The sequence below is a fragment of the Scyliorhinus canicula genome, chromosome 2 (genome assembly GCF_902713615.1).
Source record: "Scyliorhinus canicula chromosome 2, sScyCan1.1, whole genome shotgun sequence".
NCBI lineage: Eukaryota > Metazoa > Chordata > Chondrichthyes > Carcharhiniformes > Scyliorhinidae > Scyliorhinus > Scyliorhinus canicula.
Genome location: NC_052147.1, coordinates 222,380,339 through 222,522,341, shown reverse-complemented (window position 1 = coordinate 222,522,341; position 142,003 = coordinate 222,380,339). Strand labels below are relative to the sequence as shown.

The 142,003-nt window shown below is 47.2% G+C and overlaps 1 protein-coding gene across 4 annotated transcripts; it reads left to right on the top strand.

The window, feature by feature from the left end:
• Window positions 1-42,629: 42,629 nt before the first annotated feature.
• Window positions 42,630-141,171, top strand: itgb6 (integrin, beta 6). 4 transcript variants are annotated; one of them, XM_038789645.1, is made up of 15 exons: window positions 42,630-43,249; window positions 43,697-43,776; window positions 44,616-44,820; window positions 45,406-45,652; window positions 59,880-60,045; window positions 60,166-60,327; window positions 76,764-76,859; window positions 83,138-83,227; window positions 101,529-101,663; window positions 105,959-106,376; window positions 119,619-119,841; window positions 127,676-127,773; window positions 134,978-135,097; window positions 139,202-139,368; window positions 140,604-141,171. In XM_038789645.1, exons 1-15 carry the CDS (start codon window positions 43,189-43,191, stop codon window positions 140,697-140,699), a joined length of 2,364 nt encoding a protein of 787 aa, XP_038645573.1. In that variant the 5' UTR covers window positions 42,630-43,188; the 3' UTR covers window positions 140,700-141,171. The 4 variants fall into 4 exon arrangements, with proteins under 4 accessions (XP_038645573.1, XP_038645576.1, XP_038645572.1 ...); XM_038789648.1 differs by lacking the exon at window positions 43,697-43,776 and having other exon boundaries at window positions 43,054-43,061; XM_038789644.1 differs by lacking the exon at window positions 42,630-43,249 and having other exon boundaries at window positions 43,610-43,776.
• The last annotated feature ends 832 nt before the right edge of the window (window positions 141,172-142,003 follow it).

The window sequence follows — 142,003 nt, the reverse complement described above, 5'->3', positions numbered from 1 at the left end:
CAATTGACTCCAATGAAAGACGGTGCGGGATTCGCCGGGACACTCGGGAGGCTGACAAGCTGCAGCCACATATACACATTACAATCCCCATACACACTCAATCCAACTAATAAAATGGCACTGATTGTGCTGGAGTTTGTCGATACAGCTGATGGGTCGGCTGGGGCCAGAGGGCATCTGGTCGAATGACCTGGGAGGGACACCTACACGACCCATGGCCCTCAGTTTGCAGTGGGCTGCAAGCGGTGTGCGCAGCTGCATGGCTGCCTTTCCAGCTGCGGCAATGGTGTTCTGTGTCCATCCACCTCGACCCCATCCCGGTAACACTCCCTGGCCCTTGCAGAAACCCCCCCCCCCCCCGGCCAGCAGCACAAATGTCAGCAAATAGTGGTGATATTGAACACTTTACATACCTCCTCTCCCTCAGCAGCCATGACGCTGGTTTCACGATTTTTAAAAGCACATGTGAACCGCACTGCCGGGAACTCGGCCCATCGGAGGTGGAACATTGCAGAGGCCCCGGAGAGTACCGGGTCAGGCCCGCTAATGATATGCCAATGGTGTCCACTGTGCGTCCGTTCTGGGCCGCATTGATGCCGCTGTCGAGGTGACGAAGAATAGCGATTTGGCGTCAAATCGGCGCCCGCTGTGGTTTTGGCGTTTCGCGATTTTGGCATCAGCCAACAGAGAATCCTGCCCTAGGTGTTTTCACACATTATCTTGGCCATTTCTTTGGGTCTTATTAGGATTGGATTTTGTTAGCAATTTTGATGTGAAGTTAGTTCAGATTAGTTTGAGTTCAAAATTAAACTAGTAATGTAACACCTAGGATTTTACAAAGCAGCAGTTAAAAGGCTACCTGTTTTGCCAACTTGCATGATGTCATAGAGCAAACATCTTTAAGAGCATGCTCAGTATATAGTTTCCACCCACAGAGCAGTGTGAAGGATCCCTATGAAGAACTTGCAAGGTAGGTAAATGATTCGCTCCTTTAGGAAGCTTGATGTATGGTGGTGAAGTACCTACCTAGTTTCCAAGTTGGGAATTCCTTGACTATAAGTATTTTTTAGGATGTATCTATGGTAATTTTATATCTGGTCTGATCCCCATGCCTTCTCAAGGGCTAAGTAACACTGCATATATAACACATCAGGGAAGCTGAGCCGTGGGGGAGCGTGCGTTTAGCTAGGTACTGACGCATCACAGGTTAGCCTCCCTGAAATGTAAAAATGTGGAATGAGAAATATGTTTCAACCACTGAGCCTTGTCTTTCAAATCAGCCATGTAAAATTTACAGAGTGACAGACTCAGTCCAACCTATTTTCTTCCATTAGAGAGAATGAATAAGGACGGTAAATCATAAATAAGTGAAAACTCAAAGTAATGAAATGATATGAAATGAAAATTGCTTATTGTCACAAGTAGGCTTCAATGAAGTTACTGTGAAAAGCCCCTAGTCGCCACATTCCGGCGCCTGTTCGGGGAGGCTAGTACGGGAATTGAACCGTGCTGCTGGCCTGCCTTGGTCTGCTTTAAAAGCCAGCGATTTAGCCCAGTGTGCTAAACCAGTAGCCGAGCAAAAAAAATCCCAGAATACCCATTTTCTATTATAATTTATATTATTCAACCCTCGTGAGATGATTTTCTCAGTTTCAACTGAACTGCAACCAAAGTAACTTGATTGAAACATATACGATCCAGAGGATGGATGTGTGAGGGTGTTTGCTCTGATGGGAGAATCTAAAACTTGGGGCCACTGTTTAAGACAGAGATGAGGATTTATTTTCTCTGAGGTTGTGAGAATTTGGAATTCTCTTCCTGGTTGAGGCAGAGTCTTTGAATATCTTTAAGGCAGAAGTGGATAAATTCTTGATAAGGAAGGGGGTGAAAGGTTATCGGGGATTGACAGGAATGTTTGGTTGAAGTCAAATTAGATCAGCCATGATCTTATTGAATGACGGAGCAGGCTTGAAGGGCCAAGTGCCCTACTCCTACTAATTTGTATGTTCGCATGGATTTTCTGATTTATTCCTGGGAGGTGGGCGTTGTTGGCTGGCCCCAGCATTTATTGCCCATCCCTGAGGGCATTTAAGAGTCAACCATACATTGCTGTGGGTCTGGAGTCACATGGAGGCCAGACCAGGTAAGGATGACAAATTTCCTTCCCTAAAGGACATTAGTGAACCAGATGGGTTTTTACAACAATCGACAATGGTTTCACGGTCACTTTGACTTTTAATTCCAGATTTTTACTGAATTCAAATTTCCTCATCTGCTGTGGTGGGATTTGAACCCTCTTCCCCAGAGCATTACTCTGTGCCTCTGGATTACTAGTCCAGCAACAATACCACTACACCACTGCTTGTGCCTGTATTTCTCAAATACTTTTGATAGTTCAGGTAATTCAGAGAGCTCTTTTGCAAAGTAGTTAATTAACTGAATGGTATAACGTTGGCTTGATATATAGATAATATTTCTGAGTATGATCAAAAAGCTTTTGAAAAGGTACCAGATGAAAGACGTACTGAAAGCCTATTGGCACATGGGACTAATGGAAATATGATCACGTTCATAGTAAAGTGACAGGGAGGTGTAGGGGAGGGGTGTTGTTGGGGTGGGAGAGGGACAAAAGGAAGTTTTCCAAAGTGGAAAGTTTTCTTTTCAACTTGTTCTTGGGGTGTAAGTGTTACTGTTGAGGTATTATTTATTGTCCATTGCCAGGTACCCGAAGGGCATTGAGCGCCAACCAGAAAATATGGACTGGAGTCAGACACGGGCCAAACTAAGACAGGAACAAGTTCCTTCTTAAAAGAGCATTAATAAACCAGTTGGGTTTTCATTACAGAATACCATTTATCATCATTTTTATGTTGTAACCTCAAATTATTATTTTCGTTGAATTTCAATTTTTTTTAGAAGTCTTTTTATTGAAATTTTCAATTTTTACAAAAATCGCCATAAACAAACAAAAGATGAAGAAAGCGAGTCACAGGTATAAATGTACAACAGGTACAGCGTAAAACAGTAGTCACCGCAAGAATGGGAACAAATAAGACCGGATGAATCAAGGACAAAATCATCAACATATTCCCTTCATGGATATAGTACCCATCTGCACTAAAACAGGATACAGAGAACATCACAGACATACATTATACCTATAGCTTCAACCTGGTGTGTCATTGAGCGGTGCATCATAGTCCTCAAGATGAGATTCAGATGCCTGGAACACTCTGGTGGGGCCCTCCAAAATAACCCTAGGAGGGTTTCTCACATTATGGTGGCCTGCTGCGTTCTACACAACACAGCACAACAGAGGGGAGACATATTGGAGGAGGAGGAGAAGAAACGCAAGCCTCATCGGATGAGGTGGATGATGGCTAGGAAGAAAAGCGACTGGGAACCAGAGCAGACATGGGAGGCCACCCAGCGTGTGTCCCAGGACCAGCGCACGTGGGATAATCTCATCACTCCAGGTTTGCTGGGTAGGGGGCCTGGCCACCGGCAGCTCATCCTCTCTGTCCCACCTCTCCCTATCCCTCCATAGTCACTCACAACTTCCTCTGTCCAGCCTCCCCATACCCCATCCCCTACAGCTCTCCCATCTCCCTCCAAGATTCCTACCAGCATCACCACAGGGAGTTGGTGGACTCAGTGGGTCTTGTCCACGGCACGGAGGATGATGACGACTCGCTGTGAGTTGAGCTCTGGTGCTGCTTACCGTTTGACTAAGTCTGACTCCTGCCTTCGATATCGTATTCCACTGTCCGCACAGATCGTCTTTGCATGTGTGCTGACCATCCCATCTCAAGGGCCCGTATATCCTTGGGGGGTGTGGACGGGGAGAAATGGGTGGACGGTGATGGGTGATGGGTCACTCGCTGAGTAGGCTGTCCTACAAGGCGCTCTTGCCACCAATTCCTGCCACCTTGGAGGGAGAGGTGGAGAGTTCATTTGCCCTGGGTCCCAGAATCATATCAGCATAGAATTCACAGTGCAGAAGGAGGCCATTCGGCCCATCGAGTCTGCACCGGCTCTTGGAAAGAGCACCCTACCCAAGCCCACACCTCCACTCTATACCTATAACCCAGTAACCCCACCCAACACTAAGTGCAATTTTGGACAATCAGGGCAATTTAGCATGGCCAATCCACCTAACCTGCACATCTTTGGACTGTGGGAAGAAACCGGAGCACCCGAAGGAAACCCACGTAGACACGGGTAGAACGTGAAGACTCTGCACATTGACCCAAGCCGGAAATCGAACCTGGAACCCTGGAGCTGTGAAGCAATTATACTAACCACTATGCTACCACGCTGCCAACACCATCCTACCCCATGCCATCCTCAAATCCTACACCCTGCACCACCAACCTCCCCTACCCTCTACCCAGCACACCCTCTTAACCAGCCAAGACCGGCCCAGCCCTCACATCCTCCATACAGAGGATTGAGGCAGATCGGAATGTTGGTAAAAAGGTATTTAATCATGACTATGTACAACTTTTGTGCCCTGACACCTATGTCTAATCTATGTGCGGCAATTTAATTAGTGTCTAACTTCCTAAATTTACATGCTCTTATCGCTCCTTGGTGTGACCTCAGACAGCATATCAGACGCAGAGGCAGCCTGCTGCATATCCTAACTGTGACCTGAGGACCTTTAACAATTGTCCTCTGGAGGGCCTGGACTTAACCAAAATCATGGAATTCCTACAGTGCAGAAGGAGGCCATTCAGTTCATCGTGTCTGCATCGGCTCTGTGAAAAAGCACCCTGCCCAATTGCGGTAACTCCACCTAACCTTCATATCTGTGGGCGGTAACCGGAACACCCGGAGGAAACCCACACAGACACTGGGCAAATTTGGAACCAAAGAGAAAATGCTGGAAAATCTCTGTAGGTCTGGCAGCATCTGCAGGGAGAGAAAAGAGCTAACGTTTCGAGTTTTGGCATGTGGCAATCTTTTAAGGAGCAGCTGATGGGAGTGTCGGACAGGCATGTTTCGGTAAAAAGGAAGGGCAGGAAAGGCAGGATTCGGGAAACCATGGATGACCAGGGAAATTGAGAATCTTGTCAAAAAGAAAAAAGATGCATACGTGAGGTACAGGCAATGAAAAACAGATGAAGCACTTAAGGAATACAAGGAAAGTAGAAAAGAGCTCAAGCAGGGAGTTAGGAGAGCAAAAAGGGTCATAAAGTGTCCTTGGCAGACAGGATTAATGAGAATCACAAGGCATTTTATATGTATATTAGGAACAAGAGGGTAACTAGAGAAAGAGTAGGTCCCCTCAAAGACAAAGGAGGGAAATTATGTGTAGAACCAGAGGAAGTAAGTGAGGTCCTTAATAAGTACTTTGCATCGGTATTCACAAAGGAGAGGGACACGTTGATTGGTGGTGTCTCAGAGTGATGTGTAAACACTTTAGAACAGGTCTTTATTACGAGGGAGTAAGTGTTAGGTGTGTTAAAAAGCATTAAGGTAGACAAATCCCCAGGGCCAGACAGCATCTATCCCAGATTACTGAGGGAGGCAAGAGATGAAATCGCTGGGCCTCGAACAGAAATCTTTGTGTCCTCATTGGCCATAGGTGAAATCCCAGAGGACTGGAGGATAGCCAATGTTGTCCTGTTATTTAAGAATGGTTGCAAGGATAATCTGGGTAATTATAGACCAGTGAGCTTGACGTCAGTGATAGTGAAATTGTTGGAAACGATTCTCTGAGATAGAATCTATGCACATTTGGAAGTGAATGGTCTTATTAGCTACAGACAACATGGTTTTGTACAAGGGAAGTCATGTCTCACTAATTTAATTGAATTTTTGATGATGTGACAAAAATGATTGATGAGGGAAGGACTGTGGATGTTGTCTACATGGACTCTAGTAAAGCATTTGATAAGGTCCCTCATGGCAGGCTGGTGCAAAAGATTAAATCATATGGGGTCAGGGGTGAACTAGCTGGATGGATCCAGAACTGGCTTGGCTATAGAAGGCAGAGGGTAGCAGTGCAAGGATGTTTTTCCGAATGGAGGTCTGTAACTAGTGGTGTTCCGCATGGATCAGTACTGGGACCTCTGCTCTTTGCAATATATGTAAATGACTTGGAAGAAAACGTAGCGGATCGGATTAACAAGTTTGCAGATGTTACTAAGATTGCAGGAGTTGTGGATAGTGATGAAGATTGTCAGAGAATACATCAGGATAAAGATATGCTGCAAAATTGGGCAGAGAAATGGCAGAACGAATTTAACCCGGACAAATGCGAGGTAATGCATTTTGGTAGATCCAATTCAGGTAGGAGCTATAAAATAAATGGCAGAACCATCAGCAGCATAGAGACACTGAGAGATCTGGGCATGCAGGTCCACAGTACCTTAAAAGTGGCAGCACAGGTGGAAATGGAGGTAAAAGAATATGGCATACTTGCCTACATAGGACGGGGTATCAAGTATAAAAGCTCGAACATTATGTTACAGTTATATAGAATGTTGGTTAGGCCACATTTGGAATACTGTGTCCAGTTCTGGTCACCACACTACCAGAAGGACGTAGAGGCGTTGGAGAGAGTATAGAAAAGGTTTACCAGGATGTTGCCTGGTTTGGAGGGTATTAGCTATGAGGAGAGATTGAATAAACTGGGATTATTCTCCCTAGAGAAACAGGGGCTGAGGGACGATCTGACAGAAGTTTATAAAATTATTAGGGGTATAGATATGGTGAATAGTTGGAGGCTTTTTCCCAGAGTGGAATTGAAAATTACAAGGGGGCACAAGTTCAAGTTGAGGGGGAAAAGGTTCAGTGGAGATGTGCGGGGGAGGTTTTTTACATAAAGGGTAGTGGTGGCCTGGAATGTACTGCTAAGGGAGGTGGTTGAGGCAGATACGTTAGTGACCTTTAAGACTTATTTGGATGGGCACATGGACAGACGGGGTATAGAAGGATACAGGCCATTGGCCGAGATAGGACATGTGATCGGTGCAGGCTTGGAAGGCCGGAGGGCCTGTTCCTGTGCTGGGTTGTTCTTTGTTCTTTGATTCCAGATGACCCTTTGTCAAAGCTTTGTCAATGAATGATCAAACTCCACACAGTCAGCCAAGGCCAGAACCAGGTCCCTGTTGCTGTGAGGCATCAGTGCTAACCACTGTGACATTGTGCCACTCTACGACACCTGGATGTGCCCGCCCGACATCCGGGTGTCGTGGGTGGCGAGGTACCACCCTGTTCTGGCTCATGAGATGCACCAGTGTCAGGTTGTCGGTGGGGGGGGGGGGGGGGGGGGGGGGGGGGGAGATTGCGGGGGAGGGTGTGATTCCGAGGCGCTGAGGTGTGGGCACGGGCCCCATCCCGTCCTCCTTTGAGGTGCTCGATGGTCCCCGGGCTGCTCCCTGGGATGGGAGGTGAGGACAGAGTGAGATCCGGATGCATCTGATGCTGCCAGTCCAGGAGGCCCACATTCATCTCAACCAGAGTCTCGAAGCCCTCAACCATGGAGCACAGAGACTGAGCCACATCCCTCATGAGTGCGACATATCCCTCTGCACCTTGGTCATGTCCCTCTTTGACTAGGTCATGTCCCTCTGTAACTGGCCCAGGTTAGCCAGCGCCCGGCCAATTCCCTCTCTGCCCTCGGCCATGACCCTTTGTCACTGGGCTAAGCTCTGGAGCGGCGCAGCAATGCCCATGTGGGCCAGTACATGGCTGCCTGTGACTGGGCTCTCTGGTCCTGAGTCTCAGCCATCGACCATGCAGCATGCCCCAAGCTTTGGGCGTCTTAACCTATGGCTGCGACTTTCTCACCCATGGCTTCAACTGCGGATCCCACCCGTTCAGTGTTGGCCTGGGCACCATGCATTGTTGGCACAATCTTCTGCATATGAAGAGGATTGGACTCTTCCAACTGTGCCTACAGGCGCTGGAATTTTGCTGACACTCCACTCCTGTAGAACCTGGCTCTGCATCTGCATCTCCACCTGTGGTGGGATCATTCTTTCCAGAAGTGCAAAACCTGCCTGGGCTACAGCTTGTTCCTGGGATTGGACAGCCCTCCGACTGCCTGCTCCATCGGGAGTTCCTGAAGTGCTGCAGCATGTGTGATGTACGACGTACGGAAAGCCATGAGGGACTCCAAAAGATAATATCGGATCAAACTGAGTCCCAGGCCAATGACACTAACCCACGACGTCTATGGCAGGGCTTACACAAGATCACAGGCTACAAAGCAAGGCCAGGCAGAATCTCTGGGGCTGGAGCATCCCAACCCGATGAACTGAACAAGTTCTATGCCGCTTCGGACAGTCAGCCTATGTATCAGTGCCACCCGCCCCAACAGCCCTGGACACACCCATACCCACTATTACAGCCTCAGAGGTAAGAGCTGCCTCCTTGAAAGTGAACCCGTGGGAAACAACAGGCCCCGACGGAGTCCCTGGTCAAGCACTCAGAGCCTGCGCTGGCCAGCTGGTGAGTGTATTCGCACCTCACTTCTCCGCTCCGAGGTTCCCACCTGCTTCAGGAAGACCACCATCATACCAGTACCAAAGCAGAACAAGGTAATGTGCCTCAGTGACTACTGACCTGGGGCCCTGACGTCAGTTATCATGAAATGCTTTGAGCGGCTATCATGAGACGAATCAACGCCTGCCTCCCAGCCTCCCAGATGGTCTCGATCCATTGCAGTTCGCCTACCGCGGCAACCGATCCACAGCAGATGCTATCTCCCTGGCTCTACAATCAACACTCGAACATCTCGACAACAAGGACACCTACATCAGACTGCTGTTCATAGACTACAGCTCCGCCTTCAACACCATTATCCCAATAAGACTAATAACCAAATTCTGTCACCTTGGACTTGACCCCTCCCTGTGCAGCTGGATCCTTGACTTCCTCACCAACAGACCGCAATCTGTCAGGATAGGTAACAGCACCTCCTCCACAATCGTCCTCAACACAGGGCCCAGCAAGGATATGTGCTTGGCCCTCTACTGTACTCCCTATGGCAAGATTTATCTCCAATCCAATTTATAAGTTTGCGGATGATACAACTGTGGTGGGTCGTTTCACAAACAACGATGAATCAGACTAACCTCTCTATAAATGTCAGTAAAACCAAGGAACTGATCACTGACTTCACGAAGCTTAGCACAACACACACCCCTGTCTACATCAATGGCTCCGAAGTGGAGATGGTCGATGGCTTTAAGTTCCTGGGGGTCACCATCACCAACAGTCTGTCCTGGTCCACTCACGTTGACGGAACAGTCAAGAAAACCCAAAACGTTGTTACTTCCTATGGAAGCTAAAGAAATTCGTCATGTCTGCATCGACTCTCACAAACCTCTACAGATGTGTCATAGAGAGCATCCTATCTGGCTGCATCACTACCTGGTATGGCAACTGCTCGGCCCAAGATCGCAAGAAACTGGAGAGTGTGGTGAACTCAGCCCAAAGCATCACACAAGCTTGCCGCCCTCCCATTGATTCGGTCTGCACCTCCCACTATTTCAGGAAGGCAGACAGCATTATCAGAGACCCCTCCCACCCAGACATTACCTTCTTTCAGACCCTTCCATCATGCAGAAGTTACAGAAGTCAGAAGACCCCACATCCAGACAAAGGAACAGCTTCTTCCCCACAGCTACTAGACTCCTCAACGACTCCCCCTCGGACTGACCTGTTCCCTGTAAGAACACTATTCACGGCCAAGCACACACCCTATGCTGCTCTTGCTCATGTATTGCTTATTTGGCCCTTGTTCCGCACTGTAACCAATCATTATTTGTTGTTGTACCATTTATCAATGTTTTCTGTTGATTATTCTTTTGTCTATTATGTCAGTACTGTGTACGTTCCCTCAGCCGCAGAAAAATAAATGTCACTGTACTTCGGTACATGTGACAATAAATATCAATCAATCAATCAATCAATGATGTGTGCACTGGAAAGTGTCCCAGGAACCTCTTCACTAAAATGCCCCACAGATGTCTCTCTGATGGCGGAGGGTGCAGATGACAGCAGTGACGAGAGATCGGAGTTATCCCTGGGCTGGTCCTCTGGGGTGTTCTGGGGTTGTGGCTGGGGTAGGGTACCCCAGACAGGCCGTGTATGTCAGATGTTGATCCTGCAAGACAAAAGGCAAGACACATGATGAGATCTCAATAGGGGTGGTGTGGGGGAGAGGGGTGACTCATTGCTATGGGAACCTCACAATGAATTAGGGACTCACTTGGTTGACCCACCTCTCTTTGTGTCTGCCACGTCCATCAGCAACTGGGCAATTCCACCAACACACTCAATCATGGCCTGCTGTGACTGGGCCATGCTCTGGAGCACCGCTGCGATCTCCAGGTGGCTCTGGCACATGGCTGCCTGTGAGAGGGAATCCCTGTCCTGGGCCTCAGTCACCGCTTGCACAGAATGCCCCAGGCCTTGGACGCATTAACCCATAGCTGAAACATTCGTCCCCAAGGCCTCCACCGCGGACGGCACCCATGCGGTGCTGACCTGGGTGGACGTGTAGTCGGCACCACCTCCTGCACGTGGTTGGACTCCGCTAACTTCACTTGCAGGTACTGGATGCTCGCTGACAACCCCTCATGTCATCCCCAGCTCTGCGACAGCATCTCCATAATCGATGGGACTGTCTGTTCCTGAAGCCCGAACCTGTCTGGATGGCATCTAGTCCCTTGGGGACTTCAAGGTTTGTCGCCTTGAGAGTTCCTACCTCCACCTGCTGTACCAGAACATGTGTATGGTGTGCACCACATAGTGTCCCAGGAGCCTCTTCACTAAAGTGCCCATCGGAGTGAGTGTCTCTGGGATGCTGGAGGGTGTTGGAGACAGCTGTGATGGGAAGCCAGTGTCTTTCCCAGACTCAAGCTCCAGGGATTCTCAGGATGTGGGTCGAGGGCTCCTGTCCATATTGGTCTCGCCCTCCGCTGGTCGTACATGGGGTACTGGTTGTGGCTGCGGCCGGGAGCGGTTGACACCAGAAGCGCCCACGCCATCACGAGAATCTCCTGCAAGAGACAAGACAGGGCCAGGAGGGGGAATTGAGGGTGGTGGGGGTGTGTAGGGAGGAGGTGTCAGGATGGTGGTGGTGAAGAGGGTGAATGGGTGTGGGATTGGTGGTAGGGGGGGTGGTGACAATAGTGCCTGGGAGAACCGCAGTTCAGCCCAGTCTCACTTCCTCGCCCGATACCGACAACCATCCCGGCGACTGCCCTTTTCTCCGGCCCTCTGACCACGTCCAGTACCCTCTATTCTGCAGCGGTGAGGAGGCGCAGGTCCTGCAGTCCACTCCAGTTTTCTCCCACCCTTGGCTGTTGTGCATTGCCTTCTCCGGGGGTTGGGGAGAACAGAAAACGCACAGTGTTAGACACTCCAACGCATGCAGCCGAGAGGGTGGGTAGGCTGGTGGTTCACCAGCTCGGTTTTGTTCTCACTGGAGTGACGGAAGTTGAGGGGCGACCTGATAGAGGTCTACAAAATTATGAGGGGCAGAGAAAGGGTGGATAGTCAGAGGCTTTTTCCCAGGGTAGAGGGGTCAATTACTAGGGTGCATAGGTTTAAGGTGCGAGGGGCAAGGTTTAGAGTAGATGTACGAGGCAAGATTTTTACACAGAGGGTAGTGGGTGCCTGGAACTCGCTGCCGGAAGAGGTGGTGGAAGCAGGGACGATAGTGACATTTAAGGGCCATCTTGACAAATACATGAATAGGATGGGATAGAGGGATACGGACCTCGGAAGTGTGGAAGATTTTAGTTTAGACGGGCGGCATGGTCAGCGCAGGCTTGGCGGGCTGAAGGGCCTGTTCCTGTCTTGTACTTTTCTTTGTTCTTTGTTCAGTGGCCAGGGCACCCGGTCATGGCGGCCGGTATGGGTGCCAGCATGTGGTGCATTGTGGGAGTAATGGTTGTGCGGGACGAGGGTTGGTGCTCGGGGCACAGTGCTGGCTACTCACCCTGGCTGCCCTGAGGAGGTCATGCAGCTTTTCTTTGGCACTGCTGCCCGGTCCGGATAGTGTTGCCCACAGCACTGACCACCTCTGCCACCTGCACCCAGGCCTGGCAAAGGGCAGCGGCTGGAAGCCTCCTTCCCTTCCCTTCCCGGGATACAGGGTAACCCGCCTCTCCTCCACAGCGACCAGCAGCATCTCCAGTTTCGCGTCGATAAAGCTCGTGCTGAATGAAAATGAAAATCGCTTATTGTCACGAGTAGGCTTCAATGAAGTTACTGTGAAAAGCCCCTAGTCGCCACATTCCGGCACCTGTCCAGGGAGGCTGGTACGGGAATCGAACCGTGCTGCTGGCCTGCTTGGTCTGCTTTAAAAGCCAGCGATTTAGCTCAGTGAGCTAAACCAGCCCCTCTACATGTCTTGCTGCCATTTTGTTGGCTGAGATGTGTGTGGGGAACAATTCTATGTTCTATATGAAGCTGCAGCTGTTTAGCCTTCTGAGTGTCAATCCTGGACCTGATGAATCCAACATCATTTCTCATTGGAATCGATTGTGTTCCACATGGCACCGGTGCCAGCCCCTTAGCAGTCATTGGATTGGTCCAGGTGCGGCGCCAGTTTTTCCCTCGTAGAACTCCACTAATCCTGCCCCAGCATCAACATTAGTCTCAGGAACAGAAAATCCGGCTGCTTGTCTTTGATGGAAAATGTTATGCTTTGCCTTGCTTTCCCGCCATTCCATTTGTACTGTCTGTTGCATGATCTCTTTAGTTTTCGCAGGTTTTAACAGATCAAATGTAGAACCTAGTTGTCTTTTCATCATTAGCTTTTTACAATAATATTAAAATACCCAATTCATTTTTTTTTTCAATTAAGGGGCAATTTTAGTGTGGCCAATCCACCTACACTGCACATCTTTGGATTAGAAGATAGATAGAACAGTATAGCACAGAACAGGCCCTTCGGCCCTCGATGTTGTGCCGAGCAATGATCACCCTACTCAAACCCACGTATCCACCCTATACCCGTAACCTAACAACCCCCCCCCCCCAACCAACCTTACTTTTTAGGACACTACGGGCAATTTAGCATGGCCAATCCACCTAACCCGCACATCTTTGGACTGTGGGAGGAAACCGGAGCACCCGGAGGAAACCCACGCACACACGGGGAGGACGTGCAGACTCCGCACAGACAGTGACCCAGCCTGGAATCGAACCTAGGACCCTGGAGCTGTGAAGCATTTATGCTAACCACCATGCTACCGTGCTGCCCTGTGGGGGTGAGACCCACACAGACACATTACATCGTTAGTAATGCAGGAGAGATCTTGTTCATGGAATGCTTGGTATTCCTATACACTAGTTGGAACTTGTTGAGACGTTTGATCATCAAACCTTGTTCCCGGGTTGCTCTCAAGGAATGTTTCATAGTTTGGATGAAAGGTTTTGCGAGCCCATTCATAGCAGGGTGGTACGGTGTGGACTTACTATGCTGAATACCATTCCCTTGTAAGAAACTTTCAAATTCTTGTGAGACAAATGGAGGTTCATTGTCACTTAACTCTCCTTCAAGGAATCCAAAACAACTAAATACTTTGCCTAGCTTCCCAATGGTCTTCTCAAATGAGGTAGGTTTCACCACAGCGACCTCTGGCCACTTGGTGTGAGCATTGACCATTACCAAGAACATACATCCTTCAAAGCATCCTGCCAAACCTACATGCTGGCGTTGCCAAGCCTCTTCAGGTCATTCCCATGGATATAGCGGTACCAAGGGTGGCAGGTTTCTTACATATTCTGGGGAGGCATGGTGGCTCAATGGTTAGCACTGCTTCCTCACTGCGCTGAATACCCGAGTTCGATCCAGGGCCCGGGTCACTGTCCGTGTGGAGTTTGCACATTCTCCCCATGTCTGCATGGATCTCGCCCTCCACAACCCAAAGATGTGCAGGGTAGATGGATTGGCCATGCTGAATTATCCCTTAATTGAGAAAAAAAAAGAATTGGGGACTTCAAATTTATATTTAAAAAATAAAGAACATGTTTTAGCTTTCACTTCAATTTTCGCATCTGATCCAGGCCACCAGAAATAACCTCCCGCTCTTTCCTTCATGCGTACCACTCCACAATGGTTCTCATGTGGCTTCTCTACCCCTGTTTCTTCAATGGTGGCAGAGTAATCACTCTGAGCACCAATAGAAGACATACCGACTTTACTGACAACACTGACCTCCTGGAGTTGTAGGGTTTCAGGTTAGGTGTTTGTTGTGAAATCATTCCTCGTAATAACACATCCATCACTTCTGAGAGTATTGATCACTCCGAGTGTGTTTCCTCACTTGTTTCGAAGTGACTGTTGTGTTGTCTACTTGTTCAAAGTAGAAGATATTCTCAATTGAGCAGTCTGATGAACTACCCGGCAGTGGGAATCCTGAAAGTCCACCCGCATTACCATATAGACTTGACTGTCGGTACTTAATGGTATAAGAATGTGCAGACAAAACAATGCCCATCTTTGCATTCTACATGTGGCAAGTGATGGAATTCCGGTGTGTGGTCCAAAAATGGTAGTTAATGAGCAATGGTCCGTCAACAATGTGAAATTTCTCCCATAAAGTAATGGTTTCCGAATTGTTCCGAATGGTTTGGGACAGATCTTCCATAGTAGTTCGACAATCCCGGGAAGGAATGTAATTGGTTAATATTCTGAGGCGCAAGTGCCTCTGTCATGGCCTTAACCTTTGCAGCAGACCTGTGTCGGCCAGTGGCATTAATCACATGTCCCAAATACACACTGGAGGATTGGAAGAACTCACACTTATCCTTACAGACTCTCGGACCACAGTCTCCCAATCTCTGGAGAGTGACATCCAGATTTTGAAGGTGTTCCTCTTCATCTCTTCCAGTGACCAGGATGTGATCCAGATAGCATTGGACTCCACCCAGTCAATTCAGAATCTGATTCATTGCTCTTTGATACAATACAGGAGCTGATGGATACCAAACGGCAATCTTCGGTACTGGAACAAGCCTTTATCTGTCTCAGGGTCCTGAGACTTCTTGTCCATACTCATCTGTAAGTAAGCTTGGCTCAGATCAATTTTGCTGAAATCCCGCAAACAAATCATCAATGTGGGGTAATGGGTACCGTTCAGCACATAACACTGGATTTATGGTGACCTTGAAGTCCCCGCAAATCCTTATGGATCCATCTTTCTTGATGACTGGAACTATCGGCATGGCCCATTCACTGATGCTAACAGGTTCCAAGACACCGGACTTCACAATTTGCTCTAAATCAGCCTCCACCTTTGGCCCAATAGCATATGGTACAGACCTTGCCTTCAAGCATTTTGCTTGGCTTTCTTTTAATTTCAATCTAACTTTAATACCCTTCATGCTCCCTAATTCACAACAGTGAATTTTCAAGAGGCCAGATTCTCCATTCGTCATCATTTGCCTTTGGCCCATGTTTTACCCTTCAACGTTGGAATCGGTCGTGTTCTACATAATAATAATCTTTATTATTGTCACAAGTAGGCTTACATTAACACGGCAATGAAGTTACTGTAAAAAGCCCCTAGTTGCCAGATTCCAGCACCTGTTCGGGTACACAGAGGGAGAATTCAGAACGTCCAATTTACCTAACAGCACGTCTTTCGGGGCTTGTGGGAGGAAACTAGAGCACTCGGAGGAAACCCACACAGACACAGGAGAACGTGCAGATTCAGCACAGACAGTGACCCAAGTGGGAATCGAATCTGGGACCATGCCGCTGTGAAGCAATAGATTTCCATAATCTCCTGCAGAGTAACATTAGTCTCAGTTAGAAAATGTTTTTATATTGCTTTGCTGCGTAAACCAGTCTGTCCTGAATAGTATCATTCACCACATCTCTGAACCCACAATATTCTGCAAGTCTTTTAAGCACAACCATGAATTGTGTGTTTGGCTCCTTCTCTTGGTTTCTGTTCTGGAATCTAAAGCGCTCTGCAATCGGCAAGGATTTTGGTGAAAAACGTGATTGCAAAACAGCCCCAATCTGCTTGTACGTCTTAATGCCTGGCTGCTCAGGTTGCACTAAACTACGGTGGAGATTCCCCCTCTCTCCCCCCCCCCCCCCCCCCCCCCGCACCCCCCCCCCCCCCCTCCCCCCCCCCCCCCCCCCCCCCCCACCACCACCACATCACGCTCAGGAAAGTGGCCGGCAAAATATCTATTTTATCTGTGCAAAATAGTTCAAACCCTCAGTATAGAAACATTATCACTCCACATTTACATCAAAGGGTCCCACTACACCAAAAACTCCCACCATTTATCTACTGATGGAGGTTTCCCGTATGCTCACATTGCAGCCCTGCTACCTTGAGACCCTCACACACAAAAAAGCACAACAGCGCCTACAGAAAGCACAACAGCGCCAAGAAAGCACAACAGCGCCAAAAAAGCACAACAGCGCCTACAGAAAACAGAACAGCGCCTATACTTCCTCAAGTAAGCACAACAGCGCCTATACTTTCGCAGGAAACTAAGGAAATTTGGCATGTTCACATTAACACTTACCAATTTTTACAGATGCACCATAGAAAACATCTTGGCTTGGATTCTCTCCTACACGGCGGGGTGGGGGGTGCCGATGTAGCGTAGTGGTGCCAACCACTCCGGCGTCGGAATTCTCTGCACCTTTAGGGGCTAGGCCTGCGCCAGAGTGGTTTCCGCTCCGCCGGTTGGCGCCAAAACTGGCGCTAACAGCCTTTGGCGCTACGCCGCGCACGTCGGTGCTGGACGAAAGGCCTTCGCCAGTCCGCGCATGCGCCGGTGCATCAGCGGCCGCTGACGTCACCACCGGCGCATGCGCGGTAGGGGGGGTCTCTTCCGCCTCCACCATGGTGGAGGCCATGGTGGCGGCGGAAGAAAAAGAGTGCCCCCACGGCACTGGCCCGCCCCCGATCGCGAGCCAGGCCACCGTGGGGGCACCCCGCAGGGTCCGATCGCCCTGTGCCCCCCCCAGGACCCCGGGGGCCCGCTCACGCCGCCAATCCCGCTGGCACCAGAGGTGGTTTAAACAACGTCGGCGGGATTGGCCTGTCAGCGGTGGGACTTCGGCCCATCGCAGGCTGGAGAATCACCGCGGGGGGCACGCGATCGGCGCGGGGGGCACGTCGATTGACGAGGCGTGATTCCCGCTCCCGCCGATTCCCATGTGGCGGAGAATTTCGACCACGGCGGGGTCGGGATTTACGCCGGCCCCGGGCGATTCCCCGACCCTGCGGGGGTCGGAGAATTCCGCCCCTTATCTGGCTGCATCACAGTTTGGTATGGCAACTGCTCGGCCCAGGAGCGCAAAAAAACTCAAGAGTCGTGAACACAGCCCAGTCCATCACATGAACCTGCCTCCCATTCATTGACTCCATGTACACCTTCCGCTGCCTGGGGAAATTGGCAGCATAATCAAAAACCCCTCCCACACAGCTTACTCACTCTTCCAACTTCTTCCATCGGCCAGGAGATACAAAAGCCTGAGAACACACCCAAACAGGCACAAAACAGCTTCTTCCCCACTGTTACCAGACTCCTAAACGGCCCTCTTATGGACTGACCTTATTAACACTACACCCCTGTATGCTTCATCCGATGCCGGTGCTTATGTAGTTACATTGTGTACCTTGTGTTGCCCTATTATGTATTTTCTTTTATTTCCTTTTCATTTCATGTACTTAATGATCTGTTCAGCTGCTCGCAGAAAAATACTTTTCACTGTACCTCGGTACACGTGACAATAAACAAATCCAAATCCAAATCCACAAGGCAGCAACTTCAGCTTCAGCCTCTTAGTTATCACAGATAGCTGTGTAATCTGTTCTGCAGGCAGATTCTCATTACTCACCTTCTCCATAGCACATGTCAAGCCAGGTGAAACGTTTTCCTCTCTAACTTTAATCTTTTCCAACTTTTCTCAGTAAATTATTTCTTCCTGGGTGGCTAGCCAGCATACAATCATAGCCCTCATTGCCAGCTTTTATGTTGCGTTGTGCAAGTATAATAATAGGGAGCACGGAGCTTTAAATCAACAGAGTTTCATTTACAGTGTGTTATCTCTTACATGGCTGTTCTACTTTCTCTGTTTCCCCTGGGAGGACTTACAACATCACTTACGGTGAATACATTAATACGACAGAGCTTCACGAGAGCTAATAAGAATGAATGCAAATATTTAACAGATATAATTTGTGATTTTGATATTAGCCATTTCGGTGGCAGGGGCACCTGATTGGATGGATTCAAATCTGGATTTCAATGGAATTGCGTAGCACAAATTTGAAAAACATTTGAATGGGAAAAGGAAACTTGGAGATAGGACAATAGTTTGCAAAGATGGTAGGATTAAGTGTTGCTTATTTTTTTAGAAAGGGGCAATGAAGATTTAAAGGAGAGAGTGACAGTACCTGAATAGGGAGAACTGTTAAGAATATCAGTTAACATGGGACCAGAAAGGCTCGTGGTCAAGCAATGGGTGAGATTCTCCGTTTGGGAGACTATGGGCTGGATTCTCCGATTTTGAGGCTATATCCGGAGCATGTGTCTAGTTTTACGATGATGAAGTCGGCGCTGCCCCCATACGGATGCTCTGCCATGTAAAACTCCCGCCGTTCCCGACACAAGCAGCCATAGAATTGGCAGGTCCTTGGCTGCACATGCGCCGTACAACATGGTGCCAGCCGTACACAGACCAGGCCTGCCTGATAGTGCCCCCCTGTAACCCCTCTTGCCACCCCCGGACCACCCCCCACCAGTCACCCCAGCCCCCGACGAAGCCCCCCCCGGCCAGCGGAACGGCCCCTCCCGACTGTAGCAGCGCTGGACACTGTCCGCAGCTGCCACGCGGGTTGACGAAAACTCAGAGCACGCGTGCCCCACACCGTTGGAAACCCTGCCCATCGGAGGAGGGCCTTCAGGTGACGCCCTGAGGCTATCCCAATGGCGTGTGGCGTACTCACCGATGATACCGCTTTGGAGGGGGCGGAGCATCCAAAAACAGGCACCGCCCCCAATTTCAACGTCAAAAGGGATTCTCTGCCGGATCCTGCCGGTGCAGAATTGCAACTGATTTGAACGGGCGGCCCAATAGCAAGGTCTATGGCTGGCCAACCCCACCCCACCTCCCACATTAAAGCCACCCCCCCCCCACCCCCACCCCACTGCATCGCAATTCAGCCCTCCCACCCCATATTTTCTCAGGGTCTTCCAGACATTGGTTTCTGTTCTGGGGGGCTTTCAGACTGGGGTCTCTTTTCTGGGAGGGCCGTTGGGAGGGGGGGGGGGTCTCTTTATTTGGAGGGATTCTGGGGGGGGGGGTCCTTTTATTTAGGAGGTCTCTGGGAGCGTCACTTCATTTATGAGGTCTCTGGGGCGGATGGAGTCTATGAAGTAATGGGGGTTGTGGGTTTGGAAGGCGCTGTCATCGCAACCTTGGTGGATTGCTGGAGTGCATCTTGTAGTGGTGGAGGGAATGAATGTTTAAGGTGGTGGATTGGATTCCAGTAAAGTGGACAAGTATTCCATCATACCCTTGACTTGTGCCTTGGAGATGGTGGACAGGCTTTGGGGAGTCAGGTGAGTTACGTGGCACAGAATTCCAAGTCTCTGACCTGCTCTTATAGCCACAGTTTTTCCATGGTATGTCCAACTCAGTTTCTGGTCAATGGTAACCCCCTCCAAGGTGTTGATAGTTGAGGATTCAGCTATGGTAATGCCATTGACTTTAGGTGAAAATGGATAGATTCTCAATTGTGAGGTGGTCATTGCCTGGTATTTATATGATGTAATGATGGATGACAACATCTGCTCCACCAGATAAGTCCTCTTCCAATTCCTCTAGACTCGAAAAGCTGGCCGCCACAAATATGTCCCCAAACTGTTCAATCTCTGCCCGCTGCCATTCTCAAAACCTCCGATCAACGCCCCCCCCCCCCCCCCCCCCCCCCCCCGGCCCCGGTGCAAATCTATGATTCCCATGAATCAGTGCCACAGTCCCAAAACACTCAGGGCCGCAACCACCACCGGGCTCCTGAAGTTCTTGGCCAGCGAGAACGGCAGTGGGACCATCAACAGTACCCCTAAGCTGTGTGTTTACAAGAGGCTACCTCTATCCACTCCCACGCCGACCCATCCCCCACTACCCACTTCCTAACCATGGCTATATTCGCTGCCCAGTAATAGTTCATAATACTTGGCAAGGCCAGCCCCACCCAACCAACCCCGCATTCCCGTTTCAACAGCACCTTCTTTACCCGTGGGGATTTCCCCGCCCACGCAAACCCCAAAATCAGAGCATTAAGTTTCCTGAAAAAAGGCCTTTGGAATAAAGATCGGAAGGTTCAGGAAAACAAATAAGAACCTCAGGAGTATCGTCATTTTCACAGTCTGCATCCGCCCTGTCCGTGGCAACGGGAGCACATGCCATATCTTAAAAGCCCCCTTTATCTGCTCCACCAACCGTGCCAAATTCAATTTATGTAGCTGTTCTCATCCCCGCGCCACCTGAATACCCAAATACTTAAAACTCGTCCCCACCACTTTAAATGGCAGCTCGCTTAACCTCCTCTCCTGGCCCCTTGTCTGGATCGGAAAGACCTTACTTTTCACCATGTTTAATGTATATCCAGAAAACTGACCAAATTCCTCAAAAATGTTCATCATCCCCCAATACCTCCTAGTGGATCCAATATATATAGCAGCAGATTGACTGAGACCCTGTGCTCCACCGCCCCCCCCCCCCCCCCCCCACCCCCCTGCACTATCCCTTTCCAAGTCCCTGGCACTCTAAGTGCCATTGCCAGTGGTTCTATCGCCAAGACAAAAAGCAACGGGGAGAGTAGGCATCCCTGCCTTGTCCCACAATGTAGTCCAAAATACCCGAAAATCACCCGATTCGTCCTTACACTCGCTACTGCCGCCATATAAAACAACTGGACCCAATCCATAAACCCCTGCCCGAACTCAAAACGTCCCTGTACTTCCCACAGGTATTCCCATTCTACTGGATCAAAGGTCTTCTCCACGTCCATAGTGACCGCTACCCCCACATTCTGTCCTTCCGAGGCTATTATTATCACGTTCAATAAACACCAAAATATCTGCCAGATCATGACGCACCTGTAACCGTGTGGAAATGATGGAGGGCCTGGTGGCCGTCAAGGTGATGGTCGTCCTGAACCATGGCACGGGCTCCTTCCAGGTGCCGAGTGGGAACCTGTCTGGAATCTCACAGAGCTCGGTGCACAGGTGCATCCGCGCCGTCCCGGTGGCCCTATATGCCCAGTTGCTACAATATATCCATTTCTTTTTTAAAATAAATCTGGAGTGTCCAATTTTCTTTTTCCAATTAAGGGGCAATTTTGCATGGCCAATCTACCTAACCTGCACATCTTTGGATTGTGGAGGTGAAAACCACGCAGACACAGGGAGAATGTGCAAACTCCAAACGGAGACTGACCCAGGGCTGGGATTCGAATGCGGGTCCTCAGCGCTGTAGTCCCAGTGCTAACCACTGCGCCACATGCCACCCCACAGTACATCCATTTCAATGTAGACCGAGCCCACCAGGATGCCTGGGCAGCGGGGTATGCTGTCATCGCCACGATGCCCTGGGTCCAGTGGGTGATCGACACGATGCATATTGCCCTATGAACACCTGCAGATGACAGACCAGTCTTCACAAACTGAAAGGGATTCCACTTGATGAACGTGCAGCTGGTGCGTGACCATGAGATGCACATCATACGTCTGCGCCCGATACCCAAGCAGTGTGCATGATGCCTTCATCTTGGCACACACGACCGTTCCTGGCCTCTTTGAGGTGTGTCCCCCCCCCCCCCGGGCTCGGGGCTGGTTCCTGGGTGACGGGGGTTATCTGCTGCAGAGTTGGCTGATGACATCTATCCAGAGGCCACTGACCGACGCAGAGACCCGATACAACGATGCCCATGCAGCAACCGGAGCGTGATCGAGCAGTGCTTTAGCATCCTCAAGATACGGCTCAGATGCCTGGATCACACAGGAGGGGCCCTCCAGTATGGAGCTAGAAGGGGCTTATATTGAGGTGGCCTGCTGCATCCTCCACAACACCATGCAGAAGAGGGGCGACGTGCTGGGGGAGGAGGATGAATACCAGTTCTCGTCTGACCAGGAGAATTCAGGGGAGGGCAAGGAGCGCAGGGCATGGGACCCACAACGTATGCACCAGGGCTGATGCGTAGAGGGTGCTCTGGTTACCTCCAGGTTCACCGACTAGGGGGACTGGCCAGGGGCACAGACATCCCATCCCATCCCTCGGTCACCCTCTCCCATGAACACACTTCTTGAGCCAACCCCCCCCCCCCCCCCCCCCATCCCCCCCCCCCCCCCCCCCCCCCCCCCCCCCCCACTCTCCCTGCAACCCTCTCCCATGATTCCTACCTGCCTCGCTATGGAGTAAGGGCCCTGGGTTGGCAATAACGGCAGGTATGGCCCATTTAATGGAGGTTGATAACCCGCTCTGGGATGAGCTCTGATTTTCCGCATCGTTCAACAATGTCTGACTTTCCACCGTCACCTGGCTGATTCCTGCATCCGAGCTGACCATTCCATCACATGGTCCCACCGAATCTCTGGGGTGCAGGGTGGGGACGATGGTGGTTGTGTGGGGGGAATCAGGGTGGGGCACTGGAGCGGTGTGCGCTTGCTTAGCTGCAGTCCCTGGGCCAAGCCCACTCACAATGTCCTTGCTTCCCCCACCCCCCTCCTCCTGCATTGTGGGCCCCTCTGTGGCGAGCCCAGACCAGCCCATCCCTTTTGATAGAGCTTAGCCGAGACAGGTTGTAATGTTGTGCACAGGTGTTTAATGTAAACAAATATATACAGGTTTGTGCCCTAGTCCTAACACTACACTGTGCCCTGCACCCATGCCAACCTAACTGGTGTCTACTTTTCTGGCCTTATGGACCCTAGCACTACACCTAGGTGGATCCAAGGTGGTATATCAGGAGTGGAGGCAGCCTGCTGCGTTCCCGCCCTGTGACCTGGGTCCCCTTTGACGTCCACCCTCTGGGGAGATCAGGCCTGGATAGGCCCGGCTGATGCTAGGGTGTCCAGGTGGCATGGCGCCACCCTGTTCTGCCTTGTACCCATATGATTCCCCAGGGGCAGGAAGGGACAGTCTGAGGCACTGCGGTGTTCCAGCACCTTCCCTGTGGGAGTTACCCCATCACATCCTCTTCCCTTGGGGTGCCCGATGGCCTCCAGGCTACTCCAAGGGAGGGGGATGCAAGCGGAGCTATCCCCTGAGGTTCCCCCGACATCTGGCATTGCTAGTCCTGGAGGCCCACTCTCGTCTCGACCAGAGTCTGCATGCTTGCGGCCATGGAACAAAGAGAGTGGATCACCTCTGCCTGGGATTGCGCCACATCACCCTGTGACTGTGCCACCACCTCTAGGTCTGTTCCACATTAGCCAGTGACTGTGCCATCTCCTTCTGGGACTGGGTCACCTCCCTCTGGGTCTGTGCCAAGACGGCCTGCGCCTGGGCAATGCCGCCAATGCTCTGAGCCATGGCCTGCTGTGACTGGGCCCTGCTCCGGAGCGTCACTGCAATGTCCAGGTGGCTCTGGTACATATCTGCTTGTGATAGAGCCGCCCTGTCCTGGATCTCGGCCACCACCTGCAAAGATTGCCCCAGGCCTTGGACATCTTGACCCACGGCTGAGACCTTCATCCCCAAGGTCTCCACTGCGGATGTCATCGTGCGGTGTTGGCCTGGGTGGCATGCATGGTCAGCACCACCTCCTGCTCCTGCACACAGTTGGACTCCTCCAACTGTCCCTACAGGTTCTGGATGCTCGCCACGGCCTTGCAAGCGGGAATGGGGCTACAACAACGATGTGATCGGACATTAAAACGATCCCACCCAACACAGTCAGGCACTCTGACGCAAGCTGTTGGTTCAGCTATTATAATTGATCGTTAACTAAATAAGATATCAGCTGTCTAAGAAGAGAGTGGATAATGTGGATAAGTCAAGCTGCGTGAGATAATTTCAATTACTTGTGACTTGACCTTAAATCTCTCATGGCCTTGAACAAGGATAGGTGTTTGACAATGATTTGATGTATCTTGGTGTTGAATCAGCAGTATTACAGAGATTTGCTACCAAACTGCTAACTCTCTGAGCAACACAAATGAATCAGTTCAACGTCCCGCTGCTGGGTGTATGAAGTGCTATTACCAAACATCGACACCTGATTCTGTGAAGGCTCTTGCTGTCAGTCAAGTGCCACTTGGAATATTACTTTTTTCTGTATAAAATTCATAAAGCTCTTAAAAATCTTCAAAAATAACGCACCAGTTGGATACTAAACTCAATTGTGGCAAATAATAGGATGTATCTCATTTCAATAAGTAAAACTTATATTGTGAGTTGCACCACGTGCACCATCTCTTGTTGTTTTTTGCCATTAACATTATAAATAAATTTTGACTCACTTTGCATGGAGTCTACAATAGGTTTTTAAAATTTAGAGTACACAAATTATATTTTTTACCAATTAAGGGGCAATTTAGTGTGGCCGATTTACCCATCCTGCACATCTTTTTGGGTTGTGCGGGTGAGACCCACAAAGACATGGGTGAATGTGAAAAGTAGACAGTGACCTGGGACCGGGATCGAACCGAGGGTCCTCAGCGCCGTGAAGCAGCAGTGCTAACATCTGTGCCACTGTGCCGCCATGTCTGCAACATTTTAAAATGAATAATGCAGGATAATACAAACCAAACCTAACAAGGTGAGAAACATTTATTTCATTTTTGAAATTATATTAATTCGCGAGGTTAAAAATATTCCATACTTTCTCTGAATGTAATGTGTTAAATTAACTCTACATTTTAAATTAGCCCGAGATTCTGAGACAGAGGAACCAATTTTCCATACAGCAAACATCACAGAGTCATCAGGCCACCCACCCGTGTTGTCAGCCTCAAAAGGCCCAAACCATTTTGATAAACCCGCCTCATAAAATCCACATCATCCCAAGTCGGGGCATAGATGTTTACCAGAAACACCGGTATTCCCTCCAACTTCCCACTAACCATCACATATCTCCACCGCCCCCCCCCCCCCCCCCCCACCCCACCCCCCGCCGCCGGATTGGCCGAAATACTCCCTGCCTCAAACGCAACCCATTTATTAACTACACTGCCACCCCCCTCATCTTCATATCCAGCCCCGAATGAAACACCTGCCAACACGTCCGCCTTCAAAATCCTCAGATGTGTGAGGGGGGACGGTTGCTGACATGGGTGTGATTGATGTGGCACAGTTGGGAAGAGATTGATAACTCCCATTAACTAGCCCGCCCAGCTAGAATGATGGTCCCCACCCATGGCCTCCAACCATCCTTCCTCTCTCCAGTTACCCTCCACCCCCCGACCAACCCAACCACTAATCCCTAAAGAATAACAAAAGACACACTCAGAATTGTTGCTCCACCCGTGAGAACATGCCCCACAAAACCCACCATCAAACACTTTAAAAAGCACAATAAGAACTCCTCCAAAGTTCAATGCCCTCACATCCTCCCAATCCATTGGTCCTCATAAATTCCATTGCCTCCTGTGACGTGTTGAAATAAAGCTCTCGCTTCTGGAAAGTTACCCACAGGCGAGCCGGGTCAAATACAACAAACTTCACCCCTTATCAAAGAGTGCCGCCTTAATCCGGTTAAACCCGGCCCTCCTCTTCGCCAGTTCCGCACCCAGGTCCTGGTACACCCACAGCTCGCTCCCATCTCAGATACATTTCCTGGTTTGCCTCGCCCATCGAAGGATCTTCTCCTTGCCCACAAAGTGGTGCAACTTCACCACCATCGCCCTCGGCGGCTCGCCTGCCTTTTGCTCAGTGCCCTGCGTGTTGGTCCACCTCCTGAGCCCTATTGAAGGACCCCTCCCCCATAAATTTCATCCTTGCCACATACACCATGGACTTCGTACATTCTAGCCTTCAGGCATCCTGACAATCCTTAGGTTTTGCCTTCTGGAGTGATTCTCCAAATCCTCTACCTTCTCCCCCAGACTTTTTTGGCTCTCCCGCATCACTCTCACCTCAGCCGACAAGGCCAATTGCTCCTTGTGCTCCTCCACCGCCTCCTCCACTTTCTGGATCGCCTGGCCCTGGGATTCCAGCCTCTGCTCAACTCACTCATTCCAGATCTCAGCAGTTCCACCATTTGACTAGTTTTTCCAGGGCCTCTTAATCTATTGCCAAAACGTATTATTCAGGAACTCTACCAACTGCTCTGTTGACCACTGGGTGGTCAGCGAAGCCCCCTTGTCCTCTGCCATCTGTTCCTGTGGCACATACGAAGACTATCGTGCTCCCACAGCTCTTTCCTTCTTGCACTACTCCTTGTCCATGGATCAATGCACCAGCCACAGCAGAGGAGTATTATCTTCCCCAGGCACTCCTGTACCTTTTGCCCTCAAATCCCCTTCAGTGGGGAAAAGAGTAAAATAACCGCTTTGAGCAGGAGCCACTAAATGTCACTCAATGGCCGCCACCGAAAGTGGCACACATTTGGAATATTAAGCTCTGCTAATTCCTGGTTAAAATCAGCATGAGAGGCATTGGAGATGGCAAGGTTCGAGGCCACATACGGAAGGATGTCTGCCTGTTTTTCTTCGCTTTCCTCTTTTCGCAAGTAGTAAAATATACAAACAGCATAACAACCTGACGTGGTGCTGCAATGTCACTCATCAGCTACTACTGAACTTGCCCATGTCTTGCAGCATAAGTCTGTGAGGGAATAACCCTCCAGAAGAGGCAACAGCACCCACTCCATCCTTCCCAAGCACCAGCGGAGAAATTAGCATCCAGATCGGTATACATAATAGGTGGAATTTTCTATTTGCCACAATTTAGCTGCCCGCTTCATCACCGACGCAAGTCACATAATGGTCGCTAAATTTTGCAGGCAGCCAAAAACTCAAATTTTTTCGGCGAGATCAGTTTGAATTCTCCACCCCTCCCTGCTGGTGAGATGATCAGTAATTTACATAAATTTCAATATATTAACATCTACTTACTGGCATTGATGCCTTAACATGGGGAAGGCAGACGGAGAGATCCCCGTGAGGGACGAGGGAGATGCCTTGATGTTTGTGTCGTTGTGGGGTGGTCCCCGATGTAGTTTTTCAATCCTTTAATTTTTGTGCGTTCCAATTTCACTAATAATTCCACAGCAAACTTGAGTTAGGATTATCTCAGGAAGTCCACTAAAAGGAGTGTCTGCAGCATCTCACTCTGGATTCACATGGCACAGGGAGGGATTCTGTAACCGAGGATAAACAGCCCTCCAGTAATGAAGCTCAGATGGTTTATGTTTAAATTAATTTACGGGATGTGGCCGTCGCTGGTTAGGCCAGAATTTATTGCCCATCCCTAGTTGCCCTTCAGAAGGTGATGGTGAGTTGCCTTCTTGAACCTCTGCAATCCTTCAGGAATAGTAACACCCACTGTGCTGTTAGGGAGGGAGTTCCAGGATGTTGTCCCAGCGTCAGTGAAGGAACGGCGATATATTTCCAAGTCAGGGTGGTGAGTGATTTGGGGAGGGGAACTCCAGGTGGTGGGATTCCCAGGTATCTGTTGCATTTGTCCTTCCAGATGGTAGTGGTCGTGGCTTTGGGAGGTGCTGTCTAAGGAACTTTGGTGAGTTACTGCAGTGCATCTTGTAGGCGGTACACATGGCTGCCACTGCTCGTCGGTGATGAAGGGTTTGAATGTTTGTGGAAGGTGCAGTAATCAAGCTAGCTGCCAGAGTATTAATGTTCAACTTCTGATCACTGGTAACCTCCAGAATGTTGATTGTGGGGGATTCAGCGATAGTAATGCCATTGAATGTCAAGGGCCGATGGTTAGATCCTCTCTTGTCGGAGATGGTCATTGCCTGGCACTTGTGTGGCATGAATGTAACTTGCCACTTGTCAGCCCAAGTCTAGATATTGTCCAGGTCTTGCTGCATTTGGAAACGGTTTATCTGAGGAGTCGCGAATGATGCTGAATATTGTGCAGTCATCCACAAACATCCCCACTTCTTTTATTTTAGAAAATATTTCATTGAGACATTTTTAATTTACACATTTTAAACAAAGAGATCCAAACACACACAAAAACCCCACAATAACATACCCATCCCCTCATCCCTCCCAAAACAAAATATAAACATAAACTCCCTCCCTCAAGGGAGGGAGAGGGAACCGGCAGGCAGTGCAGGGTCGTTCCCCTCGATAACAAGTATACCATTTTGGATACTGTTGCAGGGGACGACTTACCAGGGGTAAGCAATGGGACATAGGTCTCTGGCACACAGTCTGTCCCTGTTGCTCAGAAGGGAAGGGAAAAGAGGAACAGAGCACTTGTCATTGGGGACTCCATAGTTAGAGGAACAGACAGGAGGTTCTGTGGGAACAAAAGAGACTCACGGTTAGTGTGTTGCCTCCCAGGTGCCAGGGTTCGTGATGTCTCTGATCGTGTTTTTGGGATCCTTAAGGGGGAGGGGGAGCAGCCCCAAGTCCCAAGTCGTGGTCCACATAGGTACCAACGACATAGGTAGGAAGAGAGATGGGGATTTGAGACAGAAATTCAGGGAGCTAGGGTGGAAGCTGAGAGCTAGAACAAACAGAGTTGTTATCTCTGGGTTGTTACCCATGCCACGTGCTAGCAAAGTGAGAAATAAGGAGAGAGAGGAGTTGAACACGTGGCTACAGGGATAGTGCAGGAGGGAGGGTTTTGGTTTCCTGGATAATTGGGGCTCATTCTGGGGTAGGTGGGACCTCTACAAACAGGATGGTCTTCATCTGAACCAGAGGGGTACCAATATCCTGGCGGGGAGATTTGCTAGTGCTCTTCGGGGGGGTTTAAACTAATTCAGCAGGGGGGTGGGAACCTAAATTGTAGTCCCAGTGTACAGGATGTTGAGAGTAGTGAGGTCAGGGATAGGGTTAAAAGTTCGAAAGAGGGCACTGGCAAGCAAAACGTTGGTTTGAAGTGTGTCTACTTCAACGCCAGGAGCATCTGGAATAAGGTGGATGAGCTTGCAGCATGGGTTGGTACCTGGGATCTCGATGTTGTGGCAATTTCGGAGACATGGGTAGAGCAGGGACAGGAATGGTTGTTGCAGGTTCCAGGATTTAGATGTTTCTGTAAGAACAGAGGAGATGGTAAAAGAGGGGGGGGGGGTGTGGCATTGTTAATCAAGGAAAGTATTACGGCGGTAGAAAGGACGTTTGAGGACTCATCTGCTGCGGTAGTATGGGCCGAGGTTAGGAACAGGAGAGGAGAGGTCACCCTGTTGGGAGTTGTCTATAGACCTCCGAATAGTTCCAGAGATGTAGAGGAAAGGATTGCAAAGATGATTCTCGACAGGAGCGAGAGTAACAGGGTAGTTGTTATGGGGGGCTTTAACTTTCCAAATATTGACTGGAAATACTATAGTTCGAGTACTATAGATGGGTCAGTTTTTGTGCAGTGTGTGCAGGAGGGTTTTCTGACACAGTATGTAGACAGGCCAACAAGGGGCGAGGCCACATTGGATTTGGTACTGGGTAATGAACCCGGCCAGGTGTTAGATTTAGATGTAGGTGAGCACTTTGGTGATAGTGATCACAATTCGGTTATGTTTACTTTAGCAATGGGCAGGGATAGGTATATACCGCAAGGCAAGAATTATAGCTGGGGGAAAGGCAATTATGATGCTATTCGGCAAGATTTAGGATGTATAGGATGGGGAAGGAAACTGCAGGGGATGGGTACAATCGAAATGTGGAGCTTTTTCAAGGAACAGCTACTGCGTGTCCTTGATAAGTATGTACCTGTCAGGCAGGGAGGAAGTTGTCGAGCAAGGGAACCGTGGTTTACTAAGGAAGTTGAAGCACTTGTCAAGAGGAAGAAGAAGGCTTATGTTAGGATGAGACATGAAGGCTCAGTTAGGGCACTTGAGAGTTACAAGTTAGCCAGGGAGGACCTAAAGGGAGAGTTAAGAAGAGCGAGGAGAGGACACAAAAAGTCGTTGGCGGATAGGATCAAGGAAAACCCTAAGGCTTTCTATAGGTATATCAGGAACAAAAGAATGACTAGAGTAAGATTAGGGCCAATCAAGGATAGTAGTGGAAAGTTGTGTGTGGAATCAGAGGAGATAGGGGAAGCGTTAAATGGATATTTGTCGTCAGTGTTTACACTGGAGAAAGACAATGTTGTAGAGGAGAATACTCAGGTTCAGTCGACCAGGCTAGATAGAATTGAGGTTCACAAGGAGGAGGTGTTAGCAATTTTGGAAAGTGTAAAAATAGATAAGTCCCCTGGGCCAGATGGGATTTATCCTAGGATTCTCTGGGAAGCCAGGGAGGAGATTGCAGAGCCTTTGTCCTTGATCTTTATGTCGTCTTTGTCGACAGGAATAGTGCCGGAAGACTGGAGGATAGCAAATGTTGTCCCCTTGTTCAAGAAGGGGAGTAGAGACAACCCTGGTAATTATAGACCTGTGTGCCTTACTTCGGTTGTGGGTAAAATGTTGGAAAAGGTTATAAGAGATAGGGTTTATAATCATCTTGAAAAGAACAAGTTGATTAGCGATAGTCAACACAGTTTTGTGAAGGGTAGGTCATGCCTCACAAACCTTATTGAGTTTTTTGAGAAGGTGACCAAACAGGTGGATGAGGGTAAAGCGGTTGATGTGGTGTATATGGATTTCAGTAAGGCATTTGATAAGGTTCCCACACGGTAGGCTATTGCAGAAAATAAGGAAGTATGGGATTGAAGGTGATTTAGCGGTTTGGATCAGTAATTGGCTAGCTGAAAGAAGACAGAGGGTAGTGGTTGATGGCAAATGTTCATCCTGGAGTTCAGTTACTAGTGGTGTACCGCAAGGATCTGTTTTGGGGCCACTGCTGTTTGTCATTTTTATAAATGGCCTGGAAGAGGGTGTAGAAGGATGGGTTAGTAAATTTGCAGATGACACGAAGGTCGGTGGAGTTGTGGATAGTGCTGAAGGATGTTATAGGATACAGAGGGACATAGATAAGCTGCAGAGCTGGGCTGAGAGGTGGCAGATGGAGTTTAATGCGGAAAAGTGTGAGGTGGTTCACTTTGGAAGGGGTAACAGGAATGCAGAGTACTGGGCTAATGGCAAGGTTCTTGGTATTGTAGATGAACAGAGAGATCTCGGCATCCAAGTACATAAATCCCTGAAAGTTGCCACCCAGGTTAATAGGGCTGTTAAGAAGGCATATGGTGTGCTAGCCTTTATCAGTAGGGGGATTGAGTTTCGGAGCCACAAGGTCATGCTGCAGCTGTACATAACTCTGGTGCGGCTGCTCCTGGAGTACTGCGTGCAGTTCTGGTCACCACATTATAGGAAGGATGTGGAAGCTTTGGAAAGGGTTCAGAGGAGATTTACTAGGATGTTGCCTGGTATGGAGGGAAGGTCTTACGAGGAAAGGCTCAGGGACTTGAGGTTGTTTTTGTTAGAGAGGAGAAGGCTGAGAGGTGACTTAATAGAGACATATAAGATAGTCAGAGGGTTAGATAGGGTGGACAGTGAGAGTCTCTTTCTTCGGATGGTGATGACCAACACGAGGGGACATAGCTTTAAATTGAGGGGTAGTAGATATAGGGCAGATGTCAGAGGCAGTTTCTTTACTCAGAGAGTAGTAGGGGTGTGGAACGCGCTGCCTGCAACAGTAGTAGACTCGCCAACTTTAAGGACATTTAAGTGGTCGCTGGATAGACATATGGATGAAACTGGAATAGTGTAGGTCAGATAGGCTTCAGATGGTTTCACAGGTCGGCGCAACATCGAAGGCCGAAGGGTCCGTACTGCGTTGTAAGGTTCTATGTTCTATGTTCTATAACATGATCCATGTGCCTACTCCATCTCCCGGTTCTCCCCTCATTAGATTTTCTATCCTTATTCGTCACTTCCATGCCTCTCCTTGAAGAAGTCTAGAATGGCTGCCACCTCCGAGCGAATCCCTGTACTGAACCCCTTAAGGCAAACTTAATGTTTTCTAACGTAAGATACGCTGCCATGTCACTGACCCAAACCCCTGACTTTGGAAGCTCCAAGTCCCTTCATCCCAACAGAATCCGTCTCGGGGCCATCAGGGTGGCAAAGGCCAAAACGTCGGCCTCACTCTTCCCCTGGGCTCCCAGATCTTCCGACACTCCAAATATTGCCACCTCTGGACTCGGAGTCACCCTTCCTTCCAGGACCTCTGACGTGACATCCAAAAATCCCTGCCAAAATCCCCTCAGCTTCGGTCACGCCCAGAACATATGCATATGATTCGTAGGACCTCCCCTACACCGGCCATAACTGTCCTCCACCTCCTCAAAAAACTTGCTCATCCGGGTCACAGTCATTTAAGCCTTGTGGACCACCTTGAATTGGATCAGGCTAATCCTGGCACACAACGAGTATACGTTAACTCTCCTCAGGGCTTTCTCTCATAACTCGACTTCCAATTCCCCTCCCAACTCTTCCTCCCACTTCCCCTTACCTCCCCTCTTGGGACCCCTTCCCACTCCATCAGTTCCTTATATATTTCCAAGACCCTGCCCTCCCCGACCCCTGTTTTTGCCAGCACCTTATCCTGTAGCCCCCTTAGTGGGAGGCGAGGGAACACAGAGACCTTACTCCATACAAAATCCCGCACTTGTAAGTACTGAAACCCATTCCCCCCAGGCAACTCAAACTCCTCCTCTTGCTCCTCCAAACTCGGGAAACCCTCCTCAATGAAATGATCTCCAAATCCTTCAAACCCTGCCCGCTGCCACCTCCTAAAGACCCCCCCCCCCCCCCTCCCCCAGAGCGAACTGGTGGTTATCACAGATCGGTGACCACACCGATGCCCTCTCCAGTCCCATGTGCTGCCTCAATTGCCCCCACACCCTCAGGGCTGCCACTACCACTACCGGCAAGAACGGCAGAGGTTCTGTTAACAAAGCCTTCAGACTCGTGCCCTTACAGGATGCCGCCTCTACCCGCTCCCACACCGACCCCTCCCCCACTACCCACTTCCTAACCATCGAAATAGTGACCACCCAGTAATAGTTAATAAAGTTCAGAAGGGCCACAACCCCCCTCCCCATGCCCCCGCTCAAGTAGGCCCTTCTTCACCCGCGGGGCTTCCCCGGCTCATATAAAACCCGAGATCGCCGCATTCATCTGGATTCATAATCGCCGCATTCATAAGGAATGCCTTAGGGATGAAAATTGGGAGACACTGGAAAACGAACAGCAATCTCGGGAGGACTGTCATTTTCACAGTCTGTACATTCCCTGCCAATGACAGCGGGAGCACGACCCAGCTCCGGAAGTCCCCTTTCATCTGCTCTATCAACCTGCCCAAATTTAACTTATGAAGCTGACCCCAGTCCCGTGCCACTTGAATACCCAGGTACCTAAAACTCCCTCCCACCACCTTGAACTGCATCTCCCTCAGTCTCCTCTCCTGCCCCCTTGCCTGGATCGCAAAAACCTCACTCTTGCCCATATTCAGTTTGTAACTTGAGAACTGGCCAAATTCCTCCAGTATTCCCATAATTCCTGCAATCCCCCCCCAACGGGTCCGTTATGTAGAGGAGCAAATCATCCACATAGAGCGGGACCCTGTGTTCCACCCCCCCCCCCCCCCCCCCCCCTCACTATCGCCTGCCAAATGTTCAATGCTCGTAGCGCCATTGCCAAAGGCTCTATGTCCAGGGGAGAATGGACATCCCTGCCTCATCCCCCGACACAGGCTAAAATATTCCGATCGCACCCGGTTTGTCCTTACATTTGCCACTGATACCTGATATAGCAACCAGACCCAATCCACAAATCCCTGCCCGAACCCAAATCTTCCCAGGACCTCCCACAAATATTTCCACTCCACCCGAAAAAAGGTCTTTTCTACATCCATGGCCACCACCACCTCGACCTCACCCCCCTCCGCAGGCATCATTATTACATTAAGGAGCCGCCTCATGTTGGACGCAAGGTGTCGTCCCTTAACAAATCCCATCTGGTCCCCCCCGACTCAGCCAACTGATTTGCTTTTTTTCTGGGCACTTCTGGTCCACCGCTCCATAAACTAGGGGTCGCTCTCTTCTGCTCTCACTTCTATGCCTTTTTCCTCCAAAATTCCTGCTACAAACCGGGGCAATGGCCACAAAAAGACCACCATGAGCGGGAGCTATCAAATATGCGACCACTCACCCCATGGCCGCCACCGGAAGTCCACATCCCCACTTCTGACCTTATGATGGAAGGGAGGTCATTGATGAAGCAGCTGAAGATGGTTGGGCCTAGGACCCTGAGGAACTCAGGTGGCCCAACCTGGGCAGAGCTTGCTTCTGTATGGCCTGACAATTGGAAGTTAAACAGTCAACTGGCTGCACAGCTCAGAAAGGTAATTTAAAAATGCTCAAAATTCCAGAGTCTTGGGTCATGTGACCTTCCTTCGCCACAGTAAATTCTCAGCCATTATTGGTTGAAAAGAGTGGCATTCATTCTGAGGGCCTGGCGTGTGGGAAGCCGTTGCCTCAACAAACCCACCGACTCTGCTAGCAAGGTTGGCTTATCAAATGCAAATGGAGTTCCTGTGGCTCCTTTTAATATTGATCTGTACAGTCCTACATGGTTTATTCGAAGCTTCTTCGGCATAACGAGCTGCGACATACCCGAAACTAAGAAGATAATTATAGTTCTCAGGAGGCAGCTGGGGATAATTTCCAGGAAGAGGGCCAACCATCTTAATTATCTGTCTTAGCAGAAACGTCCAGTTTAAAATTGGGAAATAGTAGTGAGGCGGCATGGTGGCGCAGAGGTTAGCACTGCTGCCTCACAGCCCCAGGGACGCGGGTTCAATTCCGACTTCGGGCGACTGTGTGGGGTTTTTACTTTCTCCCCGTGTCTGTGTGGGTTTCCTCTGGGTGCTCCGGTTTCCTTCCATAGTCCAAAGATGTGCAGGTTAGGTTATGGGGTTACAGAGATAGGGCGGGGTGGATGGGGGAGTGAACATGGGTAGAGTGCTCATTTAACAGGTCAGTGCAGACTTGATGGGCAGAACGGCCTTCTTCTGCACTATAGGGATTCTATGATTCTATGATAAAGTTTTAAAATATATACAGGATTAGATTTTCTGTTCCATGTTGAACACTGGTGATCACCTAATGGACATGTGTCCACAGCAGGTGGAAGTAGTGACTGCCAAGGTCTATGTCACTTGGAGGACTTCTGAACACCAAGTACCTGCAGAATCTAAGTCTGATGATGAACTTCTGTAATGGGCCCTGTGAGAAATGTTGGAGATTCAGAGACAGGCAGGGGAACACGGGACAGGCAGGGAACATCAGGCAGAATTGTCAGCACAAAGGATGGAGGAGTCCATCCACATTCTTTCTGAGGTCATGTCTCCAGCATGAAACACATCAGAGACTCCGTGGGAAGGGTTGTGGCCACCTTGGTGTCCCAGGTCCAGCAGGGACTGGCAGATTTTCATCCGGCCTGCACACATCTCACTAGCCATGGATGCGTTCCAGCAGTGGCTACACAAAAGGGGGAACAGAGCACTTTGTCCTCCCTTCAGGTGCCCCAAAATCTCAAGAAGTCAGAAAGGGGCCCTTGGGGCCCAAAAGGGAAGCTGGGCACCAGCAAGACACCCCTGGGCATTCAAGGGGGGGGGGGGGGGGGGGGGGAGGGGGGGATGCCACTGCAAATCCCCTCCACGTGTGATCCGATCAACTTCAGCAAGTCAGGCCATGGAAGGTGCACCTGCACCAGAGCAGGAGACGCTTAGCAGGCTGGAGCCCTCAAGGCTTCGGGTCCTCAAGGCTTCGTGCCTCTGCAGGACACCAGCAAAAGTCATCTCAGACAACAGGGCATAGCAGACTGCCTTCAGTTCTACTGGGAATGTCACGGCTGCACCTGGACATAGCCACAGAGTTAGGGAAATTATGAAGTTTTGAATGCACAATGGTGGCACGGGTTTGTGTTCACTCTACATAATTTGCACTATTGTAAACATATTTTGCGTTTCTCAGGTATTGGATGGTTAATTGATGTGATTGCATGTCCTGCATTCTTTCAAGGGTCCAAAATGAACCCTGCCACACTTATCTACCATATTTTCCCTCAGTTTCATTCAGTTTCAATTAATAATGTTCTGGTTACATTTGTATTACTTATTGAGAACCATAGCCTTTCATGCCTCCCTGCTGCATGATTTAATTTCTGCGTTTAAGGCTGAACATTAACCCTTTATTAGTCCCCATTCTACCCATGAATGACACTGAGCGATGGAAGTTGTTTGTACTTTTGTTGGTGACATTTGAAATGTCTGCTAGACGGAAATGCGTTTATGCTGCCAGAGGTATGTGCTTGTCCTGATGAACCTTATTATGATTCCCTTATTATGAGCATAGCTTCCTCCTGACTTACCATCTAATGTTGCTTCACCATTGAAAATCAATATGGAATTCATGCCATGGCTGTGCACTCATTGTAAGAAGTCTTACAACACCAGGTTAAAGTCCAACAGGTTTGTTTCAAACACTAGCTTTTGGAACACTGCTCCTTCCTCAGGTGAATGAAGAGGTATGTTCCAGAAACATATATACATATACATATATACAGACAAATTCAAAGATGCAAGACAATGCTTAGAATGTGAGCATTTGCAGGTAATTAAGTCTTTAAAGTCTGTAAAACGGGCAGCACGGTGGCCTACGGCTCTGAGGACCCGTGTTCGAATCCCGGCCCTGGGTCACTGTCTGTCTGTCTGTGCGGAGTTTGCATTCTCCCCGTGTTTGCGTGAGTTTCGCCCCCACAACCCAAAAATGTGCCGGATAGGTGGATTGGCCATAATATAAGTGCCCCTTAATTGGAAAAAATAATTGGGTACTCTAAATTTATTAAATAAAAGTCTGTAAAGACTTAATTACCTGCAAATGCTCGCATTTTAAGCATTGTCTTGCATCTTTGAATTTGTCTATATATATGTTTCTGGAACATACCTTTCATTCACCTGAGGAAGGAGCAGTGCTCCGAAAGCTAGTGTTTGAAACAAACCTATTGGACTTTAACCTGGTGCTGTAAGACTTCTTACTGTGCTCAACCCAGTCCAACGCCAGCATCTCCACATCATGTGCACTCATTGACTTAGGATTTCTAGAAATTATTGGCCTTTGTGAGATGGTCAATTTCGAGGACTGTAATGGCATGAAAGTGATGCTCTGGCACATCACCTGAGTGCTCAACAGTATCAATAAAGGGAATAAGTCATCATTGGCTGCTCTTTCAAACCCAACAGCCAGAGCAGGACGTTGACTTAGATTATAGAATTTACAGTGCAGAAGGAGGCCATTCGGCCCATCGAGTCTGCACCAGCTCCTGGAAAGAGCCCCCTACCCAAGGTTAACACCTCCACCCTATCCCCATAACCCAGTAACACCATCCAACACTAAGGGCAATTTTGGACACTAAGGGCAATTTATCATGTCCAATCCACCTAACTTGCACATCTTTGGACTGTGGGAGGAAACCGGAACACCCGGAGGAAACCCACGCACACACGGGGAGGATGTGCAGACTCCGCACAGACAGTGACCCAAGCTGGAATCGAACCTTGGACCCTGGAGCTGTGAAGCGATTGTGCTATCCACAAAGCTACCGTGCTGCCCACTTGTTGGCTTCTGATACATGGATGAAGAGTGTTTGTCAATAATCACACAATGATCCTGTTGAACTACTCTCTGTGAGTACAATGTTGAGTTAACCCCAACTTTGGGTACATGCTGTCGTGTTACAGAACACTGCACCCTGATTCCGATGGCATCTTGGGGCTCAGTGTCAAGATGCGGCCTCTGCATTAATCATGCATGAGATAATATTTATTCGTGTCACAAGTAGGCTTACATTAACACTACAATGAAGTTACTATGAAAATCCCCTAGTCGCCAAACTCCACCGTCTGTTCGGGTACACTGAGGGATAATTCAGAATATCCAATTTCAGGACATGTAGGTGGAAACTGGAGCACCAGGAGGAAACCCATGCAGACACGGGGAGAACGTGCAGACTCCGCACAGATCGTGACCTATGCTGGGAATCGAAACCGGATCCCTGGCGCTGTGAAACAACAGTGCTAACCATTGCGCTACCGTGCCGCCCTAAACTGGCATTCGGAGAGAAGGTGCTATCCAGATGCAGCTCCATTTTCAGATGGTCAAGCAAGAACCATTGACTGATGTTTTCCCTCTTATGCCTACAGATGGACCGATCAAGAAAAGCAGCGTGAACCTGCTCCTCTTCTGACTTTTTATCTAAACCTCAAAAAATGCTGTACCTTAAGAGTCTTTTCCTCCATAGACCCCAGTTATGTGATTGGTCTGGACCCTGGTCTAGTCCGAATTGGCTTGGAGGTGGAGAATTGTGATCCATGTTAAAAATAAATTTCAATGTATGTGCAGTTTTAAGAGCTTTCTGGATTTCAAGATGGCATTGCCATTGACTCGAGACAAAGGGATATCCTGCACTTGCTGGTTTTGACGGGCTTTGTAAAATGGTGATGCGGCACTTTTTGAAAGAAAGCTTTTAGCAATGGCTACCTGTTGGCTTTGTTTGTTCAGTGGTTTATTTTTTAAATTAGCAAGTCAGTCAATTCTGCTTGTTTTGTTTTACTGAGCTGGACAGTTGCAACATTCCTGACATATTTAATTAATTCTTTGTCTTTTTCTGGACGAGTTCAGGCTCCCACGTGGGCATCAAGTTTTAGCGATGGGTTTCTTACAAACGGCACTTTGGATACTGAATTCCTGAAAGGAATTCCCAGGACTTTCTGCAGCCTGGAATTTTAAAAGATTTAGCTCATCCATGCAGGTTGAGTCGACTCTGCAATCTAAAGCTGGACTTCCAAAGGAGATTCAATGGGGTCTTCTGCTACAGGAAGGAAATTTAAATCTCTGCCTTCAACTTCAAGGCCTGTCTTTGGAGTATTTTTTGGCGATTTTTCCTCTGGATCTCTGGTTCTTTAGGAGCATCTTTTCAGGTCAGAATGCATTGTTGAATTTTTCTCAAACTTCCTGCATTTTGGTTTCTCTCAGCATTTTAGTGAGCTTCTGGGTTTTTATGCCCCTGTTGCCACCACGTTAGGAGGGTGTTGGTTACAGAATGTCTTTAAGAAGTCACCATAGTCTTCGATAGGTTAACTGTAAGTCTTATTAACAACTAGAATTATTTACACAATTACAGTAAAGGGTATAAGACAGGAGCAGTCTCTGTCTAAGTATAAGACTTGGGTCTGTGCATGTCTCTGCTCAACACCACATCAACCCTGGTTCTGGGTCATGTGCCTTCTTGCATCACTGTGTGGGCGGGACCCGTGCTCAGTCCTACATTAACCCTGTATGTGCCAGACCCTTATAATACAGGGAGGATCATGTAAATGGAAAAATACATGTAATTCATTGGGGAGAAGCCCAGCTTTGTGCGCATTAAAAGGAACAAAGACAGAGAAAAACCTTAACAGCTTGTGGAGTGAAGCTGATTTCGATGAGGTCGTGAAGAAGCTGCCTCTCTGAGATGAAATCCAGCTATCACTTGCATGGAGCATGGGAACTAATCAGGGTGGCAAAACTGACAAATGTGAAGGCAAATCATAGACAATGGATAAAGATAACTTTGATAAAGGGTAATCTGGACTCGAAACGTTAGCTCTTTTCTCTCCCTACAGATGCTGCCAAACCTGCTGAGATTTTCCAGCATTTTCTCTTTGGATAAAGATAACTTGGTGGAATCAGATGACCATGAGTGGGACCTGGTGACAGGTTTCTAGTCAGAAGCACTTTGAAGGCTGGCTGATTATTGAATTTAACCAGGGAAACACATGGATCCATCTACCTTGTGCCACAAACCAAAGGTCTACTACTCCACTGTCTTTCTCTATGACAAATGTAGAGATGTGAAATAAGGGGTAAATTGAGATTGTAACACAAGCTTTCTTGCATGAACAATTTCTAAGCCAGTTGTGTGACCCATCTCCATGAGGTAAAATACATGAAATGAATAAAGGGAGGAAGGTCAGCCAAGGAATTCTTGAAAAAAGCCACGAGATAATTATTTTTTTGAGAAATAAAGCTCATAGAATAAAACATGCAGATCGCTAAAACAATGGAAGGCTCATTGCCCATTTCTTGCAGTTTTCTGTCACAGAAACCTCCAAGGTTATGCTTATAAGGTATGTGCAGCAGTTAGATGGTTATTTATTTATTTTAATCAATTGGCACACAATACAAAAGCTCATGATCACCGTATTCATCACAATTGCCATATTGAGATACATCAGTCTAGATGGATTGTTGTTACTATATACGTTTGTATAGGAGGGGGAGGCTCTAAGCACTTACTTGAAGGTTGATTCCACTCAAAGGATATTACACAGGAATATTGTGTAAATTGGGATACCATTTGCAAATTCAAACATTTTTACTCTGTTTAATTCCATTATTTACCCACATACAACTGAATGAAACGTGTGGATGTAACATAAGTTTAATATCCATCCTCTTCTTCTATTACTGAAGAAAGCTAGATGAATTTTAGCAGCTACAGGCTGTTTTAACAACATTGATGCATCAGCTCTGTTTCTCTCCACAGATGTTGCCTGAACAGCTGTTTTTTACCAGCATTTTTTGTTTTTATTTCAGATTTCCAGGGCTCACAGTATTTTGCCTTTGTGCTCAGGATGGGAATTTATTGAACTGAAATCAAAATATAATATTGTAATTTTGAAATATGTGAAACTACTGAGTAAGGACATGTGGTATTTTTACGAACTGATGTGACTATTCAAGTTTTCATATATGATGGAAAATGCCAGGTAACAATGCGAGATTAATAATCTTTATTGTCACAAATAGGCTTCCTTTAACACTGCAATGAAATTGCTGTGAAAATCCCTAGTCGCCACATTCCGGCACCTGTTCAGGTACACAGAGGGAGAATTCAGAATGTCCAAATTATCTAACAGCACATCTTTCGGAACTTGTGGGAGGAAACCGGAGCACCCGGAGGAAAGGCAGCACCAGGCAGACACAGGGAGAATGTACAGACTGTGACCCAAGCTGGGAATCGAACCTCGGACCCTGGAGGTGTGCAAGTAGCAATATGCCTGGATGGACTGCAGACCCAGGCTGCAATGGGCAAGTCCGACGAATACCAGCAAATAAGAAAAGGAAAATATATTTGGTGTGTGGAGGCTGTAGATGATAAGTAAAGTGAAAAGAATTCAATTCAAATGAACATTATCTGGAAGCAGCAGGAACAAAAGTGCTGTAATTTTAGCAGTAGAAATTTATTAAGAAGTAAGAAATTAAAATAAAGCAGACATCCATTGTCAGCTAAAGCAACCCTTGAGAAATTGACTTAGAGGAGCAGCAATGCTATTTACCAGGAGAATGACTAAAATCTACTTGTGGTCCCAAGCATTTTGATCATTTGGACTTGGGTACTTGGAGCAGAATATCAAAATCTGCCAACAACACAAAAGTAGGAGATAGGCAAACTATGAGCGGGCTGTAAAAGAATAAAGAAAGACAAACAGGTTAATAGACTGGATGACAGTAAAATATTGTGAATGCTGGAACTGCTCAGGGAACATACAGCATCTGTGCAGAGAAACAGAGTTGATAGGTTAACTACCTTTCATCAGAACAGTCCCTAAAGATGTGCTTGTTAGGTGAATTGGACTTTCTGAATTCTCCCTCTGTGTACCCGAACAGGCTCTGGAGTGATTTTCACAGTAACTTCATGGCAGTGTTAATGTAAGCTTACTTGTGACACTAATAAAGATTATTATAATTCTGCTAGAAGGTGATCGCCCTGAAACACAACTGGGTTTCTCGCCACAGACCCTGCCTGCTCTGCTGAGCATTTCCAGAGTTTAGTTTTTGTTCCTATTGTAGTGGAGTAGGTAAATAGGTGGCTGATGCACTTTGATGCAGACAAATGAGAGCAAAGACTATCTGATAGAGTGAAATAAGTTACACAATGCAATATTGAGGTTGTTCCCCCCCCCCCCCCCTCCACCCGCCAATCAAGGGCAGTTAATTCATATTGATGAATATTGTGGTTATACTTTCTGAATCAGAGTTTTGCATGGACAAGCTACTCGCTACAACAACTTTCCTCAATAGGGTTTCCTTTGGGGCAGCACGGTAGCACAAGTGGATAGCACTGTGGCTTCACAGCTCCAGGTTCCCAGGTTTGATTCCCTGCCGGGTCACTGTCTGTGCGGAGTTTGCACGTTCTCCCCGTGTCTGCATGGGTTTCCTCCGGGTGCTCCAGTTTCCTCCCCAAGTCCAAAGATGCGCAGGTTAGGTGCATTGGCCATGCTAAATTGCCCTTAGTGACCAAAAAGGTGAGGAGGGGTTATTGGGTTGCGGGGATAGGGTGGAAGTGAGGGCTTAAGTGGGTTGGTGCAGACTCGATGGGCCGAATGGCCTCCTTCTGCACTGTATGTATGTTCTATGTTCTTTCCCAGGTATGCCACTGACCTGGTGACTTTGAGTGGGGGAAGCTTGTTGGGGCTTGTCAGCTGTGGAGCCGGGCGTGTAAATGATGGGATGTGCCCTTTCTATAGACACTAAGTGAGCAAAATTGCCTCTAAAGCTAAGCTATTTACGTGGTCTGTACAGAACCATCTATTATCACGGAAATCCTGGGACATAGAAAATCAAAACAAACTTGGTGTAGAAGTTTTTTGAGCCCTGTGGTGTGCCGGATTTTACAGGCAAGGTTGATGAAGAAAGTGATTCACACAAGAGTTGCGGAAACGCACCGGAAGTTGGCCAGGTGAGCACTCTCTGCCTTTCCCCCATCAAGGCAGTCCTTGCACCTTTCTAACATGTTTTCTTCATACCTGCCTTTACCATAAAAGGAAAAAGGAAGTTGGCGAAGGGCAAGGGCGAGGCGGCTACACCATGGTGACCGTACTACGAGACTCCCAAGTGTCAGCAGTCTGCTCCACCTCCACAGGTAAGGAACAGGTCCTTTGCTCTGTGCTTGCAGCTCCTCCCCCACAAAGCGCCAGGCTGCAGGTATCAGGAGCTTCTCAAGTCTTCCTTCGCCTTGAAACGCATCCCCTGGATCGGTCTCCAAAGACATGGGAGTGGACCTGCTGACAATTGTGCTGCTTCTGGCAAAGACACTGAGCGGTGCAGAAGGTGAGCTCCCTGCAACACGTTTCACTTTTATTACTTTGACTTTTCTTTTGTTTACGCAGCACAAAAGCAAGGGCCAGCAAAACCTGCTCCATGACCTTGAGTTTTACCTGAGCTGTCTGATATTGTGCAGTGAAACTATTTCATGTACAGTAAGTCAACTGAAATGTAGTTTCGTTCTGTATAATGTTACTTAACTTGCGCAAGTATCATTCGTCCATATACAGATCAGGAATTAAGGTGAATATTACACCTGATTTCTCGGGGAGGGATATATTATCACCATCCATTCATTTGACCAAAATATTTTTTTTACAAATGATCAACTTTTTTACACTTACCAGCCAGTGCAATTTGTCAAACGTTCAGGAATGTACCTTTTCGGTCACAGGCAAATTATTCCTTCGATTGATATTCTGGCCATTCATTCCTCCATTGTTTCTTTGGCAGGTTCCTGCTCCTCTGCAAACGCAGTCACTTGTGAAGACTGTTTGAGGCTCGGTCCGATGTGTGGTTGGTGCTTCAAAGAGGTGGAACAAACTTTTTTTTAAAAAAAACAACATTATCAAGTCTTTCCAGGACAATCGTTACAGTTATTCCATTATTTAATTAAAGTGTTAGGTGAAATGGCTTTTCCGTGTTGCTTACTCGTGAGTTTGACCATGAAGTTAATAGTTAATCCATTAAAACCACAGCCTTCTTCTTGTGCGGTTTATTTGCACCAATTGCAGTCTGCTGAAGTGCATTTTCAGTAAATGAATAATCCATTTTATGGATGAATATGGCAAAGTGTTTGCTCATAACGTGTACGGCAAACATTGCTGAAAGCGAATGATTCTAAAACCAATTCATTTGCCGCTAATATGTGGCTGTCACCTGCACCTCAAACCGGGAATTGACACCGGGTTGGAAATGTATCTTGTTTTACCCGAGCGCGTCAACTCATTTCAGTAGCCTCGGGCTCAGAAAACGAGTCTTGAATAAACTTGTACAAATATTCCTCTCAAATTACTCAGCGAGTGAATGCAAGCCCGTGGAACAAAATGCACACTGTAGATTGTAAGAAGATGGAAAAAGATATTACAAATGGTGTTGTGTCCCCATTATCCGGTTGGGTGTAAACAGCTCGCGGCCAGGCAATGCTGGAATTCATGGTTACAGATAGAGCAAGCACCTGGATTGAGGGAAAACCTGAAGGGATTGATTCTAATTGTTCATTTGGAGATTTCAATCTTACCACTTCCCCGATTGGGATCATGTTAGCAGATTTCAAAATGTTTGAACACCTCCATCCAGCCTTTGTTTTGGAAAACATATTTCTATTACCATGACTAGATCGAGGAAACGATTGTCTTATTGTTCATTTTAGGGCTTCAGTGACGGTTCGAGCTCTGGTGGAAGATGTGACACCTTTGATAATCTTTTGCTGCGGGCATGTCCCCGGGAGTTTATAGAATTCTCCGCCAGCCACCTTCGGGTTATAAAAGGAGAGCCTTTAAGCGTGAGCAGCGAGAAGAGGGGCGGAAAAAGGACACAAATCACCCCACAAAAACTTGTACTTCACCTGCGACCAGGTAAGGGTGATAAAGAATGGTACTGGTGGATACCCGCACATTGCATCTGAAAAGGGAGTGCATACCACTTACCACAGAGGTTTCACTCAGATAGAAAGCACAGGCTAACCCAAGTGGGAATTTCCCCATAGTCCTGGATGCTAGCCACAGGCAGCCTTTACATACTCGAAATTGCTGCTTTTTAAAAAGTCATTTCGTGATTCAAACACTGTCAAATGGAATTAAATAGAAACAGAAATAGAATAATATTGTTGGATTCCTGATTTTTTTTAGCATTAATCATTGAATGGCAATAGCACCTGGAGTAACAGCAGGCGTCTGGTTTGAGTAAAAATAACTTTATAGATTGTGCTGTACTGGAAAGTCTTAAGGATAAAAAACATAGAATTTAATTTATTTATGTAGAGGACCATTTCAATTTATAATTAACCCCTATTTAAGGAGCAGAATGAATAAGAATTGAAACTTTACATAATGCAGGTAGACACCATGCATTCGACCACACATGTCTTTTGGATATAAATATTCAGCAACTCAAATATGATTGTTTTTAACTTTAATTTGAAAAAACTAATTTTCTAATAGGTAGTCGGGTGACATTTGGAGTGGATGTGCGGCAGTTTGAAGATTATCCAGTTGACCTTTATTATCTAATGGACCTTTCTGCCTCTATGACGGATGACTTGGATGAAATTAAAGAACTGGGCTCGTCTCTTTCCAAAGCGATGGCCAATCTAACCAGTAACTTTAAACTGGGTTTTGGAACGTTTGTAGACAAGCCAATGTCTCCTTATATCAAAACGACAATGAGGGATTTAGCTAATCCCTGCTGGTATGTAATTTATATTATTATCAATGTATCGGGGAATGATCAAACATTTTTCAGAAGCCCTGGTAGTGTAGGAAATTTAAGGTGTGAAGTAATAATGTAAAATCATTTTTATCAATAAAGATGGTCTACGTCAATCCCAACCCAAAATAAAGCTTCTTTTATGATGGCCCCACAGCAATTTAAAACAAAGCAATTGTCAGCCTCATAAAATGACTTAGTCTTAACTCCAGGTCAAAGTTGCTGTTTCTGCTAAGTTACTGTTCCTACTAAGTTACTGTGCAGTTATTGTGCATATTTTGGTTCCGTCCTTGAGAATTTGCCCATCTCAGATCAATATGTTTTACCACTTTATCTAAAAAAGGAAGTTTGTGGAGTGCCTTTATCTTTGCATCGCGGCAAAGAATCATAGAATCCCTAAGGTGCAGAAAGAGGCCATTTAGCCCATTCAGTCTACACCGACCCTCTGAAAGAGCACCCTACCTAGGCCCACTCCCCTGCCCTATCTCTGGAACCCCATAACCCCACCTAACCTTTTAGACACTAAGGAGCAATTTAACATGGCCAATTCACGTAACCTGTACATCTTTGGACTGTGGGAGGAAATCGGAGGATCTGCAAGAAACGCATACAGGCACAGGGAGAATGTGCTAACTCTATACAGTCAGTAACCCAAGGTTGGAATTGAACCCGTGTCTCTGATGCTGTGAGGCAGCAGTGCTGTAGTATAAATTCATTGGATGTGACGAGACATTTGGTGTGAAAATTACTGAGGGAATATCTCACACCACTTTGGTGTAATGTCTATATTACATTAAAATGGCAAACAGTATAGGCATTGCTTCCTGCATTGTTCAAACATTTAAATGCATGAATGGGAGGCACAGTAGCACAGTGGTTAGAACCGTAGCTTCACAGCACCAGGGACCCGGGTTTGGGTCCTTGGCTGTGCGGAGTCTGCACGTTCTCCCCGTGTCTGTGTGGGTTTCCTCCAGGTGCTCCGGTTTCCTCCCATAAGTCCCAAAAGAGGTGCTGTTAGGTGAATTGGACATTTTGAATTCTCCCTCTGTGTACCCGAACAGGCGCCGGAGTGTGGTGATTAGGGGCTTTTCACAGTAACTTCATTGCAGTGTTAATGTAAGCTTACTTGTGACAATAATAAATATTATTATTATGTAACCAAAACCAAACAGTAAACAATTTGCCTCCAATTGGTAGTAGTTATAGTATCAATGTAGCCGAAGACCAATCTAGTACTTCGTAGGCAAAATTCAGTTATACTAAGAATTGCACTTCAAATTCTGATTTGCAACAAAAAGTTCAGTGCTTGCTTACTCTGACATTTTAAAATTCATTTTCGGGACGTGAGTGCCACTGGCTGGGCCAGCATTTATTTCCCGTTCTTAACTGCCCTCCATTTCAGAGGGCATTTGCGAGTCAACCACATTGCTGTGGGTCTGGAGTCACATGTAGGCCAGACCAGGTAAGGACAGCAGATTTCCTTCCCTGACGGATATTAGTGAACCAGATGAATTAGTAAAGCTTTGCATTTGCTGACTCAAAAAATATACAATTGTGATATTCTAACTTTTATCCCTCAGCATACTTTTTCTCAAATCAGTATAATGTTTCTATGGGATTCGGTTTCTCTAATCACAACTAAAATTTCAACACAAAAATTTAATGCATTACTACTTCTACTGCAAATTTTTTTTGTGTTTAACCTCACATGCTTCTTTCTAGAAATAGTATAAAGTTTGAAGAGAGTTAGGGATTTCTTCCTTTTAATGAGAACCTCAATTAACGCTTATAATATTTCGGAATAATTTTCATCATCGTGGATGCCATAAAAACTGATGTTGTTTTTACTGAGAGAATTCCTCCTTTCCTGATAACAATGTTCGTGCTTCTTCAGCAGTGGCCTGTAGCTTCCTCAGAGTGGCAATCTCCGGTGGATTACCACTCTTGATGGACTTACCCTCACTGAAATTCCGAAGTCCCTGTCTCGCCCAACTTTCCTCACTCATGCTGGGTGAGACAGGAGCAGCAAAGTGCACTGTCCGCTGCATCGGTGTGGAGTAACTGGGGTGCATGGAAGAAGGGACCACTCCCTTTTTACGGCACTGACTTCTGACAAAGGAGGGAAGTTATGTATGGAACTAGAGGAAGTAGGTGAGGTACTTAATGAGTATTTTGCATTGGTATTCACAAAGGAGAGAGACATGTTGATTGGTAGTGTCTCAGAGGGATGTGTAAACACTTTAGAACAGGTCTATATTATGAGGGAGTAAGTGTTAGATGTGTTAAAAAGCATTAAGGTAGACAAATCCGCAGGGCCAGATGGCATCTATCCAAGATTACCGAGGGAGGCAAGAGATGAAATCGCTGGGCCTCTGACAGAAATCTTTGTGTCCTCATTGGCCACAAGTGAGATCCCAGAGGAATGGAGGATAGCTAATGTTGTACTGTTATTTAAGAAGGGTTGCAAGGATAACTCAGGTTATTATAGGCCAGTGAGCTTGACGTCAGTGATAGCAAAATTGTTGGAAAAGACTCTCAGAGATAGGGAGCGGGTCTCTCCGCTGGCGGGATTCTTCATTTTGCCGGCGCCCGGGGGTTTCCCAACGGCATGGGACTGCCCCACAGTGGGAAACCCCATTGACCGTCCGGCATAACGGAGATTCCTGCCGCCGGGTCAATGCAGAAATGTGGCGCGGCGGGGCAGAGAATCCAGCCCCAGATCTGTGCACATTTGGAAGTGAATGGTTTTATTAGCGACAGACAGCATGGTTTTGTATGAGAGAAGTTATGTCTCACTAATTTGATTGAATTTTTTGAGGAGGTGACAAAATGATTAATGAGGGAAGGGCTGTGGATGTTGTCTACATCCCTTAGTAAATCATTTGCTGGTGCAAAAGATTAGACCACATGGGGTCAGGGGTGAACTAGCTGGATGGATTTAGAACAGGCTCAGCCATAGAAGATAGAGTGTAGTAGTGGAAGGGTGTCTTTCTGAATGGTGGTCTGTAACTAGTGGTGTTCCGCAGGGATCAGTTCTGGGACCTCTGCTCTTTGTAATATATATAGGTGACTTGGAAGAATAAATAGCGGGTCTGATTAGCAAGCTTGCGGATGATACTGAGATTGCAGGAGCTGCGGATAGTGATGAAGATTTCCAGAGAATACAACAAGATATAGATAGGCTGCAAAGTTGGGCAGAGAAATGGCAGATGGAATTTAACCTGGACAAATGCGAGTTGATCCATTTTCGTAGATCCAATTCAGGTGGGAGCTATAAATTAAATGCAGAACCATCAGGAGCATAGAGACACATAGAGATCTGGGCGTGCAGCTCCACAGATCCATAAAAGTGGCAGCACAGGTGGAAATAGTGGTCAAGGAAGCATATGGCATGCTTGCCTTCATAGGATGGGCTATCGAGTATGAAAGCTTGAAAATTTCGTTACAATTATATAGAACGTTGGTTAGGCCAGATTTGGAATACTATGGTCAATTCTAGTCACTGCACTACCAGAAGGACGTGGAGGCTTTGGAGAGAGTACAGAAAAGGTTTACCAGGATGTTGCCTGGTATGGAGGGTATCAGCTATGAGGAGAGATTGAATAAACTGGGATTATTCTCCCTCGAGAGATGGAGGCTGAGAGGCGACCTGATAGAAGTTTATAAAATTATTAGGGGTATAGATAGGGCGAACAGTTAGAGGCTTTTTCCCAGGGTGGAAATGACAATTACAAGGGGGCACAGGCCTCCCCGAACAGGTGCCGGAATGTGGCGACTAGGGGCTTTTCACAGTAACTTCATTTGAAACCTACTTGTGACAATAAGCGATTTTAATTTAATTTCATTTCATTTCAAGGTGACGGGGGGGAAGGTTCAGTGGAGATGTGCGGTGGGAAGTTTCTTACAGAGAGGTGGTGGTGGCCTGGAATTCGCTGACAAGTGTTGAGTTGAGGAAGATACGTTAGCGACCTTTAAGACTTATCTGGATAGGCACATGAACAGATGGGGTATAGAAAGATACAGGCGGTTGGTCTAGATAGGGCCCGTGACCAGCGCAGGCTTGGAGGGCCAAAGGGCCTGTTACTGTGCTGTATTGTTCTCTGTTCATTGTAAAGGGGGAGCTCAAAGGGATGTTGCCCGTTTCGACCCCAACATCATCGCCAATACTGTTGCTAATGTTAATGATGTTGGTGAACCACAAGCCTTCCCTTATATCGATCAAATGACCACACAACCAGTTAGTTAGTTCAAAAGATGGTTTATTTATATACACAAGAGTTACCTCGACATGCAATACCTACAATATATACGACAAGTTAAACTACATTTATCAGCTACAATAACCTATACTTAACTTCAGGGTGACCGGCACTGTGCAAATGGATAAGGCCTTTTTCTGGATTTCACTTGTCTGATTCGAAGAAAGTGGCTCTGTCTCTGCTGGGCTTATCCGTCAGGTAGCGATCGTTGGTCTTGAACTTGGCTGGCTGTTCCTGCTACAATTGGGTTGGCACAGGCCAGATCCAAAAGAGACAGAACACATGGCTGTACTCAGTCTAATCCCTCTGGGATTTCGCGCTCTTTGGGGCGGTCCTTAACCTTGGACCCAATAGTTCGACAGGGCTCTGATCACTGTCTTTGATTTCGGCCAATAAAGGAGCGAGTGCTTTGGTAGCTGGGCAGGTCCTTAGCGGTCATTGACCTTGGCAATTGGGCTTTCTGAGTAAAGGGAGTGGTGCCGATCAGTCTGTGGCTGTACCGGTTGTTTGATTGGAGTTCTATTGTCCTGGGAAAATGGGCCACTAAAATGCAAACGAGCAGGGGTTTTTGATCAAGTCTGGTTACCTGTGTTTCAAATACACACAGGCTCTGTATCTGTCTGGGTCCTGGGTTGGCCATAATTCCCGTGATCCTTTGCAGGTGGCCATCGTAGATGGCTACATTCCGTCCTCTTGATCCTGAACGCGAAGCGTGGTGGATCACACTATTGATTCCTGTTAATCCTTGGTGGCCAGGTCACCCTTGGTCAAGGCAAGGTTCTACTCTACTCTATCTCATGGTTTGGGACATTTACCTAATATTTCATTGATACATCCATAAATTAATTAACCTCTAACGGTCACTATAATTTAAGTCACTGTAAAATATTTAATTTATCTGCACAGTTGATCTCTAGCTAACGCTATCTAAGCTACTCTCATGCTGCTGGTGGATATCAAAGAACTTATATACAGTACAAAATTTAAAACAGCAGCATCACATTTCTACTTAATCCTAATAAAGTTAAAGCGGTACATGGTTTATTCTTAGCAGCAATTAGTACAAGCGTTCAATTTTGTTGAATTCCAAAGAAGGGGGATCGGACTGTATACATCGGGGAGTGGGAGGCTTTTGCTCGCCATTTAGGGAGTCGGAGTGTCTGAATGACACTGCAGATTATTGCAATTACCAGAAGGGCCTCTACTATGTATGAAAGGAGATTCCATTTGGCAATGTTTTCGCACAAGGTGGGGGTTTCGATGTCTGTCTTTCTGTGTGGTGTAGTGTCTGGGCTGGTGGTGGCCTATTGTGTGGTGGTAATCGGGGCTGGTGTGGGGTTTGTAACAAGAGTCCGTTGCGGTGCAGTTGCAGAAGTCCAGCGATGATCCAAACGCATGTCAGCAATCCTTGCTTCATCCTGTGTTTCCTGTTCTCCGGGTAATCCTGGGGGTGCAAGCATAGTATCTGTTATTATCTTCGGTTAATATCTCGTTTTATTAGTCTTTCTCTCCTTACTCCAATTACCCGTTATGATTGTCACCATGTGTGACTCCCTCATTTTTTTTTAAAATACCATTTTGGAGAGACAGGAAATGCAAATTTTTAAGTACAGAGACTGTGGCAGCTTGTGGTTGATGCGGGGAGTGGGCGGATAATTTTTCCAACCAGCCTTTTCTTTACTTCCAACCAGTGATGGTTGAGGCTTATCTTAACCAGCCGAATTTCAGGGCGGCCAGTTTCATAAAGTTTCGTCCCACGGTTCAGAGGTAGTTCGCATGTAGCAGCGTGTACAGCAACCAATCATGTCATATGTGTAAATAGCAGGTGGGGAGCGACCAGGGGGTCGCGGAAGGTAAAGGAAAGAAGTGGTGAGCGTACAGAATGTGGCAAAATGCATTCTTTAAACTACAACCAAAGGGAGAGCAGAGAAGGTGAAACTAAGGCCTGCCAGAGACAAAGCAGAGTGTAGAGAACCATTCCAGAGCGTATGAAGTGGCGGGAACATGTGGTGCATGTGGGCCGCTGCAGGATAAGATAGGATGGAATCCCCGGGTAGGGCGGTGGGTTACTGCTGTTTCTCCACTACCCGAGCTAAACTGACCGGATGCATTTGGGGTCCTCAGGTAGGGCGGGGATCAGTGCCGTTACTCCTCCCTGGGTGACCTGAGTGGTCGGTAAGAGTTTGTAGTCGTGTGGAAACTTGTCATAAAGACTGGGTGAACAGTGATCTGTTTTCTGACAAATTTGTGCCTTTAACTGTCAGAGGGCTTTCTACCCTCGAATCATAAGAGTAATTGTGTGTCGGGCGACATGAATTAAAACCATGTAGTAGAAAAAAGAAGAAGGAAAAAGGCGGGCAGGCTCAATCAGAACTTGGATACGTTAATACTTCGATGATGTCTCAACCTCATTATCTGGACACCTCAGGGTTCTGTACCAAACAGTGGCCACGTGGGCCGTCGGTTAATCCGAATTGTCGTGCCTTACTAGTCTACAAGAGTTATCGCGGTGCCAAAGAGGGGCTTGTTTGTCGTGAGGCGCAGGGGCGGTGGGAGTGGAGGGCAAGATACTGTTGTCGGGCTGTGATTGGGGGAGGGCATATAGGGGGTCAAAGATATCTAAGTCGTGGTTCCAGGGGCTGGGGTGACAGAGGGCAGAGAGATGGCACCAGTGTTCAGGGATAGTAATCAAATCCGGGAGGCTCCCGCTGTCGTCAGATTCAAGTTCAAGGTGAAAGTCTGTACCTGTGGGCGGAGACAAGTTCAGGTCTGTGGATGTGGACAAGGGATAAATGCCGTCATGGCTGGGGAAGGGTTGGCGTAGGTGTCGGACTACGTTGTCGATGGGCGGGCGGAATCGTCTCCTATTGCCAGAGAGACGTGGTGGGAGTGGCTACATTGTGATCCATAGACTTTGAGTTGGTTGATGTGGAACCAAACAGTTTTACTGTTGGGGTACGTGATCTTGTACACTGAGGGGCTCACTTTGTCGGAAATGGAATAGGGTCCTGCAAATTTGGGGGAGAGGAAAGAACTGGGGTTGTAAAGTGAAACCATTACTTGCTGACCGACTGTGTACTCTACGGGGTGGACGGTTTTGTCAAAGCAGGCTTTACTCTGCTTCCTTCTAGCGCCTAATCGGACAGCTGCAGTGAGTTGTGCCGCTTTAATGTTATCTGTAACATGTTGGACTGCTTTTTCGTGGGTGAGGGTGGTTACTGTAGGGCTTTTCAAATCGAGGCCTAATTAATATTCAATACCCTTCAGGGGCCGTCCGGTCATGAGAATGTGGGGGGGGGAGGGGGGGTGTGGGGGAGGGGGGGGGGGGGGGGGGGGGGGGAGAGGGGGTGTGTGAAACCTGTGGAACTGGAAATGGTGTTCCGAATAAACATGAGAGCAAATGGGAGGACTGTGTCCAACGTGGTATTGTTCTGTTGCACCATCTTCCTAATGGGCACTTTTAAAATTTGATTCATTCTCTCGACAATGCCGCTGGATTGGGGGTGATATGCTATATGGAATTTCTGCCTGATCCCAAAAATTGTTAAAACATTTTGCATGACTCTGCCGGTGAAGTGGGAACGTTGGTCTGACTCAATGCTGTGTGGGAGAGCCCAGAGTGTGAATATCTGTTGGGTTAAAATCTTAGCGGTGGCCTTTGCTGTGTTTGTCCGTGAGGGAAATGCTTCTACCCATTTAGTAAAGGTGTCGATTACAACCAGCATGTACTTGAATCCATTTCTGCAAGGGGGAAGGGGGCCAATATAATCAATTTGCAAATTTGTCCAAGGGCCAATCATAGGTTGGGTGTGACGTAATTGTTCTTTCTTTGAGTAATATTCAGGATTGTTCTGAGCACAGATAAGGCAATTCTCGATGTAATGGGTTACATCACATTTTAAATCGGGCCACTGACACAAAGGTCTTAAATGGGCAATGGTATTATCTATGCCCTGATGTTCGTGTCTGTCATGAAATTGGGAAATGAGCTGGTTTCTATCCTGGGTGGGGACCACATAAATTCCGTTTTTTAAAACTATGCTGTCCTGTAGAGTCAGTGCGTCCTTCCATTTATCATATGAGGGCTGGGAAATTTCCGTCTAAAACCTGTTTGAGGGTGTCGTCTGCTTTTTGGGCTTGGGATAGATCCTCAATATTGGTCTGGGAAACCTGGACTGAGTGTACTGGTTCGCTTTCGGCTGGCTGCCAGAAGTGACCATGGCAAGATCCTGCTTTGGCTAAAGCATCTGCCTTTACATTACCGGGTGGGGACGAGCGATGATGGCTTTTTATTTTAATGATACCATGTGAGGTCTGTCTTGAGAATGTGCTTTAACAATGGGGCAGAGGGTAGGGATTTTCCATTGGCTGAAACAAAACCTCGAGATTCCCACAGGGCAAGAATTCTGTTAAACTGTTGCACATATACAGGCCGGCGGAGTGTATGTCTGCGGGGTTTGGAAAAGAGTCGGGGTGCTGAACTACATAGGCTATGGCTGCAAGTTCTGCTGCTTGTGAACCTAGGTGGTCGGGCAATTTTAAAGAGATCTCTTCCAGTGGGCGTCCCTGCGCGTCTTCTACATAACTGCTAACTCCATTTTTGATTGTGGAGGAACCGTCTACATAAATGTTTTAAGCATTCCCTGTGGTTTGGGAATCCTGTGTCTTACTGCCTGCTCGTGGGTGTAGTGATTTTGGGATAAAGGGTCCTGTGTGGTGTTGGGCTGCTATGATCTGGCACTCATATGGGGTCCCTGCATATTGGAGATTATCGGCCAGAAATGTGTGGGTCTTGGTGCATTTTACCGTAATGTCCCTGCCTTGTAACAGTAGTGTCCAGTGAGCTGCTCTGATTTGGCTGACTGAACCATCTAGCAATAGTTGCGTGGGGGTGCGCTCGGTCAAGATCGTTACTGGGTTAAGGCCTGTGATGTACGCAAAGTACTGTACTGCCCAAAAGACTGCAAGCAAGGCTGAGAATCCTTGCTCTACGGGGTCTAATACTCTTGAGGCATAGGCTACGGGTCCTAAGTGATCGTGTTGTTCTTTCAGGAGCACTGCTGATAGGGTTCGGTCGGTGGTTGCTACTTCTATGGCATAGGGCAAGTCTGGGTCTGGAACTTGTAAAGCGGGGTCTGTGCCTAGGGAGCATTTTAAATCATCAATGGTGTCTGTGTGCTGTCGAAGCTATTCCCATGTGGCGTTCTTTTTAAGGAGTTCTGAGAGTGGGGCTGTTTTAGTGGCAAAACCATCTATATGATTTCTGCAATATCCTACCGAACCTCGGAATGAACGGGATGCAGTGACATTTTGGGGAAGGGGCAATTTAACGATGGACTCGATCCGGTTTTGCTGAATTTCTCTCTTCCCGAGGGTGATGAAGGTGCCTAAATAAAGAGCCTTTTCCTTTAAAATCTAGGCCTTTTTGGGGTTGACCTTGCATCCGATGGATTGCAGTAGGCCGAGTAATTCCGATAAGAGCTCTACGTGTTCCTCTTTTGTGTCCGTTTGCAGTAGCAGATCGTCTACATATTGCATGAGGCATTCGGGTCGGGAAAATTTAGAAAGTCCGTTGGCCAATCGTCGGTGGAAAATGGAGGGGGAGTTATGGAATCCTTGTGGGAGGCACGTCCACATGTACTGCTGCCCTTGAAACGTTAACCCAAATTTATACTGAGAGGCCCTGTCTAATGGGATGGACCAAAAGCCATTGCTGATGTCCAGCACTGTGAAATATTTTGCCTGTACTCCCTGTTTAGGCATGGTCTCGGGACTCGTGGCAACAGTGGGGGCTGCTAAAGGGGTTATCTTATTAAGTTCTCGGTAGTCGATCGTTAGTCGCCATGAACCATTGGGATTTTTTACGGGCCAAATTGGGGCATTATTTGTGGATGCTATGGGTCGAATAACTCCTTGGTCTAACAATCTGTTGATAACCTTCAAAATCGGCTTGCTATGGGAAACCGTATTGCTTTTGTGGCTTTGGACCGGGACCTGAAATCTTTATTGTACCTGGGATCTTCCCACAATCGTGTTTGTGTTGCGCAAACGAAGCTCTGCGCTTTATGAGGACCTCTCTAATCATCTGATCTGCACTAATTGTTTGAGGATTAAAACAATAGTCCCCTACTGAGCAAATCCTGTTTTCATAATCCCCTACTGTGAACGTAGTGGGAGCCCTAGCTGTTTTGGCCATTTTCCAGACACATTTGTTTACTGGGTCAAACGAAAGGTTATGGGAGCTCATAAAATCAATGCCTAAAATGTGCTCGGCTGTTTGGGGTAAGTCAACTAAAACGACGGGGTGCCTAGTGCTAATGTTCCCTATCTGAATGGGTACGGGAGCTGTGATATATCCTTGCTCTATGTGGCTGGTGAATCCACTCAGGGTGATGGTGTCTGTTGTGGGCCATTTGTCCCGTTGAAACATGGTGGAGTAGTTCAAAGTGGTGCGGGATCCTCCTGTGTCCCAAAGGAAATCGACTGTATGTCCCCGGACTGTGCCTCTAACTACTGGTCTGCCTGATTTGTCCCAGCGTGTGTCACAGACTCAAATTGGGGAGTCCGAACACCGTTAATCTGTGGGATTAAATGCTAAATCGTCTGAGCGGGCGCTAACAATATGCATGGGCCTAACATTGTTCCTAGGTGGGGGGTTTGGTTGTTGGTATTGGTGCTGGTTCGGGGGGTTTTGTCAGCAGTCGCGGGCGTAATATCCCATGTGGCCACAATTGTAACAACCTCGTGGTGCCTGTGCTCTGGGGTGCTGTCCCTCGTGTCTACCCTCGTTTATCTATGCTGGGTCCTGGCTAGTCCTAACTGGGTGCATGTTTGCTTTTATATCGTCCTGATCTGTCTATCGGTATAGGGTTTGTTCCCATGCTCAAGAGAGTCATTTCAATACCCAAACTTCATTGTGTGTGTGGTCTGCGGGGTTGTAGTTTACACAAGCCTTTTGACCTGCGTATGTGGCATGCGAGACTAAGCTGCGGGACCATTTAGTGGTGCCCTCCTCATTTAGGTGTGCGTGGTTCAATTGTCTGTAAACTGTCATAAAATTAATCTGTAGACGACCAGCAAACGCGGTCGGATGTTCTCCCTTCTTTTGCCTGCAGTGATTTAAACCCTCGACTGGATCTCCTTTGTTATACCCGATGGCATCTCATATGGCTGTTTTCATTTCCTGTAGCGTTCCTCATGCTACATTTTGGGGTTCGGGCAAAGCTGATCTTACGGACCGGCTAAGGCTCATAACTATTAGCTTTACTACCTCTCTCTCATCGAGGCCGTACAGAACCTTTTGTTGGCGCACTTCCTCAAAGAAGCTGTGCAGGTCTGCGGTGGGCTGGAATGGACTAATTTTCATGCAAGCTTCTCTTAATTGGGTTATGGATAGTGGGCTGGTGTAAACAATATCAGGCTCATTCTGATCCAATGACTTGCGTTGTGTGGTAATCGGATTCATGGGCGTCGAATTGTGAGTGGGGGGTGTGTGCTGCCTGTGCAGTCGGTGGTGCGGGTGCTGTACTTTTTGGGGCGTGGGGGGCTCGATTTTGATTTCCCGTATCCTCTACGTATCTTTGGACACTTTTGTTTAATTCTTGCCAATCGGGAGCATCTTCCTCATCTAAATCCTGCCTGAAAGTGTACCTGAAGCCATTCTGCACTGAGAGTAACAACTGTAACTTTTCTGTCTTCTGTCAGCATTTAGCATGGTCAACGGTACTCTGCCTCTGTTCCTTAGTGGTGCTGTGGAGCGCTCACAAAGCTGCTTTTAAATCCACGCATTTTCTAGTTAGCTGGGTGACCTGTTGTTCTGTTTCTTCTCTTACCAGGACTGCATGCTGTGTATCTTGGTAGGCTTTATCGTACTGGGTCTGGAAGATACTAAGGTGAACTAAACACGATTGATGTGCACGGTTTACATCGGCCATTTCCTTATCCTTAGCTGCTAACTGTTCCCGGAGTTGGTCAATTATCTTCTCGCTTTTGTTACTGTTTCCCTCATACTTTTCTTTCTTCTCAATTAACTGCCTACGGGGCGCCTCCTCTGTGCCTCGCAACTGTGCCAAACAGGACACTATTGCCATCGGCTTTCTGTCTTTCCCTACATTTTTTTTGTGGACCTCGCTTAGGTTCTCTCACCAAGTTTGGCCTATCTTTCCTGGACCTGACTCATCGTTAGCACAAAAATTCGACCAAAGCGGCCATCCTTTCCCCTTTAAGTATTTCCTTAACTCTTCCTCCCATATGGGGCATTGCACTGCTCTGTTGGTCGCTGCGACCTCGGGTTCCTGTGGATTCATCAATCTTTCCATTGCTTTAGTAGCCATTACTTCTCTTATCTCTTGCTCTACTTTTAATTTGGGACAGGGGAATAAGGCGGCAATTTGGACAGTGGGTATGGCCTAACCTATCTTCCGGCTCACAATCCCTTGATAGTTGTACACAATTCTGACGAGTTTACCTTACTCTTCCTGTTAGGTATGCATGCGGGTTAGTACACACTTCCGAAATTCAGTTATTTGGTCGATATGGGACTTGATCTTGTGGTTCTTTCTCGCAATTGGATTCAAAGTTTGTGGGTTCACTCCTAATCGAATCCCACCAGAGCCGCCAATAATATTGCCCGTTTCGATCCCAACAGCATCGCCAATACTGTTGCTAATATTAATAATGTTGGTGAACCACAAGCTTTCCCTTATATCCCTTAAATGACCACACAACCAGTTAGTTAGTTCAAAAGATGGTTTATTTACATACACAAAAGTTACCTCGACATGCAAACACAATATCTACTATGAGTTAAACTACACCTATCAGCTACAATAACCTACACTTAACTTCAGGGTGACTGGCACTGTGTAAATGGATAAGGCCTTTCTGGATTTCACTTGGCTGATTCGAAGAAAGTGGCTCTGTCTCAGCTGGGCTTAACCGTCAGGTAGCGATCGTTGGTCTTGAACTTGGCTGGCTGTTCCTGCTACAATTGGGTTGGCATAGGCCGGATCCAAAAGAGACAGAACACATGGCTGTGCTCTCTTTTATCCCTCAGGGATTTTGTGCTCTTTGTGGCGGTCCTTAACCTTGGACCCAATAGTTCGACAGGTCTCTGATTATTGTCTTCGATTTCGGCCAATATAGGGGCAGGTGCCTTGGTAGCTGAGCGGGCCCTTAGCGGTAATTGACCTTGGCAGTTGGGCTTTTTGAGTAAAGGGAGTGGCGTCGATCAGTTTGTGGCTGTACCGGTTGCTTGATTGGAGTTCTATTGTCCTGGGAAAATGGGCCATTAAAATGCAAATGAGCGGGGATTTTTGATCAGGTCTTGTTACCTGTGTTTCAAGTACACACAGGCTCTCTATCTGTCTGAGTCCTGGGTTGGCCATAATTCCCATGGTCCTTTGCAGGTGGCCATCTTAGACAGGGACAATTTAATGTGAGAAGGTAAGTTTGAAATTTTAAGGTTTTAGACAACAAGGGGGGGTGGGGGAGGACAGAAGGGGGAATGGTGGGGCGGGGCAGATCAGATCAAGAGGAGGGTGGGACCAGAGAAGGTTTGGGACCAGGTTGGGGGTGTGGTAATTTTCGACAGGGATTCCCCAGTGCATCATTGGTGTACCCCATAAATTCGATGCTGGGGTGCCTTGTGTGCAAAATTGTGGTGCACTGTTTTTCATGAGGCACTGAATAGTTTCCAAACAGTCCAAAGAAATGCAAGTCAGGTGGATTGGCCATGCTAAATTGCCCTTCGTGTCGAAAAAAAGTTTGGTTGGGTAGGGTTACTGGGTTAAGGGTGGAGGTAGGGTGCTCTTTCCAAGGGCCGGTGCAGTCTTGATGGGCTGAATGGCCTCCTTTTGCACTGTAAACTCGATGACTCTATGAAGTGTTGCTGCACTCTGAATTCAATTGTGCATGGAGATGGAAAAAAATTGTGTCTTTCTGTTCAATAGGAGGCACGACGTAAATTGTTTGCCCACATTTGGCTACAGACACATGCTTTCATTGACTGAGGACACCACCAAATTTAATGAAGTTGTTCAAAAGCAACAAATTTCTGCAAATGTGGATACTCCTGAAGGAGGATTTGATGCAATATTACAAGCAACTGTCTGTAAGGTAAATTAGACTTTTAAATTCACTTAGCTATAAGATTAGTCACTGCCACACAGACAAAAAAGAACTGATAAAATATCCAAAGACAACTTGTTGAAATATTAAAAACAATCTGCATTTTAGGAAAGAATTGGTTGGCGCAATGATTCCTTGCACATGTTGGTATTTGTGACTGATGCTGATACACACTTTGGAATGGACAGCAAATTGGCCGGAATTGTCATCCCTCATGATGGAAAATGCCACTTAGACAGCAAGAACAAATATGCCAAGTCAACAACAATGGTAAAAGAAAATATTTGTTTTAATGCTTTGTTTACATGAAAAGTGGTCATGTTGAAAGCTGAAAGAATTGGCTGCAAAATAACTGCCAATTTTTGCGGCCTGCTTAGGTTTCAGGTCAATGTTTAGAAATCCTCAACATAGCCTAATTTTGATCATTCCAGTTTCCTGAAAATATAAATATTTGCTATTCACAAAGCTCTAAATGTTGCATGAAATATATGTGAGATTAATTTAAACAGATCTTTTAAGTTGATAAATATTGGGTGGGATTCTCCGTCCTGCCAGCCCCGTTTACCGGCACGGTGCGCCCCCCCCCCCCCCCCCCCCCCCCCCCCCCCCCCCCCCCCCCCCAGCAGCAGGGTTCTCCGTTTTGGCAGCCGGTCGATGGGGTTTCCCATTGTGGCCATCCCAAGCCTTCAGGAACCCATGGGCATGGGTGCACTGACGGCAAAGTGGAGGATCCTGTTGCCATCTCAGATGCCTGCAAAGGACCATGGGAATTATGGCCAACCCAGGACTCAGACAGATTCAGAGCTTGTGTGCGTATTTGCAACCCAGATAGCTAGACGCGATCGAAACCCCCGCACGTTTGCATTCTAATGGCCCATTTTCCCAGAACAAAAGAACTGTACTCAGGTAACCGATACAGATACAGACTAATCGGCACCACTCCCTTTACTCAGGGAGCCCAAACAGCCAAGATCAATGAACGCTAAGGACACGTCCAGCCATCAAGGCACCCGGCCCTTTATTGGCCAAAATCGAAGGCAGTGATCGAAGCCAGTCGAATTATTGGGTCCAAGTTAAGGACTGCCCCAAAGAGCATGAAATCCCAGAGGGATAAGAAGAGACACAGCCATGTGCTCGGTCTCTCTTGGATCCGGCCTATGCCAACCCAAGTGCAGCATAATGACCAGACAGACAAGTTCAAGACCAACAATCGCTACCAGACAGATGAGCCCAGCAGAAACAGAGTCACTTCTTCCACCCAGCCATGCAAGATCCGGACAAAGGACTTGTCCATCTGCAAAGAGCCGGTTGCCCTGAAGTTAAGTATAGGTTATTGTAGTTGTTAGGTGTAGTTTAACATGTAGTGTTTTGTGTTACATGTCAAAGTAATCCTTGTGTGTAAATAAATCACCTTTGAATTTGAACTGACTAACTGGTTGTGTAGCCCTTTGATCGATATCCGGTAAAAACTTGTGGTGGTATAATTTGATACCTGGCGACTCTAAAGCGCATCATTATTAATTGGCAACATTATTGACGACTCCGGTGCCAATTGGCAACAATCCCGTCAATGGAGAAACCAGCAGGTTATTTTTTCAATCTAGTTTGCCAAGACTTGACTATTCCAATTCATACAATACCACAATTGTGGAGGGTACCAAATGATTACAGATTAACACACAAAGTTCAGTCCTGGTAAATTTCTGCAAATAAATAAAACCGAATGGTGTATTGTGGTGTAGGAACTATGATTTACATCCCATTTGTACACCATGGCGAGAAACTGATGGTGGCATGACTACCAGTACTCCTCTGACATGACTTATCTGGAGCTATGAATGGTAGTTTGCATGAATATTGCAGTCTCTTCAAAATGAGAGTTTCTCTGCTCATCCTTTCAACATGTGTTCCTGCTTTCTTTACAATGGGTGGAACAGTGAAGTTGCACATCGGATGGTTTTCTTTTGGCTTTTTTATCCTTGTCTCTTGCCTTTCTCTTCCTCACATCTTTCTTTCATAATTTCAGTTTCTGTATCAGATTTTACATTTAACCAAAATTTCCTGAGTCAGATTCAGTGCTCTTTATTAAAAATTCTCGTCCTAGACTTCCGGTGGCGACCATGAGGGAGTAGGCCGCACATTTGGTGGCTCCCGCTCTGGCTAGACATTCGGGACCTTTCCCCCCGACTTTGTTTGTGCTTTTAAGCGCTGGATTTGAAGAAATGGTGAACAAGCGTTCGGTATTCATATTGGTTTCTGAAACAGAGAGCCCGAAGAGATCGAAAGGGAAGAAACAAAATGTCAGGGTCGAGCTGGGTGTTGGCTGCAGCAGCGGACAAGATGGCCGGTGTCCAGACCCCTGGGGCTTCGACCCAACCATCAACGGAGGAGCTGATGCAGGTCATCCGGGAAGGCTTCGCCAGACAGAAACAGGAATGTCTGGACCCGATTAAGGAAACGGTGGAGAGGGTGGCGCGGAGGCTAGATGCCCAGGACAGGGCGATCCAGAAACTGGAGAAGGCGCGAGCTGAACAGGAGGAACACCAGATGGCGGTGGAGATGGAGGTGGGGTTGCTGAGGGACCGGCAAAAAAGGCTGCTGGAACAGGTAGAGGATTTGGAGAACAGGTCCCGTAGGCCGAACCGAAGGATTGTTGGCCTCCCAGAGGGGGCGGAGGGGGCTGATCCCGGGGTGTTTGTGGCAAATATGTTCCAGAAGCTGCTGGGAGATGGGGCTTTCCCCCGACCGTTGGAGGTGGATCGGGTGTACAGAGCGTTGGCGAGGAAGCCGCAGCAGGGAGACCCCCCTCGGGCAATGGTGGTCAGGTTCCATAGTTCAAGTCAGGTCAATCCTGTTCAAGAAGCAGGTTAAGTTCGGTCTGTTGTATCCGATGCGACTTTGGGTTACTCATGAGGACCAACATCATTACCTTGAGTTGCCCGAGGACGCTATGGAGTTTGCCAGGAAGGAAGGACTCCTGCCAACTTGAGAACATTCTGCTCTAGGTTTGAGAAACTGTTTTTCCTGTTTGTTTCAAATGCTGTTTGCACTGATTTATTCGTCTGTTTGTTTTCATTCTTGGCTTTTCTCTTCGATAATTGTGTTTTGTTTAAGAAGGGGAAAGTAGTTTTAAAATTATTCATTCTCAGTGGGTTTTCTGTGTTGTGAGGGGAATGGTGGTGGGGATTTTTGACTTTGTATTATTTTGAGTGGTATTACTTTGATCTGTATTATGGTGCGAGTTTGGCTTTGTTTTTCTTTATACTGACTTTGGGTGGCGTCTGTTTCTTAAACAGGGTGGCCGTCGGGGCTGAGTTGATGAGGGCGATGGTTTCAAGGGGCCAGGGAGGGCAGGTAGGCAACAATAGGTGGGAGACATGCTGGTGCCAGAGCCGTGGGCCACTAGTCTAGCTGGGTGAGCTAGTCTGTTGGAGCGCAGTGGGGGGTGTGGAGACAATCAGATTAGGGATGGGGTTGGGTTACAGAGTGTTGTTGCTGGGGGGGGGGGGGGGGGGGGGGGAGGAGTTGCTTGGCTGATGAGGGAGCGATTTGATTTTGGAAGCGGAGAAGAGGTTGGGGATAGGCGCTGCCAGGAGGCGGGGCTACAGAGGCGCGGGGCAGGGACTGGGGGCAGGCCCAGGAAAGGGGATGGCTGACCGGCAAGGGGAGGGGGCACGGTGCCCCCCTACTAGGCTGGTTACGTGGAACGTTAGAGGGCGAAATGGGCCGGTGAAGAGGGCTAAAGTGGTCGTGCATCTTAGGGCTTTAAAGGCGGATGTGATAATGTTGCAGGAGACGCACCTGACGGTAGCGGACTCGATCAGGTTGAGGAAGAGCTGGGTTAGTCAGGTATTCCACTCAGAGCGAGACGATAAGACCAAACAAGCGGGTGCAGTTTGAAGTGGGGAATATTGTTTCGGATGGGGGAGGTCGTTACGTTATGGTTAGCGGTAGGCTGGAAGGGAGGAAGGTGGTCTTGGTCAAAATATATGCACCAAACTGGGATGATGCGGATTTCATAAAGTGGTTGCTGGGGAAGATACCCGACCTGGAGTCCCACAAGCTGGTTATGGGAGGGGATTTCAATACAGTTATGGATCCAGGCCTGGACCGGTCGTGCTCAAAAACGGGCAGAGTGTCAGCAATGGGAAAAGAGCTGAGGGAGTTCATGGAGCAGATGGGGGTGGGGGGGTGCGGTCCATGGAGGTTTGGTAGGCCGACAGGGAAGGAGTTCTCCTTCTTCTCGCACGTTCATGGGGTCTACTCCCAGATCGATTTTTTTATACTGAGTAGGGATCTACTGACAGGGGTGGTGGATGCGCAGTATTCGGCAATCACCATTTCCAACCATGCCCCACATTGGGTAGAGCTACAGGTCAGTGAAGAGAGCTTCCAGCACCCACAGTGGAGACTAGATGTGGGACTGCTGGCGGATGAAGGGATATGCGAGAGGGTGAGGAAGTGTATTAAAAACTACCTGCAGGTCAACAATACGGGGGAAGTCTCAGCAGCGGTGGTGTGGGAGGCGCTCAAGGCAGTGGTAAGAGGGGAGCTGATTTCAATCCGGGCTCACAAGGCAGGGCAGAAACGGACCGACTGTTGGCAGAGATCCTGCAGATTGACAGGAGGTATGCGGGGACCCCGAGTGCGAAGTTCTTGAGGGAATGGAGGAGGCTGCAGGCGGAATTTGGGGTGGTTCCATGGGCAAGGCAGTAGAGCAGCTCAGAAAGGCGAGGGGAGTGATATATGAGCATGGAGAGAAAGCCAGTAGGATGTTGGCTCAGCAGATCAGAAAGAGGGAGGCGGCTAGGGCAATAGGTAAAGTGGTGGATAGCGGCGGTAACTTGGTAGGGGATGCGGCAGGTGTGAACAGAGCTTTCAAAGACATTTATTGCAAACTTTATAGCTCGGAGCTCCCCGCGGGGCCGGAGGGGATGAGACGGCCTGACATTCCCAAATGTGGGCAGGGAGCTAGTAGAAGGGCTGGGCGCCCAGATCAGAGTTGAGGAAATATTAGAGGGTTTAAAGGCCATGCAGTCAGGTAAGGCCCCGGGGCTGGATGTGTACCTGGTAGAATTTTATAAAAAGTTCTCCGGGATATTGGGGCCGCTGCTGGTCAAGGTTTTTAATGAGGCAAGGGACAGAGGGGTGCTTCCCCAGACGATATCGCAGGCGACCATCTTCTTGATTTTAAAATGGGACAAGAACCCGGAGACGTGTGGGTCTGATCAGCCGATCTCCCTTCTTAACGTGGATGCCAAACTCCTGGCAAAGCTTTTGACCACTAGATTTGAGGATTGTGTGCGGAGTGTTATTAGTGAGGACCAAACAGGGTTTGTTAAAGGTAGGCAACTGGGGGCGAATAGAAGAAGATTGCTTAATGTGATCATGATGCCCCCGGAGGGAAAGGAGGTGGAGGTATTGGTGGCTATGGACGCGGAGAAGGCATTTGGCCGGTTAGAGTGGGACTACTTATGGGAGGTACTGGGACGGTTTGGATTTAAGGTGGGTTTCATCGACTGGGTCAGGCTGTTTTATCAGGCCCCGGAGGCAAGTGTGAGGACAAACAGGATGACCTCCGACTATTTCAGACTGCACCATGGGACGAGACAGGGGTGCCCCCTCTCCCCACTGCTGTTTGCGCTAGCTATGGAGCCGCTGGCAATTGTTCTGAGGGCTTCAGGGGGTTGGAAGGGGCTGGTTCGGAGGGGGTGGAGCATAGGGTTTCGTTGTATGCAGATGACCTGTTTTTGTACGTTTCGGACCCGATGGCGGGGATGGACGGAATCATGGCAACCCTGGGGGAATTCGGCCGGTTTTCGGGGTACAAATTGAATATGACAAAAAGTGAAATGTTTATAGTTCAGGAGAGGAGCCAAGGGGACCGGCTGAGGGAGCTGCCATTCCGGCTAGTTGGGGACAGTACCTGGGAATACAAGTGGCGCGGGAATGGGGTCGACTACACAAGCTGAACCTGTCCCGGCTGGTAGATCAAATGCGAGGGGGGTTTCGGAGGTGGGATGTGCTCCCGCTGTCGTTAGCTGGGAGAGGGTAAGCAAGATCATTTTGGGCTTTGTATGGGTGGGCAAGTCCCCACGAGTAAAGAGGGTGATGCTTGACCAGAACCTGGGGGGAAGGGGGGCCTGCACTGCCGAATTTCAGCAACTATTATTGGGCAGCTAACATAGCCATGATAAGGAAGTGGGTGGTTGGGGATGGGGGGGGGGGGGGGGGGGGGGGGGGGGGGGGGGGTCGACTTGGGAGCAGATGGAGGCAGCCTCATGTAGGGGCACAAGTCTGGGGGCGTTGGTGATGGTGCCTCTGCCGTTCCCGCCGACACGCTTCTCCACCAGTCCTGTAGAGATGGCAGCCCTTCGGATCTGGGGACAGTGGAGGAGGCATGGTATCGGGTATGGCGGAAGGCGGGGATTGAGCGGATGGGAGATTTGTTCTTGGAAGGGAGCTTCCCTGGCTTGAGGGCGCTGGAGGACAAGTTTGGGTTGACAAGGGGGAATGAATTCCGGTATATTCAGGTGCGGGACTTTTTGAGCAGGCAGGTGCCATCTTTTCCACTCTTGCCACTAAGGGGGATCCAAGATAGGGTAGTGTCCAGAGGATGGGTGGGGGAGGGAAGTGTCTCGGATATTTACAAGAAGCTCATGATGGGGGAGAGACGCAGACTGAGGAACTGAGACATAAATGGGAGGAGGAGTTGGGAGAGGAGACTGGGGAAGGCCTGTGGGCAGACGCACTGAGCAGGGTTAATGGGACTGCAACATGTGCCAGGCTCAGCCTGATTCAGTTTAAGGTCGTCCACCCGGTCCACATGACGGTGTCCCGGATGAGCAGATTCTTTGGTGTAGAGGACAGGTGTGTAAAGTATCTGAGAGGACCGGCAGACCATGTCCACAGGTTTTGGGCATGTCCAAAACTTAGGAGATACGGCAAGGGTTCGAGGACGTCATGTCTAGTGTATTGAACATAAGGGTGGCAATGGGTCCGGGGGAGGCGATTTTTGGGGTTTCAGAGGCCCCGGAGGTCCGGGGGTGAAAGAGGCCGATGTTTTGCCCTTTGCTTCCCTGGTAACCCGGAGACAGATACTTATAGCTTGTAGGGAGTCAAACCCCCCCGAAGTCGGAAGCCTGGCTGTCAGACATGGCGAGTTTCCTAGGCTTAGAGAAAATCAAGTTCGCCTTGAGAGGGTCGTTGTTAGGGTTCGCCCGGAGGTGGCAAACATTCATTGAGTTCCTTGCGGAGAATTAATGGTCATCAGGGGAGGGGGGGGGAGGGTCAGGGGAATGTAGTATAGGGGGTCAATTAGGCAGATCAGGGTAGGACGGGTTGGGGCAATTGCACTGTGTACTTTGTTTATTGTACAGTCCTTTTGTTTTCACGTTCTGTAATTCTACTGTTTACAATGCCAAAAAATACCTCATTAAAATTGTTTATCAAAAAAAAAATTGTCATCCTGTTCACACAGTCCTCGTCCTCTGTAGGAACTTCCAAACCTAAATAGCTTTCTAGCAATAGCAAATCCCATTGCAAAAACTCTAGTAAGTCTGTGTGTAATGGATGACGTGGCACTGTTCAATTGCCACTGAAACCAAAATCTGGACCATGACCTTCAGGCTCAAACCCATCTCTGAGGGATCTGTTTGTGCCTATCAATGCACCAACAGAAGGCAGAGAGTTGGGATAAATGGGTTATTTTCTGGTTGGCAAGATGTAACTAGGGAGTGCCACAGGGTTTGGTCATCGGGCCCCAACTATTTACAGTAAATGTTAATAACTTGGATGTGGGGATAGAAAGTACGATAGCCTAATTAGTATAGACACTAAAATAGGTGGGATAGTAAGTTGTAATGAGGAAATAAGATATTTACAAAGGCATATAGATAGGCGAGTGGGCCAAATTGTGGTAGATGGAGTTTAACATGAATAAGTATAGGGCAGCACGGTGGCACAGTGGGTTAGCCCTGCTGCCTCACGGCGCCGATGTCCCAGGTTCGATCCTGGTTCTGGGTCACTGTCCGTGTGGAGTTTCTACATTCTCCCCGTGTTTGCGTGGGTTTCACCCCCACAACCCAAAGATGTGCAGGCTAGGTGGATTGGCCACGCTAAATTGCCCCTGAATTGGAAAAAATAATTGTGTACTCTAAATTTATGTTTAAAAAAACATGAATAAATATGAGATTATCCGTTTTGGTTGAAAAATGAGACGGCAACTTATTATCTAAATGGAGAGAAACTTCAGAGTGCATCAGTGCAGAGGGATCTGGGTGTCCTTGTGCATGAATCTCAGAAAACGAGCATGCAGGTACAGCAGGTACTAAGGAAGACAAACAGAATTTCATAGTTAAAGGAATAGGGTATAAAAGTAGGCAAGCATTGCTGAAACTGTACAAGACATTGGTGAGAGCACACTTGGAGTACTGTGTGCAGCTTTGGTCCCCGTATTTGAGGAGGGATGTAGTTGTATTAGAGGCTGTTCAAAGGAGGTTCACTAGATTGATTCTAGAGCTGAGGGGATTGTTTTATGAAGACAGATTGAGAAGTTTAGGCCTACACTGTCTCAAGTGTAGACGAATGAGAGGAGATCTAATTGAGATATATAAGATAATAAAGGTATTGACAAAGTAGAGGTAGAGTGGATGCTTCCTCTTGTGGGGCAATCTTGAATGAGAGGTCATAGTTTTAGGTTAAGGGTTCGCAGATTTAAAACAGAGATAAGAACATAAGAACATAAGAACTAGGAGCAGGAGTAGGCCATCTGGCCCTTCAAGCCTGCTCCGTAATTCAATGAGATGTTAGCTGGACTTTTGTGGACTCAGCTCCACTTTCCCGCCCAAACACCATAACCCTTTATTCCTTTATTCTTCAAAAAACTATATATCGTTATCTTGATAACATTTAATGTAGGAGCCTCATCTGCTTCACTGGACAGGGAATTCCATAGATTCACAACTCTTTGGGTGAAGACATTCCTCCTAAACTCAGTCCTAAATCTACTTCGCCTTATATTGAGGCTATGCCCGCTAGGTCTACATTCACCAACCAGTGGAAGCAACCTGCCCGCATCTATCCTATCTATTCCCTTCATAATTTTATATGTTTCTGTAAGATCCCCCCCTCATCCTTCTAAATTCTACAGTCCCAGTCTACTCAACCTCTCCTCATAATCCAACCCACTGAACTCTGGGATTAACCTAGTGAATCTCCTCTGCACACCCTCCAGTGTCAGTACGTCCTTTCTCAGGTAAGGAGACCAAAACTGAACACAATACTCCAGGTGTGGCCTCACTAACACCTTATACAGTTGCAACATAACCTCCCTAGTCTTAAACTCCATCTCTCTAGTTATGAAGGACAAAACTCCATTCACCTTCTTAATCACCTGTTGCACCTGTAAACACACTTTTTGCGACTCATGCACTAGGACATCCAGGTCCCCCTGCACAGCAGCATGTTTTAATATTTTATCATTTAAATAATAATCCCTTTTGCTATTATTCCTACCAAAATGGATAACCTCACATTTGTCAACATTTTATTCCATCTGCCAGATACTAGCGAAACCCTTCTGCAGACTTCCAGTATCCTCTGCACCTTTTGCTTTACCACTCATCTTAGTGTCGTCTGCAAACTTTGACACATTGCACTTGGTTCCCAACTCCAAATCATCTATGTAAATTGTGAACAATTGTGGGCCCAACACTGATCCCTGAGGGACACCACTAGCTACTGATTTCCAACCAGAGAAACACCCATTAATCCCCACCCTTTGCTTTCTATTAATTAACCAATCCTCTATCCATGCTACTACTTTACCCTTAACGCCATGCATCTTTATCTTATGTAGCAACCTATTGTGTGACACCTTGTCAAAAGCTTTCTGGAAATCCAGATATACCACATCCATTGGCTCCCCATTGTCTACCGCACCGGTAATGTCCTCAAAAAATTCCACTAAATTAGTTAAGCATGACCTGCCCTTTATGAACCCATGCTGCATCTGTCCAATGGGACAATTTCCATCCAGATGCCTCGCTATTTCATCCTTGATTCTAGCATCTTCCCTACTACCGAAGTTAAGCTAACTGGCCTATAATTACCCGCTTTCTGCCTCCCTCCTTTTTTAAACAGGGGTGTCAGGTTTGCTAATTTCAAATCTGCTGGGACCACCCCAGAGTCTAGTGAATTCTGGTAAATTAGCACTAGTGCATTTGCAATTTCCCTAGCCCTCTCTTTTAGCACTCTGGGATGCATTCTATCAGGGCCAGGAGACTTGTCTACCTTTATCCCCATTAGGTTGCCTATCACTACCTCCTTAGTGATAACAATCGTCTCAAGGTCCTCAGCTGTCATAGCCTCATTTCCATCAGTCATTAGCATGTTATTTGTGTCTTACACTGTGAAGACCGACCCAAAAAACCTGTTCAGTTCCTCAGCCATTTCCTCATCTCCCATTATTAAATCTCCCTTCTCATCCTCTAAAGGACCAATATTTACCTCAGCCATTCTTTTTTGTTTTATATATTTGTCTTTATATTCTGATCAGGTTTACTCTCATAATCTATTTTACTCTTCTTCATAGCTTTTTTAGTAGCTTTCTGTTGCCCCCTAAAGATGAGGAGAAATTAAGAATAATCGATGGAATTCACTGCCCCACAGTGCGGTGCATGCCAGGACATTGAGTAAATTTCAGGAGATCTTTCATCAGTAATGAGTTGAAGGGATATGGGGAATGGGCAGGAAAGTAGAATTGAGACTGAGATGAGATCAGCCATGATTGTATTAAACGGTGGAGCAGACCTGAGGGGCTGAATTGCTTACTCCTGCTCCTAGTTCTTATGTTATTCTTACTTTAATACTTTATCAAAAAATCTTTTTTTTAAACATATTACCTTCGGTTGCAAAGGAATTGACAAGAATATCCCATTAATTTACTGCCCTCAAGTGTTATACTATCCCTCAGTGTTCTTGGGCAATTTTCCCAGACTCAATATAAGTCTCACAGGTTTATAAATCACCTATCCTTACCCCATTTTTGAAGATGTTGTTACCTTAGAATTGTCTGGGGTCAATCTTGAATTCAGTGATCTTTGGGAAATATATGGAAGTAGATCCAAAGTTGGTGGTTCCTGCATCTTTAAAATCATGTGCATAAATTGTCAAGGCCATATGCATTATCTATTTTCAGACTCTCTAATATACTTAATAATTGCCCTTTTGGGATTGAAAAATTGTCCATGAAATTTATAATAAAATTATTCTTATGTTGTATCATAATAGTTTGCAAGCAAAGGCTTTGCACTGATGTTTTATTATAATTGTCATGAGAATGTCGCTTTAAGAAATGTTTGGTTGCTCATGTTACTGCAGTGATGTCAGAGTGTGGGTGGAGCTGGGCTGTCTGTCAGCTTTTTACTTTTGTTTTAGGCTGTTTGCTGCAGGGTGTGTTTTAGTTTCGTTTTCAGTGTTGGAGCTGAAGCCAGATAGAGCAGGTGTACTGTTGATCTCTCATCAAAAGACTATCTCTTGATCATTTGGTGAATTCAGAATTATAAATGTTTTCAGTTGTGAATGTAACCTGATGTTCTTCTGTTAAAGATTATGTTTTTTGTAAGTCTTCTGGATGTTAAAAGGACAGTGTAAGCATTACTTAGTGTTGCACTCTTTGGGGGTTGTATTTGAAATACTGTTTGCTAAGATTTCCACCGTTTGTTTTAAAAAGGTTAACTTGAGTTCATAGAATAAACATTGTTTTGCTTTAAAAAGTAGTTTTCCATTTCTGCTGTACGACACCTGTAGAGTAGGCCGTGTGCTCCCCATACCACAATCTAGTAAAAGTTGTGGGTCAGGTGAACTCCACGATACACTTTGGGGTTCTTTAAACTCTGGCCTATAACATAATTACGTTTTTAAAAATGGAGCACTTATCTAAGGTAATAGCACCCAATGGGGTGTTGCCAAAATAAGGCAGAACAGGGTAGTAACCTCAAATATTTAATTATTAAAGTTCATACAAACTTTCAACAAACTAAAATCTATGGGTGGGATTCCCAGTCCCGCCAGACCCATTTTCCAGTGCTGTTCACCCCCCGCTGGCAGTGAGATTCTCCTTTTCTGCAGCCGGCTAATGGGGTTTCCCATTGTGGCCATCCCACAATGCCGGGAAACGCATGGGTACACTGCCAGCAAAACGGAGGATCCTGCCGACGGAGAATCTCGCTGTTTGTTTTTAAATTTAAACTATTTTGTGAAAATGCTATCCTAATCACTGAACCTATTGAGACTCCAAACCTTTCAATCAGGATTCGCATTGATTGATAGGACCCAATCTTGCGAGGGGTCACTTGAAGATTCACTCCCCTCCCTTCCCAATAAAGTTTGAGACAGACGCAAATGAGCCTCTGAAGCTGTGACCCCACTGGCGGTCACAACCCATGGTTTGGGAACCCCTGGCTTAGATCAATTAATATACCCAATGGAGACCCCCGCAACCCAGTTTCTGCAATGCCCACTAGCCTCTCCATTGTCGCTCCCCAACACTCCCTGGATTCTGCTGCTGATGGTTTCCTGCGCTGGCTGAGGGGGGACTTCCTCCTGATTTCTCAACCTATGCGGGGCCACCACCTCTGCAAAAACATCCGCCCAACATATTTCACAAGATTTATATGAGTGGCTATCCACGATGGTGCAGGAAGATAGACTGTGAGTTTTCAACCTACAAGGATGGAAATAAAATAAATGGAAGAATCATCTGTGGTCCTGATAGCAGGCCTTCGATCCATCTATTGCAGATAAAAACAATAGGCGGTTTGAAAGGCATTTGATGTTGTTGTATATTGTTCCCTCAATATTTAATGCAGGACCAACACTGATAACCTGCGATAATTACTTTTTATATCGTAAGAGATGTTCTATATATTTTGACAAATTTGTTTGATGATATTCATGGAAACAGCGAAGTCCTGTTGCACCCTCATTATCTGTTTCTTCTCGATTTTCAAAATGAACTCAGTTTGCCAAACAGTTTTTCAGACAGACACCTCACAGGTCTTTCAATATTTGGTGCCAGTATATTTGACCTCAGTCATAGAGTCCATAAAAGTATTAAAAGTGTGACTATTTTTATTTGGATTTCAAATTTTAAACAGAGCTGAAATACTTTACAGAAAACTGAAGTAAGTACATTCCAAAAGCAAACCTGCACCTATCTTGAATAAACACAGACTCTTGACTCATTCAAAAGTTGCTTTGCATCACATGTACCATTGATCAAGACTTTTGTGACAAACATGAACTGGGAAACTTCATTATGACTCAGAGTTGAGTTTTCTTCTGTCCCAAATATCTTGTTCCTTATTTTGATGTGACTCCAAATTTCTAAGAATCTATTTGCTTCCAGTTTAGAATGGAAAATATCAAATTCAAGAAGTGTAGGTGATGTGTTTTGTAGTCATCAAATATGTTTATGGGTCAGGGTTAGCCTTTTCATGTATTATATGTATTTTTGCTGTTTTTTGTAACAAGTTGCATTTTATCCTGCCTTTAATGTAGCAAAATATCCCAGGATGCTTCAAGAGAGAACCTGGAAATGACACAGCCTGTGGAATAAAAGTAAAATACTGTCAATGCTTGTGATCTGAAATAAAAACAGAAAGTTCTGGAAAAACTCAGTAGGCCTGGCAGCATCTGTGGAGAGGGAAATAGAGGGTGCGATCTGATGGAAAAGTTTCTAAGTGTCATTTCAGGCGTGTTTGGCTGGGAAATTCTCCCAAGCTCTGTTCCCCGCCTCTATCTAACCACACTTGATCACATTTCGGGCCCTGGGGAGTTTCTCCTCGGTCTAGCCCACACTGAGAATTACGTTCATCACTGGGGAGCTGAACACACTGGCCACACCAGCTCCTCAGAGATTGGGCCACTATTTTGAAAGGATGCCCCAATTTCTAAGCGTGCTTGAGGGTCCCCACAGCCTCCACCTCGGGACAATGTCACACCCTGCACATGTGGGCAGCACTCCACCCCCGCTCCCCCACCCCCCAGGTGATGACATCCTGCTGTGAGGTCACTGAACGACCCCCCCTTCCAGGCATTCTGAAGCCCCCTATCGGCAAACCCCCCCCCCCCCCCCCCACCCCCCACCCAGCCATTCAGGCTCCCCCACCCTTGGGCCCCCTCAACCTTTCGGAGGCCCCTTCATACCCACCCTTCACCACCACCCCCCCCCCCCCCCCCCCCCCGCCCGTCATATCCCTCTCATTTCTACTTTCATGGGCATGGCCCCTCTTAGCAGTGCCACCCTGGCAACATGGCAGTGCCCCTGCCAACCTGCCAGTCACGGTGCCTGAGTGCCAGAGTGTCACCCTGCCCTGTCCTAAACAACCAGAGGTCTCCAATGCCCCGGGAAACCCCCTGGGTGCTGTGATGCCTGGTCCATGTTTGTGTGGACCAGTGCTAATCAGCGCCCGTGTTTCCTCTCACTGGGAAGCCACTTAGATTATGGGGGGCGGTTAGGTCGGGCTTCCATCTCGCTAGTGAGATGGAGATTGCCCTTTTAATTGGCCTCAATTAGCTTTGTGCTATGTCTCGGTGGGAGCTGGATCCCGCAAATGGGAGCAGGCCGGTTAGATTGCAAATGACCTGAGCCCGGTGCAGCTGAGGACGCGGCTGATGGCGTCAGATCGGAGGCCGCTGACCGATGCAGAGACCCGATACATTGAGGACCCTCAAGTGGCCACACGGGCTGTCATTGAGTGGTGCATTGGACTCCTCAATATGCAGTTCCAATGCCTCGACCACTCAGGTGATGCACTGCAGCACACCCCCCGGAGGGTCACCCGCTTTGTTGTGGTCTTTTGTGCCCACTTCAACCTGGTCATCATCGACTGAGCCGTGCTATGGACACCTCCACTCACGCTGTTGACATCATGCACCAGGTTCTCCACTGTGGTCACCACCCACACAGCCTCTGGGACTACTCCAATCGGCTATTGGCCTGCTGGACTGTCGCCAACATCCCTCTCTGAATATCACGGCCACACACTAGCCTCTGCATCAGCTCTGGGTAAACATTGTCCAGAGGTCCAGCATTTGACTGGGTCCCAGCTGGGTCCTGGGATCCAGCAGACCTCTGAATGCTGTCTCTCCTGGGCGTTCGTGCCTCCAGCTGCTGTGCATCAGCAGGTATGGGGCTCACCAGAATGTGCTCCAGAAGTCTGTCAACCGAGGTGTGTGCCTCTGTGCTGGTGAAAGGTGGGAATGACAGCTGTGCCGTGAATATAGTGGTCTCCTTGGAGCTTCCCTCCAAGGTGTTCTCATGGGAGGCACAGGGAGGGACCACCCCGGATGGCCAGCACCAATGGATGAGGATTCTGCTGGAGCATGGACATATGGTCAGTGGGAGAAATTGGTCATCCTGCATGGCATTAACAACTCAGGCATGGCGATCATCTGGGTGGTGGCCGGTGAAACCACATCTCTGAACTGTACATCGGCCTCTATGTCAGTGACAGATCTGTCCTTGGTCACCCCCGTTATTTCCAGGCCCCATTCCTCATAGGGGGGTGAAGACTCTGATGCCTGGCACTCGCCGAGCTTCTGGGCACTCTCCCATCTGTGGTGTGCCAATGTCTCCTGCAGAGACACAGAGGAGGCATCGTGATCCACATACTTCATTCATCGTGCAGGTGGGGGGGGGGGGGGAGGAGATAGTGAGTATGGGGGGGATGAGGAGTGTGGGGAGTATGGGTGGCATGTGGGGGGTGGCGGCTTGGAACGGTGCATATGTGACAGATGAGACCCACAAGGCGCATGCTTGGGGGTGGGCGTGAGTGGCAGGCAGAGCCAGGGGGCCATTGCCAACCCACATGCGCAGCCGGTGGAGGTTGTTGACCTTCTTAGGGCACTGGGTGCCAGTACTCTCCTGGTGATGCTCCCTGAAGTGGCAGGGAGAATCTAAGGCCATGTTGGAAGTGATTTTGTGGATCTAGACAGAGAAAGGCCACATGATTAATGGACCGATGGAAATGCCCAGTTTAAAACACCCTGGTTACCCTGGTCAGCTCAGAGATTTGAGTCTTCATACATCAAAAAGATTAGTTTTAGAGGTAATTTAGCAGTTTATGAAAAATGAGTGTGCTAGTTTCTGCTTACCTAGAGCAATTACTTCAAATGAATAAGTTAGGGATCAGAGGTTATGCTTGCAAATTACATGACGAGAGAACTAGGTTAGAAATTAGGCGGTTCTTCTTTTCCCGGAAAATAGTGGACCGTGAGCGTGTAGCCAACTTGTGTGGTGAACAATGAGTACATCTATTTCTACAAGGGAGAGCTGGACTTGATGCTGGCTTGGGGAGAGATTACATTGTGCATGAGTTAGGTGTCTGTAGTCTAAATCATGACCAGTGTGCTCTCCGAGACCAGTTTAGTTTGCCTAAAGGGTTTTGGAGAGGAATTTTTCCAATTCCTTTTCCCTAATTAGTTTGAGTTTTTATCTAAGCTTTTGCCTTACTGAGGGATTACATGACTGCAGGTGGGTGGGGGTGCATTACAGGCATCACAACTCTGTGGGATATGCTCGATGGGGCAGTGGCTCTTTTCTATCCATTATTTTTGTATGCTTGCATAATGTTCAGCTGCATCGTAAATTCCCTAAATATTTTTCTTTTCTTTTTTTTTCTTTTACTGTATATTTGTAGGAATACCCCTCACTTGGGCAACTGATAGAAACACTTGTGGAAAATAATATCCTGCTGATTTTTGCAGTGACAGCTGACCATCTGGACATATACCAGGTAATTTAATTCACTATTATAACTGAACAAATTGCAGAAATTTCAGTGCTTAATATGCGATGTATTTAAAGAAAATTTCTGGAGGCAGAATGCTGAACTTGCATTTCAAACAGAGTTATAGCCTGATAAAGGATAAGAAATCACCGTATGATTATTTGGTACAGTTACAGCATTGAATACCTACAATTCAGAAATGTCATGGAAAAAAAGATAGTGATTGGCTTTTCCACTTATTCGGAATCTTGGTGTCCTGCACACATTAGAGGGAAGGGAATAGGATTTTGAGGAAGGTTGGGAATAGGCAATCGGAGTTGGAGGAAGGTTATGTTGAGTTATAAACACTGGAATAGACCAGTTAAGTTAAATCAATCTCTTTTTTTGATTCTATGTCATTTTTGGTTTTCCATGATTTCTGCCCATCGTAAGGATGTGCCTGTGACTTTAACCAGTATTCTAGCTTCGGGGCCATTTTCATTTTCCATGCAGGCTTCCTAGAATCTACCAGAACAGCCAATGATTTGAACAGCGGTTCTTAGAGTGCCACAGTGTAGTCTGGAGACTGGTGAGACTGAAAATTAGAAAAGAATAATTACACCTGAGTCTATGGAGCTGATTGAATTGAAGGGCAAATATGCCTTTTGCACTCTTCATTTCGAGGAAACAAATGCTGCAAAACCTTTCCAGATAAATGTGCTTCAGTCATTCCTATCATTTGACAGTATGCCTGCCCACATATGAGTGGACATGTTACATGTTCCCTGTCAATTTTGACAGAAAAATCAGGAAATATGTGGCGTGAACAGAGCAGTTCCTGACGTTTGAGGTGTAATTTGAGCCTGAAATTTAGTTCCGTTGTTTGCACGATAGCATAGAAATTGCAAATCAAACAGTACTTATTTCTTAGAAGGCATAATTCAAACTCACTTTTCATTACTTTACTTTGGGTTTTGGATGAGGGTTGCTAGCTTTTGGAAATTAAATACATTTCTGTTCTGATGCAAGTGTCAGCAAGTCTGTTAGATGCATAATAAAGGTCCCTTCACTCCACACAGTAGTTGCTTTAACACCAAACATAGAATCTACTACAGTGAGTGCCATTTTCCATTGCACCAGTCTGTGTATTTTGTGAAATTGCCAGTTTGTTGCTATTTCGTTCATAATTAGGAAAACATTCTGTCTTGTGGACCCATGACCACAAAACAATTAAGTGCAGATGACCAAAATCATTCCCCATACAACTGCAAATTGAATCATAGAATCATAGAATTTTCAGTGCAGAAGGAGAATATTCGGCCCATTGAGTCTGCACCAGCCCTTACAAAGAGCACCCTACTCAAGCCCACATATCTACCCTATCCTGTAACCCAGTAACCCCTACTTAACCTTTTTGGATACTAAGGGCAAATTAGCATGGCCAATCCACCTAACCTGCACATCTTTGGACTGTGGGAGGAAACCGGAGCACCCAGAGGAAACCCACGCATACACAGGAAGAACGTGTAGACTCCGCACAGTCAGTGACCCAGCCGGGAATCGAACCTGGGACCCTGGAGCTGTGAAACAACTGTGCTAACCAGTATGCTACCATGTTGCCCCCTGCATGCTGCAAATTGAAGAAGTAGACCTTCATCGTGTAATTTTAGGTTGGATTCAAACTCAGGACATGGCAGTGAAAGGCGATTGTTTCTAATCTTCTATACCCAGTACCCAACATTAATTTTAATTCCTGAGAAATAATCAAAATGTGAAATGGTGGTTTATCAGAATCTAATTATCTGTAATCTCTTTAATTTAAAAAAAAACACAGAACTTATAATAATTAAGGGGCAGCATGGTGGCGGAGAGGGTTAGCCCTGCTGCCTCACGGCGCTGAGGTGCTAGGTTCGATCCCGGCTCTGGGTCACTGTCCGTGTGGAATTTGCACATTCTCCCCGTGTTTGCGTGGGTTTCACCCCCACAACCCAAATATGTGCAGGTTAGGTGGATTGGCCACACTAAATTACCCCTTAAATGGAAAAAAATAATTGGGTACTCTAAATTTATTTTTTAAAACTTATAATTATTAAGAAAACTTTCTCCAGGCCAATGCACATCACATTAGATTGCTTGGGAATTGTGAGTATCAGAAAATTAGGAGAATACACATGCAAGGAAAGTATCAAATTTTTTGATATCCATTGTGCTCAAGATCCCATGAACCTGGGTACACACCCGGGGGAATCTTTGCTGTTATGCCTAAATGTTTTCGAAGCAGTGTAAACACAATGTAAACACGGCTCTGACCTGGCCCTCAATATTTAGTCCTTAAAACTAATTGCAGCCAACCAGACAAATGCAGTTTATTTCAAAGAGCCTTTGTTATATCTAGACTGTTGACAGTCATCACGTCCAAAGCGACTCACCTTTGTTCTATGAATCACAAAAAAATTAAACCTGTCATTTTATCTTTTATTTGTTTAAGGAAATTCATTGCCCACTATAGCAGAGCATGCTTATCATCAGTCTATATTAATCAGAATAAAATTAAACTTTATTGTTACAAAACATAGCTCAGTAATCTTAAGAATTACTGATTGCAGATATGCTAAAATAAATGATACAAACTGGAAAGATTTTACACATAGTTAGCCATTACTGCCCAAGCCTGTCTGAACAGGTTGCTGTGCAGATCGGCTTTCCCTTGTACACTGAATGCGACCTTTGAATGCATAGAATCTTTCAATATCTGACAAACAAAGTTAATGCCCTTTACGTTGATTAGGTATATAGAGGTGTCCGTGCAAGATTAATTGATTACACCCCTCAATTCCCAATTTTCCTTTCATTGTAATCCATTCACTTGGATAGCTGTTTAACAGATTATATTTACAATTGCTAATTTCTTTTGTATCCTCACAACTTTCTTTCTCTTTTTCTCTCAACTCAAAAACCTAGCAGAAGCTAAGCCACAACTTTAAAAAGCTGGCAGTTCAATTATATGATTAACAGGGTTAAACTACTCAATTCTGTAATCATAGCCATGTTGTCTGTGTGTCGGCCTGCAGCCTCTTACATCTATATCAGCATTCAAGCCACACAAAAAATGTTGGACATGCCCACAACAGAAACTAATGTGGTATCTGATACTCAAGTAACTGAGTGTGTGACAGGATATGTTATATGGCTAGCATTTAAGTGCCTCACTTCAATTGTTGCATTGTCCTTGGGCATTGCAACATCATTGTAGAATGCACAAGTTTTGCTGAGTAAATGCCGATGCTATTGCTGCCTTAGGACGGTGATTGAATGAAAGAAAGATAGAGAGCAAGCTGGAGAAAAGTAAAGGCCTTCTATGTCCTAATACTGATGTTTGGATTTGATGTTTCATTAAGAATTTGAATGATGTGTTTACAGTCAGGAATAAAATGTTTAATAAAGATATCCAGAAAAAAGACACCTATCAGGAAACTCAGCAGCCAATTGCTGCACCAGAAAATTCAACCCAAATGTTTACTAATGAGTTGAATGACTCATGCACCTCTTTTGCTGCTGTTGATTGAGGTACGTGTTTGAACAACACCAGAAGGACTCCCTTTTTCTCCTTTGTTATTACATATTACCATGGGATCATAGAATCCCTGCAGTGCAGAAGGAAGCCATTCAGCCCATCAAGTCAGCACCGACCCTCTGAAAGAGGACCCCACACAGACTGTTATGGGCTAGGGTTTAGAGAACCCCAAAGTGTATCATGGAGTTCACCTGACCCACACCTTTTAATAGATTGTGGTATGGGGAGCACATGGCCCACTCTACAGGTGTGGTACAGCAGAAATGGAAAAGTATTTTTTAAAAGCAAAACAATGTTTATTCTATGAACTCCAGTTAACCTTTTTAAAACATTCAGTGAACATCTTAGCAACCATCAATTCAAATACAACTCCCAAAGAATACAACACTAAGTAATGCTTTTGCTGTCCTTTTAACATCCAGAAGACTTACAAAAAACATAACCTTTAACAGAAGCACATCAGGTTAAATTCACTACTGAGAACATTTATAATTCTGAATTCACCAAATGATCAAGAGATAGTCTTTTCATGGCAGAGAGAACAGCTGTATACCTGCTTTGACTGGCTTCAGCTCCAGCACTGAAAACGAAACCAAAAGAACACAGACACACCCAAGCTTTTCTCAAAGTGAAACTAAAAAGCAGAGCCAGAGTTCAGCTCCACCCACACCCTGACATCACTGCGGTAACATGAGCAGCCAAACATTTCTTAAAGTGACATTCTCATGACACAGGCCCACTCCGCCGCACTATTCATGTAATCCCACCTAGGGGCAGTTTAGCATAGCTAATTTACCTACGTCTTTTGACTGTGGGAGGAAATGGAGCACTCGGTGGGAACCCACATAGACACAGAGAGAAAGTACAGACCCCACACCGACAATCACCTGAGGTCAGAATCGGACCCGGGTCCCTGGCGTGTGAGGCAGCAGTGCTAACCACTGTGCCACCGTGCCGCCCTAGCACCTGCATCCACCTCAGCAAGGAGAAGTGGTTTTATTTTAGCTTTCGTCTGAAAACAGCAACTCTTACAATGCAACACCCCCCCAACACTACACCAAAGATTCAGTCCAGATTATGTTACTAAACTCAAGCCAATATGCCAGGAATTTAACTGAATTTGCATCCCTTTCAGTGGACTCCTGCTAAGTGGCCAGAAGTGCCATTGATTTCAAGGCTAAACTGTCTGATTGAATATTGTTACAATTGTTTGACACGTCAATTTTATGGATTTTAGACACGAAACACACTCATGAAAAACAGATGGCAGTGGCCCATTCGCTACGCAAAAAGAATAGTTAGGAACTATTTACATACATTTTTTTTAAATACTGAAAAAAATGTACTCTTTAAAGTTCCAATGGAAGAAGTAGCTGTCAGGAGAGAACCTTTGTGAATGTCTTCTTCCCATTCCCTCTTAGATAATTCTTTTATGACTGGCAGGCTTGCATATGACCTGAAATAAAAGCAAAACAGGTTTATTCACTATTGTTCAAAATGTCTATTCAATGCTTCATCTCTGGCTTCCAGCTCTTGGTACAGCTTTGTTTAATTTCCACTTAGTCTACACCCATGCTTAACCAATCAAGCACAGTGAGCATCAGTAGTAACTGGACTCACATAATCAAACATAGAACAATTGGACACTGTCGCATAGAAAGAGATGTTGAAACAGATCCTGACGTATTTGCTCAAACTCTAGCTTAATTATATTAATTCCTGTTTGCTCTGTATTCATTGCTTGCGTTGGAAAACATTTTTCAAATTTTCAACATCTTTTCCGATTTTATTATTACACTGACCAGGGGCGTGATTCTCCGACCTCCTGCTGGGTCGGAGAATCGGCAGGCGCTGGCGTGAATCCCGCCCCGCCGTCTCCCGAAATCTCCAGCATCAGAGATTCGACGGGGACGGGAATCGCGCCACGCCTGTCGCCCCCCACCCCCCCACCCCCCCACCCCCCCGGCGATTATCCGGCCCCTAATGGGCCAAAATCCCGCCGCTGTCATGCCGGTCCCGCCGGCGTGAATCAAACCACCGACCTTACCGGCGGGACCAGGCGGCGCGGGTGGGCTCCGGGGTCCTGGGGTAGGCGCGGGGCGACTTGGCCCCGGGGGGGTGCCCCCACGGTGGCCTGGCCCGCAGTCGGGGCCCACCGTTCGGCGGGCGGGCCTGTGCTGTGGGGGCACTCTTTTCCTTACACGTTCGCCATGTGGTTTCACGATGGCCGACGCAGAAGTGACTCCCCCCAGCACATGCGCGGGGATGACGTCAGCAGCCGCTGATGCTCCGGCACATGCGCGGATTTCTGCTGGCCGGCGAAGTCCCTTCGGCCCCGGCTGGCATGGTGCCAAAGGCCGTTCCGGCCGGCGGGGCGCCAACCACTCCGGCGCAGGCCTAGTCCCTCAAGGTTAGGGCTTGGCCCCTAAAGGTGCGGAGACTTCTGCACCTTTGCGGCCCGACGCCGGAGTGGTTCACGCCACTCCAACCCGCCGGGAACCCCGCCCCGCCGGGTGGGGGAGAATCCCGCCCTAGATTTCCAACCAATTTATTTACAGAAAAAGCAACTGAGTTGATCACTCACCATTATTATAAGATTTTGGCATAATCTGTCATATATGTGTAGTTCTTTTAAGAAATGGTGACAAATTATTATTGCACAGCAATTTATTTTATGGGTGTGATTGTTGCTTTTAAAATTAACCATCACATAATTGTTGCTTCCTCGTAGAATTATGCAGAACTGATACCTGGTGCCACAGTGGAACGACTTGAAAGTGATTCGAGAAATATCCTTCAATTGATTATTAAGGCATACAAGGTACACTTTTATATTTTAGCACTCAGCAGAACATTGAAAACTCAATCCCATTCATTGAAATTGTTTATCATTTAGTCAACTAATTAATTTCTTGACAAATGCTGATATATAAAGGTATCAAGGGTAATGGGGTGAAGGCAGGAGAATGAGGGATAGGAAACATAGCAGCCATGATTGAATGGCGGAGCAGACTTGATAGGCCGAATGGCCTATTTCTGTTTCTATGTCTTGTGGTTTTATGGTCTATAGTGTGAAATCTGACATCTAAACCTGTATTTTAAGTTCAGGTGTGAGCATGGCCAGTACATTTGTCACCACCGGCGCAAGGTTATTTTAACATGCTAGTGTAATCAACAAAGCGGTTGGGAGTGGGATTCTGACTGGCAGAAAGCTTCTGATGGTCACACATGGAAACAGTTTCCAGCAGAAGGAAGGTCAAGGAAGAGGGGTGGGATGGGCAGAGGTGATCATAGTTGTGGGGAAGGGAAGCCTGGGGTCCAGGAAGACATGGATTTCCTTGTGAAGCACAGAGCAGCCCTGCCAGAGGAGTATCTTTAAGACAGAGATAGATAGGTTCTTGATTAGTAAGGGGATCAGGGGTTATGGGGAGAAGGCAGGAGAATGACGATGAGAAAATATCAGCCATGATTAAACGGCGGAGCAGACTCGATGGGCCAAGTGGCCTAATTCTGGTCCTATGTCTCAAAGCGTTAAAATCAAACTTATCCAGGTCCCTCATGAGAGGCCCCGGCCCTGGCTAGCAATGCTACATTAGCGGTTAAGGTTGTGCTACATTAGTGGTTAAGGTTGTATTGTAATCTGAACAACATTATCGGATCCTGACACTTTTGTAAAATGACCATTAAAATGGGAGCAGGCATGAACATGTTGGGGAAATGGTGGTGAACATTTTTCTGCCATGCTAACCAACTGCCTGTCCTTTCCTGCCAGATGTGCCTGGTTAAGATCATCCCTCTAGTTTTCAAAGTAGAATAGCTGAACAACATTGCTTCACAGCAATGTCAGAGTAAATTTCCAGGGCTCCAAAGAAGAAATGATGCAGGAGCTCTGAACAAGGGCTGATATTTCTTGGATCTTTTGCTGACTTCCAGTTAATAATAGAATAATATAATAATAATCTTTATTGTCGCAAGTAGGCTTACGTTAACACTGACCCGGGCTTGAATCACTATCTGTGCGGAGTCTGCACGTTCTCCCCGTGTCTGCGAGCGTTTCCTCCAGGTGCTCCGGTTTCCTACCACAAATCCCGAAAGACATGCTTGCAAGGTGAATTGGACATTCTGAATTCTCTCTCAGTGTAACCAAACAGGCGACGGAGTGTTGCAACCAGGGGATTTTCACAGTAACTTCATTGCAGTGTTAATGTAAGCCTACTTGCGCTATGAGTAAAGATTATTATATATACAAAATATAACTAAAATATATATTTTTTCCTGACAAAAAGCACATGGGGCATCACAATAAATGTAACTATGCCTACTAAGAGATTTCTCCTGATCGGAGAATTTAAATTTGAACCACATATTATGAACAAGGTAAAAAGCAAAATGCTGCAAATGATGGAAATATGCAGCAGATCAGTCAGAATCTAAAGTGGGGAGGGGGATTGGAGTTGTGGAAGAGAGATGGTTACATTTTTGGTGCAGTCTCTTCTTGAGAACTGAGAAATATGAAATGGCCTGAGACATTGAGCATGATTCAGCAGCCTCATCACACCCAACTTGGTTTCTGGGCGAGGCTGAGATTTGCGATGTTGCAACATTGAGGTGATGTGATCCAGGCCGGCTGGGAGACTGCCAAGGTGCCAGGCTGGCAGTGCCAAGGTTCCCGGGTGTCATGTTGCCCATGCCAGGGGTCAGGCCTGTGGTGATATCATGGTTGCGTTGTAATTCACCAACTGACCACTAGGGGTCTCACTAGTATATAAATGAATGTTAGAGTCAAGTGATCTCGACTGACTGAAGAGCAGGGAAGAGCGAGGTTGCTTGTGCATGATCATACTGTTATTCATCTGTTATTTTGTAAATAGTTTACCCACAGTTAATGTTAAATTGTTCATAGTTTTAGCTACAGGTGTTCTTGTAATATATATCAGGCCATCCGACAAGAACATTACATGAAACTAGGGTTAGATGGTATTAAACACTGAGAAAAAACTATCAGCCTGCCATGAGGTACACAGAGATTTGAAGATTTTACAGACTGCCAGAATTAGCAACTTGGAGTCGTTGAAGCCACCAATGAGTCTCAGTTTTCATGGCAATGTGGACAGCAACTGGCATCTGTTTAAACAACAATTTAATCTGTTTCTTACTGAAATAAATTTAGGAGATCAATCAGATTCGCCTAAGGTAACAATGCTACTAACAGCGCAGGGCCCGAAGCAATTGGTGTGTTTAATATGTTTAAATTTTCAAACAATGAAGATAGCAAAAATTTAACGAAGGAATTTGAATGTTTGATGCACTTTGCACCCCCAGAAAAAAATGACATTTATGCATGTGTTTATAAATGTGTTTCGATCACATTTACAGAAGACAGAAGAGCCCATAGATCATTTCATCATTGACTTAAAGTTAAAAGCTAAAGCCTGTATGTTTTTTGCTGTGGAATCTTCCATGATTCGGGACCAGATTGTGTTTGGTGTGAATGGAAATAAGTTGAGGGGAGGTTGCTGAGGGAATCGGAGATGTCCTTGGAACAAACAGTTAAAATTTGTCAGGCTCACGAGCTAGTAGCACAGCATTCTCAAATGTTTCTCAGTAATGGTATTGTGGCGTCTTCTTAGAAGAAAGCACAAAAGGTGGGAAACGTCCGAAAAGAGGCGGGAAAGTTCCTGCGGCTCCTCGCACACCAACAAACAGGTTGAAGATAAGGACAAAGTATTTCTTTTTTTTAATAACCATTTTATTGGGGGTTTATTTGTATTATAACAACAACAAAATAAACAATGTACATGAAACTAAATACAGTGCAAAAGCCATCTCCCTCCCTTCCAGGTCCCACCTATTATTAACCCTCTACTCTAAGCTAAACAAACCTCCCCCCTTCTGCTGACGATTATTTTTCCGTGAAGAAGTCGACGAACGGTTGCCATCTCCAGGCGAACCCTAACAGTGACCCACTCAAGGCGAACTTGATTTTCTCCAAACAGAGAAAGCTAGCCATGTCCGATAGCCACGTCTCCGACTTCTGGGGCTTTGAGTCCCTCCAAGCTAATAGTATCCGTCTCCGGGCTATCAGGGAAGCAAAGGCCAGATTGTCTGCCTCTTTCTCCTCCTGGATTCCCGGGTCTTCTGACACCCTGAAAATTGACACCTCTGGACTCAGCGCCACCCTTGTTTTTAATACCGTGGACATGACATCTGCAAACCCCTGCCAAAATCCCCTTAGCTTCAGATATGCCCAGAATATGTGGACATGGTTCGCTGGTCCTCCCGCAACATTTTGCACACCTGTCTTCCACCCCAAAGAATCTGCTCTTCCGGGCCACTGTCATGTGAGCCCGGTGAACAACCTTAAATTGTATCAGGCTGAGCCTGGCACATGTTGCGGACGCGTTGACTCTACTCAACGCGTCCACCCATAGACCATCCTCTATCTCTCCTCCCAGCTCCTCCTCCCACCTGCGCTTCAGCTCCTCGGTCTGTGTCTCCCCTGACCCCATAAGTTCCTTGTAAATGTCCGAGCCGCTCCCTTCTCCGACCCACCCTCTGGAAACTACCCTGTCCTGAATCCCCCTTAGCGGCAGGAGCGGGAAGGTTGACACGGCTTTACATAGGAAGTCCCACACCTGCAGATACCTGAATTTGTTTCTCCTCGCCAACCCAAACTTCTCCTTCAGCACCCTCATACTCGGAAAGCTTCCCTCTATAAACATACCCCCCGTCCTCTCAATCCCTCCTCTCCGCCATGTCCGGAACCCCCCCATCCATACTTCCCGGGGCAAACCGGTGATTATTACAGATTGGGGACCAGACAGATGCTCCCTCTGCTCCCACATGTCTCCTCCATTGCCCCCAAACTCTCAAGGCCGCCCCTACCATGGGGCTGGTAGAGTACCATGCCACCCCCCAACTGGTGCCCTGGCATGAAGCCGCCTCCATACGCTCCCATGCCGACCCCTCCCCCACCACCCACTTCCTGATCATGGCTATATTCCCCGCCCAGTAATAGTTACTAAAATTTGGCAGTGCCAGCCCAACCTCTCCCCGACTCCGCTTAAGCATTACCTTCCTTACCCGCGGGGTCTTGCCCGCCCAAACGAAGCCAGTGATCACTTTGTTGACCAGGTTAAAAAAGGACCGTGGAATAAAGATGGGGAGACATTGAAACACGAACAGGAATCTCGGGAGGACTATCATCATCACCGTCTGCACCCTTCCAGCGAATGACAACGGGAGCGCGTCCCACCTCCAAAAATCGTCCTTCATTTGGCCTACTAGTCGGGCCAGATTTAATTTCTGCAGCCGGTCCTATTCCTACGCCACTTGAATGCCTAGGTACTTAAAGCTTCCCCCTATTGATCTAAACGGCAGCTCCCCCAATCGCCTCTCCTGTCCCCTCGCCTGGACCGCAAACATCTCACTTTTCCCCATATTTAGCTTATACCCCGAAAAACGGACAAATTCCCCGAGAATGATTTCTTCCATTCCCTCTAATGGGTCCGATACATATAGAAGCAGGTCGCCTGCATAGAGCGAGACTCTGTACTCCACCCCCTTCCCTGGACCAGCCCCTTCCAGCCCCTTGAGGCTCTCAGAGCAATTGCCAACAGCTCTATAGCTAGCACAAACAACAGTGGGGAGAGGGGGCATCCCTGTCTCATCCCCCATTGCAGTCTAAAATAGTCCGATGTTGTCCTATTCATCTGTACACTTGCCACAGGAACCTGATACAGCAACCCGACAGTCAATAAAGCCCCTCCAAATCTGAACCGTCCCAGTACCTCCCACAGATACTCCCATTCTATCCGATCAAAAGCCTTTTCTGCATCCATTGCGATCCCACTACCTCCACCTCCATACCTTCATGATCACATTTAACAACCTTCTTAAATTGGCCACCAACTGCCTTCCCTTAACAAAGCCCATCTGGTCCTCCCCAATAACGTCCGGAACACAATCCTCAATCCTGGAGGACAAAAGTTTGGCCAGCAGTTTGGCGTCCACATTCAACAGGGATATCGGCCTGTACGACCCACACAACTTCGGGTTCTTGTCCCACTTCAGAATCAGCGAAATCGTGGCCTGGGACATCGTCAGGGGCAGCACCCCTCTTTCCCTTGCCTCATTGAACATCCTCATCAACTTCAGACCCTCCACTATCTCTTCCAACCCAATCGGGGCCCTCAGCCCTTCTACCAGCTCCCCGTCCACCTTTGGGGAATTCAGCCCCCCAAGAAGTGCCTCATCCCCTCCGGCCCCGTAGGGGGTTCCGACCTATACAGCCTACTGCAGAAATCCCTAAGCGCCTTATTCACCCCTGCTGAATCTCCAACCAGGTTCCCAACTCCATAATTTACTTTCCCTATCTCCCTGGCTGCCTTCCTCTTTCTAAGCTGCTGTGCAAGCATTCTGCTGGCCTTCTGTCCATACTCATAGATCGCCACCCTCGCCTTTCTCAGCTGCTCCACTGCCCTCCCTGTGGTTAACAAGCTGAACTCCGCCTGTAGCCTCCGCCATTCCCTGAAAAGTCCTGCCTCTGGGGTCTCCGTATACCTCCTATCGATCTGCAGTATCTCCTTTACCAGTCGGTCCGCCTCTGCCCTATCCACCTTCTCCCTATGGGCCCATACCGAGATCAGCTCCCCTCTGACCACTGCCTTCAGTGCTTCCCAGACCATCGCTGCTGAAATATCCCCCGTGTCGTTGACCTGCAGGTAGTTCTGAATACATTTCCTCAGCCACTCGCACATCCCCATCGTCAGCCAAAAGTCCCACATCTAACCTCCAGTGCGGGCGCTGGTTACTGTCTTGACTAACTTGCAGGCCAACCCAGTGCGGAGCATGGTCTGAGATTGTGATCGCCGAGTACCACGTGTCCACCACCCCTGCCAGTAAGGCCCTGCTCAAAATAAAGAAATCGATCCGGGAATACACTTTATGCACGTGTGAGTAGAAGGAGAACTCCTTCACCCACGGCTGCCCAAATCTCCATGGATCCACCCCCCCCCCCCCCCCCCCCCCCCCCCCCCCCCGCAATCTGCTCCAATAACCCTTTTAGTTCCTTTGCCATTGCTGGCACCCTGCCTGTTTTCGAGCTTGACCGGTCCAAGCCAGGGTCATTAACTGTGTTGAAGTCCCCTCCCATGACCAACCTGTGCGGGTCCAGGTCCGGTATCTTCCCCAGCTTCCTCTTTATAAACGCCACATCATCCCAATTTGGCGCATGCACATTTACTAATACCACCTGCACCCCCTCCAGTTTCCCACTGACCATAATGTACTGACCTCCCACATCTGAAACTATTCTACCCGCCTCAAACACCACCCGCTTATTGATCAGGATCGCGACCCCTCTAGTCTTTGAATCCAGTCCCGAGTGAAGACCTGACTGACCCAGCCTTTCCTCAATCTAATCTGGTCAGTTACTCTAAGGTGCGTCTCCTGCAAAATTACCACGTCCGCCTTCAGTCCTCTAAGATGCGCGAACACACGTGCCCTCTTGACCGGCCCATTTGACCCTTGAACATTCCAGGTGATCAGCCTAGTTGGGGGGGCTCATCTTCACCGATCAGCCATCCCCTTTTTTGGGCCCGCCTCCAGCCCACGCTCCGTGCCTCCAACGGCCCATCCCCAGGCAGCCTACGCCCCCAACCTCCTCTCTGTCCCTTGGCCCAAGTCCCTCCCTCGTCAGCTGAACATTTCCCCCCCTCCCCCCCCAGTAACAACACTCTGTAACCCAACCCCTTTGATAAACCAAACACATGCACACCCTCCACAGGACAATGTATTTCTGTGCAAAAGATGTTGTCAAAGGTACAAATTAAGGCAGTGTCCAGCGTTTGGCAAGTTTTGTACCAGCTGCAAAGGAAAAAATCAATTTTCTCAGAATTGTTACTCTAAGCTCAACCCCAGATCAGTCAGCATAGTCTCCAGTGATGTAACACCATTGTTTGTTGGAGGAATAACAGTGAAGAAGAATTTTATTGGAGACATCAAATAATTCTCCAGCACTTAAAAAAATGCAAATTGACACTCTATTTAAAATGAATGTGTTTAATGAGGACAAATGGCAGCTAGTACTTGAAGTGAACGGTACAGTGGTTCAATTAAAGTTAGACACTGGTGCCAAAGCCAATTTAATCAGCATGTCTGATTTATAAAATCTAAAATTCAACGATTAGAAGAAATCACAAAATATCTCTGAGAGATTATAATGGTTCAAGCATTAAATGTTATGGTGCTTGTGACCTGAGTGTGGTGGTGAAATACACAGTTTATTCCATCCCAGTCTGTATTCTATCCATGGGCTTGGATTCATTATCAGGTGATCAGTCCTGTGAAGAATTAGATCTACTACCATTGGCATGTAGCATCCACAAGTTATTGATTAATACTCCAACGATTCTGAGAACATCATCAGCAAATTCAATGATGTGTTCACTGATTTTAGTGCACTACCATTTGACAACGAGATACAATTTGAAGAAGATGCACTATTTAAAGCACCAATATGAACTATTAGGCAGCACAGTAGCACAGTGGCTAGCACTGTGGCTTCACAGCACCAGGATCCCAGGTTCGATTCCCCGCACGGTCATTGTCTGTATGGAGTCTGCACGTGCTCCCCGTGTCTGCGTGGGTTTCCTCTGAGTGCTCCGGTTTCCTCCCACAATCCAAAGACGTGCAGGTTTGGTGGATTGGCCGTGCTAAATTGCCCTTAGTGGCCAAAAAGGTTAGGAGGGGTTATTGGATTACGGGGATAGGGTGGAAGTGAAGGCTTAAGTGGGTCGGTGCAGACTCAATGGGCCGAATGGCCTCCTTCTGCACTGTATGTTCTAAGTTCTATGTTCTATTCGAGTAGTGAAATTGCTGAAGGTGTAGATCTGCATATCAATCTCATTTCTACCCTACCACCCGTATCAGATGCAAAATCACAATTACCAAGAAGATATAAGAATCTACCAATGGGGTAAATTCCATGGTATGTGTGAAACAAAAAAAGGCAATGCTCATATAGGCATGGATCCCAAAGATCTTAATGAAAAAAGTGTACATATTGTGAAACAATCTTTATAGAAAGCATTGGATAGCCAATCTGATCCATATCTCACGAAATCACGTTACAAAGCATTACCATTGTCACATGGTGGGTCGCCAGCAGAGTTACGTATAAATAGAAGGTTCCAGACTTGCAAAAGAAGGAGGAGAATGCAGTGGTACTGCAGAAAATGCAAAACATTAAAGCAAAACAAAAGTAGTTCTATGATACAGTGTCTAGAATTTTACTAACTCTGAGTAGTGATGACATTGTGAGAATAGAAGATTCAAGCAATTGGTTGAGGAAAGCCATTGTACTTGAAGAAGTAGCACCTTGTTCCTACAACGTACAGACAGAGGATGGGGTGGTTTTAAGAAGAAATCGTCGCGCACTCTTGAAAACCAGAGAAAACTTTCACAACAACGTGATGGATGACAAACCTACATCAGAATCAACACAAGTTGCAGTGTCAGATAGTTCAGCAGTTCCTCAGCATGAGAACGTCATGGAGAACATTAAATCTACAAGTTCTGAGCAGCAAGTCCAAAATTTGCGAAGATCAACCAGAGTCAGAAAAAAACCTGATTGACTCAATTTGTAGATTTGGACTATTTGTATAAACTCTGCTTGCTGTTCTTGTGTGTGTATATATATATATATATGTATAAAACCACTTCAAAAATTTTTAAAGACAAAAATGAATACTGTTAGACTCACAGGCTAATGATATCACATATCAATATACTGATAATAATGTATTAATTTATTCCTTCAAAGAAAAGGGGGTGTGGTGATATCATGGTTATGTTGTAATTCACCGACTGACCACTTGGAGTCCCACTGGTATATAAGTGAATGTTAGAGTCAGGTGACTTCAGACTGACTAGAAAGCAGGGAACAGAGAAGTTGTTTGTGCATGATCATAGTGTTATTCATCTGTTGTTTTATATATAGTCTACCATAGTTAATGTTAATAAATTGTTTATAGCTTGAGCTACAAGTGTTCCTGTAATATAAATTAGGCCATCCGACAAGAACATTGCAGGGCCCGGGGGAGTCTTGTCCATAAGAGGTGGGGTAAGAGGGGGCGTGAGGACCACAGAAGAAATAAGTTGGGTGAAGTGGAGGGGGTGGGGGGGTGGGGGGGGGGGGGGGGGGGGTGGCTGTGGCCATAATGAGAGGGGGGGGGTTGAAAGATCAGGGCTGCCTTTTAAAAGGCGCCAATCTGCGAGTAGTCTTTCTACACTCGCTTGTGCAGGACATTACTCAAAGTATGGCCTCGATGGGAAGTTCCTCGCCGAGGCCAAAAATCAGCAAAGTGCTATTGAATAGCGGGGTCTTTCTTGGCGCTGTGCGAAACATGCCATTTAGTGGGCTTTAACTCAAGTTTACGGAATTGCACACATTGGGTGGGATTCTGTGATCCTGAGGCTAAGTGTTGACGCTGTCGTAGACGTAGCCTCAGGAGCAGCAATTCTGATCCCTACACGGGCCAGCATGGCACTGGAGCGACCCGCGTTGCACCAGCTACCGATCCCGTTGTCAGATAGGCGCCGTGGGTCTGTGCATGTGCAGTGGGACCGGTGCCAACGCGCACATGCGCAGTGGCTCTCTTCTCCGCGCTGGCCCCGATGCAGCATGGCGTAGGGCTACGGGGCATCCGCTGAACAAAAGAGGCCCCCTGCCCGAGAGGCCGGTCCGCTGATCGGTAGGCCCCGATCGCGGGCCAGGCCACAGTGGAGGCCCCCCCCTGGGATTGGACCCCCGCTCCCCCTCACCAGGCCGCCCCCAGATGCATCCACGCCGAAGTCCCGCCGGGTAAGAGCAGGTGTCAATGGCGCCGGCAGGACTTGGCTTTTTTGGTGTGGCTGCTCAGCCCATCCCGGGCTGACAATCGCCGCGGGTGCCCTGGGAGCGGTCCTCGACCGGCGGCGCGCCAACACCAATGGCGCCGATTCTCCACTCTCCGGAGAATTGGCGGACTGGCGTCGGGGCAGCGTGGCGCGATTCTCGCTGGTCCCAGCAATTCTACGGCCCTGCTCCGGGGTGGGAGAATCCCACCCATTATTTTTCAATTCTGAAGAAAAGTGCACCCAAAACGTAAACGTACCTGTTTTCTCTTTAGACACTGTCTTACTGGTGTGTTTGCAGCATCCTTTGTTTCTGTATCAATGTAGCTAGATTACTACCTGCCTGGATCCTATGCTGGAACCATTGGTAACTTTCAGATTTGAAGCAAACCGATGTATTACATAATCCCTTCTTTTATCTCGGGCTGCTATCCTATATTATAACATGACAAATTGGTGAATATAGTTACATTTTTCTGACAAAAACAATCGGCCAATTCTGACTCTCTCCATCTGACAAAAGCAGTGACGGTGAATCCAGCTGTTCATTTCTCCAAATGAAACAACATTGAGTGGAGTCTGAGAGTGTCTGCCAATCTGTTATTGCCTATTTTGATCACCACACAAGATGAATATTTAGCTGTATGTTTTTCTGGAGTGGCTGTCACAGATATGTGTGGTATTTTCTTGTAACAAGATCTAAAGCCATCCACCCACCTGGCCATATATTGGCAGTCAAAATGTCATGATGGCCCTTTACCTTTTTGCCTTCATCTCATTCCAGGCTATGTAGGTGCCATCTATACCTGTACCAAGCAGATTACCAAAGCCAATGATTGCAACACATTCTCCATAAATGCCAAAGGTGAGCTAGAAAGGGATGGGAGAGTTGGACTGATAGCAGGATTCGCATTAGTTCACCCTGTCAATTACTGCTTGCAAGTAGCTATGATGACACCTCCCAAATAGCCAGCTGTGTTTGTGCTCTGCAGAATACCCATGTGTGCCCGGTACATGTGTGCCTGTGACTGGGCACCCTGTCTTAAGCCTCAGCCATCGACCACACAGATTGCCCCAAGCCTTGGATGTGTTGGCCTATGGCTGTGATGTTTTGACCCAAGGCTTCCACCACGGATGCCACCTGTTCAGTGTTGACCTCGGTACCAGGCATTGTCGGCATCCTATCCTGCAGCTGAAGGAGGTGGGACTCCTCCAATTGTATCTGCAGGCACTGGAAAGTGGCAAGTTGCTGACAGTCCTCCTATAGATCCCAGCTCTGCGTCTGCATCTCCACCAGTGATGTGATCATACTTTCCAGAAGTGTGATACCTATCCTGACTACCCGCTCCTTCAGGAGTTCCTATCTCCACCTGATGTGCTGCAGCATATGTGATGTACGCACGAGATGGAGACCCAGGAGCCTCTTCACTAAAATGCCCCACTGAGGTGATAGTATCTGCACTGGTGGAGGGTGCAGCTGAGTGCAGTGCCAAGATGACACTGCTGTCCCCGGACTGTTCCTCCGGGGTGCGCTGGGGTTGTGACTGGGGGCAGGATACCCCAGACGGGCCGGCCTGCTCTGATGGTGATCCTGCAAGACAAAAGGCAAGAGACATGAAGAGATCTTGGGAATGAGTGGTCTGGAGAAGAGGGGCGACTCACTCGCTATAGGGACATCATTTTGCATTAGGAGCCCATTTGACTGTGGCATACTGACTTCCACCTTGGCGATAGTCTTCTCCTGCACTTCCCTGTCTGACTCCATTGCCCTCTGCTCAGCAGGGGTGAGTGCCCAGAGGTCCAATGCACCCCTCCAGTCTTCTCCCGCGCCCTTTTGTTATGGGCCATCTTTTTCTAAGGGACACATAAAGGACATGGTGAGACGTTTGTGAGCATGTAACATGGGGGTAGGGTTCTGTAACTGGTGACATGTGTGAGCAAGGCGCCTGGCCAGAGAAGACTATGCAGGTGTTGGGGTTTGGTACAAGATGGGATGTGAGGGAGATGCAGGCAGATTGGTTTTGATTGGCCTCTCGGGGGGTGGGGGTGTGATGTGAGGATTGAGAGTCAGGAGCGATGCCAGGGAAATAGAGGTGGTGACTTGCCTGAGTTGCTCTAAGGAGGTCATTCATCTTCTTGTGGCACTGTGTGCCAATCTGCCTGGTGAGACTCACAGCACTCACTGCCTCGGCCACCTCCACCCAAGCCCAGTTAAGGAAAACAGGCTGGGGGTCTCCTGCCCACCCTGGGGAAGAGGGTATCCCGCCTCTCTTCCACCACATCTAACATTCGGTCAAGCTCCATGTCCACAAATGGGGAGGCAGCTCTTCTTTGAACCAATTTATTGGCTGTAATGAGAGTGTGTGGGGAGTAGAGTGCTTATAACCAGCTCCGATTTTCAAGCCCTCCAGCACCAATTCCAGCCCCAGCCAATCTGACTCCAAATAATAATAATAATCTGTATTATTGTCACACGTAGACTTACATTAACACTGCAATGAAGTTACTGTGAAAAGCCCCTAGTCGCCACATTGTTCGGGTACATTGAGGGAGAATTCAGAATGTCCAATTCACCTAACAAGCACGTCTTTCAGGACTTGTGTGAGGAAACCGGAACACCCGGAGGAAACCCACGCAGATATGGGGAGAACGTGCAGACTCCACACAGACAGTGACCTAAGCCGGGAATCAAACTTGGGACCCTGGGACCCTGGTGCTGTGAAACAACAGTGCTAACTACTGTGCTACCGTGCCGCCCTCTGGTGGGAATGATTCACGTGGGCAGAGTACTAGCCTATTAGCATGTCCTGAATTGCTCCGAAAATGGTGCCTGCTATGGGAACGCCAACCGCACACAATTCAGTCCCAGCATCAACACTTAAAGCACCATGTTGCACCTGAAAGTCAGCACTCCTTGGCATGACGTGGCCCGACATCAGCACCAGTTGATTATACTTTGTCTCACTCTACCACTCAGTGTTGCATTAACTCTCCTCAGCACCACCTCGACCAGCTACTTTCACTGTTTTTTACTTCGCTCATTCTTGGATTGGGTGCGTCACAGGCAATGCATTCCAGTTGCCCTGTTTTCATATAACATGGTGTGCTTGTTAAACCACTTTCGAGTTAAGAGTCAACCACGTTGAAGAACCTTTGATCTCATGTAAGGACCCCGGCAGTGTGAATGAATCAGACAAATAAATTTGATCCCTTAAGTTAACGTTAGGACTGCACATCTGGTTCAGCTGCACTTCATGATTTTAGTCCAAATAATCCACAATAAATAAGTGTTCCAAATTATTTCTTATACTGTGGAATTCCCTCCCAGAAAAAGTTGTCAGCTGAAACATTGCTTCTTCCCTGTATTCTAGAGTTTAGGTATACAGTAAACAATCATCTGCTGGATCAGATGTGTTGAAACAGGCATTAAGCTCTAGATTTACTCTTCATCTTCTCAACACAAATTGTTTAGATTTTCAGTGTTTCAGAGTTCATCAGCTCTCAAAGGTGTTCAGATTTTAAAAGTGACCTGCCTTGGTTAAAATTGTTTCCAGGTGCACCTTCATATCATGCCATGAACGCAATAAAAGCTGCCTAGACAACTGAATAATAAATATGAGAGGTAAACGAGTATCCCTTTGCTGTCGTGAGTAAGATCCTGCAGGCCTCTTTTATAGTCTGATTCACAGTCTGCAGGGAAGGAAAGCAGCAGGTTTGTGCAAGCCTTTTCCGTACTTGGAATGAGCAGGATTAGAGATTTGTTTATTCAATGCAAATATGCTGCGAACAACCGCAAAGCGCAAAAGTATTATAATATTGCGCTCTGCAAAATAATTGTGGAGTTAGAATCTGAGACACAAAAGAATGTTTGTATGTCTCCAGTCTTCTCAGTTTTGCACAGATATCCTAGACTGTTTTAAAAAAAATAATGCACATATATTATTATTTCGATATAAACAATGATAGAGACAAAAAGTTTAAATCAGCTTTATCTGAATTCAAACGGAAAGTCCAGATTTAAACAAACATCTCACTGGCAAGAATTTCGACTGGTTCAGTCATGACGTGACACTTCCAGGGAAACTTTACTGCTAAACTAGAGATTCACCTTTATGAACATGTTACAACTAATGCTATAACACTGACAACGTGGAAAATTGCCCAAGTATAAGCTGTCCACAGAAAAAAAGGACAAATCCAATTTGAGCAATTACCCCACCAGCCGTTTGCTCTCAATCATTGGGAAAGTAAAGGAAAGCATCATCAACAGTGCTATCAAGCAGCACTTAGCCATCAATGACCTGTTCGCTGGTGCTCAATTTGAGTTCAACTGAGCTGGGAGGGCCACTTGGCTCCAGACCTTATACAGCCTGAATCCAAACATGGACAAAGACCAGAATTTCAGGTGTGAGGTGAGGGTGGCTGCCCTTGATATCAAGGTACCATTTGACTGAGTGTGGCATTCAGGAGCCCTAGCAAAATTGAAGTCAATGGGAATCGGGTGGTGGGGGGGAAACACTTCGCTGTTTGCCGTTATGCCAAGCACAGAACATAGAACATAGAACATATAGTGCAGAAGGAGGCCATTTGGCCCTTCGAGTCTGCACCGACCCACTTATGCCCTCACTTCTACCTGGTAACCCAATAACCCCTCCTAAACTTTTTGGACACTAAGGGCAATTTTGCATGGCCAATCCACCTAACTTGCACGTCTTTGGGTTATATTTGGCAGATAGAGGATAATGTAGGAAAATATGAATTCATTTTTCACTTCAGCAGGAAGGATAGAAAAGCAGCATTCTATTTAAATGAGGGAGCTCGTATATCACACAAAGTTAGTGAGCAGGTGAGCAGTGAATGGAAAGGTAAATGGAATGTTGTTTATTGCAAGGGGAATGGGAAAAAAAGTAGGAAATATTCCTGCAGTTGTACAGGGTGTGGTGAGACTGGAACACTATGTGGAGTTTTGTTTTCCTCATTGAAACAATATATTAATGCAATAAAAGGGGTTTAGAGAACATTCACTTGATTACCTGGGATGGGAGGATTATCTTATGAGCAAAGATTGGACACACTGGGGGTGTATCCATTGGGGTTTAAAAGAATGAGAGGTAATCTTAGTGAAACATGAAAGAATTTAAATAGTGAGTATGACAGGGATCAGGGACACCCGGGCGAGATTTCAAGTATCGCGTCCGGAATTTTCCAGCCGTTCACGCCGGCAGTATCTTCCCGTACGGCCGACAATGTCCATGCCATGAGTTTCCCGGCGGTGAGGGGGGTGCATTAAATGGAGAACCCCGTTGAAAACAGCAAGACCACAAGATCCACTGTCAGCCAATCAGTGAGAGTTTAAACAGTGAGTGTGAGAGGGAGCAGTGAGACAGAGGTGAGGAGGAGTGTGAGAGAGGATCCGAGGAGGAATGAGAGAGAGAGGAGCCAGTGAGGAGGGCCGAGAGAGAGAGAGGAGCCAGTGAGGAAGCTGGAGAGAGAGAGTGGACCCAGTGAGGACGACCGAGAGAGAGAGGAGCCAGTGAGGAGGCTCGAGAGAGAGAGAGAGAGAGTAGGCCCAGTGAGGACGACCGAGAGAGAGAGAGGAGCCAGTGAACAAGACTGAGAGAGAGAGGACCAGTGAGGAGGAATAAGAGAGCGGATCTCAGGAGGAATGAGAGAGAGAGAGGGGACCCAGTGAAGAGGATAGAGAGACAGAGTGGACCCAGTGAGTGAGTTTAAACAGTGAGTATGAGAGGGAGCAGTGAGACAGCTATACCACAAAAGAAACTGGAGCCATTTAAGGCTCCAACAAACAGACCTGTGTCCCCGTGATGCCATGCTTTGATTTTTCTCTGAATGCATTGGTCCACAGACTCAACTGGGGCCTTGCCAGACTCACACATGCTCTCCTTGTTGTATCCACTCCCTCTCCGAGCTGGAGCTGCATGGTCCTGACTGTATCCTCGCTATCTTTCTGTGCTGTATCCGTGCTCTTGTCTGAGTCTGGTCCTCACACTCACTCCTTGCCAGGTACGCACTCTCCTCACAGTGTCTGCACTCTCTATTCTCACCAGATCCATGCTCCATCTCCCTGCCATGAAGACGCTCCTCGCTCAGTTGGTGATTTCTCTCCCTGCTAGACCCATTCTTCCTCGCTCATCCTCACTGGCTCCTCTCTCTCTACCTATCCTCCTCACTGGCCCCTCTATCTCCCTCAGTCCTCCTCACTGGGCCCTCTCTCTCGATCTTGCTCACGGTCTCCTCTCTCTCTCTCATTTCTCCTCGGATCCTCTTTCTCATTCCTCCTTACTGGGTCCACTTTCTCTCTCTCAGTCTTGCTCACTGGCTTCTCTCTCTCAATCCTCCTCACTGGCTCCTCGCTCTCCCTCGGTCCTCCTCACTGGGCCCACTCCCTCTCTAACTCTTCCGCATTGGGTCCACTCTCTCTCTTGATCCTCATCACTGAGTCCTCTTTCTCTTCTTCCTCCTCACTGGCTCCTCTCTCTCTCTTGCTCCTCCTCACTGGGTCCTCTCTCATTCCTCCTCACTGGGTTTTCTCTCTCTCACTCTCTCTGTCTCTCTCTCTCTCTGTCTCCCTCTCCTCCTCACTGGCTCCTCTCTCTCTTGCTCCTCCTCACTGGATCCCCTCTCTCGCTCCTCTTCACCTTCCAGTCCCACATTAACCCCTGCTATTCTAGATACCCTTATACTACACTAGGCACCGTACATCAGCTTGGATGTTAAGATCTTAGAGACAGCACAGAAGAAATTTACTAGAATGGCACCAGAGATGAAAGGTTACAGTTATGTGGAGAAACTGGTGAAGCTGGGGTTGTTTTCCTTAGAGCAGAGAAGTTAAGGTGAGATTTGTTTAAAGGGCTTTGGTAAGTAAAGTAAGATGAACTGTTCCAGTGGCAGAAGGGTTAGTAACCAGAGGACGGATTAAGGTAACTGGAAAAGAATGTGAGGCAACATGAGTTGTTATGGCCTGGAATGCACCACCTGAAAGGTTGGTGAAAGCAGATTCAGCAATAACTTTAAAAAGAGAATCGGATGGATACGTGAAGAAGAAAATAATTGTTGAGAGAACAGGGAAATATGACTAACTGGAAGTTTTCTAAGATCCAGCAATGGCATGTTAGGCCAAATGGCTTCCTTCTGTTCTGTATTATTCTTCGATTCCATGAATTCACATGGCATTCCCTGACTGAGATGGTGATTAAGAAACTTCTTTATAAGCTTCTATCGAACCTCTTGTTGAATCAGCTATAAGAAGACACATGAAACCAGTACAATTTAGCTCAACTCTAATTTTTGCTTCTCCCTCTGGGAATGTTTCCCCCCCCCCCCCCCCCCCCCCCCCCCCCCCCACGTTCTCTAACTGAAACCAGGAAACCATAAAACGTATGAAATCTCAGAAGATTAAACTACGTTTAACACTCTTTACACAAAATGTCCTCGCAGTTATACACTACACTGTGCCTGCTTTTCCCATTAAATGTTTTAACGAGACAGCACAAACTGTCTGTTTTGGAATTCGAGGATGGTTTTAACATTTGTACATGTGGTTCCATGCTCATTTCAGTAAGGTGTATTTGTAGGAAATTTGCAGAAGACTGAGTTTAATACAAGATAAAAAAGCCCACTACAGTATTCTGCTCACAGTTAAATAACATCTGCACCATATTTTGGCAATAATACCAGTCTGTATATGATTTAGGTAGCTTCATTCAGCATGAGCGTAGAGATACCCAATGTGGGAGATAATAGTCAGGCACTTATACATCTAGCATTGAATCAATTTTTTGTTTACTAAAGAAGTGTCTCACTTGATACTCAACCCCTGTTATGCTTCATGCACAACAGTTCTATGTTGACAATAAGTGCAAAATACAAAAACTGTTTTATGAGGGGTTCAAAATTATTCTTGATAAGGTAAATAAGGAAACACTCTTTTCGCTGGTAGATTAGTTGATAACTGGAGTGCATGAACTTCAGATGATTACCAACAGAATAAAGAAAGAAGTTCAGGCACAATACACCTGATATAAGATTCCAGGAATTTATGCAGATATTGTAAGGATAGAAGACTCCCAACCAAACACAATTGATGGAGCTGAATCCATCACGTAACTGTGTGTGAGGAAGGACAGGTACTTAGACGTTCTACTGGTACAATGGGATGGGACATTGTAGTGTAAGATTCTATGATCTCTTCCCTGTCATTGCAGGAGCTGCGATCTGAGGTGGAACTGGAAGTGACAGGAGATACTGATGGAGTGCAGTTCCTTTTCACCGCCATTTGTCAAGGTGGTACCATCATTCATGGAGAGAAAAAGTGCTCTCATCTCCACATTGGAGACACAGTAAGGCTTAATTTTCCTCTCTGAACAAAAGAATCTGAATATCATATATTTGATTGCAAATAATTTGTTTAGTGTTGTCAAATTTGATACTTTGATATGCTACCATTATCTCCCAATGTAGCTATTCAAAGCTATTAAAACCGTCAAGGAATTCAACAGCGCAAAGCAAAAAAAGACATAGGGAGGGATTATACCCCCCCCAAAGTGAACATGTTTTCCAGTGGCCGAGGAGCCTCGCCATTGACAGCTGGTGGAATCTTACGGTCCCGCCAATGCCTGCAGCATTTTGCATGGCTTGGACCCTCTACCGCTGGAGAACCTGCCACAAGGCATCACCATCGACGGGACTGGAAGATCCCAACGGCGGGAAATACCAGGAATTCAGCACATAAGAGTTTGCTTTGCACTTAAAGGAAAACAATAAATGGTATTCAAAGTTGTTTTGTTTCCTCAAACATCGCCCTTTTACCTCAGCTGGACAAAAAGGAGGCTCGATCTAACTGACAAATTCAGGAGTCTATCAGAGTCACATAACTGCCCTAATGCAAGGACAGTATTGAAGGGATGTGGATGCCTCACCTGCTTCACTCAATAAGGGTCACTATATCAGAAGGCTTTTAGAAGCGGTAACTTACCAACTAAAAATGGGATATGCGTCAGTCAGGGTCAGCACATAACCCACTATCCTACCAAGTCAGCACCAAGTCTATAAAAAATATCCCCACAACAGATTTATCAGTTACCAGAAACTCATGAACTACATAAATTCCATAGGATATACGGCGCCAGTACAGGCCATTTGACTCAACCAGTCGATGCTGAACGTAATGCTCCACTAGAGTCTCCTCCAATTTTTCCTCATATTTAAAAAAAATAAATGTAGAGTGCCCAATTTTTTTTCCCAATTAATGGAAAATTTAGCGTGGCCAATCCACCCACCCTGCCCATCTTTTGGGTTGTGGAGAGAGACCCACGCAGACACGGGAAGAATGTGCAAACTCCACACGGACAGTGACCCAGAGCTGGGATTGAACCCAGGAGCTCGGCGCTGTGAGGCAGCAGCGCTAACCACTGCAGCACCGTGTTGCACATTTTTCCTCACCTAATCCTTCATTCTCTTCTACCACATATGCTGGTCAGACATCCTCTTATATGCATCTACACCATTCACTTCAACACTCCCTATGGTAGTGAGTTCCACATTCTCACCACTGTCCAGGTAAAAAGGTTTCTCCTGAATTACCTACTTGATTTCCTGGTGGCTAACTTATATTCATGACCTTTAATTTTGCTCTTCGACACAAGTGAACGCGTTGGCTGGAATTTTGCTCCTGAGGCAGACAGTGTGCATTGGAAGATTTCCTGGGTCACCACACCATACCTCTGGAGAAAGTGCCCTGTCAGACACAATTTTTGCTCCAGGTGTGGGATGGAGTCAGGGCCGCTGCCCCCAGACATAGATCATAGGAACCCACAGAGGCTGCCAAGTGCTGAATCAGGCTGTTTAATAGGTTTGCTTGTTCTCTGTAGTTTCCTTAAATCTTAGGCCCTCTGGCCCTTATCCTTCATACTCCATCACCTGCACCAACTCTACATGCCAACTCCATTCCCCCATGTGAATTTCATGCCAGTTTAATGCCAACTCATGTTCTCCACATGCCAACTCATGCTCCCCATCCACCCTTTTCCCTTACACCGCTACTGACCCACCTAGTATCCGCCATGGACAGGCTTCAGAAACCATGTTGAGAGGAAATAAAATGAAGTTTAAATATCTATTGCAGCCTTCAAAGGATGGCTAATCCTTTAATTATCTCTTTGAGCTGTCAATAAAACTGTGAACATGGGACCCTCTGCTGAGACAATTATTGGTTGCAGAAAACAGCCAAGCATGAATCATGGCAAAATGATGACCATTGGGAATTGCCAACAAACAGCTATTGCAAATGCTAAAACAGTTTATTTTTTTTCTAATTTTACTACCTTTTTAATTTTTTGAGGAGTGGGGATTTCAATAATTTCACAGTTTGGCAATTTACTCTCTTTAAGCAAATGTCTATTCTAAAAGTTTGCGACTCCCATGATAAGACTTTTGCGTTAGCGAAATCGAGGCTGTTTCAACTCAGCACTGAGTTCAAATGGTCATGCTGGCTTCAGGCTTCCCTTTGAGGCACTCTGTCACGCACACTGCCCCCTACTGGTGCAAATAAAAACTGTTGGAAAAGGCTGTGGGAATTCTGAATCCGGATCTCACATGCCATTTTTAAAGGTCGATGCAGCCCATTATCTCTGTGCCCACCAAAACCTTTCATAATTTTGAATCAATTAGATCACTCCTCAACCTTTGCTTTTCAAAAGGAAAGGGATACAACCTGTTCACCCTCTCTTGTTAAGTATACACTAGCATCCCTGATACTGGGCGGGTTTCTCCGCCGGCAGTATTCTCTATTTTGCTGGTGCCCGGGGGTTTCCCGAGGGCGTGGGGCTGCCCCCCAGTGGGAAACCACATTGACCAGCCGGCGTAACAGAGAATCCCGCCGGTGGGTCAGGGCAGAAATGTGACTCGGTGGGGTGAAGAATCCAGCCAACTATCTTTGTAAAACTTCACAGCGCCAGGGTCCCAGGTTCGATTCCTGGCTTTGGTCACTATCTGGGCGGAGTCTGCACGTTCTCCCTGTGTCTGCGTGGGTTTCCTCCAGTTTCCTCCCATAAGTCCCAAAAGACGTGCTTGTTAGGTGAATTGGACATTCTGAATTCTCCCTCGGTGTACACGAACATGCGGTGGAATGTGGCGACGAGGGGATTTTCACAGTAACTTCATTGCAATGTTAATGTAGCCTACTTGTGACAATAAAGATTATTATTATTATTATTGCACCCACTCCAGTGCTCTATGTTTTTAATAAAATGCTGCTCCGAATTGTATTCCAGATGTGCCCACCAAGGTTCAACACAAGTTTAGGATAACTTTTTTACTTTTCAGTTCTCTCCTTCCAGAAATAATTCTGAGTGCTTGGTTTGTTTTTTCTTATGACCAAGTTAACTTGCATCACTACCTTTAGTGATAAGATCATAAAACATTGAAGCAGAATTAGGCCATGGCTGGGATGTTTCTCATCCACATTCTCCTGCCTTCTCCCCATAGCCCCTGATCCCTTATTAATCAAGAAGCTATCTCTGCCTTAAAGACACTCAGTAATTTGGCCTCCACAGCCTTCTGCGGCAAAGAGTTCCACAGATTCACCACCCTCTGGCTGAAGAAATTCCTCCTCATCTCAGTTTTAAAGGATCGTCCCTTCAGTCTGAGGCTGTGCCCTCAGGATCTAGATTTCCTACTGGTGGAAATATCCTCTCTACGTCCACTCTACCCAGGCCTCAGTATCCTGTAAGTTTCTATGTGTTTTACTCTCAGATGGGTGACATGGTGGCACAGTGGTTATTATTGCTGCCTCGCAGCACCAGGGACCCTGGTTGAATTCTGGCCTTAGGGGACTCTGTGTGGAGTTTTCACGTTTTCCCCGTGTCAGTGTGGGTTTCTTCCGGGTGCTCCAAAGATGTGCAGGTTAGGTGGGGTTGTGGGATTGCCGGGATAGGGCGGGGAAGTGTGCCTGGGTGGGTACTCTTTCAGAGGGTTGGTGCAAATGCGATGGGACAAATGATCTCCTGCACTGTCGGGTTCTATGGATTCCATGGATCCCTTTGTTTCTTTATTCTACTTTGATTCTTATTTTCTAAGTAATGTGCAACATCCATACTTTCTTGTCAAACTGTACACTCACATTTATCTATGTTTAAATTAATTTGCCAATTATATGCCGACCTAGACCATTGGTAATATCTTCTTGCACCTGGTTGCAGTCCACCTCCGTGATGGCTCTCCCACCTTCATTGGAGTCAGCTGCAAATTTAGACATTGTGCTTTTGATTCTAATGTCTAAATCGTTGAATTAAATTATGAACAAGTAGTGATACCCCACTTCCACCTGCTGCCGCTCTGAATAATTATCCATTGCTCTGACTCTGCTTTCTGCATGAATCCAGCTAGCTACCCATATTGCTACTTGCCCTCAACGCTGCATTCTCTGACCTTATTCTTCAGCCTAATATGTGGTAACAAATAAGCATTCATACTTCCATTTGTTTTTAAAACAATAGAAGTCTCAACTTATATGAACAGCATCTATTGTGTACAAGTTTGGATGGTGTAATGACATAAAACATTATCCATCATGTGATTGATTGCATATCACACTTTGATTTTCTTTATTAATATATTATCTTTTATTTAACTTTAGGTTTCTTTCAATGTGACTGTTGAGTTGGCAGAATGTCCGAAGGAACCTAAACATATTGTAATAAAGCCTTTAGGATTCAGAGACGCCCTAGAGATTGAAGTACAGCCAGCCTGTAGCTGCAGCTGCCAAGCAAGTGCAGAGCACAACAGCTCAAGATGCAGCAGTGGCAATGGCTCTTTTCAGTGTGGTGTATGTGTTTGCAATGCTGGCCGATTAGGTCCTCATTGTGAATGCACAGAAGAGAACATAAACATGGGTACCTGCAAGCACAGTGCGGAAAACATTTCCTGCAATGGTCGAGGAGACTGCTACTGTGGACAATGTGCCTGTTATTCATCCGAGTTTGGACAGATATATGGTGCCTATTGTGAATGTGATGATTTTTCGTGTGTGAGATTTAAAGGGCTTCTGTGTGGAGGTATGTAAAGTTTTACTTTGAATTGATTATTTTTTAATGTTTGTCATTCATACAGTACATTTCTGACGTTTAACCTGAATCACTTTATCTCGAAAACTGCAAGAAGTACAAAATACTCAGTTTGAAGGCTCAATTTTAACCTAAAATGACTCAATAAGTAAACATATTTGGCTGGATTCTCCGTTTGAGAGACTATGGGCTGGATTCTCCCTTTTTGAGGCTATGAGCTGAATTTCTGCACCCCGACGCCAAAGTCGCAGCCGGTGCCAGGGCGAAGAATCCATTCCCCGCACGGAATCGGGACCGCCGCTGGTTCCCCGATTCTGCGAGCCCCGAAAAAGTACACCTCATCGCATATCACCTACCTGCGGCCATTGCTGAAGGCCCCGCTCTGTCATTCTCCACCCCGACTGGTCAAAGTCCTGACGGCATGGACCAGTCATGGTCCTGCCGGTCGGGAAACAACTAGCCTGGTGGCTGCGGACTCAGTCTGCGGCCGCCCTGGTGGGGGCAGACTGATCACAGAGCAGGGGGACACAGTCCACAGCCGCCATGCTGGGTTCACTAAACCTGAGAGCACATGTGTCCAGCACTGTCGGAAACTCGGCCCATCAGGGGCGGAGCATCGGGGGAGGTTCTTCAGGTGATGTCCTGAGGCCATCCCAACGGCATGCGGCGAACCCCTCGATTACGCTGTTTTGAAGGTGGCAGAGCATCCGGAAACAGGCTCAGCCCCCGATTCAGTCGTAAACAGGGATTCTCTGCCTGATCGCCGATTACGATATCGCCGTCAGGCAACGGAGAATCCCACCCTATGTTCTCCCGCCGGAGCTGAATTGCATCAGTTTTACAATCCCCTTGAGGTCATAAAGCATGATGCAATTCAGTATTCCACGCCATGCAAATTTATGCATGGCATAGAATACGAGAGAGCTACAAAGACCACCGGACACTGCTCTGCGTCGCTGGTCAGTGCTGTGTCTGATGGGGGGTATGCAGCTTCATGCCCGACAGGGAGTCAGGTCACGGATTCAATTTGTTGGGTGCAACTAACTCGTGCCGGCATCGTACACCTGGGGTAGAGAGAGGGTGTGCTAGAGAAGGAGTGGGCAGGCCATGCATTGTTGGCGGGGGTGGCTGTCGGATGGGCTTGGATGGTCTCTACCACAAGTGATTTGTGCCCACATGACTCCCGGCCACGGTGACCAGAGAAACACAAGAGGCCAGAACATAGGGTGCCGGGCCCGCTAAATGGATACAAATGGGTCATTGAAACCTATTTGCATTTATTTATACCTGACGCCCGATTCTCCGTCCCATCGGGGAACGCATTCTGGGCTTCCGATTGACTGTGAAGAATAATGGATAAAATAAGGTTAGCATATCTTTAGTATACGCCACAAATGCTGCATCCTCAGGACACAGCGAAGCTTACACAAATGATTTGATCTTATTCTGCCAGTTAGATTGTTTTATAAAGGAGAGGTACAGAGTTGCAAAAGTGTTCAAATGAGGTCTATTTGCCCCCAAAAATAGCCTTGATAATAATTTAACTGTCAATTCTGATGGACATCACAAGCGACATGAAACACCATCAACATACATTGACTGATGCTGTCTCATAAATTAAGTTCTTCTGCCCACCAATTTGTTGTCAAGAATTTTTAAAATTAATTTTATTCATGTTATGAGTGAGATTCTCAGAGCCTCTTGCCACTGGTGGGGTCTTCTGCACAGCAGAAAAGTACCTTCTGTTGCTTACTGACTGAAAGGTCCAATCGGCAGTGCAGGTCCTTATAAAGTTCTGATTGGTGTATAGTTAAAGAGTATAGTTGAAATACTCATAGGCCAATGTAACAGTAGCAATTGGTTGAAAAGTATCTTGGGGAATTAAATTCTGAAAAATTAAAAATTTCTTCTAATTTAGTTTCATGTGATTCACCAACTTTTAGGATATGACACACTTATCAGTCAGATGATAGCTTTAACTTGTAGATTGCTGATGTCCACTTTTGAATTCCTCAACATTTGGAAATTTAGTAATTGGGTATGATCAGGATCTGTCAAAATCTGTGTAAAGTCCTCACAAATATTTGTAAAACATCTATGGATGCACAAGGAATGTGAGGCTCAATTTCCCTTTGGCAACGGGAATAAATGCTATTTGCTCCAGTAAAATATTATTTCTCCATGGTTTTTGCTATTGTTTTTGAATGTTGGTTAATGCTGGTTTAATTCCATTTTGCATTTTGGGTAAATACATCTGCCAACCATGACTAAAGTAATATACATTTTAATCAGCTGCAATGCTCAGATTTTCAGAAATTATCTTAGTATTGATTAAATTAAGTTTCATTTTGGTCTTGGTGGTTACAAAATCATGTGTGCAGAGAATCAAGCCTTTGATCTCCTTGCCAGAATGTTTTATATGCATTCCTGTCATGCAAAGCTCTATGCCAGGAGGGTGAACTCTATAAAATTATGAAGTCTCAGTGTGTATCCATTGGATCTACTATTTTGTTCCCTGGGACCATTCCAACACTTTGAGAAATCCAGACCAAAAAAATGTTGTTTTCGATACCATCATCTGTCTGGTATATGAACATTCTTTCGGATGCTGTTTCCTGCTGTTCACCCTTCTCCAATTTCAATCACACTTTCATGTAACCACAGAATGCCTGTATTATATTCCTTCTCCAACTCACTTACAAAGAAATGCAAATTTCATCATATATTTTATTTCCCCATGGCTTTTTTCACAAGAAAGACAATCACATCTTTTAAGCATCAAAAATGAAACAACTTGCATTTATTTGGTGCTTTTCAAGAGCACAGGACTTCACAGCCAAAGTATTTTTGAAGTGTCGTCACTATTATAGCTACAAAATGAGGAATTGAAATTGCAAACAGCAGTAAAATAAGTGACCAGATAATCAGTTTTAGGCGTTGGTTCACAGACTGAGAAGACGTGAAGCGGATGCTTTGTCTTGTGGGGCATTCTAGAACGAATGGTCACAGTCTCAGGATAAGAGGTAGCAAATTTAAAACAGAGTTGAGGAGAAACTACTTCTCCCAAAGGGTTGTGAATCTGTGGAATTCACTACCCCAGCGTGTGGTAGATGCTGGGGCATTGAGTAAATTTAAGGAGGAGTTACAGATTTTTAATTGCTAATAGGTTGAAGGGTTAGGAGAACGGGCAGGACAGTGATTTAAGGCCAGGATGAAATCAGCCATGATCGAATGGCGAAGCAGACACAATGGGCCAAATGGGCCTAATTCTGCTTCTACATTTTATGAACTTATGAACTAAGAGACAGTGTTATCACTGACCCCAGGCTAACACTGTAATTAATCTCTGTACCTTCACTCATTCACTCCATGCATTGAGAGTAGGTTTTGTGCGACAGTTTATAGTTTGTCATTTGGTAAATTGACATAAAGGACAGTTGCATGCAGTGAATACTTATTCATCCCTCTCCAGAATTACCTAAATGGTCTCAGGTGCTATGAAAACAGAAAATGCTGGAAACACCCAGCAGGCCAGGCAGCATCTGTGGAGAGAGAAACAAATGGCGCGATTTAATGAAAAAGATTTTAAGTGTGGTAGCGAGCAGGAACTGCCACGAGCTTCCCGAAGCTCAGACCAGCGAGGCCGTCACTGCTATAAAACATTGATTGAACCACTTAACGAGGCCACACGGGCTTCACGACACAAATGACTATCCCGCCGGCTGATTCGCCAGGACTGTGCTCACCAGACCCCTGCTGACAAGGGAGAGCAGCGCTTAAACCACTCCTGCACAGCTAACCTCCCACAGCTTGCAGCCATGCCACTGAGGAGACCAGCCCCACGATTCCAGGATGCCGACCTGGGCAGACATGGTAGAGGTCAGACAGGGTGCCTTGTTCTCCCAAGGGTCAGCCATGGGGCAACCAGTGCCACCCAGGAGGAGTAACAGTGGCCATCAGTTCGGGGAGCGTCACCAGGAGGACTGGCACCCAGTGCCACAAGATGGTCGACAAGCTCCAGCCCCCCAACATGCCACCTCCCCCATGAGCATGCACCTGGCACTGCCCCCACTAAGCACCATTTTGTGCCCTGGCACCCCCATGTCCAACCCACGCCATCGCTAGCCCCCCCCCATACTCCCCATTTCCCCCAAATTCCCCACCCCTCACTATTGCCCACCCCTCCACTACTTCCCACACTCCCACTACTCCCCATCCCCCACATACTCACCATCCCCCCATATCTCTCAAACTCCCACCCCCCCCCCCCCCGAAATGCCCCTCCCACCCCTGCGATGAATGACATGTGCAGCTCACAATGGCCCCTCTATGGCCCCGCAGGAGAAGTTGGCCCACAACAGACAGGAGAGGGTCTGGATGGGCGGCGGGGTGCCGGACATCAGAATCCTCAACCCCTATGAGAAACAGGACCTGGAGGTCGCGGGAGTGGCCGAGGATGATCTGTCTCTGATGTAGAGGTTGGCGTATGGTGCAGAGGCCCTACCCAGGTGACCTGTCACACTTGAGTTGTTCATGCAATATAGACTGACCCATCCCTCCCACTGACCACATGTCCATTCTCCCGCAGGATCCTCATCCAATGGTGCCAGCCAATTCAGGGTGGTCCCCCACCCAAAACTCCCATGAGATCACCTCGGAGGCGAGCTCCATGTAAACGGCACAGCTGCCATCCCCTCTTCCACTAGTACAGAGACACACACCTCGGCAGGAGTGGACAGGCTTCTGGGGCACAATCTGGCGAGCACCACACAGGTGTTGATGTACATTAGGTGGATGCAGGAACACCAGGCGTCGTAGCAGGAGGAGGTCAGCGACACTCTAGCAGGTCCATAACCGACTGGAGGAGTCCCAAGGACTACGAGCGCAGGAGGTGTCACCGTCAAAACGTGGCATCAAGGCCAACACTGCTAGGGTGGCGACCGCAGTGGAAAGCCTGGTGCATGATGTCAGCAGCATGAGTGGAGGTGTCCAAGGCATGGTTCAGTCAGTGAAGGCCATGGCTGAGTGCCTCCACAGCATGTTCCAGTTGTTTGGGGCGTGACTCGGCACCAGGAAGATCTTCATGAGGCACCGCGGGATATGCCCCAGTCTCAGGTGAGTATTGCCAAGGTCTTCCAGAGCATGTCCCAGTCGCTGGGGCAGGTGTCCTAGTCTCAGGTGGACTTTTCCGAGGTGCTACGGAGCATGTCCCAATCACTGAGGGGCATCACCAAGGGAGTCAACACTGTGCTGTAGACATTGGGGAGCCATCAGAGCTGGCAGAGTCAGATTACGCAGGGGCAACCAAGGCTCGATTCAGCTGGACTCACCATCCCGAGGTGAACCCCAGGGCCCTATGGTTACTGACTGAGAGGAGGGGGCGCGGGGTGCCAACCTGGATCCACCCTGTTGAGTGGCGATGGAGGCCACCAGCTCCCCCGAGACCCACCCACCTGACAGCAGCACGTCTCGGAGTCATGGCCTGGAATAGGGCATGTGCCGCTAGCAGGTGCGCCAGGGCCCTTTGGCCCCAGGGCCAGGGGCACCGGGGGCCATAGGATGCAGTAGGCAGCAGGCTGCCTCCACCTCTGATGTGCCCCTGGTTGGGAGGGGTTGGGAGAGTGGGGTGGCAGCATCGGAGGATTAGGATAGTTGGGGACACATATGTGCCGCATTAAAAAACATTGCACCTGAGATATATAGGGCGAAATTCTCCATATCCCGACGCCAGAATCGTGAACGGCAGTCAGTGGGAAAATGGCTCTCGAGGCTGTGGAGTCGGGGTAGGCGAGTACGTGGTCCAGCACAGCCTGCACCATGTTTCCCACTGCTACTGGTGAGGGTATAGGCATGCGTGGCTGCAGCATGTCAGTCCTGTGCATGCCTGGCCCGGGACCCGGTGATTCTCTGGACGTTCTCTGCACGATCCGCGGGTGTTTTATGCAACGTCAGTGATAGCCCTTCACCGGGACCGTAATCTGCGAGGGGTCCGTGCTGATTTTCCCATCGTGAAACACCATAAGTTCTCCGCTGGCATTGGAACTTAGCCGCTGGAATGAAGAATCCAGCCCATCAGCCCGTGATGTCTTTGGCACTTTCGTCTGCAATGAGACGACCACGAAGCGGGCGACCCTCCGGTGCGTGTATGGCTGAGCTGAGGAGGTCATGGATAGCACGTTCAGTGAGTTGGTCACACCGCAGATTAGGATTGGTGAGGGAGACAGGGAATGGGTGACCAAAAGGCAGACAAAGAGCAGGAAGGCAGTGCAGGTGTCCCCTGCAGTCATCTCCCTCCAATAAGGTATACCGTTTTGGATACTGTTGGGGGAGATGACTCACCAGGGGAAAGCAGTAGTAGCCAGGCTCATGGCACCGTGGCTGGCTCTGCTGCACAGAAGGGTGGGAAAAAGACTGGCAGGGCTATAGTCATAGGGGATTCAATTGTAAGGGGAGTAGACAGGCGTTTCTGTGGTCGAAAATGAGACTCCCGAATGGTATGTTGCCTCTCGGGTGCACAGGTCAGGGATGTCTCAGATCAGCTGCAAGACATACTGAAGGGGGAGGGTGAACAGCCAGTTGTCGTGGTGCATATAGGCACCAACGATATAGGTAAAAAATGGGATGAGGTCCTACAATCAGAATTTAGGGAGTTAGGAGATAAATTTAAAAAGTAGGACCTCAAAGGTAGTAATCTCAGGTACCAGTGCCACGCGACAGTCAGAGTAGAAATTCAAGAATAGTCAGAATGAATACGTGGCTTGAGAGATGGTGCGGGAGGGAGGGGTTCAGATTTTAGGGACATTGGAACCGGTTCTGGGGGTGGTGGGACCATTACAAATCGGATGGTCTACACCTGGGCAGGACTGGAACCAATGTCCGGGGGGGGGGTGCTTTTGCTAACACTGTTGGGGAGGTTTTAAACTAATGTGACAGGGGGATGGGAACCAGATTAGGAAGTTAGAGGTCAGTAAAGAGGCAGCAACTAAAGCCAGTAAGGTACTAGATAATAAACTCAATGTGACTAAGGGGAAGAGTAGACAGGGAAGAGATGATGAACGCAAAGGGACAGGTGATCTGAGGTGCATTTGTTTTAATGCGAGTAGTGTAGCATGTAAGGCAGATGAACTTAGGGCTTGGATTAGTACCTGGGAATGTGATGTTATTGGTATTACTGAGACTTGGTTGGGGGAAGGGCAAGATTGGCAACTAAATATCCCACGGTATAGATGCTTCAGGAGGGATAGAGAGGGAGGTAAAAGGGATGGAGGAGTTGCATTACTGGTCAGAGATGATATCACAGCTGTGATTAAGGAGGGAACGATGGAGGATTCGAGCACTGAGCAATATGGGTAGAGCTAAGAAATAGGAAGGGTGCAGTAACATTGTTGGGACTTTACTACAGGCCTCCCAAAATATGTAGATAGATTATAGAAAAATGTAGGAGCAATAGGGTGGTCGTGATGGGAGATTTTAACTTCCCCAACATTGAATGGGACTCATGTAGTGTCGGAGGCGTAGATGGAGTAGAATTTGTAAAGAGCATCCAGGAGAGTTTTTTTAGAGCAGTATGTAAATAGTCCAACTCAGGAAGGGACCATACTGGACCTGGTATTGGGGAATGATCCCGGCCAGGTGGTTGAAGTTTCAGTCGGTGATTACTTTGGGAATAGCGATCACCATTCCGTAAGTTTTAGAATACTTATGGACAAAGACGAGAGTGGTCCTAAAGGAAGAGTGCTAAATTGGGGAAAGGACGAGTATAACAAAATTCGGCAGGAACTAGGGAATGTGGACTGGGAGCAGCTGTTTAAGGGTAAATCCACATTTGAAATGTGGGAGTCTTTTAAGGAAAGGTTGATTAGAGTGCAGGACAGACATGTCCCTGTGAAAATGAGGGATATAAATGGCAAGATTAGGGAACCATGGATGACGGGTGGAATTGTGAGACCAGCTAAGATGAAAAAGGAAGCATACATAAGATCTAGGCGACTTAAAACTGATGTAGCTTTGGAGGAATATCGAGAAAGTAGGACAAATTTCTAACGCGAAATAAAGAGGGCTAAAAGGGGTCATGAAATATCTTGGCTAACAGGGTTAAGGAAAATCCCAAAGCCTTTTATTTGTATATAAGGAGCAAGAGGGTAACTAGAGAAAGGATTGGCCCACTTAAAGACAAAGAGGGAATTTATGCATGGAGTCAGAGGAAATGGGTGAGATTCTTAATGAGTACTTTGCATCGGTATTCACCAAGGAGAGGGACATGACGGATGTTGAGGTTAGGGATGGATGTTTAAATACTCTAGGTCAAGGCGGCATAAGAAAGGGAGAAGTTTTGGGCATTCTAAAAGGCATTAAGGTGGACAAGTCCCCAGGTCCGGATGGGATCTATCCCATTTCACTGAGGGAAGCGAGGGACGAAATAGCTGGGGCCTTAACAGATATCTTTGCAGCGTCCTTGAGCACAGGTGAGGTCCCGGAGGACTGGAGAATTGCTAATGTTGTCCCTTTGTTTAAGAAGGGTAGCAGGGATAATCCAGGGAATTATAGACCTGTGAGCTTGACGTCAGTGGCAGGCAAACTGTTGGAGAAGATACTGAGGGATAGGATCTATTCACATTTGGAAGAAAATAGACTTAACAGTGATAGGCAGCATTGTTTTGTGCAGGGAAGGTCATGTCTTACAAACCTAATAGAATTCTTTGAGGAAGTGACAAAGTTAATTGATGAGGGAAGGGCTGTGGATGTCATATTCATAGACTTCAGTCAGGCGTTTGATAAAGTTTCCCATGGCAGGTTGATGGAAAAAGTGAAGTTGTATGGGGTTCAGGGTTATTTTAGCTAGGTGGATAAAGAACTGGCTGGGCAATAGGAGATAGAGAGTAGTGGTGGAAGGGAATGTCTCAAAATGGAGAACGGTGACTAGTGGTGTTCCACAGGGATCCGTGCTTGGACCACTGTTGTTTGTGATATGCATAAATGATCTGGACAAAGGTATAGGTGGTCTGATTTGCAAGTTTGCAGATGATACTAAGATTGGTGGAGTTGCAGATAGCGAGGAGGACTGTCAGAGAATACAGAAAAATATAGATAGATTGGAGAGTTGGGCAGAGAAATGGCAGATGAAGTTCAATCCAGGCAAATGTGAGGTTCATTTTGGAAGATCTAGTTCAAGAGCGGACTATACGGTCAATGGAAGAGTCCTGGGGAAAATTGATGTATAGAGAGATCTGGGAGTTCAGGTCCATTGTACCCTGAAGGTGGCAACGCAGGTCGATAGAGTGGTCAAGAAGGCATACAGCATGCTTGCCTTCATCGGACGGGGTATTGAGTACAAGAGCCGGCAGGTCATGTTACAGTTGTATAGGACTTTGGATAGGCCATATTTGGAATACTGCGTGTAGTTCTGGTCGCCACATTACCAGAAGGATGTGGATGCTTTGGAGAGGGTGCAGAGGAGGTTCACCAGGATGTTGCCTGGTATGGAGGATGCTAGCTATGAAGAAAGGTTGAGTAGATTAGGATTGTTTTCGTTGGAAAGACGAAGGTTGAGGGAGGACCTGATTGAGGTCTACAAAATTATGAGAGGTATGGACAGGATGGCTTGCAACAAGCTTTTTCCAAGAGTGGGGGTGTCAATTACAAGGGGTCACGATTTCAAGGTGAGAGGGGGAAAGTTTAAGGGAGATGTGCGTGGAAAGTTTTTTACGCAGAGGGTGGTGGGTGCCTGGAATGCTTTGCCAGCGGAGGTGGTGGAGGCGGGCACGATAGCATCATTTAAGATGCATCTAGACAGATATATGAACGGGCGGGGAACAGAGGGATGTAGATGCTTGGAAAATAGGCGACAGGTTTTGATAAAGGATCTGGATCAGTGCAGGCTGGGAGGGCCGAAGTGCCTGTTCCTGTGCTGTAATTTTCTTTGTTCTTTGTTCACCACCAGACCGGTTTAGTCATTGGAACTACATTTTGAGGAGTCCAAAGCACTGCTCAATGACTGCTGGGTGACCACATGGGCCTTGTTATATCGGATCTCTGCATCGGTTTCTGGCTTCCATACTGGCATCATTAGCTCGGTCCTCAGCGGGTACCTCTTATCCCCTAAGAGCCAAATGGCCATCCTGGGGTTGGTCCACGAAGAGACCGGGGATGTCCGGCAGTCGTCCACCCCCTGGAAAGTGTGCACACACATGCTGGATCTTCATGTGGTGGTCGCACATTAGCTGGACATTCAGGGAGCGGAACCCCTTCTTGTTGAGGAAGGGCACTCCCAGATGGCCCAGTGAGCGCAAGGCGACGTACGTGCCAACTACTATCCCCTGCACCTGGGTCATCGCAGCAAAGGGGAAGAAATCTGCTGCCTGGGCATCCTGTTGAGCCTGGTCCATGCGGCACGGTAGCACAGTGGTTAGCACTGTTGCTACACAGTGACAGGGTCCCAGGTTCGATTCCTGGCTTGGGTCACTGTCTGGGCAGAGTCTGCACGTTCTCTCTGTGTCTGTGTGGGTTTCCTCCGGGTGCTTCGGTTTCCTCCCACAAGTACCAAAAGATGTGCCGTTAGGTAATTTGGACAATCTGAATTCTCCCTCTGTGTAGCCGAACAGGCGTCGGAATGTGGCGACTCGGGGCTTTTCACAGTAACTTCATTGCAGTGTTAATGTAAGCCTACATGTGACAATAAAGATTATTTTTAAAATCTATATATGTAGCTTGCTGCCTAGGCACACAGGGCATCTGTGATCTGTCAGATGCACTTGTGGGCTGCAGCTTGTGAGGTGCCATACTAGTCCCCGTTCGAACCCTGAAGCCGGGTCCAAGATATCATCCATTCCGTGTAATATCTGTAAGGAATTGGAGAGGGTAAGAAACAGATAACCAGTGCTGCCTTCCTCCCCGGGACCCTCCATTCCCCCATTGCTTCCCCACCGACCAACCCACCCTGCCCACACATCCCCAGTCACAGTCACTGCTCACCGGACAAGATTGGCAACATGTTGACTCAATACAAGAAAGTGATTACTCAATTCTGTCAGAATGGAATAAATTTAATTTGGATGAGGGGATGCCAAATTCACCTGGAGTGGGTTAAAATGTATTTCTAATTTTTATTTTTTCAATGTTTGTACATCTGTCAAATCAAAATACAACTGCTAAAACCCATTTATTTTGATACCCATGATCAGCGTAAGAGTCCTTCCTGTTTATTTCCTTTATTTCTATCACTTTTAATTTATTATTTTTGGCCTGTGGACCCATAATCGGAATGTGCTTTAAGCAGAAGAGCACTTTGCGTTCCCAGATTTTGTATTTTGGAGAGAAGAAACTAGACTCGTCGGCGCCAAAAGAATCTTAGGAACCAGTTTTGGAGGAATTCGGTTCGATTGGCTGACTGGCAATCAGTGGGTTGGCCAGGGACTGTGTTCAGCCTGACAACAGTTGGTGATTGGTTCCTGCCAGGTGGTTGTTATGGAGCGAACCTGCCAGAAACCTCTCAGGTTCAGGAAGGAAGAGGGGCTATAGGCGGAATTCTCCGCTCCCGGGAAAAGTCGGGAATGCCTCGTGAACTCGGCCGAGTTTCACGATGGCCTCGGAGGCCGCTCCTCTCACCATATTCACCCCCACCCGGGGGGCTAGGAGCAGCGCTCCGTTATTATCGGCGGACGGGCCTTGACGTTTGCATCAAGGCGGTGCGCCGAGAATGACGCGACGGCGGCGCCAATGTGACGTCAGCCGCGCATGCGCAGGTTGGCCGGCTCCAACCCGCGCATGCGCGGCTGACGTCACGACGGCTGAAGGCTCAAATCCGCGCATGCGCGGTGGCCGTCTTCCCCTCCGCTGCCCCGCAAGACGTGGCAGCTTGATCTTGCGGGGCGGCGGAGGGGAAAGAGTGCGATCCGTTGAGACGCCGGTCCGACGATCGGTGGGCACCGATCGCGGGCCAGTCCTCTCCCGAGCACGGCCGTGGTGCTCACTCCCCTCTCCGCCCCCCACAAGCCACAAACGGGCCTTTGGCACCCATGTTCACGATGGCAGCGACCAGGTGTGGTTGCCGCCGTCGTGAAACGGTCGCGACCGGCAGGCCGCTCGGCCCATCCTGGTCGGAGAATCGCCGGTCACCGTGAAAGATGGCGAGCGGCGATTCTTCCGAGCGGGGTGTGGGAGAATTGCGGGGGGCGCCAGGGGGGCGTGAAATGAGTCGCCCGGCCCTCCCGCGATTCTCCCACCCGGCGTGGGGAGCGGAGAATCGCGCCCTATGTTTCTTCCCTCTCTCTGTGTCTCTGTGAGTCTGCAGTGAACATCTTTACAAACTGAAGGAAAAGGATGTAACCAACTGAAGACCTAACCCTGAGAAAGAAACCAATTCAAAAATATCCATCTGAATCAAAGATCTTTACCCTTTTATTTTATTATATTTTCTTTATCTCTCAACCGCCGTTTTCCCTCTGTGTTGTTTGTCTATGTGTCCATTTTTTGCCTATTTAATTATAATTACTGTTTATAATAAAAGGTTACTTGTGTTTAAATTTACAAATCTGGCAACTTTAGTCAATCTGACTCAACCAAAACCACAGTATTAATATAAAATCTAAATCAGCTTTGACAAAGGGTCATTTGGACTCGAAATATTAGCTCTTTTCTCTTCCCACAGATGCTGCCAGACCCGCTGAGATTTTCTAGCATTTTCTCTTTGGAATATAAAATCTAATTTCACCTGCGTTGTGACTCTGGGTCGAGTGGGGCTGGAATTGGTCGTGCACTGGGCCAAGGTGTCAAAACATCAGTTGCTAAAAAGCAGGCTGCTTGATTGACACCCTAAACACCACCTTAATCATTCACTCCCTCTACCGCTGGGCCGGGTGTTCCCGTAAGTTTGTTGTCTTTGGAAACCCATGCAGACACAGGGAGCATGTACAAACTCCACACAGTCACCCAAGGCCGAAATTGAACCCGAGTCCCTGGTGCTGTGAGGCAGCATTGCTAACCATTGTGCCAACATGCCGCTCAGATATGTTTAATAAATCGATCAAACTGGCCCAGATTAAGCCTGTATCGAACTTTTTCAAAGTTATTCAAATCAGCCAATTAAACTAATATTTAGGTTTAGTGCTAATATATGTTAAGACTCCTAATTGAAATGTTGCAACATGTTCAAACAATAGCGCACTGAAAGTATGTTTTCAATGAAATACTGACATTGAGTCTCAGCAAAGGTTTAATATTCATTTTCTTTCCTAGGCCACGGGCTATGTGATTGTGGGGAATGCCTCTGCAACCAAGGATGGACTGGTGAATATTGTAATTGCACCACAAACACAGACGTCTGTATTTCTGAAAATGGAGCCCTATGCAGTGGACGTGGAGAGTGCATCTGTGGCAAATGTGTCTGCGTGCACTCTGGGGCCTCTGGGGATAAATGTGAAAATTGCCCAACTTGTTATGACCCCTGCATTTCGAAAAGGTAATCTCCATAGTTTGATAAGAAAGGAATATATAGCGAATAGGCAACTGGTCTAATTCCATAACCAAAAATTCACAAAGCAAAAAACCTGGAATTTAGGATTTTCGAAGTGAATAAAAGTCGATGGTGTGTTTTGTGAAGTGTAGTCATAGAATCATAGAATTCCTACAGTGCAGAAGGAGACCATTCGGCCCATCGAGTCTGCACCGACCCTGTGAAAGAGCACCCTGCATAGGCCACCTCTCCCGCCCTATCTTCATAACCCCACCAAACCTGCACATCTTTGGACTCTAAGGGGCAATATTTTAGCATGTCCAATCCACCTATCCTGCATATTTTTGGACTGTGGGAGAAAACCAGAGCGCCTGGAGGAAACCCATGCAGACACAGTGCGAAAGTGCAAACTCCACACATACAGTCACCCAAGGCCGGAATGCTGTGCCTGGTGCTATGAAACAGCAGTGCTCACCACTGTGCCATAGTCATTGTTGCACTAAAGAGCAAATAGCAGCTAATTTTATACAGCACTGCCCCACAAACAGCAATGAAATAAATGATAAATATTGGCAGAATTCTCCGACCCCCCCGCAGGGTCGGAGAATCACCCAGGGGCCAGTGAAAATCCCACCCCGCCCTGGCTGAATTCTCCGCCACCCGGGAATTGGCGGGGGCGGGAATAGCTGGCCCCCGCGGCGATTCTCCAGCCCGCGATGGGCCGAAGTCCCGCCGTTGAGAGGCCAATCCCGCCGACGTGGTTTCAACCACCTCTGGTGGCGGCGAGATTGGCGGCGCGAGCGGGCCCCCGGGGTCCTGAGGGGGACGCGGGGCGATCGGACCCCGATGGGTGCCCCCACGGTGGCCTGGCCCGCGATCGGGGCCCACCGATCAGCGGGCGGGCCAGTGCCGTGGGGGCACTCTTTTCCTTCCGCCACCGCCACGGCCTCCACCATCGCGGAGGAGGAAGAGAACCCCCGGGTGACGTCACCACCGGCGCATGCGCGAACCGGCGAAGGCCTTTCGGCCAGCCCCGACGCCAGGCGACGGGCGCCAAAGGCAATTGGCGCCGAATTTGTCGCCAGTCGGCGCGGGCCTAGCCTCTAAAGGTGCTTTGGGGAGGCCCGAGGCCGGAGTGGTTAGCCACTCCGCTACGCCAGGACCCCCTGCCCTGCCGGGTAGGGGAGAATCCCGGCCCTGTTTAGTGACGTTGGCTAAGAGAGAAATATTAGTCGGGACATGGGGAGAAAGGTGCCATGGGACCTTTTAAGTTGACCTGAAAGGGTAGATAGAGACTTGGTTTAACATTTCATCCAAAAGAAGGTACATCCCAAAGTACTACACTGAAGTGTAAGGCTTTGTTACCCTGCTGAAGGATCTGGAACGGGATTCCCATCGATAACTTTCTGACTCAGAGGTAAGAATGTGAGCACTGAGTCAAGCTGACATGGTGGGATTGACTTGTTGCTTTAAATTCCAATGGCACATTTCAATTTTACTTGGAACAGTGTAATATAGTCAGCCATTAAACATCAGAAGCTACATATAACTTGAGCTTGATTAAGGCCAAGGATGGGCAAACTTTGGCCCTGCCTGAGCTACTTCAGGCCTGTGGAAACTTTTCATCCAGCTCTTGTGTGGCATCACAAAGACTAAAGGTTTAGGTTTGATGTGTTAACTGTGTTGGTCCCCATCATGCATGTGCAGTGCCGGCGACCAACTTTCGCACATGCGCATCGGGGTCTTCGGCCTCGTCGTCCACCCGGTCGTGGCGCGCATGCGTAGGGACCCGGGAAAATCACGCGAAACGGCCACTATCCTCGATGCTCAGGCCTTGCATTTTTGCGATGGCCTGCACCCTTTCTGCCTCATGGGAGACTAGTTTTGCATTTTCTGCCGCCCTCATGTGGGAGTAACGATTCCTGGCATGCTAATGGACAATGCACATTTTGATGGCGACGGAGAGGGTCAACTGTTTGATTTTGAGGAGCTGCTCCCGCAGGGAGTCGTACTGGACCCCGAAAACGATCTGATCCCGGATCATGGAATCAGCCGTCGAGACATAATTACATGACTGCGCTAGGATGCGGAGATGGGTCAAGAAGGACTGAAAAGGTTCATCCTTAGCCTGAAGCCTCTGTTGGAAGATGTACCGTTCAAAGCTCTCATTCACCTCAATGTCGCAGTGGTTGTCTAATTTCAGCAGAACCGTCTTGAACTTTGTCTTGTCTTCGCCATCGGCAAACGTGAGCGAGTTATAGATGTGGATGGCGTGGTCCCCCACAGTCGACAGGGGCAGCGCGTTCTTTCGGGCATCCGATCCTGCCTCAAGGTCGGAGGCCTCTATATACAGGAGGAACTACTGTTCGAAGACTTTCCAGTTAGCGCCGAGGTTGCCGGAGATCCGGAGTTGCGGAGGAGGTTGGATCTTTTCCATGCCGCCGGATGGCTGCGTGCTGGTCGCTGCAGATTCACTCGAGGTAGGTTCGTTAGTGTTAATAGCTCTCTGGTACCATGGTGTGTTATCTCTGTTGGTCTAACATCGACTGCAACTGGATGCAGTAAAACGAGAAACAGGCTTCCGACACAGGAGATGATCCAATACTGTTTTATTGAACCTGTTGATTGCTGTACATAATCAGCTGTGGGTCTATTAACCTAACTGATAACCTCCTACTGGCTTGACCAGACTAGCTCTCTATCACATGGTGATGATGTTCATTGGCCTGTGCACTGTGAAGCATTTATATTATAAAATTTAACACAATTGACAAGCCTCCCCCCCCCCCCGGGCTTGTTGGCCATCTAGTGGGGTCCTCAGGGTGGCGCAGGGGATCCGGCCCGGGGTTGGGGGGGGGGGGGGGGTGGCCTGGCCCGTGATCCAGGCCCACCAATCTGCGGGGGGGCCTGTGCCGTGGGGGCACTCTTTCCCTCCGCGTCGACCTCTGTAAGGCTCCGCCATGGTCGGTGTGGAGAAGAAACCCCTTGCACCTGCGCGGAAACACGCCGACTGATCTGCTCATGCGCCAGAACACGCTGGCAGTCCTGCGCATGCGCCAACTTTGCCTGATCCAAGGACCATTAATTAGGTGATGATGGGATTTCTGACCCTCACTTAGGCATCCCACCTCAGGCAGCTGCTGGCTAATCTGATTGGCTGGCTGCTCTCTAATCCCAAAAGTGCCAGAAACTGCAATAGACAGGACTGGGACTACAAACAGTCCCCAGACTCCAAAACCTGAGAGTCCAGGACAAGTAAATGTCATAGAGAGGAGGGAGCTCGCGGCGGAGGTAGGATCAGTGCAGATGACACAAAGATAGGCCGGGTGGTTAACAGTGAGGCTGAGAGTCTTGGGTTGCAGGAAGATATAGACGGGATGGTCAAATTGGCAGAAAAGTGGCAGATGGAATTAAATCCTGAAATGTGTGAGGTATTACACTTTGGAAGGAGCAATTTGACAAGGAAATATTCAATGAATGGCACCACACTGGGAAGTCCTGAGGAACAAAGAGACCTTGGCGTATTTTTTAATAGATTTCTGAAGGCAGAAGGGCGTGTTGAAAAAGACACATGATGCACTTGCCTTTTATCAATCATGGTATAGATTACAAAAACAAGGAAGTCATGTTGGAGTTATATAGAACATTTGTGAGGCCACAGCTGGTTCTGGTCACCACATTGTAGGAAGGATGTGATTGCATTGGAGGAGGTGCAGAGGCATTTCACCAGGATGTTGCCTAGGATGGAACATTTTAGTTATAAAGAGAGATTGAATAGTCTTGTGTTGTTTTCACTGGAGCAGAGAAGACTGAGGGGCGACCTGATCGAGGTGCGCAAGATTATAAGGGGCATGGACAGGGTGGATAGGGAACAGCTGTTCCACTTAGTTGAAGGGCCGGTTACACGGTGACACAGTTCAAGGTGAGGGGTGGGAGGTTCAGGAAGAATTTGAGGAAAGACCTTTTTACCCAGAGGGTGATGATGGTCTGGAATGCACTGCCTGGGAGGGTAGTAGAGGCGGGTTGCCTCACATCCTTTAAAAAGTACCTGGATGAGTACTTGGCCCATATTAACATTCGAGGCTGTGGACTAAGTGCTGGCAAATGGGATTAGGATTGGCATATCAGGTGCCTTTCAGGTGGCAGTGCAGAACTGATGGGCTGAAGGGCCTTTTCTGCACTGTATTTTTCTGTGATTCTGGGATGGGGGAGCTCAAGTGGGGGAGGGGAATTCAACTTGGGGGATGGGCAGAGGGAGTGTCGAGAGGCTGGGAGTAAGGAGAAGCCCAGAGGAGGCAGACCAGTTGGGCCCGGAAGACATCCGATTTTGAAAGGATGCAGTTTATGGAGACGTAACCTGCCTTCCTTCCCACAGACCTGAGCAGCGTCTCCAGGGCATACCCCTCTCCCAATGACTGAACTCCTCCCACCAGCCTGAAAATTGAGGCTGGGGGGAAATGGCTCTTAAATGGTTATAAAACAGTCACTTTAGACGGACTGGAACTACCAGTTGTGGGGGAAGACAAAAGGGGGGAGTTGGAAGCACCAATAGACCTGGAAGAAATCATGGAGACCATCAGCTCCATGCAGGCGGGGAAGGCACCTGGACCCGATGGGTTCCCGGCGGACTTCTACAAAACATTTGCACCAGTCCTGGCCCCACACCTAAGGGTCATGTTCGCGGATCACTGCAAGGGGCGCCCTGCCCCCCACGCTAGCACACGCCACATTTTCACTGATACCCAAAAAAGATAAAGACCCGATGGAATGTGGATCATACAGACCCATTTCACTGCTGAATGTGGATGTGAAAATACTCACAAAGATCCTGGCCGAAAGGCTGGAGTGCTGCGTACCGGAGGTGGTCGCAGAGGACCAAACAGGCTTGTCAAGGGTAGGCAGCTCACAGCGAACATCAATGAAGGAACCATCAATTCACTAGACACGTGCTTTAAGATATGAACAGTGGTTTTAATCTACTTACAACAGAGCCAGCCTGTTCCGCGTTGAACTCTCGATGAACTGAACGACTGGCTCTGAGCATTGGTATTTATACAGCAGTCCAGGGGGAGGAGTTGTGGGCGGAGCCAAGGGTGGAGCCCTGTACAAACTCCTAAGCATTCCCAGCGCTACTCCCCCTAGTGGTCGGACAACGCGACTGCGCTTACAAATGCATGGTCTCATGTATATACAATACAGTGTGAATTACGGAGTTACATTCACCACAATCAGGCAGCTGCTGAATGTAATAATGACCCCCCCCCCCTCCCCCGGGAGAGAACACCAGAGGTGATCGTCTCCCTGCATGCAGAAAAGGCCTTTGACAGAGTCGAATGGAATTACCTCCTCGAGGTACTGGAACGGTGTGGGCTAGGAGCGGGGTTCACCGCCTGGGTGAGGCTCCTCTACAACGCTCCCAACGCGAGTGTCCGAACTAACACCACCAGCTCTGAATACTTCCAGCTGCAGAGAGGAACAAGACAGGGCTGCCCCCTGTCCCCACTTTTGTTGGCATTAGCGATCGAACCCCTGGCGATAGCCCTGCGGGACACGAAAAGCTGGAAGGGAATCCGGAGAAGAGACAGAGAGCACAGTGTCTCACTCTATGCAGATGACCTGCTCTTCTATGTCTCGAAGCCACAGGAGGGACTGAAGGCAATACCGCAGATCCTGAAAGTGTTTGGAACCTTCTCGGGCTACAAATTTAACCTGTGCATGAGTGAGGCATTGCCAGTGAACCCAAATAGAAGAGGGGCAAAGCTGGAGGTGCTCCCGTTTAAAACGGCCCAGAACAGATTCCGTTACCTGGAGATGCAGATAGCCAGGCATTGGGCACTGATGCTGAGAATTCCCAAACCAACACTGCAAAGGAGGAAAATCAAAGGGAGCTTGGCTTTACCGAACCTACAATATCACCACTGGGCAGCAGTGGCAGAAAGAGTCAGGGGATGGGTACAAGAACCCGACACAGATTAGGTACAAATGGAGGCGGCCTCCAGTAAAGGAACAACCCTCTGGGCCCTGCCCACAGCAGCACTCCCATCCCCCTCAACAAGGTACACAACAAGCCCAGTGGTAGCGGCCATGCTGAGAACGTGGACCCAGCTGAGACAGCACTTCGGACTAACTAAAATGTCCCTCTTGGCTGCTGCAATCACAAATTCCCCCCAGCCATGCTAGACACCTTCTAGATGAGGAATTGGAAACTAGCAAAAGGACAGGAAATGAGACACCTCCAAACAAAGCACTTCCTCCGCAAAGAGACAGTAGGGTACCCCGGGGCCCCATAAACCACACTACTAGAGGACCTGATAGGCACAAGCAGCAAGGAGGGTGGACACTGTGGGAGAATATACTGTCAGCTACTGGACAGAGCCCGAACACCACTGGATGAGACCAGACAAAAATGGGAGGATGAACTGGGGACAGAGGTAGGATGGGGACTCTGGAGCGAACCACTGAAAAGGGCTAACTCCACCTCCTCCTGCGCAAGGCTCAGCCTAATGCAGCTCAAAGTGGTGCACAGAGCGTACCTGACCAGAACCCGAATGAGCAGGTTCTTTCCGGAGGTGGAAGATAAATGTGAGCGGTGCCAGAGGGGCTCAGCCAACCACACCCACATGTTCTGGGCTTGTCCCAAACTTGCTGGGTTCTGGACAGCCTTCTCCGAGGCAGTGTCCAAGGTTGGGGTGAGGGTGAAGCCATGCCCGATAGTGGCAATCTTCGCGGTATCGGAGCAGTCAGAGTTACATATGGGGAAGGGGGCTAACACCCTTGCTTTCGCTTCCCTAATCGCCCGCTCTGCCACCGATGGGTTGACTTCCCGACGCGTGTCCTCTCAATTTTCGTGGACCTCGCATGACGGCTGCGGACTGTGTCCAGCGCCAGCACAGTCGGTGAGGGGGAGCCATTTCGCTGGCTAGTGGGGCTTCGGCGGAGGCTGGGGGGACTGGTGGAGGGTGGTCCTGGGGTGGCGACGGGGGTTACAGGGCAGCACGATCTGGCAGCCTGCGCCTTGTTGTGCGGCGCGGCCACCGCGGGTCACCGCCATGCGCATGCGTGGCCACGGACCCGGCCATTCTGGATCTGTATCTGCAGATAAAGCCTTTAAATTACGCAGCTGCTGGCCCCCCCACCGTGAGGGGTCGCCGCCGACTTTTTGATCGTAAGACCAAACGCTTCCTCTGGACATAGCCGCAAAATCGGAGAATCTAGCCCGTAATATTTTGAGCTTCAAATTTCCACACGAACAGAAATTCAGTTCTCACCAAAATGAAAAGTAATGATGCTTTAAAGAAATACTTGTCCAACTTTTTGAATTTGGCTGACCTTTAATACTTTCATATAACAACTCGTAAGGCTGCTGTAGCTAGAGATATTTGACACACCTCTGTCCCTAACACTGGAATGTCATTTATCCCTGTTATCGTTCAGCAACCTCTCTTTTTAAAATAGCCCTTGGCACATTTTTGTCTCCAAGATAATTTATGATAGAATTACATGTCTCGAACGAGGTTCTGTAGCTGTTTTGAAAACATTCCCTGTCGTGTAATATGATACGAGATGCTTTTTTTAAAAAGAACTAGGAATATCTAAAGCTTTCTTATCTGCAAGGGATATGCCAGGAGTGCTTTTTGACTCCTCTGAGAAAAATACCCTTCTGAATAATGCTCGTCAAGTATCAACTATAGAAATGTCAATCTCCAAAGACATTTTGGATAGCTGCATATAGTGCAGAAATTGTGTTGGTTTCTAGATCTTAAGAACCATATAAATTTCATTCTTTACTGATGGAGACAAAGGCCTGGCAGTTATTGATCTTGCATGATGGTATTTACAGGAGCTGTGTTGAATGTTTCCTGTCGAATGTGGATGGATCAGTAGAAGAATGCCAAGAAAAATGCCTGTTAGTTGATTCGACGGTCAATCAAACATCAGGTAACAAATATTACTTTCATGTAAAAATAATAAAACCAAAACAAGCTCAGAATTATTTTTACTTGAATCTAATTCAGTTTTGATGCGGTGATTGTTTTGATCTTTACAGATCTGTGGATTTAAGATAGTCTGAGAACATTCAAAGTGTGTAGAATTATCACGATTCAGACAGAGAGGGTCAGCTTTTCGTTCGAGCGTACTAATATTTGTCTAATATTTGTAACATGGCTTTTCATGGAAATGAGATATAAATTAACATTTGATTCAAACTTCCGGTGATCATAAAGAAATATACACCTTAATCTGATACCTTTAGAACAACACCTGTTTTTAGCTGATCTGTGCCAAGGAAGTGGTAGAGACATTAAAAAGCCCTCAACCAAAGTTCACATTTATGATCAGTGATCCCTTCTGAAAGTACGCAGCCCAGGAAATCCAATTCTCAAATAAATGAAAAATGGTCCTTTGCATTCGCTACCAGATAGATGGTGACACCCACAAAACTATGTCCCAGCATAAGTTACTGACCTCAGGAGAAAGGTTGGGGAGAAAAACATGGAAATTGGGGAAAATGAACTTATTTCCTGCGATTCTCCCAATGCTGGTTTAGCACTGGGGCTGGTTTAGCACAGGGCTAAATCGCTGGCTTTTAATGCAGACCAAGCAGCACGGGTTCAATTCCTGTACCAGCCTCCCCGAACAGGCGCCGGAATGTGGCGACTAGGGCCTTTTCACAGTAACTTGATTTGAAGCCTAATTGTGACAATAAGTGATTTTCATTTCATTTTTCATGCTGCAAGTTGAGTAATTTCCCTACTTTACGAAAGGAGTATATTAAAGAGAAACATTTTGGTGTTCCTCTTCCTTTCAAATAAATGCCTTTAAGAAGGGAATTTAGCTTTAAAATCCTGAATCTATATATTCCTGAATTTAAAGTCTTTAATCTAAATAGAGTATGGTAAATACAATAGAGTATGGTAAATACAATGGTATGAGGTACAAGTTGGCTCTGGTGGATTCGGGAATGTTACTTAAAGGGATGACTATGGATACACAATGGCAAATATTCAAAGGGCGCATGGGTGAATTGCAACAATTGTTCATTCCTGTCTGGTGCAAAAACAAAATGGTGGCCAAACCATGGCTTACAAGGGAAATTAAAGATAGTATTAGATTCAAGGAAGAAGCATACAAATTGGCCAGTAAAAGCAGCAGGCCTGAGGATTGGGAACAGTTTCGAATTCAGAAAAGGAGGATAAAGGGATTGATTAAAAAAGGGGAAATTAGAGTATGAGTGGAAGTTTGCAGGGAACATCAAAATCTGACTGTAGAAACTTTTATAGATATGTGAAGAGTAAAAGATTGGTGAAGACAATTGTAGGTGCCATACGGTCAGAAACAGGGGAATTTATAATGGGGAAGAAAGAAATGACAGCCAACTAAATACATAATTTAGTTATGTCTTCACAAAAGAGGACACAAATAACGTACCAAAACTGTTGGGGAACACAGGGTTTAGCGAGATGGAGAAACTGAAATAAATCAGTATTGGAAGGGAAATATGTTGGGGAAATTGGTGGGATTGAAGACCAATAAATCTCGAGGGCCTGATAATCTACATCCCAGGCTACATAAGGAAGTGGCCCTAATGTAAAGTCTCGGGCAAGCGACCAGTTGGAAGTGACGACTGCAGAAAATTTTGGTTTCATTCTCCTTACTTTGCTCTCCTCCTACTCTCCGAAGGTTCTCCTGCACCCGGCCCATTCTCGGGCCTTGGTATTTATATCCCAGCAGTCCTAGGAAAAAGGGGGCAGCCCCGCCACCTCATCTGGGTGAATCGTATTTAGGTCAGGCCACAGGGACTGTGATGTAGCAAGTTCCTGAGCCTCCTGTAAGGTTATAACACCCCTCTAGTCCCCCTCTCTCCCTCCCCACCCACCCCCCCTCGTCCCCACCCCTCCCCAAGTCAGATACGTCATCCATTTTGATGGCTGTCTTCATCAAGGGCTGATTATCTGGCAGTCATTGCTCCAGGCACAGAGGGGTGTAACAGGCCAGGGAACATCGCTTCCTGGTCAAACATCTGGGTGGTTCCGCAGCCTTATTTTTTGCCGATCACCCCCAGATCTGCATCGAGTTCCATGGGCAAAAATTCCATGCCCAACTCCTGGTCGGACTGGTCGACCTCCTGCATTTCAGAGTCACAAAGCCCAGCTGCCTCGCTGGGTACCACCAGCAACTGCTCCACAGAGAGGGGCATCATTGGGCTCGGGATCCGTGATCTGTCTTCGGACACATGTTCCACTTGGTTCCGGAGATGGTCCACGTGTCGATTTGAGTCCTTTCCTTGTACCAGCTCCTTATACGGAACCGGCCCAGACCATTTTATGATCATTCCCAGAATTCATAATGCCTGTCAGTAAAATTCCGGACATAAACAGAGTCGCCAGTAGTGAATTTCCTCACTGGCCTAGCTCGCTTTGCTCTAGTCTGTTCCTGTTGTCACGGTTCTCTCCCCGATGGCCGGCAAAACGAGACTCAATTACTCATCAAAAGCTCCACGGGCGTCACCCCAGTGGTATCGTGCGGCATGGTCCTATAGTAGAATAGGAAATGGTGAGCCTGGGGTCTGCTTTCTCATCCCAAGTTTGAATGTTTGTATGGCATGTTCTGCCTACCTATTTGAGGACGGATGATAAGTCGCAGTGCGGACATGATGGACCCATTTTGCGACAAAAATACGGAACCTCTAAACTAGTAAACACGGTGCCATTGTCCTGCACCAGTACCTCCGGGAGTCCGCGAACACTAAAAGTCTGCCTGAGCCACTCGGTGGTGGCACGAGCTGTCGCCGTTATCATCAGCTGTACATCTTTCCATTTAGAATGTGCGTCTACTATGAGTCGGTACATTGTCCCCTGGAAAGGCCCTGCAAAATCCACATGGAGGCGGCACCATGGCCAACCCGACCAATCCCACCCTGTCGCCAGTGGAATGTCTCAGGCAAGCGGCCACTCAAAGTGATGACTGTAAAAAATGTTAGTTTTATTTTCCTTACGATACATTCCTCCTACTCCCCAAAGGGTCTCCCATGACTGGTCCACATCCGAGTCTCGGTATTTATATCCCAGTAGTTGTAGGAAAAAGGGGGTAGCCCCGTCCTCTCATCTGGGTAAATCGTATTCCGGTGAGGCCACAGGTATTCTGAAGTTGCAGATCCCTTGGCCTCCTATAAAGTTAGAGCACCTAGAAATAGTGGATGTACTGGCGGTCATCTTCCAAGATTCTATTCATTCTACAACAGTTCCTCCAGATTGGAGAGTAGCTAATATAACACCACTATTTAAAAAGGAAGGTGGAGAGAATAAGGGAATTGCAAATTGGTCAGACTGACATCAGTAGTAGGGAAAATGCTAGAGTCCATTCTTAAAGATTTAATAGCAAAATACTTGGAAAACAATGGCAGGGCAGGACGGGACAGAGTCAGCACAGATTTATGAAAGGTAAATTATGCTTGACAAATAAATCTACTGGAATTCTTCAAGGATGTAATGAGAAGAGTTTATGAAGAGGAGCCAGTGGATGTGATTTATTTGGACTATCAGAAGGCTTTTGACAATGTCCTACATAAGAGATTAGTGTATAAAATCAAAGCGCAGAGGATTGGGGGTAAAGTATTGAGATGGATAGAAAACTGGTTGGCAGTGACTGGTGGTGTACGGCAGGAATCAGTCCTCAGACCCCAGCAATTCACAATATATATTAATGATTTAGATGAGAAAAGTAAATAGAATATTTCCAAATTTGCAGATGACACAAAGCTGGGTGGCAGGGTGAGCTGTGAGGAGGATGCAGAGATGCTTCAGTGTGATTTCGACAAATTGATTGAGTGGGCAAGTGCATGGCAGATGCAGTATAATGTGGATAAATGTGTTATCCAGTTTGATAGCAAAAATAGGATGGCAGATTATTATCTGAATAGTTATAGATTGACAGAAGGAAATGTGCAACAACACCTGGGTGTCCTCGTACACCAGATGCTGATGCAGGTGCAGCAGGCGGTGAGGAAGGCAAATGGGATGTTGACATCCACAGCTAGAGGATTTAAGTACAGGAGGATGTATGACTTGCTACAATTGTACAGGGCCTTGGTGAGACGGCCATGCCAACTGGCAACCAGATATTCCCACCGAGGTGAACGAACCTTTACATGGTCCCCGTACCGTCCATAGCGATCTTGCAGCAGACGTGGACAAGGAATCCAACCCCACATCTGGATTATTGTGTGCAGTTTTGATCTCCTTATCTGAGGAGGGCAGTTCTTTCTATGAAAGGAGCGCAGCAAAGGTTCACCAGATTGATTTCTGGGATTGTGTGACTGATGAATGGGGGGCGATTGAGTTGGTTAGGATAATAGTCACTTGAGTTTAGAATGAGGGGCGACCTCAAAAGAAACCGATAAAATTCTCACACAGCTAAACAGGGTAGATGCAGGAAAGATGTCCCCAATGGCAAAAGGGGAGGCAGTGGGACAATGGTATTGTCACTAGACTAGTAATCCAGAGACCCAGGATAATGTTCTGAAGACGTCGGTTTGAATCACACCCAGGGAAGATAGTGGAATTTGAATTCTATAGAAATCCGGAACTAAAGGTCTAATGATGACCCCAAAACCATTGTCAATTGTTGTAAAAACCCATCTGGTTCTCTAATGTCCTTCAGATAAGAAAATCTGCCATCCTTACCTGGTTCGACCTATATGTGACTCCAGAACCACCGGCAATGTGGTTGACTCTTAAATACCCTCCGGGATGGGCAACAAATTCTGGCCCAACCTTCCCATGAACAAATTTTTTTAAAGTTCCCCACCAGGGATCACAGTCTAAAAATACAGGATAGACCATTTAGGACTGAGATGGGGAGAAATTTCCTCACCCAGAGAGCGGGTCAAAAATGAAAATCAGTCGTAACGACCACGCCGGGGGATGTATAGGAACGTCGCATACCCAGGTGGTGCAGGACGTGGTCGAGGCCCTGGCAAGCGGACAATGTCAACCTGGCTGTGCCAACATGACAGTGCAAGGGTGGCAGTACCTGGGACGTGCACGCTGGGGTTCCCCTTATGTATGTGGGGGAGGCGCAATGCTCGTGAGGGGGGGATTAGTATCTGCATTGGTTTGGGGAGGGGAACTGGTGCCTGTGAAAGGGGAGGCGATGCCCTGATCCCAGAGGTGGGATTTACCCCGAATCTGGGTGGAAGGGGTCGAGGAGTTGTGAGTCTAACAGGGAGGTGGGGGGCCACACAGATGCATGTGAGGGGGTGGGAGTGCCCCAATCTTTGTGTAGTGGGGAGGGGGGAATGCCATGCTCTTAGTGTTGTGGTAGGGAGATGCCCCAATCTTAGCATTGTAGGGGGGTACCCTGATACTTGGGCGGGGGTGGGGGGGGGGGGGGGAGGGGGAGGGGGGGGGGTGGTTCCCGATGTCGGAATTTAACCCTGAGATCAGAACACCTTTTAAAAATTGTGTACCGATCTCCGAATCCCAGCTTTGCCAGCATGTTTAGGCCGAGGCCTGAAGGGAGATCTGTGATCTTTGCCAGTATGCTGAAATTGCACAGGGTGCCATTTAATCAAGTGAGAAAAGGCATCTGTGAAGTTGACATGGTCCACACTGCCTTTTCTTGCCTGATCCAGCATTCGACAATTTTGGGAAAAGTCCGTCCAGTTTATTTTGCTGAATTTGTTTGGGCATTGGAAAAATTTCCTGTCATACCTCAAATACTGCAAGAGGGTATTTTATGTGCACAAAAGAACAGACAAGGTCCTGGTTTAACCTCCCATCAAATAGATAACTCCCAAGTACAGCTCTCCCTCAGAACCTCTCTGAACTGACAAGCCCCTGGAACTGGACTTGACCCTTCTACATCAGAGCTCAGAGTGCTATCACTGAACCAAAAGTGAGATGGGGAGCCCCTTAACTTTTAATGATATTGTCCCCATTGAATCCCCCATCAACATTCTGGGAGAGGCCACTATCGACCAGAAACTTAATTGGACCATATAAATATAGTGGCTAGAAGAGCAGGTCAGGCGCTGAGCATTCTGTGCCAAATTACTCACTTCCTGACTACCAGAACCTTTCCACCCTCTCCAAGTCAGATGTGTAATGGAGTGCTGGCCAAGGCAAGAAGTATTAATATGCATTTGTTAGAATATTAGCAGTTCAGAAGCTTAGTTGCTAACTGTCTTTTCCCTCTTGCACATGTTTCTCATAGTGATTGCAATAAACCTTTCAAATTTGGGAAAAAAAATACTTTTTCCAGAAGTCGTGTATGATACAAAATGAGGCTAATTTCATAAAGGTGCACTCCGACAGGTCATCTCAAACACATGCATAATGGGGAATCACTGCCCATGAATTTCTATATATTAAAAATGAGTAAACTTGGTACAGCTATGTGAAAAGGTTCTAAGGTAATGTAGTACTGTAAGGGTTAAATACTGAATTCAGTTATTTTGAATCATGAAGAATAAGGATCTCAAATAAATTAAAATAAAAGTCAGTATAGATTTGTTATTGTAGTCCCTCAAAATTTCAGTACAATGAAATGGTGGTCACACAATTTAAAAACAAACATGATTTCTGAATTGTAATGCTTCACTTGTCTTATAGTTGGAAGTTCTCAGGTAAATACATTTCAAATGTTTTAGCTTTCTTCACTTTAGAAGTACCTGGCCTTTTGAAGAGCTTTTAGTATAATTTTGATTGCATGAACATATATTAAATATAATAGAATCTAGACATAATAGTTGTTGGAACTAACAATGAACAAAGTATAATCTACATTGTATCATGGGTATTGTGGACCATTAAATATAAAAGCAAGTATATTATGAATGGTAAAAGAATGTGCGCAGCCGATTAAATGAACTTCTTGGGAAATAAAGTTGACAGATGCATTTGTTGGCCAATGCTTATGGACCACCCATGGAGCTACTAAAGTCAGACATAGCCCTTTCTGGCAAAACATTTATGTGGAAACTGAGATTTCAAAAGTGCTGTAATGTGGAATTATTTTATCATTCCTTAAAAAGACAAATACAATCATTCAAGACGATGGTCAGTGTATAGCAGTTGTGACTTAACAGATTCTTTAAAAATTTAAAAATTTGAATGTATATATTCCCAAACTATTTTTATAGAATTTGAAGAAAACCAATCTGTCTACTGTTCTTTGAAAAGTGGCAATGATTGCACAATGTCATTCCATATTGTCAAAGATGAACATGGAAGATCCCATCTTTTTGATTTAAAACAAACAGGTGAGCTTAGGCAATACATTAATTTATATTGAAGTCTTGTATCTAGCCTTATCTATGTATTGTTCTCTGTCTTGCTCTAACCAGATGGCTTTGATGTGCAGTGTTGATCAGAGAACAAATCTTGTAAAGTAACTAAACTATTTATTTAACACTACAATTGGATTCAACACTTATCGCTAAGAACTAACAGTTGATTAAACACACATAAACTATACTCATCTAATATCCAACTCACTAACAGATTAACTACTCTCTTGCTCCCTCACTATCTTTGATACTCCTAGCCAGCTCCTGCTCCTTCCACCTACTCCAACCTTATGTCCCACAAGGCTCAGCGTCATCCCTGAGATACTTCTAGGATGAGCTCCCTCTAGTGGCTGCCTCTACACATTCCATTAACTCTTACATTGCCTTCATGTATGATAATACCACAATCTAGTCACATTTCTGGATGTTGCACATGTGCAAAGCAAAAATGAGCAACTTGCTAAAATAAGGAAAAACTGTTAACTTGCGAATTAAACACCTAAATTAAATGTGAACCATTCAAAAACAGTTCAATTGCATTGATAGGTACAAATGAAAAATTATTATGCTGACAAATCAAATGAGTCATTTTCCAAAAAAGCTACTGATCCAAAAATGGCAAATGAGAGGAGGTGACAAGTTAAATTGATGCAGAATTTGAAGACGTTAGTCTGAGCCACCAGCTAAGGAATTTAAGGCCATTCAGTCCCTTGAGTCTGTTCCACCAATCAATGAAATCACAGCTGATCTGCATTTTGCCAGCCTTTCATCCATATCCCTTGATGACGTTGCCTAACAAAACTATCAATCTCAGTCTTTGAAAATTAAATTAACCAACATCCAGAGGCTTTTTGGGGGACTGTGTTCCAGATTTTCACTATCGTTTCTGTGGAAAGAATGCTTCCTGGTTTCTCTTATAAATGGCTGAACCACACTTTTAAGATTGTGTCCTCTTGTCATGGATTCTTCCACCAGAACAAATAGCTCAGGAGGGTAAAACGCTGTGCTGTTGGCTTTTGCCGCTGAATGGGCAGCACGGTAGCATAGTGGTTAGCACGATTGCTTTACAGCTCCAGGGTCCCAGGCTCGATTTCTGGCTTGGGTCACTGCTGTGTGGAGTCTGCACCTTCTCCCCGTGTGTGCATGGGTTTCCTCCGGGTGCTCCAGTTTCCTCCCACAGTTCAATGGTTAGGTGGAGTGGCCATTCTAAATTGCCCTTAGTGTCCAAAAAGGTTAGGTTGGGTTACGGGGATAAAGGGGATAGGGTGGAGGTGTGGGGCTAAGTGGGATGCTCTTTCCAAGGGCCGGTGCAGACTCGATGGGCTGAATGGCCTCCTTCTGCACTGTAAATTCTATGAATGTTTAAACTCTTTGAAGAAGAAAACAGGAGGCAGGTCCCACAGTGTCATGCTGGCAGCAGCAACTTGGGCTCCTAATAGATCCCCTACACTCATCCCACCCCAAATCTCCCCAACATAAGCCCACCTCCCCAGCACTGTCACCTGGCATTCCCCAGGCAGTGCTGAGGGACAATCAAGAGGGGAATTCCCACCAGTGTAAATGCCACTTTGGAAATCCCGCTCCTCCACCATTCCTGCTCAGCATAAATGGCGGTGAAAAATTGCCCCAAAGCACTTCCAACTAATTTTGTGTCCTCTCTGCTTAATTTAATCCTTTAAATATTGGTCACAATTCTGGTAATTGGCATAATTCTGGTAAATCTGTGCTGCAACTCTTCCAAGACATATGAACTTACGTATGAACATGTTGTTTCGGAACAGACTCAGCCCTCAAGCCTGCTCCATCAGTGCAGGAAGAGATTGGGGTGCCATTTAAAAATGCCGCCTTGATCCCTCGACCCTCCACGTGACCCATGGACCCCCCCCCTCCCCCCAACGCCCCGTCTCACCTGTTGGGGGGGGTGGTCTTGAGTGCCCCCCCTCCCCGCAGACCACCACATACCAATAGGGCACCCCAGGCCTAATCCCCAGCGTGGGCAAAAACGACAGCCTCGCACCGTGGCACTTCCAGCATGGGCAAAATGCCAGGCTGGCGGTGCTCGGGTGGCACCAGAGTTGCCAGGGTGCCAGCCTGGCCAGAGGCCGACCACCCGGTTGTCTGTGAGACCCCCTCCCTCCCCCACAAGTACCATTCCTCCTATTTGTGGAGACCAGTGATAAACGGTGCCCGGCTAAGGCCTCTTCGGTGAGGCCGTTCTGTCCAGCGGCAACATAGCTAAGTGATTTTTTAAGCTCTTTTAGCTGTGCAAATCTGGGTCCCTCCCACAAGGATCCAGGTCGCAACATTTGTGAGATTACGTTAGATCTCGCAAGGCATAACAACCGTTGTGAATCCCAGGGGAAGCCTCTCCCGAGATCCACCAGCCATATCCAATACTGATTCCGGCGGGACGCAGCCAGAAAATCATGTCATCACCTCCATATCCATCCTGTCAATATACTTCAGGATCTCAAAGGTTTCGATCAAGTCGCCTTTTACTCTTCGCAATTCCTGTGGATACAAGCCTAACCTGTCCAACCTGTCCTCATAAGTGACCTGCCCATTCCTGGTATTAGTCTACTAAAGCTTCTCTGAACTGCTTCTAACACATTTACATCTTTCTTTAAATAAGGACACCAGTGCTGTCTACAGTACTCCAGATGTGGTCTCACAAATCATCTGTACAACTGAACAATAACCTGCCTACTTTTGGAATCAATTCCCCTCACAATAAATGATAGTATTCTATTAGATTTCCTAATTAATTGCTGCATCTGTATACTCGCCTTTTGTGCTTCACGCACTCAGACACCAGATCCCACTGAATCTCAGATCTCTGAGATTCAAATAAGGCGTCTTCCATTTAAGATGGAGATGAGAAGGTCTTTTTCTCTCAGAGGGTCGTGAATCTTATAAATTCCGTTACCCGGAGAGAGGTGGAAGTAGCATCAAATAATATATTTAAGGCAGAGATAGATAGATTCTTGACTAACAAGGGAGTTAAAGGTTATCAGGGGTAGGCGGAGTGTGGCATTGAAGCCACAATCAGATCAGCCAAGATCTTATGGACTAGCGGAGCAGGTTTGAGGGGCCGAATGGCCTAATCTTGCTCCTGATTTGTATGTTCACAGATTTGGATGTCAGACAATCGGTTTGAAAACACAAGTGGCGGAGAGATATCGCTAGATATTATCAGTGTACATAAGGAAGCTGACCCAGTGTTTTGGATGATCTCACTCAGAGACAGTTTGTAAATGAGGACGAGGAGAGAGCCAAAACTAGATCCTGTGCAGGGGCGTTAAGAGAAATAATTTATCTGAATATAACTGGCTAGGTAAGAGTGAAATAAAGCATTGGTGGACATGAGGGGACAGTGTGCAGGCGTAACTTGGCATTGGGGGCATGAGGAGACCTTTTGAACTTGCCCTTTGCTCCCTCATGCACTCTATCGTTTACAACTCCTTTCAGGGGGCATGAATCACAACTCTTTATAAAACTGGTAAGTCTCTAAGAAAATTGTGGAGGAGCAGGAAGCACCTATCTCCACAATGAAGCTGACCAGATCCAGAATTCCATATGTAGGATTCTGACAGGAAGAAGCCTGCGCTCTTTCAAAGCACTCCTGAAAATCAATTCTGGGTTTGGGAATCCCGGAATCAGGACCTATCATAGATAAAATCATAGAATTTACAGTGCAGAAGGAGGCCATTCGGCCAATCGAGTCTGCATCGGCCCTTACAAAGAGCACCCTACTGAAGCCCACGTATCTACCTTATCCCTGTAACCCAGTAACCCCCACTTAACATTTTTTGGACACTAAGGGAAATTTTGCATGGCCAACCCACCTAACCCGCACATCTGGAGGAAACTGGAGCACCCGGAGGAAACAGATGCAGACATGGGGACAATAGGCTACCATTAATAATGCAGACATTGTAATGCATTCAGTGTTATATTTCACCTTGATCTTCCATTCTCTAACATAATTCTTGTGTCAATTACCACTTGTCATCATAAAAATAACATTCCTGCATCTGAGCAAATGTCACACATTGAAATATTGTATTCTTTGTACAGAATGCCCCTTGCCTCCAAATGTATTTATGATTGTTCTGGGAATTTCTTTGGCAATCCTCGTCGTTGGTTTGGTTATCCTCAGTATTTGGAAGATGTTTATATCCATTCATGACCACAAAGAAGTGGCCAAATTTGAAGCTGAACGGGCAAAAGCTAAGTGGCAAACGGTATGTATTTAAAATTAAATTATTTATACTGTTAGTGTCCATCGCAGATTTAATAAAATGCAAATATTTAAGAGGCTACTAAATTAAGAAAGATGTAATGCATATTTTGTAATTTTAATAAGCTGGATAGATAAAGCTTCAGTGGGCAAATTGGAAAATATACTTCAAAGGGTGCGCTCCTTCAGCACTGCTGCGCTGGAAAAGCAGCTCATCATGGCATATGGTGGCCATTGAAAGCCGGGAGACCCTGCTCCCGGGATCCATCCAGCCCGCAACACCTTATGAGCCTCAACATAATATCGCGGGACATTGCAAGCTGAATCCCACCAACAATGGGCGGGATCACCTTTGGCAAATCTGCGTATTAGAGCAAGGCAAATTCCTGAGGTAACAGAGGCTTTGGGGGTTCAATCGCTTCGTCACGGGGATCTTGGGTGAGCGCAGTTTTTTATTGGTCGCCACAAACAGGGACCAGACGGAATGGCACTTGTGGGGGTCTCCAAAGGGATCGGATGCCCCCAGCTCCATGCCCTTTGGGCAGGATGGTGCCCTGGCACTGCTGGTGTCACCTGGATACCCTGTCAGTGCCACCAGGGTACTTTGGCAGTGCCAGCCTGGCACCTTGGCTGTGCCACCTTGGTGCCAACCTGGCACTGCCAAGGTGCCCAGAGGCACTGCCAGTGTGGCATTTTGGTGCAGCCAAGGTGCAAATCTGGCATTTTTTGCTCACGCGTGATCGGGCTGGTGTTGCCTGGTATGGGTATTGGGCGATATGGGGTGTTGGAGCCAGGGGACCCTCCCATATTATGTTCGGGCTTTGGGGGAGGTCAGGGATTCTTTTGGGAGCTTCGGAGATCAGGACGCGATTTCACAATGGCGTGTCGATCTCTTGCTACAATGTTCAAAATGGAGCTATGTGTGGCTTCAGCCGCACATTCCTCGTTCAAGCCCCTTATTCAATGCAAGTTGCGTTGAACATGCTTGCTTGGGGACGATCATGCCCTAAGTGTTATTCAGAGAAGCATATTGGTAAATTCTCGATTAACTTTATGATAATTGCCATTACTGATGAGGTTTAGCAGCATTTGGAATGACGAAAAGGAAATGGGAGATAGTAAGTGTAGTATAAACTTACCGTGACAATAGAGATAATTCATATAATTCATTATGCTTCATTATGTGTGCATAACTGCATACATTTCCAGTTACTTAATAATGTATTATTGTATTTTCAGGGTACAAATCCACTTTACAGGGGATCAATTTCCACATTTAAAAATGTGACCTACAAAAATTATGGGAAAAAAGAAGTTACTGCTATTGGGAATTGATGATTAATTTATTGGAAAATTGTAAGTTTCACAAACAGGCCTGATGCACTTTATATTCTTTTTTGTCTTGACCAGTTCCATTGATATGCATATTTTAGAATTTTGCCTCCCTGGTATATGTAGACATTGCAACACCATGTGTATATTTTGAATACTTTATGTATATATTAGAATGTTTGTGATGTTTCAATAATAACTTGTATAGTGTCTTTAACATATAGCAAAATCTCAAGGCACTTTGGCAGAGCATTATCAAACAAACGTTGACACCTAGCCAGATGAGGAGATATCAGGACAAGTGACCAAGTGGGAGATTTTAAGGAATGTCTTAAAAGAGAAGTGAGAGGTGGAGGACGAAGAGATTGGGGAGAATTTCAGAATTTAGCGTTAGTGTTAATCCTGGCTGCCAATGATGGAATGATTGGACTTCCAGTTGCGGCTATGCGGAGCTAAGCCACACATTCAGCAGCTCCTGCTATTTAGGGACTTTTGGGCCGTTTCGAGGGCCCCAAACGGAGCTGTTTCTACGCATCCCGGTGGGGGAAGGTGCCTGGAAGAACTTGCCCCACACTATATGGTGCTCACCTGGAGTGGGAAGAAGAAAAAGGCTGCAGTAACTCCCCCAAAAAAACGGGGGAAGAAAAACAAAATGGCGGCCGGCACTCCTGCTATTTAGGGACTTTTGGGCCGTTTTGAGGGCCCCAAACGGCGCTGTTTCTACACATCCTAGTGGGGGAAGGTGCCTGGAAGAACTTGCCCCACATTATCTGGTGAAAAAGGCTGCAGTAACGCCCCCAAAAAAACGGGTGAAAAAAAAACAAAATGGCGGCCGGCGCTCCCGCTATTTAAGGGCTTTTGGGCCGTTTTGAGGGCCCCAAACAGTGCTGTTGCTACATATCCCGGTGGGGGAAGGTGCCTGGAAGAACTTGCCCCACACTATATGGTGAAAAAGGCTGCAGAAACGCCCCCAATGATGGAATGATTGAAACAGGTGATGGTGAATTGAAAAGTCCAGAGATCGCAGAGCAGTATAGGGCTGGAGAAGATTACAGATATTCAAGCAGTAGCTTTAAAATTTTATACTATTATTAAAAATATAAATTTAAAAAATGCTATTTCAATTTGAAGGACGGTTTCTGAGAAATTTACCCTAGTAATGTGGTTGTTAATTTTTAAATAACTGCAAACCTCTACCCGCCCCCTCCAATTCAAACGGCTATTGTCGTTGTTTTTCTGTGGAAAGATCAATTCTGTATTTTTTCAATGAATACTGTAATATGTATATTTTATATGTATAAAGATAC

Excerpts from the sequence above, each read along its gene's own strand:
- itgb6 (XM_038789644.1), top strand. The coding sequence starts at position 43,618 with ATGTACCTTTTCGGTCACAGGCAAATTATTCCTTCGATTGATATTCTG. Across the intron at positions 44,821-45,405 it reads TGTACTTCACCTGCGACCAG|GTAGTCGGGTGACATTTGGA; the intron begins GTAAGGGTGATA and ends ATTTTCTAATAG. Across the intron at positions 119,842-127,675 it reads GACCCCTGCATTTCGAAAAG|GAGCTGTGTTGAATGTTTCC; the intron begins GTAATCTCCATA and ends TGGTATTTACAG.